Consider the following 144,179-nt stretch of genomic DNA (forward strand, 5'->3'; position numbering starts at 1 on the left):
CCTCTGTCTCGCTGTCTCACAGCAGCTGCAGCCAATCCCAGCGGGTCTGAAGCCTCACTTTGCTCACTGAGTGGGTCTCAGCTCACTCTCTTTGGATGCAAGAGGAAATGGAAGCCCAGAGAGGGGAAGTGACTCACTCAAAGCCGCACAGCAAGTGAGGGACAAAATCATCTGGTCACTCACTGACTTGGCAAATATTTCTGGAGTCTGAAGAGTGGACTATGTCCATCGGAGAAGAACATTCCTAGAGAAAGCCCTGACTTGGACAAAAGTATGGAGGAGAAGTTCTGTGGCGGTTAAGAGTATGGGTACCAGTCTGCTGGGACCCAAGCCCTCTCTGGCACTTGCTGTGTGACTTAGAGCAAGCGAATCAACTACTCTGTGCCTCTGTTTCCTTACCTGTAAGTTGAAGATATTCAGTGTTTATGCCATAGGGGTCTTATGAGGATGAAATGAGTTCATTCATGCAAGATGCTTATCATGAGTCCTGGCACACAGTAGGTGCTCAATAAACAGGAGCTGTTAGGAAGGCATGGGGAATGAAGGACATGTGGAACATGGGAACCACTAGCCAGTGGTTGGTAGGTAATGTCTAGAGCCCAGAGTGGGGTGTTGTGGTCCCATGTGGAAGCTTGGGGAACCAGGGCCTGGCCCTGTAAAGAGAGTGGGTGGGGGCAGGGCAGGGTAGAGGCTGGAAAGTTCCAGCAGGAGGCAGGCATTCTAGGTGAGCAATCCTGGGGCGATGAAACTAAAGCGGAAATGGAGGCAGGGACAAGAAGGAGGTGAAAAGGAGGGGCGTGGAGCCTGTCTGGATGTGGCAGGAAGAGCAGGGGTGTCATCCAGGAGAACAGTCCTGGGTTCCGATGGAGGAGAGGAACCTACAAAGGAAGAGATGGAGCCCCTGACTGGTGAGGCGAGCCACTCTCTGAGAGTCTCCAAGGTGCCCAGCTTGGTCCAGGAGATATCATCATGCTTAGGGTGGCAACACAATTTGCAGGGTGCCGTGTAAAACAAAACTGCAGTCCTCCCTGTTTAAAAAGCAGAAAAAATGTGCAGTAAAAGTACTAAAATAGGAAATGTTTGCTCTTCTTCCGTGCATCTCTTCTGTTCACCTGTGTGCTCCACTGCCCCACTGGGCTTCACTTAAAACACACATAGGTGTGAAAATTAAGAATTTCAAGAATTTCAAGATGGTGGCCAGGCACGGTGGCTCACATCTGTAATCCCAGCACTTTGGGAAGCTGAGGTGGGCAGATCACATGAGGTCAGGAGTTTGAGACCAGCCTGGCCAACATGGTGAAACCTTGTCTCTACTAAAAATACAAAAATTAGCTGGGTGTGGTGGCACATGCCTGTAATCCCAGTTACTCGGGAGGCTGAGGCAGGAGAATCACTTGAAGCTGCAAGGCAGAAGTTGCAGTGAACTGAGACTGCACCACTGCATTCTAGCTTGGGCAACAAGAAAAAAAAAAAAAAGAATTTCAAGACAGCAACAGCGAAACGTAAACCCAGCTTGGAGCTTTTCTGAGAGCTGGGGTCTGTGCAACTGCAGAGATCTCACAGCCGTAAAGCTGGCCCCGATCATGCCTATTCTGCATGGGAGAAAACTGAAGCTCAGAGAAGTGAAATATCCCGGTATTCTCACTCCAATTCCAGAGCGCCCTATATTCCACACCCCCTTCCAATGCCTGCTCATATCTAATTTTTATTCACCAATCTCCAAAAAAGGGTTCAAAGCAATTGATGGTAAAATGCAGGAGCTGCTAACACAGGTGCAGTGGAAGGCACATCATGACCCTGAGGGAGGACGCTGGCCTGGGAGCTGTGTGACCTTGGATGGGCCGCGCAAACCCTCTGTGCCCACAGTCCCTTTGCAGAGACTGGCTCAGAACTCCTGCTTCCCCAGCCCCCAAGCCTTGCCTCCCTTCCTGACCCACATTCCCCTTGGTGTCTGAGGCTTGAAGCGGTTATAAAAAATAAAACCACAGTCCCCTGATGTGCTTGCTGGCTTCTCAGGCCTTATTTTTTTTGGCCGCTAAGGAGACTAATAAATGGCTTGCCACTTGACGTAATCATTAAGGGCTCCACTGAGCTGTGGGCAGTGTTTCCTCTCCTCCTTGGCCGGGCCGGGGGCGCCCAGCCACCGAGGGTGGCAGTGATGGATGGTGTTATCATGGGCTTCCCCGGGGGAAGTGCTGGTGGTGGTCGGCCATGGCTCTCTCTCCTGCGGGCTCCTGGGCTATTCATTATGGGAAGAAGGAGCTGACGGGTGGGGGTGACGGCTGGCTTCCAGAAGGAGCACGGGCTGGACTTCCAGGCGGGAGTGTGGGCCAGGGTGAATATAAAGATTAGTGTTTGGGTGCAAGGAGTCAATTCATGAGTGGCCAATAAACAGAGGGAAGGGACGCAGGGTATAATCCAAGAATACACATTAAAACATTTTCTGAAGTCAGAAAATTGGCAAAAACTTTAAAAATCGAATTAAAAAATAAAAATTAAAAAATTACGTGATAGATTGGTTGCAAAAATGTTCTTAATGTGCCTCCCTTCTCTATATCTGTATCCTTTGCAATGTGGCTTTGCAGTTCCTCCTGTCAAGAGATAGAGTCTGTTTCCCACTCCTTGAATCAAGCCTCAGTCATGTGACATATTTTGGCCAATAGAATGTGGTGGATGTGATGATGTGATTCTGTACCTGTTCTGAACCTCGGCTGTAACGGACTTGCAGTTTCCATTTGCTATCTTGAAATTCTGCTGCTGCCATGGAACAAGCCTGGGCTGGCTTGCTGGAGGATGAGAGACCATGTGGAGTAGAGCCAAGCTCTGGACATTTGAGAGAGCCCTATAATAATCAGCAAAACCAGCCAGAGATGCACAAGTAAGACTGACAGATCAGAAAAACCAGCTAACTGACCTGTAGATGCATGAGCAATAATAAATGCTTACTGTTTTAAGTCATTGAGTTTTGTGGTGGTTTATTACATGGCAATAGCTGACTGATACAAATCATAATGCCCAGTGTTGGTGATGGTGTGGGGAGATAGACTTTCTTACACATAAGTAGCAGAATGGTTTGCTAAAATTTTGCATATCCCTTGAAGTAACAAAAAAAAAAAAAAAAAAAAAAAGAAGGGATTATTATAGAGATTCTTTTTTTTTTTCTTTTTCTTTGTTTTCTTTTTTAAGAGACAGGGTCTCGTTCTGTCACTCAGGCTGGAGTGCAGTGGTGCAATCATAGCTCGCTGCAGCCCCAAACTCTCGGGCTCAAATGATCCTCCCACCTCAGCTTCCTGAGTAGCTGGTATTACAGATGTATGTCACCAAGCCTGGCTAATTTTTCTTTAATCTTTTTTTGTAGAGATGGGGCCTCATCTCACTATGTGACCCAGGTTAATCTCAAACTGCTGCCCTCAAGCAATCCTCCTGCCTTGGCCTCCTAAGTGCTGGGATTCCAAGTGTGAGCCACTGCCTGGAGATTCAATGCCTTGGCCAAATGCCTAGCATAACACTTAACACTAAAAAAATGCCCAATGTGTCTTGGTCTCTTCTCTATGGGCATATCACAAAGGGCAACAACATTTGGGAAAGCTTATTCGTAGTCTCTGTTTTGGGGATGAATTCCTTTAGAAATCCTAAATAATTTGTTTCTTATGGACAAAGATTTTATCAACAAGGATGTCCATGACAGCATTGCTTATAGCAAATAACTAGAAACAAACAACCTAACCAACGCTGTTACAGCACTCTAGTAATAACCATTGTTACTTATTTTGCTGTTTGTTTTTGCTTATTACCACTTACTTTCACTTACATTGCTTGAATCAATTAAGGTCTAGCTACAGGCTGAAATTCAGTTCAGCCGTAAAATCAGGTCTTAGAAGAGGACTTACAGACATAGGGAAATACACTTTCTTACGTATAACTAGCAGAAGGGCAGTTTGCTAAAACTTTGTGTTTCCATTGAAGTAACAAAAAGATGGAAAGGTCTTTATAGGTTCAAGGTAATATTATCATTTTGTAGGTCAAATGTTCAGGCTGTTAAATGAGAATAAAACTGGATTACAAAATAGAATTACAATGTGATCTCCATTTACATGAAAAATGGTTGTTTTGCATCTATCTCTTTCTCTCTTTAAATCTGTGCAGAAAAAAAAATCTCTGGAAGAGAGTAACCTATTATAAGATGTTGTCTGGATTTGTCCCTGATGTCGGGCTACAGGTCTCTTTTTGGTCTTCATCTTAGTGCATTTATTTTTAGCTTCTTTTGTGCCAGATGCATACATTTGGAGTCTCTTTTACTCCTTACAATGAATCTGTGATGTGAGTACTAGGACTGTCCCCATTTCACAGATGACGATATTAAGGGTTTGAGAAGTACCTTGCCTGATGTTCCACAGCTAGTAATGTAGGCAAATACCTACATTGCCAGACTGTCTAAAATATGAATTAACTATTTTGATACAATCAGAAAAAAAACCTCGAGTTAATTTTTAACAAAAGAAAGACAAGATCAGTAACCACCCTCAAGATGTAATGGTGTTATCCAAGATGAGGCATTGGGCAGACAGGAGCTCCCAGATAGATCTGAGAATTTTAATGGGCCTGAGTCTTTATGGGGCGATGACTATCATAGGAGGCTGTGTGAATAGTGGTGCAGAGTGGGAACCGAGGAGAGTGACTGTCATGGTCCATATGGGGCCAGTAGCACATCACACTCAGAGAGACCTTGACCCCTGGGGCCAGTGACCACAGACCCTCAGCTCCACAAGGGCCAGGACCTGTCTGCTGTGTGCTTGGCTGGATTCCCAGAACCTTACAAAGCTCAAGGAACATGAGTTAAGTGGATTAATGAATGAGTGAAATCAGAAGCCAGTGGCCAAGATGAGGCTGGGTGTGGTGACTCACGCCTGTAATCCCAGCACTTTGGGAGGCTGAGGTGGGTGGATCACTTGAGGTCAGGAGCTCGAGACCACCCTGGCCAACATGGTGAAACCCCATCTATACTAAAAACACAAAGATTAGCTGGGTGTGGTGGCGCATGCCTGTAATCCCAGCTACTCAGGAGGCTGAGGCAGGAGAATTGCTTGAACCCAGGAGGCAGAGGTTGCAGTGAGCCAAGATGGTGCCACTGCACTCCAGCCTGGTGACAGAATGAGACTCCATCTTAAAAAAAAAATTTAAATTAAAAATAAATAAATAAATGAACTACAGTATGGGAACAGCTGCTGGTGTCTCCCCACCTGCCCACTGCACTCTCTCAAACTCTCCCACTCGTGTTTCCTTCTTGGTTTGCAAAAAAAAAACAAGAGCCCCTCCTGCCCTCTTCTGCTGAAGCTCCCCGTTGCATTTTCCAGACCTGGAGGAACCCTGAGAAATGATCTCACCTTACATTCTCAGTTGAAACTTAGCATTTTTTTTTTTTTTTTCAAATAATCTTTTCACTCTGATGAACAAAGAATTAGTCACCGGGGAAAACGGGAAGAATGATAAAAATATGATGGAGCAGAACTCTGCCCGTGCCCCACCTTTCACCTTTCCAGCAGCAGAACCACCACGGTTGACATCCGGCAGCTCTCGCTGCTTTAGGTGTTAGGGGCCACCTATAATTTGAATCAAACAGGAGATTTCCTCCGCTTCACAAAGGTCTGGCCTGTCATGTGGAGAGGAGGTGTGATCTGTTCGGGGTCTCCCAGTGAACCAGAGGCAGACCTGGGGCCGGGACCTGGGCTGCCTGCCTTGTGCATTTATCGGACACTCATGGGTGGGTGCTATCTGTAGATGAAGACAGAATTGAGGCAGAGAAGAGCAGAGTGGGAATCCCAGCACTTTGGAAGCCTGAGGTGGGAGGATCGCTTGAGGCTAGGGGTCTGAGACCAGCCTGGGCAACATAGTGAGACCTTACCTCTACAAACAAAATAAATAAATAAAAAATAGCCAGGCGTGGTGGCACAGGCCTGTAGTCTCAGCTACTCAGGAGGTTGAGGAGGGAGGATTGCTTGAGCCCGGGAGGTCGAGGCTGCAGTGAGCTATAATCGCGCCACTGCACTCCAGCTTGTGCAGCAGAGCAAGACCCCATCTCTAAAAGGAAAGAAAAAAGAGCAAAATGGGCTCCAAAGCGGGTGGGCAGAGATGTTTCTCTGAGAGGTGACCTCTGGGCTGGGGCCTGAGGGATGTGGAGCGGTGGGAAGGCCGGAGGAAACGGCCAGGGTGAAGTCCTGGAGGCTTGCTTGGTGTGAGCAAGGGGAAGAGTGAGAGGAGACGGGGTCAGATCGCTGGGCAGGGCCAGGGCACAGGGTCCTGAAGGCCATGGTAAAAGGTGAGCAGAGGGCTTTAAGCAAGGGGGAGACGTGACTGGATTCACGTCCTGAAAGGCCACTGGCTGCTGTGGGGCTGAGGCTGGAGTTCTGCCGAGGCTCTGCAAGTCCAGCCTCTGGCACACGGTTCTGACAGGACCCGGCTCTCCCTCCAGCCCTCTGGCTTCTCTCCCAGGGAGCACGCAGTGGGTGGGTCCATTGGCTGGGCCACAGGCCAAGGCCTCCTTGCATCAGGGAGATAGTGGATGGGGGTCAGGGAGCGCCTGCCCTCACTGCAGGGAGATGGGAACAGCAAATCCCTTCCCTGGCCTGGCTGGGGCCTGCCTGCCCTGCACGGCCCCAGTGACATCCCAGGGCATCTGCCAAAGCCAGGCTGGCCGTGTTCTGCTTTGCTCAGCCTCCCTGTGACCTCAGTGTCATGCCATGTGAGGGGCCCAATGACCACAACTCACTGGGCATCCAGGTCAGGCCAGAGCCTGAACCAAGCATTGCCTTGGTACATCACACTGGCCCCCCCAGGCTCAGACTAACGCTCAGGGACACAAAGTCATCTGCTGAGGGTCACACAGCCCATCATGGGTGCAGAGGGACTGTAGGACACTGCTCTGCAGGTCCCTCCTGCCCCACCCTAGGCTCTACCTCTCAGCCCCTGGGGGATGCCCAACACGAGGTCAGAGGAAGAAAGATGGGGAAGGGTGTTCCAGTCAGTGGGAACAGCATATACCAACTCCTGGGTGGACAGTGTATACTTTTTTTTTTGTAACTGCTTTATTGAGATGTAATTTACATACCATACAATTCACCCATTTGAAATGTACAATTCAATTTTTTTTTTTTTTTTTGAGATGGAGTCTCTGTCACCCAGGCTGGAGTACAGTGGCATGGTCCTCGGCTCACTGCAGCCTCTGCCCCCCAGGTTCAAGTGATTCTCCTGCCTCAGTCTCCTGAGTAGCTGAGATTACAGGTGCGTGCCACCATGCTCAGCTAAGTTTTTGTATTTTTAGTAGAGACGGGGTTTCACCATGTTGGTCAGGCTGGTCTCGAACCCTGACCTCAGGTGATCCACTGGCCTCGGCCTCCCAAAGTGTTGGGATTACAGGCGTGAGCCACCACGCCAGGCCTCAGTGGTTTTTAGTATAGTCAAGAGTTGTGTAACCATCACCACTGTCAAATTCCAAAACATTGTCATCACCCCCAAAAGAAATCCTATAACATTAGCGATTACCCCCTACCCCCTGCAATCATTAATCCATTAATACTTTCTGTCTCTACAGATTTTCTTATTCTGGATATTTCATATAAATGGAATCATACAATAAGAGACCATTTGTGTCTGGCTTCTTTTTTTTTGAGACAAGGTATTACTCTGTCACTCAGGCTGGAGTGAAGTGGGACGGTCATAGCTCACTGCAGCCTCGACGTCCCTGGCTCAGGTCATTCTCCCACCTCAGCCTCCCAGGTTGCTGGGACTACAGGTGTGTGCCACCACACCCAGATCATTTTTTGGGTATTATTTGTAGAGATGAGATTTCGCCATGTTGTCCGGGCTGCTCTTGAACTCCTGGGTTCAAGTGATCCCGCCTTGGCCTCCCAAAGTGCTGGGATTATCGGTGCGAACCTCCATGCCCAGTGGCATCTGGCTTCTTAGCACAATGTTTTCCAGGTTCTTCCACGTCGTGGCATGTGTCAATGCCTCATTTCTTTTTATGGCTGAATAATATTCCATTATGATAGATATATCACGTCTCATTTATCCATTCACTTTCTGAATGATGCTGCTATGAACATTCATGGGCGAGCATTTGTGTGTTTACATGTTTTCATTCTCTTGGGCATGACCCTAGGAGGGGCGTGGCTGGGTCAAATAGGAACTCTATGTTTAACTCTTTGAGGAACTGACAGGCTTTTCTAAAATAGGTTTTTAAAAAATAGTGACTATATAATACGTGTGCGTCTGCATGTGCACTTGTATTTATAGGTACTCGTTAAGTATGTGGACACAATTGTATATGTGTCTGTGTTAAATTGTCCTTCATGGCTGGGCGCAGTGGCTCATGCCTGTAATCCCAGCACTTTGGGAGGCTGAGGCAGGTGGATCACTTGAGCTCAGGAGTTCGAGACCACCCTGGGCAGCATGATGAAACTCCATCTCTACAAAAAATTCAAAAATTAGCTGGGTGTGTTGGCATAGGCTTGTAGCTCCAGCTACTGGAGAGGCTGAGGCAGGAGGATCGCTGGAGCCCAGGAGGGAGAGGTTGCAGTGAGCCGAGATTGTACCAGTGTACCCCAGCCTGGGCAACAGAGCCAGGTCCTGTCTCAAAAAAAAAAACATGAAAAAAATACGTATATATATCCTTCGTAAGTAGTAGTTGCTATGATCATGCTTTTCCCACACACAGGAAGCTGCTGGGAAGGGCATTCCTGGCAGAAGGATCAGTGTGGGCAAATGCTGGGAGCTAGGAGTGAGAAGTGGAAAGGAGTTCTCGCTTTGGAAAGTGCTGGAAAGTGACTGGGTCCACAGTAAGCCCCCACATTTGAGCTCATGCATCTTCTTCCTGCCTACAGCTTCTCATGCAAATCATATGCAAATCTCTCCCCTCCCATCAGCCCCGCAGCACTCAGAGGAGTGGGAAATATTCTCGATTGGGCCCTTCCCTTCATTAATTTCCAGGTCGTAGTACATTACTCACAGATAATTAAGAGTGAGCTATTAATACAACATTTAATATTCAAGTGCAGCGAGGAGGAGAGAACTGTAAGTCACAGAATCCAATACGACAAGAGATTGCAGTTTAGCAATGATATATATATATATACACACTTTTTTTTTTTTTTTGCCTTCCAGATGCTCAGGACTATTTTTTGCTGAAATGTGGACCTGAGAACGTCATGTATTGATAGAACACGAATACACGTTAAATCACCAGCAAACCCATTTGAAGGCCCCAGGAGATATGGCTGGACAATAAGTACACCCAGAAGTGTAACCATCCCATGGGGCATGTCTGGAGTGAGGAGGCGGCCTGCCTGTCCCTTGGCTGGCTGGGTACTGGTGTGGGGGAGGTTGGGCAGAGGCAGAGACAAAGAAGGCAATGTGGAAATGTGATGGTTCCTGTCCACACCTGAGGTGGGAGGTGGGGTGGGGGATGGAACAGCTGGATTCTGGTCATCCCCAAACTCCCGTTCATCCTGGCTGGGGTTAAGGCAGCCTGGACTATCCTGAAACCCTTCCTGTATGACCTTGAAAATAAGGACTCGGCCAGGTGCGGTGGCTCACGCCTGTAATTTCAGCACTTCGGGAGGCCCAGGTGGGCAGATCACCTGAGATCAAGAGTTGGAGACCAGCCTGGCCAACGTGGTGAAACCCCATCTGTAGTAAAACTACCAAAATTAGCTGGGCACGGTGGCACACACCTGAATTCCAGCTACTTGGGAGGCTGAGGCAGGAGAATTGCTTGAACCCAGGAGGTGGAGGTTGCAATGAGCCGAGATCGAGCCATTGCACTCCAGCCTGGGTGACAAGAGGGAAACTCCCTCTAAAAAAAAAGGAGAAAGAAAGAAGAAAGAAAGAGAGAAAGAGAGAGAGAGAGAGAAAGAAAGAAAGAAAGAAAGAAAGAAAGAAAGAAAGAAAGAAAGAAGAAAGAAAGAAGAAGGAAGGAAGGAAGGAAAGAAAGAAAGAAAAAGAAAAGAAAGAAAGAAAAAGAAAGAAAGAAAGAAAGAAAGACAGAAAGAAAGAAAGAAAGAAAGAAAGGACTCTGTGTGTCTCAGCTTCACTGATCTTCAGAAAAAGAGCTCAGTAAATATGGAGTGATGGAGTCGAACCTCTCTGAGCATCTTGGGGGCCTCAGTTTCCAAAGCCATAAAATGGACTGTCCGTGGAATAATCATGAAGGGCCAGCACCCAGCTTCCTCTGCCTAGAGGGAGCAAGTACATGAGATGTGGGAGCGTCACCTAGATGCCAGCAGCCATTTGTCACAGAGGCTGCTTGGTGTGTGTGGCTGGCAGACCTGGGTCACATCTTCGGACTGCAGCTCACTGGCTGTGTGTCCCGTCCTTTCAACCACACTTGGGATCCACCTCCTGATCTGCAAAGCGGGGACAGGGTTGTCTCCAGGCCATTCACACTTAATGCACGGACAGGGCTTCCCACATCCTGAGCACTCGGTCGGTAAGTGGTACCTGCGGCTGGTATATGTGGTTCTGTTGTTTTGACAGTGGCTTTGGCTGTGGGCTGATTGAGTGGCCCATGGGATGGTCTGGGCATGGAGGTGGGCCTGCAGGCAGAGGTGTGGAGCAGGAAGGAAAGCCTACTCTTCACCAGGCGTGAGCTGGGCACGCCCATGCTATGTTAACTGGATGGTCTAACACTCAAAACCAACCTGCAAGGCCTCATCATGTTGCTTCGTTTTACAGGTGAGCCTGGGGAGGCCCAGAGATGTCAAGGCACTTGCCCGAAGGCACCCAGCAGAGCCTGGCTCTCCTGGAATCTCTGTCTCCAAGGCCTGTGCTGTGAAGTCTTGCTTGGGACTCATGGGAATGCCGGCTGGAGAGGTGGGAATACGGTGGCAGCTAGCTAAGGCTGAGAGTTAGATTGGCCCGAGTTTGAGTTTCACCTTAGCCCTGTGTGATCCTGGGGATGTCATTCCTCACCCCATCACCTGGGCCTCTCATCTTGAAGTGGGAATAATGGAATCAGAACCAACCTGCACGGGTCATTCTGCAAGGCAAACAGTTCAGTGTCCCCTAGGCTGTTGCTGGGCCCATAGGAGTTGGTCAAAATACATCTTACCATTGGGGATTACCCAGTGAATCAATCTCCAGTGAATTAGTGTCCATCTGTGCCCATGTCACAGATGAGAAAACAGGTTCGCAGAAGAAAAGCAACCTCCAAGGTCATAAATAAATGAATTGTCTGAATCCAAAGTGAGCCTTACTACATTCCAGCCATAATTGTATTAGTTGGTAATATAATAATAGCAAAAATAATATTCTTATTAATTGCTTCTCCTACTGACCCTTCCCTAGCACCCCCAGAATTTGTGGATGTTGTGCCTCCAGGATCTCTCCAGGGGAGGAAGCCCAGAAAGGGACTATGTCCAAGGTCACATAAGAGCCAGACATAGTGAGAAAGAGGTGATAGCTCTGAAATATACCAGGGACCATACTTATGATTTTCTCTGAATTCTGGGTCTGGCGAGGTAATCGCTTCCCTTAATTCATTAATTCATCAGAAACTCACAGGTCACCTACCCATCTCCTGCATGTTGGATACTGAGGCAGCTGAGATAAGTTTGCCAGAGCCCTTGCACTCTGGGAGTGCACAATCTATTAGGGAACCCAGATTCATACACTAGTGTGGCTGTGGGCTTAACACCCACAGGGCCCAGAGTCTCACACATGGCAAGCGTGTTACATCTTACACAGCCTGTGTGTTTCCTTTGTCTCATTTGAACATCCAACATGCAGTGCCTTGGAGCTGGCCTTACGATGTACATTTTGCAAATGAGGAGATTGAGTTTAACTCAGAGGGGACACAGCCTTGCCTAAGACCATGCAGTGAACCAGTGGCAAAGGCTGCATGCATTACAATAGCAGCTACTTACTCTTAATAAGTTAACAGGGAGTGTTATCTCCTAATTCATCGAATGCTCACAGTGACTGTAGGAGGCAGGGGCTGTCACGATCCTTATTTTACAGATGCGGAGATGACAGATTAAAAGAAGGTGTCATTGCTTGAGGTCACATCGTCATCCACACAGCATGGATCTCCAGGCGGGACTGTTTGACCCTGAAGCCAGACTCTTCTCTGCTAGACCCTCTCCTGGGGGAAAGTCAAGGTATTCTGTGAGCTTTGTGAACACCAGGAACATGCCTGTCTCCTTCCTTGTTATAGCTTGGCTTCAGAAAGGCTTATTGAATGAATGGAAGAATAAAGGAAAGATGTTAGGTTTCCCCATTCACCTGTCAACCTATGGACTGAAGGTGCGTGTCCCCCTAAATTAATATGTTGAAGCCCTAATCCTCTGTGTAGCTATATTTAAAGGTGGGATCTCTAAGGAAGTAGTTAAAGTTAAATTAGGTCATCAGGGTGGGGCCCTGATCTGATAGGATTAGTGTCCTTATATGAAGAGACACCAGAGCTCTTCCTCTCTCTGTGTCTCTGGGCACACAAAGAGGAAAGGTCATGTGAGCACACCATGAGAAGGCAGTTGTCTTCAAGCCAGGAAGAGAGTCCTCACCAGAAACCGATCATCTGGAATCTTGATCTTGGACTTCTACCCTCAAGAACTGTGAGAAAATAACTTTCTGTTGTTTAAACCACTCAGTCTTAGGTATTTCATTATGTCAGCCTGTCTTAGTCAGTTGGGGTGCTATAAAAATGATCATACACTGGGCAGCTTAAACAATAGAAATCTATTTCTCATAGTCTGAAATCAAGGTGCCAGCATGGTTGGGTTCTGGTGGGGGCCCTCTATCTGGTTCGCAGATGGCTGTTTTCTTGCCAAGTTCTTGCATGGCAGAGAGCAGAGAGAGAGAAAGCAAGTACTCTCCTGTCTCCTCTTATAAGGGCACTAATCCCATAATGAGGGTTCCATCCTCATGACTTAATTACTTCCCCAACTCCCCACCTTCTAAAGGCTTCCCACTGGGGAGTGGGGTTTCAACATACGAATTTTGTGGGACACACAAATATGTAGTGCATAATACAGCCTGAGTAACTTAATACACCTTCTACTCCCCTTCTCCCTTCCTTCCTTCCATCCACCCATCCATCCATTCATCCATCCATCCCCCCATCCATCCACATCAATCCATCATTCAACTCTTCCTCCCTCCCTTCTTTCCTTCCTTTCTGCCATCCTTCCTCGCTTTCTTCCTCCTACCCATCCTTTCATCTATCCATCTATCCATCCATCCACATCCACCCATCATCATTCAGTCCTTCTTCCCTCTCTCTCTCCCTTCCTCCATTCCATGCTTTCATCCTTCAATCCTTTCATCCATCTATCCACCCATTAATTAATTCTCCCTCCCTACCCTCATCTACCTGTCCTTCTAGTACACCCTTCCTCCCATTCATCCATCCATTATTCAACTCTTCCTCTCTTTCTCCCTCCCTCTCTTCCCCCCTCCCTTCTCCTTCCTTCCTTCCTCCTACCCATCCTTTCATGCTTTCATTTGTCCATCCATCCATATCCATCCATCATCATTTATCCCTTCTTTCCTCCCTCCCTCTCTCCCTCCCTTCCTCCATTCCATTCTTTCATCCTTCAATCATTTAATCCATCTATCCATTCATTTTTAAATCCTCCCTCCCCTCATCCATCTGTCCCTCTAGTATACCGTTCCTCCTAGCCATCCTTCCTTCCTCCTGTCCATCCATCCATCCATCCATCCATCCATCCTTCAACTCTTTCTCCCTCTCTCCCTCCCTCTTTTCCCCACTCCCTTCCCCTTCCTTCCTCTCTTCCTTGCTTCCTCCTACCCATCCTTTCATCCTTTCATCTATCTGTCCACCCATCCATATCCATCCATCATCATTCAGCTCTTCTTGCCTCCCTCTCTCTCTCTCCATCTCTTCTTCCCTTCCGTCCTTCCATGCTTCAATCCTTTCATCCATCTATCCATCTATTGGCTAATCCTCCCTGCCTCCCCTCATCTACCCGTTCTTCTACTACACCCTTCCTCCTACCCACCATCCTCCATCCCACCCATACACTGTAGCTAGAATCACTGCCACCCTCACCCTCAGACTGCACTCTGTGCCAAAGTATTACCCAAAGCGCACCAAAGTCTGCTCTTGGGACTCAGCCCGGGGCTCAGTGGGATTCCTCTGTGTATTTTCCATCCATGGCACCTTATGAAGGTGGTCTGTCTCACTCAACTGTCACACAGGAAAACCTTGTTAAGTCACACTATCCCAAACTAACCCCCCAAATCTGGTTTAAAAGAATTCCAACCAGCCATCTGTTTGCACAATGAGATAACAAACAGAAAATTAATTTTGTGTACACAGATAGAAATGATGAAATCCCAACAGCTGCCCAGATATTTCATGCTGCAGAGGCCAGAGAAGGAGGCCTTCTCAAGGGAAGGTTGGCCTGGAGAAGCCAGGTACCTGGTGGAAGGTTGGGAAAACTCCCAACAGCCTTCCCCACCTGCTCCACCTCGGCCCCGCCCAGGCTGGCTCTGTGCAAATCATCCAGAAGCCTCATTTGCATTCACGACAGCTCATTTCCATACCCTCCAGCTCTGGGTGGCGCGGCTGCCACTGGGCTTGGGGGACGGCAGTCCCTTTTGTTTTCCCATGCCATCTAGGGAGTTGCTCCTTCATCCTTCAAATATGGAAAAAAAAAAAAAAGAAAAGAAAAGAAAAGAAAGAAAGCAATTGAGAAAAAAGAAAATAAAAGATAGAAAGCAAGTGAGAAAAAAGAAAAGGAAAGGGGAAAAACCCTCCAGACAAAGAGACAGGCACCATCTGGGCAACAGGAAGGGAAGAAAATGCCACTGTCTGGAGTTTGGACCCTGGGGAAGCAGGCGACAGAGGGACGGAGCCTCGGGGCTGGCTGGAGTAGAGGATCTTGGAATTGTCAGAACTGGCTCAAGTCCCAGCCTCGTCGTTTACTTGACTTTGGGATCTCGGGCAGGTGACTGGGAGGCTCATGCCTCTGTTTCCCCATCTGGGACATGGCACTCTCATACCAGTGGCCTGCGGCTGTTTGGAGAACTCACAGGAGTCTGTGTGGACATTCCCTGGCATGCAGTGGCCCCTCAGTGCCTGCTCCCCTCATCATTCCTGCTGCAGACCTCAGATGGCAAAGGGACTGCCACGTCTGAGCTGCTGGCACTCCCTGGCACGCCCCCTTCTGCAGGACCAGCTGTGTCCACCCTGACTCTGCCCTGCCCCTTTCCCTCCCTGGGCCTCAGTTTCCCCAAGGTGGTGGAATTCTAGCTCCAAAGGCTGGTGCCCTTTAGTCCTCCCCTCTTACTCCTGTGTTTAGCAAATTGCCGCAAAGCCAAGGTATAGTGATGATAATGATAATGAGGATGATGATAATAACATGATCATGTTTTTTAATTTTTATTTTTTGTGGGTACACAGTAGGTATGTATACTTATGGAGTACATGAGCTATTTTGACACAGGCATGCAATGCCTAATGATCACGTCAGGGTAAATGGAGTATCCATCCCCTCAAGCATTTATCCTTTATGTTACAAACTATCCAATTATACTTTTATTTATTTATTTATTTGTTTTTTTGAGACGGAGTCTCGCTCTGTCGCCTGGGCTGGAGTGCAGTGGCCGGATCTCAGCTCACTGCAAGCTCCGCCTCCCAAGTTTACGCCATTCTCCTGCCTCAGCCTCCCGAGTAGCTGGGACTACAGGCGCCTGCCACTTCGCCCGGCTAGTTTTTTGTATTTTTTAGTAGAGACGGGGTTTCACCATGTTAGCAAGGATGGTCTCGATCTCCTGATCTCGTGATCTGCCCGTCTCGGCCTCCCAAAGTGCTGGGATTACAGGCATGAGCCACCGCGCCTGGCCTACTTTTAGTTATTTTAAAATGTACAATTAAATTATTACTGACTATAGTCACCCAGTTGTGCTAGCAAATACTAGGTCTATTTATTCTTTGTAACTACTTTTCTGTACTTGTTAACAATTCCCTATTCCCCCACACCCCTCAATTACCCTTCCCAGCCTCTGGTAACCAACCTTCTACTCTCTGTCTCCATGGGTTCAATTGTTTTCATTTTTGGCTGGCTCAAATAAGTGAGACACAGGAAGTTTATCTTTCTAGGCCTTGCTTATTTCACTTAACATAATGACCCTCAGTTCCATCTATGTTGCTGTTAATGCCTGGGTCTCATTCTTTTTTATGGCTGAAAAGTACTTTATCATGTATAAGTACCATATTTCTGTATTCATTCACCTGTTGATGGACACTTAGGTTGCTGCCAGATCTTGGCTATTGAGAATAGAGCTGCAATAAACATGAGAGTGCATGTATCTCTTGGATAGACTGATTTCCAGTCTTTTGAGTGATAGTATGAATATTCACAGAGTATGTAAGGGAGAACCTTGCACTGGGCTAAGCCCTGAATCCCTCCTTTCTCATTTTGTTCTTACAACCACCCTGTGACTCATGTTTTAGTGTGATCTCCACTTTACAATCAGGGACAGAGAGGCTCAAATCCAGGCCTTCGCCTCTGCTTTCTGCAGGCTTTGGAGAGGGAAAGCTATCATGTCCTAGAGAACTTTGCCCGTGGCCCCTGCCTATTTGCCTCCCCACCAGGGAGGACTCAAGCCCTACCCATGCCTATAGAGCAGCCCCCAGAACCCCTAAAGCACTGCATTAGTGGGAGGGGGCAGCTCCCTGGCAGGGCCAAGGACCAAGGGCCAGGGCACTAGTCCCTGCCATATCTCAGCAGGGATGTGTCTTGCCTAGCAGTCTTGGTTCAGGCAGGGTAGGCCTGGGCTTGGTGGGTAAGAAGTCGAGGTGCTTTAGAGGTGGGAGAAGGACATAAATGTTTGGTCCTGCACCTTGTTCCTGACACTTTGACCCTTCAATCCCTGGTCCTGACCTCTCCCCTGAGTCCCTGGGTCTGTATACTCCCCCTTTCTCAGTATGCTCCTAAATTTCTCACTTTCTCCAGGTTCCTGGATGAGTGAATGTGGTGCAAAGGCCCTGTGGTCCACGCAGCCTGGGGTCCTTCTCCCTTCTATTCTCACATGTTGGTTGCTCTGTGTGTGTGTGTGTCTGTCCTGCAAGCAGGAAAAACATGCTTCAGTGCCTGTTTGCTTGTGTTCATGTGTGTGCAAGGGCCCTTGTGTCTTCACGGTGCTGAAGAACATGAATGCTGCTGCCAGCCTGCCGTGGGTTCAAATTCCAGCTCTGCTAGTTACCAGATATGTGACTTCAGGCAAACCACGTAACCTCTCAGCTTCAGCTCAGACGACCTCTCTGAGTGTCATCCGTAACATGAGGATGATAACAGCACTTAGCCTTGTAAGAACTGAATGAATAACACAGACAAACTGTTGAGAAGAGCATTTGGCCCACGGTAAACTTTTATAAGGGATAGCACTGGTGAGAATGGTTTGTGGGTGTGGGAGTGTGTACATGTAAGTGTGTGTTTCTATGAGTGGATGTGGCAAGTTGGGTCTAGAATCTTATGTGAGCAGATTCATCTATTACACTTGTGTTTTATATACCTGTGTGAACTGCATGTGAGCTGTACGTGTGTGATGAGTAGATCAGACCTGGTAGACAAGAGACTCTTGTAAGGAGTGGATCTGTGCTTGCTTAAACAGTTCATATCATTGTTCATTCACTTGATTAACAATTCTACTCTTTGTGTAGAAGAGTTTGTAGGAAAATATAACTTGCTGTTTCTGCGGAAGTAGTAGTATCTGCCTGAATACCCACTAGAAAGAGGGACTTCTCTTTCCCCTTCCAGCTTGGAATCAGGGACACTGCCCCCTAGGCAGGAACTAGGGAATGCTCACATGCCCAGGGTGGGCTGGTAAGGCCTTTTGCTCGGGCTGGTAACTCCCCTGCTATCTGCAAGGCTGGCTTCAGGAGCCTTTCCCTGGGTGCACTGGGGAACCACCTCCCTCTGGTGTACTAAGAAGGCCAGGGGAGGTGTTGGCCCCAGTCCTTCCCCCTGAGTGTTTTTATTCTGTCCTGAGGTTCACATTTCAGTTTTAAATTTAGCCACATGCGAAGCCTTGCGTAACTCTGGCCGATTCGTCTTTCCAACTCTGGCTCCTGTGTGGCAACTGGGGCCCTCTCTAGCCTTGTTTTTGAAAGGGCCCCAGTTGATCAGGAGAGGAAACAGAGGGGCCAAGAGACCCTAAAAGTCCCCCTCAGTCTCCCCCTGAGACACATCCCATTTCTCAATCATTTCTCTCTTTTCGAGAGCCTCTATGGCACCTGGCCACTTTCCTCCTTTTTTTGGTCACGTGAAGCTGGTGCCAGGATACTTAACTGGAAGTCTTAAGATGCAGGTTTGAGACCTGACTCACCTCGGGGTCTCTACATGACCTGGGGCAAGACGCTTCAGCTCCAGGGACCTCAATTTGCCCACTTATCCATGGAGGCTTCAGTTCCTCCCCCACTCCCCCCTGGTTGTCCCTGAGGGCACCGAATGGATTCAATAGATGGGAGAGTGTTTGCGATCTGTGATTCACTTACGTCTTCTCTTGAGTCTCCCAGAAGCCCTGGCTCTAGAAATCTTTGTTGATTAATTTGTTGCTGGGAAGGGGAGTATGAGGTATGTTCAGGGAGCTCTGAAGGGGGCTTAACTTTTGTTCCCTCAGAGCCTGGCAGGCACATAGAAGGTGCCAAGCAGTTGGTGGCTGAATGGATGACACCCTCCTGGGGTGATCATTTTTGGAATGTGGCCCACCCAAGGTCACACAGCCGGTGAGGACCAGCTGGTAGCTATTCTCTCTGCTGTGAGGGCATGGACCCTGGCGGGTGACACCAGTCGCCATTGTGCATGTCCTGTGTGTGCGTGTCCAGGAGGCAGGGGGTGGGGGATTAGCACTAAGGGGGCACATGGCCACTAGAGAAGGCTGCCTGGTCCCCACTGGGAGGCCAGACATTGCAGCCATTGGGCCAGCTTGTCTCGGGAGGGGCGAGAACCTGACACCCCCAAACACTTGGTCCTGTCACTCCTGGGGGATTTGGTGAGCTGGTGGGTAACTTGGTCGGGTACATGCTGTGCTGGGTGGCTGGGAGGTGGGGAAGTTGGTACATTCCTTGTGAGTCCAGCATTGCAGGACGGTAGGACATGGCGCATAGTAGGTGTTTCATAAATATTTTTGTAAGAATAAATAATCAAAAAAGTCTTGATCTCATTGCCTAAAACCTCAACCAGACTTCTGTAACTCAATATATATGTTCCTCCCATGATCTCAAAACCTAAATTCAGAAACCTGGGAGTCATGCTTGCTTTCCCACAATGGTTCATCTCCACAACCCACCCATTTCCAAGACCTGAAAATTCTCCCTCCAAAATGTACCCCGGCATCTCTCACTTGGATGCCTGCGGCTGCCTCTGCATGAATCTCATTTCTTCTTCTCTCACTCCCACCACCTCCTTCTCCACCAGGTGATCTTGGCAAAGTGTGCGTGGTTCTGCCCGTCCTCTGTTTAAAACCTGTGGCTTTTGGCTGGGTGCGGTCGCTCACACCTGTAATCCCAGCACTTTGGGAAGCCGAGGCGGGCGGGTCCTCTGAGGTCAGGAGTTTGAGACCAGCCTGGCCAACATGGTGAAACCTTGTCTCTATTAAAAATGCCAAAAGATTAGCTGGGCATGGTGGCACATGGTAGTAATCCCAGCTACTTGGGAGGCTGAGGCAGGAAAATTGCTTGAACCTGGGAAGTGGAGGTTGCATTGAGCCGAGATCGCACCACTGCACTCCAGCCTGGGCAACAGGATGAGACTCCCTCTCAAAAAACAAAAAACAAAACAAAACCAAAACCTGTGGCTTTTGAGATAAAATTCACACTCTGCCTGGGTGCCTCCCTCTTCTCCTTACTCATGAGGCCTCAGCCACTGCTCTCAGTTGCGCTCCTGAACCATGCCAAGCATGGCCAGGTTCCCACTTCAGACCCATCTTCATGTTCTTAGGACTGCTTTTTCTTGTCTGGTAGGCTCCTCATATTTGAAGCTTTGTTCTTATCTTTCTTTCTTTCTTTCTTTTTTTTTTTTTGCAGTCATTATTCTTGATGTTAAGTTATAGGGACATGTCTGGGACAGGATTGCAATGAAGAAGGTAGAGGATGGTTGGAATGATTTGGGAGGCATGGAGAGGGATACTTCACCAGGATGGGCTGTTTGTCATGTAGTCACCCACTGAACTATACTCCCTCTTTCTTTCCACCATCCATCCATCCATCCATCCATCCATCCATCCATCCATCCACCCACCCATCCATCCATCCATCCTACCCTCTCACTCATCCATCTATTCAACTACTAATCTCTATATCCATTCATCCATTCATCCACCCACCCAGTCATATACCCATTTTTCCATCCACCCACCCACTCACCCATCTATCCATCCATCCATCCATCCATCCATCCATCCATCCATCCATCCACATATCTTATCATCCATTCATCCATCTATCTATCCATCCATCAATCTATCCACTTATCTATCATCCATCCATCGATTCATTCACCTATGCATCCATCCTTTCCCCTACCCACCCATCCATCCATCCTTTCATTCATTTGTAAATCCATTTACCCATCCACCCACTTATTCACCCATCCATCAACTCACTCATCTACACACTCACCCATACACCTATCTATCTATCTATCCATCCATCCATCCATCCATCCATCCATCCATCCATCCATCCCTTCATCCAATCTTTATTGAGCTCTTTTTACTTGATCTGGCCAAAGTATGTAATCTTGCTGTACCTCAGTTATCTTTTCTTTAGAATGAGGCAACCCTACTTACCTTATGGGACTGCTGTGAGGGTCACAGGAGATGATGTGTGCACACTTTCTAAGAGTGTGCCTGGTATGGAGGAAAGGCTCAGCTAACATTTCTCTCAGAAGCAACTGGATATGGGACACAGACACATGCCTGCTCCTCTAGCCTTTGTACTCTTTAAGCTTCCACCTCCTCTTCCCCCAGTGAGTTGCTTCCTAGAGGGCTCAGTCACATCACACCACTCTGTGGAAGAAGGAGAGGAGCTGCTGCCCAGGTGACCTACAACCCAAGGGAGGAGGTGGGCATTGGACAGCCTGTCCCCTTGCCCTGTGAAGGACAGGGGAGAAACTCATGAGGGACCAGGATGTGTATGTAAATGTAGGCACTTCTCTCTTTTTCTCTGGAGATCTACCTGCCTGTCTTTCTTTTCTTCTCTCCCCCTCATCCCCATCTCTCTCCCCTTCCCTTTCATTCCCTTCTCTTCAATTCACTTCTTTCTCTCCCCAACTCTCACTCTTTATCTTGTTTTCCTCTCTCTTTTCTTGTATTTATCTCACTGCCTCCTCTTCCTTCTCTTCCTTTTCTCCCTCTCCTTCCCCTCTCTCTTTCCTTTCTCTTGCTCTTCCCCCTCCTCCTTCTTCTCCTTCTTGTTTGCTCAGCACTAGATGGAGGACGTGATTCTGCAGTCTTGGTTGGTCCTGGCTTCCCAGAAAATAACATCATTACCCCACATTCTTAGAATCTTAGAGTGCCCGTATATGGCATCTGAGCTGCAGAGGGCCTCTGAAACAGAGAAGAATGGAATCAGAGGACCACAGTGTCAGGAATTCTGAGAGCTAAGCTCTCTAGAACTTTAAAATGAAGGCTTATCGAATCTTGGAAAACAATAGAATGTCTGGAGAGTAGGAGTTCAGAATCACAGACTTCCTTGGAGCTGGCTCTGCAAGTTTTCAATATCCCATTCTTAGATTGCCACCACCTTCATTTAACAACTCTTTACTGTTGCAAAGCACCTGCTTTGTGCCAGGGACTGTTTTAGGCTACTTGGGATAAACCCAGGAACTAAGTAGGCAAAAATTCCCTCTTTCTGGACTTTGCCCCAGGGAGGAGGCAGGGCCTGAGACTAACACATAATGAACTGATGAGACAGGTGGGAGGTGAGATGCTATGGATGTTTTGGCATAAATAAGCACTGCCTATGTTCTTTACTTCACATTTTTTTTTTAAGTAGACTCACTTTAAAACACACAAATATATTTTTAAACGGAAGCTATATATTGCTGAAAATAATGAGAAACCAATATCGGTGTCCACCAGCAGAAAGTGTCTTCAAAAATGAATATAATGGGCCAGGTGCGGTGGCTCATGCCTATAATCCCAGCACTTTGGGAGGCCGAAGCAAGTGGATCACTTGAGGTCAGGAGTTCAAGACCAGCCTGGTGACATGGTGAAACCCCGTCTCTACTAAAAATACAAAAATTAGTTGGATGTGGTGGCGGGCTCCTGTAATACCGGCCACTTGGGAGGCTGAGGCAGGGGAATTGTTCGAACCTGGGAGGCAGAGGTTTCAGTGAGTCATGATCATGCCATGTACACCAGCCTGGGTGACAGGGACCTCATCTCAAAAAAAAAAAAAAAAAAATGAGGACAATGGGTGTACGCCTGTAGTCCCAGCTACTCTGGGAGGATTGCTTGGGCCCAGGAATTCGAGGCCAGCCCGAGTAACATAGCAAGACACCATCCCTAATTTAAAAACCAACCAAAAAAGGGCTGGGTGCAGTGGCTCATACCTGTAACCCCAGCATTTTGGGAGGCTGAGGCTAGTGGATCGCTTGAGGCCTGGAGTTAGAGACCAGACTGACCAACATGGCAAAACCCCATCTCTACTAAAAATACAACAATTAGCTGGGCATGGTGGCGCCTGCCTGTAATCCCAGCTTCTTGGGAGGCTGAGGCAGGAGAATCACATGAACCTGGGAGGCAGAGGTTGCAGTGAGCTCAGATCATGCCATTGCACTCCAGCCTGGGCGACAGAACAAGACTTCGTCTCAAAAAAAAAAACCCTAAAATAAATAAATAAATACAAACAAACAAACAACCCCCCCCCCCAAATAAAAGAAAGCAGCAGCACAGTGGAAATAAAATGCTGTAATGAGAAACCTGGCTTGATGCTGTTCCTTGTCTCTTTGGGAGCATGAGGACTGCATGCCCCACTCTTTGTTGTGAAGAATTGGCAAGTGTTGGAGCCACCAAAGACAGGTAGGCTATAAAGAAGATAAAAAAAAAAAAGAAATGATTTAAATATCCTCCATGTACCACTGAAATCCTCGGGCCTGGCCTCAGCCTGCCGCTCCAGGGCCCAAGCAGGGAGGGCCTGTGTGACGTTGGGGCAAATCACCTTACCTCTTTGAGCCTCAGTTTCTCCATCTGGAAATAAGGGGATGATGAAGGGACCTTTCTCCTGGCACTCTTGTAGGGATTAATGAAAGTAAGTGCTTCAGGTGAATTGAAGGATTTGCAGGGTTAGAAATTTCTCCCTCCCACTTCCTTCCAAGCCTACAAGGACAATCATTCCAGGCTGCTGGGGGAGGGTCCCTAGGCCCAGCCTAGCACCTCCCTGGCCACCTACACCCTCACACCTTCTTCACCTCCTTCACCTGGCCCCGGTGGGAGCTGGAAGGGTCGCCTCATCTAGGCTGAGCCCTTTGGAGCAATTTATGGGCCTATAGTCCCATCCTTCCTAGTTTCTCCCAGCTGGGAGACTCTCATCTGCCCGCCAACCCCCAGCACCTCTGTGTTTCATGCCCATCGAGATTTAGGGTTCCACCATTTTCCTGAAGGCAAATTGGGCCGAGGGGAATTTTAATGCAGCTTTATCGGCTATATCACGCTCACTTTACTTGGCAGGGAAATTGCCGGTGGGGGGTTGGACAAATGCTTGGAACAGGCGATAAACTCCCAACATCTTTATTCCCTGCAAGAAGGGGCTGCGGGCCCTGAAGACCCCGGGGAAGCCTTGAGTTCAGATGGCTTGAAACTCCCTATCATCCACATCTAAACCTTCCAAAGGATCCAGAACTTCTCCAGGTAGAAAACTCATTCATTCATTCAGTCATTCATTTATGTAACTCATTCATTCATTCATTCATTCATTCATTTGTATGTTCCTTCAACAGGTATTTAACCAGTGCCTGCCCTAGGCCAAGCCCTGGGGGTCTAGTTATAAAAAGAACATTGCTCCTGCCCTCTTGGAGCTCACATTCCTAAGGGCAACAGGATTCCCTTGTCTCAGGAAGCCCAGGAGGCTGTGAGAGCTGGAAGAAGCGGTTGGCCCCACCAGGGAAGTCCCAGAAGGCTGCCTGGTGTTGGTGGTGGATCATGGTGGTGGGCATGTAAGTGAGCAGCTGAAGGCCAAGAAGGAGCATCTAAGTCCAGGAAGGCTTCCTGGTGGTGGTGATGACGCTGGTGGTGGTGGGGAATATAAGCTGTGTGACTGAAGGACAAGAAGGAACACCTAAGGCTTTGGATGACCGTAAGAACTGTGTTCTAAGGGTGGTGGGGAGTCATTAAGGAAGTGGAAAGGAAGTCAGCTGTGAGGAGGGAGGGGTCAGAGTGGATACAGGGAGGTAAGTGAGGAGGCCGCTGCCCTGTCCAGGAGACAAGAGAGGACTGGGAATGGAGTGAAGTGGTCACACTTGGAAAATTTAAGGGGTGGTATTCACAGGACCTGGACTGGGGCAGAGGGTTTGTGGCTTGGTGGGTGTCAGTAGGGTGGGGGTCCTGGACCTCAGACCATCGGGGATGGTAAAGAACAGTTGTGCTGGGCACACTCTTACTGCATTTGTTTTTCTTTGGCTACCCTGAGTCAGAGGTGAAAAATCTCTTGTATATCAGATAGGCGGCCTTGGTGTGCCCTGGGGTGGACCCCAGCTCCCAGTGAGATGGGTTCCCTTGCAGCAAAAGCCCCACCCTCCCACTCCAGGCAGGGGGCTGGGGGCATGGGAGTCCACGACCTGGGGTGGGGCAGCAGAGCCCTTGGGGGCAGAGGTGAGGGAGGGGTGACCTGTCTCCTGTCTGTCAGCCCAGCCCTCTGGTTTGATCTGGGGGCCCTCTGTGTGTTCTTTTGTATAAGGAAGGCCTTGAGTTTCTCTCTGCAATGCTCACTCCCTCCTTCCCGCCCTCCTTCCATCCATCCACTCAATCCTGATTTTTGGAGAGCCCACTATGTTACAGGCACAGTTTTAGGCACTGATACAGCACAGGATGAATCAGGTGAAAATCCCGGCACTGACCTCATGGAGCTTACACTAGAGCAGAAGGATGACAAAGGATAAACAGAGCAGGCTAAAATATATAATATGCCAGAATAACAATTAAAATAAGGCAGAGGCAGCAAAAGAGAGCATTGGGGTAGTCAGTGCCCCCACTGAACTGAGATCCTGAATTACTTCATGCCATTTCCACACCTGCCCTGTACTTTATGGATACACTACCTACGTGTGTATCCATAAAAGGTATACAGTGTGGCTTGGCATGTTTTAAAACTTTCTATAAATGCAAGCATCCCATATGCATATTCTGTGATTGCTTTTTTGGCTCGACATCCTATTTTGAGACTGATCCTTGTTGATACGTGACGCTCCAGTTGACACACTGTCACCGCGATAGACTATTCCACAGTATGAATATGTCACTACTCATTGAGTCATCTTTCCGGTGATGGACACTTAGGTTGTTTCCAATTTTTTTTTTCTCTTACCACCCAAGCTGTAGGAACTTTCTTGTACCAGTCGACACCCCTGGACTCCAGTGTTTTCTAAAAGAAAAGCACCTGGTGACGGAAAGCCAATAATATCTGTCAAATTGCCCAACATGGTCTACAATGACAATGATGATGATCATGGAAAAAAAAAAAAAAAAGCTCCCGGGGACTGAGGGCTTCCTTTATGTAGGATAATTCCAGTCACATTAGCTCACCACCTCCTTTCCATCCTCACGCGCTAAAAGGTAGACTCCAGGGTTGTTCTCACGTAGCAGACACAGGCCCGGAGAACAGCGAAGTTAAGCAGGTTCCCTGAGGCCACTCGACTAGGAAGGGACAGCCGGAATGCCAACCTGGATCCTCTGAGCGTAGCCACTGCACTGCCTGGTCTCTCTCCACAGCTCTGCTCCATCAGCATGGTCTCATTATACCCCTTAAACACCCTCAGCATGGTCCTGCCTCTCAGCATTCGCACCAGCTGTTCCCTCTGTCCAGAATGCTTTTCCAGTCTCATCTCCAAGGCTGCCTCTCAGACCCTTCCTGGATCCTTTCCCCTTTTCTTTTCTTTTCTTTCTTTCTTTCTTTTATCTTTCTTTCTTTTTTTTTTTTTTTTTTTTTTTGAGATAGGGTCTTGCTCTGTCTCTCAGTGTAGTGGTGATCATAGCTCAATACAGCTTCGACCTCCCTGGGCTCAAGTGATCGTCCCATCTCAGCCTCCTGAATAGCCAGGACTGCAGGCATGCACCACCATGCTTGGCCAATTTTTTGATTTTTTGTAGAGACCGGGTTTCACCATGTTGCCCAGGCTGGTCTTCAACTCCTAGGCTCAAGTGATCCACCCGCCTCAGCCTCCCAAAGTGCTGGGATGACAGGTGTGAGCCACTGTGTCCCACCTCTGGGCAGTTTCTTGATCTCGTTTATGTCTATAACCTAGCCTAGCATGGCACAGACTATTGTGGATACTCAGTAAGTGATGCTTTGACAGAGTATTTGCACCAGGCCAGGCTCTGGGCTGAGTGCTTTGTAGATACAAGCTCATTTCACCTTCACAATGATCCCTTGAAGTGGGGAGATGGCTTTCATTATACCCCAAGGAGGAAGAGGAGGAAGAGGTGCGGCAGAGGCATTAAGTAACTTGCCCATCGTACGCAACAAGGGAAAGCAGAGGCTGGATTTGGAGCCAGGACTTGAGCATCGCAGAACTCACACATCAGAGTTTGGTGATGACGCCTTTATTTCACAAGAGGGGAAACTGAGGCTCAGAGAGGGACCAGGACTTGCCCAGGATCACCCAGCGAGTTGGTAGCAGATAAGGTCAAGCTCTTGTAATCTCCTGGACTCCCCAGGCCACTGTGACCTTGGCCACACTGGCTTGGTATCCATGGTCCCATCAGAATGAGGGTGACATGTGCCGCATCTCTCTGTCCACATTAGGGGCCGGTGGCCAAGGATGTGGCTGAGAAGGTAAAGTGAGAAGCATGGATCAGAGATGTGTCTGTCACTGTGACGGGACGCTCAAGGCAGATCCATTATTCAGGTCATCAGGCTGGAGCCACCAGGCAGGCAAGGGAGGCCTGCTGCAGCCGGACGGTCAGCTGGCAGGGCCGAGGGGGGGCTGCAGGTCCCCGGGAGCTGTCACCGCTGACTGATGGATGGGGACAGCTTCCAGTCGCCGGCCATCCCCGCCACGAGCCCCGTGGCCATCTCTGCGGCCGCCCACGCTGGCCTCCCGCCCGGCGCCTTGCTTTGAACGTCCACAAGGCCTTTTGTTCCCGCAGCAGGAGCTGGGCAGGCAGCGTTGAGGGGCCCCTTACAGAGGAAGGAGCCGCCTGCTGGGGCTTCCCCCTGCCCTCCACCCCTGCTGTGTTCCTCTAATTACCTGTGGGCAGGAGGGGGCCGGCTAAGGGGTCCAGCTGAGCCCTGAGGAATCTGCTGGGGGAGGGGGTGGTGACGGTGGCGAGGCCAGAGAGCCCTCAAATTCCAACCCGAAGAGACGGTGGGGACACACTCCTCCCGATCACAGATTGGAAACTGAGGCCCAGAGAGGGCAACTGCCTTGCTTGAGGTCACACAGCGAGTTAGAAGTAGGGCTTGGTCTGGACCCAGGGGCGTTTTGACTCCCCAAGGTAAGAAGTGGGAAGAGAACCGGTGCTTAATAATTTTGAACACCTACTTGACACCTGCTGTCTTATTGAATCAGGTCCTTCACTTCCCAGCTCTGGGTCCTCAGGCAGGTCAATTTCCTCTCTCAGCCCTGGTTTCTTCATCTATGCAGCACACTTATTTACCAAGGACCTTTTCTATTCAAGACCATGAAGAGACATAAATTAGACATAGTCCCTAGCCTCAAGGAGCCCACCAATAGAGGGAGTCTGCAGATGGCTTGGCACATGTAGTAAGTGCTGAGGTGCACGGGCAGAGATGGCTGTGGAGCCTCAAAGGGGACAGGAGGGGCCCACGGAGGGCACAGTGCCTGAGGATTTTATCCAGGGAGCAATGGGGAGCTGTGCATGACTTTGAGGAGCTGCAGATGATCTCCTGGCTGTGAGGAGCCATTGGAGGAGCTGAGGCAGAGGCAGGGGGTAGCCAGGAGTCTACTGCAAAGGTCCAGGCGAGAGGTGATGAGGGCTAGGTCAAGCAGCAGTCCCTGAACCTTCACACAGGCTGGACTTTGAGCCAGTGGGCCTTGGACTCTTGGTGTAGCTGCTTTTTGGCGGTTCCTTAAAACGCTAAACATAGATTTGCCATATGACCCAGCAATACCACTCCTGGGAATATGCCCAAAGGAATTGTAAACAGAGACTTGAACAGATACTTGTACACCCATGCTTGTAGCTGCATTATTCATAGTAGGCAAGCTGTGGAAACAGCCCAGGTGCCTATCTACGGATAAATGGATAAACAAAATGTGGCATATCCATACAATGGAATCTTGTTCAGCCATATAAAGGAATGAAGTTCTGATACATGCTACAACATGAATGTACCTTGAAAACATTATGCTAAGTGAAATAAGCCAGACACAGAAGGACAAATATTGCATGATTCCACTCATGTGAAATATCTACAATAGGCAAATTCATACAGACAGAAAGTGGTTAATAGGGGGCAGGGGGAGGGGGAAATAGGAGAGTTACTGCTTAACAGGTACAGAGTTTCTTTTTGGGGTGATAAAAAAGTTTTAGAAATAGATAGTTGTGGCTGGGCACGGTGGCTCATGCCTGTAATCCCTGTACTTCGGGAGGCAGAGGCAGATGGATCACATGAGCCCAGGAGTTCGAGATCAGCCTGGGCAACATGGCAAAACCCTGTCTCTAAAAAAAAATACAAAAATTAGCTGGGCATGGTGGTGTGTGCCTGTATCCCAGCTACTTGGTAAGCTGAGGTGGGGAATATTGCTTTAGCCTGGGAGGCGGAGGTTGCACTGAGCTGAGATCACGCCACTGCACTCTAGCCTGGCTGACAGAGTGAGACCCTGTGTCCAAAAAAAGAGATTGTGGTGATGGTTGTATGACATTATGAATATGAATGTTCTTAATGCCACTGAATTGTTCATTGTATAATGCATTGAAATTGATTTAAGGCATTGCATTTAAATAGGTGAGTTGTATGCTATGTGAATTATATCTCAATGAAGCTAAATTTAAAAAACAGGGCCGGGCATTACGACTCAATCCTGTAATCCCAGCACTTTGGGAGGCCAAGGCAGGTGAATCGCTTGAGATCATGAGTTCGAGACTAGCCTGAGCAACATGGCAAACCCCATCTCTACAAAAAATACAAAAATTAGCCAGGTTTGGTGGCACACACCTGTAGTCCCAGCTACTTGGGAGGCTGAGGCAAGAGGATTGCTTGAACTTGAGAGGCGGAGGTTGCAGTGAGCCCAGTGAGCCTGGGCGATAGAGCCAGACCTTGTCTCAAAAGAAGAAAAACAAAAACAAAACAAAACAAAAAACCAAATGAGTGGAGTTCATGGGTCGGAGTCCTGAGGCCCTCAGTAAAATCGGAAGAAGGGAAAGTCACCTTAGGGGAGATGAAGGCCACGGTGCATCTGATTTTGCAAATCATGACTGGCTGCCCATGTCCCTTCCCTGTGAACATTTTCCCTTTTGGGAGATTTGAGCCCCACTCCTAGGCTGACAAGCTGTGTGCCCTTTGGTGAGCTGCACAACCTCTCTGAGCCTCAGTTGTCTCATCTATATATCAATCTATTTGCTTCAGGCTAACCATTTGCTGGGCACAGGTCGCTGGGACATTTGCTCTGAATCTTTCTTTCAGTCCTCGCCCTATTTGAAAGGAGAACACAGGGGTCCAGGGAGGGTAGGAGCCTTGCCAGAAGCTCCTAGAGAGAGTGGCTGAGACAACCTGAGAGCTTGGCCTGAGGCTGGCCCAGGGTTTGCCTCAGCCCTCATCTCCCATTGGCCCTGAGAACTCCTTGCCCAGCCCTGCTCCCCTCCCCTTTGCGTCCATTTGGGGCTGGTCACGGATTTTGTTCCTTCTGCAAATGATCTCCATGTGTCAGGGATTGGGTTTCCCCTCGTCTGGCCCTGTCCCTCTTGGGACCCCAGGCCCCCCACGGGCTGAGGCAGCCGGACGGGGCCTCCCCAGCAGCTCCATGGCTCATTCTGACCCTGCGATGGGGCCCAGGCAGGATGGGGCCTGGGCATCTGGTTTAACCATCAGAGCTGGGGCTTGTTTCGGTTTTAATGACCCATGGAGCCCTCGGGAGAGGGAGAGGGAGCCGACTGGCAAACGGGGTGCAGAGACGCAGCAGGGCCGACGGGAGAGCGGAACTGAACAAACAAATACCGGAGCGTTAATGGGGGACTCTGCGGCCGAGAAATCACACTCACACTCATGCACGTGTGTAAGCATACACACGCACACACGCTGATGGAAAAGCCACCTTTCACACACCTACTTGCAGACATTCCCGCCCCCTTTGCTCCAGCCATCTAAATGTCATGCTGGTCTCCGCACATTCTCAGTGCCGTTCACCCCTCGGCCTTTGTCTAGGCCAGCTCCTCCACCTGGAATGCCATCCCTGCAAATGCCAGTCCTGAGGTTTGCGATGCCCGTGCTTCAGGGAACCCTTCCCTGATCCCACCTCCCGACCACCAGAGGCAGGGCCCCTGGCCCTCAGGCCTGTGGCTGGGGGAGAAGCTGCAGACAAGCTTCTGTTTGGCTGCGCGGGGGCCCTGTGGTCTTGGGCAAGTCCCTTCCCCTCCTCGGAGCCTGAGTTCCCAGTGCTCCACCTGGAAAAAAGCAACTCTACACGTCCTGCCTTCCTGGGTTCTCGCAACCGCCTTACTGTGATTGTCCCCATTTCGAGGCTGAGAAAAGAGAGGTTCAGAGAGGTTTAGTAAGTAGTCCAAGGTCACCCAGCTGGTTAGTAGACTGGGTGAAACCCCAGTACCTATGCCTTCCCCCACTTCTGTTGCTGAGAATGGTCAGGTCAGCCCAGGAGTCAGACAGACCTGTGCCGACTGCCCCTTGGGCAGAGTCAACTGGGCCCTCACCGCAGAGTCAACTGGGCCCTCATTGTTTCTCGGCTCCCTCTTCATTGCTATTCTGACAGGGGCATGTGATTTACAAGAGCTAGTTTGCTCCTGGGCCAGCCAGGGGGCCATGAGCACTTGCCAATCCCTCTCCGGGCCTCAGCCTCCTCATCTGCAGGTGGAGAACAGTGTTCCTGCTCTCTTGACCCTGCCTGCCATGCTGGGTGGAAGCTGGGGTGGGAATAGGTGCTTTCAGTTCTCAGCAGAGGAAACTGAGGCTCAGGAAGGCCAGGGCAGGGCTGGGATTCAAACCCATGCTTTGGACTTCATGCCTGGCTTTGCCCATTGACCCCAGACTGCCTACTGCCTCTAACTGGCAGGTGCAAACCAAGCCTGGGGGGGGTGCCATCCACCTCGTTAACCCCCTTACTGATCCGGGCTTTGCATGGTTTATCAGAAGAAGCATGAGGGCTGGGAGGGTTTGGAGAGGTGGTCTGGGGAGGGAAAGACTCACTGGGGACTTGGGGCTCCATGAATCTTTCTGCGCAGCTCCCAAGTTCATTTCATCTGTCAAATGGGCATACTATTAGTGCCTGCTTTGTAGGTGTTGGTGAGGATAAAGAGGAGTTAGTGGTAAAATACGCCCAGTGCTGAGAATGGTGCCTGGCCTATCCACGCTCCATGTAAGTGCTGACTCGTTGCCAGCATCAACTGTTAGCATTATTTATTAATCATTGGCTTGGAAGGGCGTCTGTTAGGTACCGGGGTTGCCTTTTTAGCAAAGACTTAGTTCATTGTTACGAGGACTTGGGGTTGAGTCAGGGTAGGGCAATGGCCTTGGCCTCCCCACGCCTCAGTTCCTGCATCTGTGAAATGAAGATGATATCCCCAGCCTCCCTCACCCATCTTTTGCAAACATAGTCTCGAGCTGTTCCAAGCTGCCGCATGCCAGGTCTGTTCAGAGGCCCACACAGGTTTCTTAGCTCATCTCTGACAGCGAGTTTCCACCCCAGGGCCCAGGGAGGCCCAGCAGGCCCAGGAGGCCAGCTTTTCCAGGGTGGGTGGTGGGTACTATTAGACTTCAATGCTTGGTTTCTCTACCTGCAGGGCTGGCTATGGCCAGGCTGATCCTCCATCTAGACTGAAAATACCCGTGCAAATCCCTCTTGTAAAATCCTCAGTCCCCTCCCATGGGGCCTCCTGGGGACATGCCAGAGGCTAAAATAAGACCTGAAGTCAGCAGAGGCCTGTCCCTGGCTGCCACCTGATTCTACCAGTCCCTCAGGGACTTGGTTCTCCTGGCACAGACGGATTCTGAAATGACTGTCAACAGGCAAGTGCAAGGCTGAGCCATCTCCAATCCCCGAGGAGTTTTAGGATGCAGATTCCCTGGCCTGACTCCGTGAGGTAGAGCCAGTGGCTTGTGGTGGGGCCCAGGGAATCTGTGTTTTACAAAGTTCCCAGGGGGTTGTGCTGACAGCTAGTGTTGGATGTCCATGTTCCACGCCCTTCATATTGACTTATGTTTGCTTATGCATGCCTCTGTCTCCCTTTCAGTGGTGCTGGGAGCCTCTGAGGGCAGGGCTGGGTTTTCTATCTGTCTGAGCAAATGCTGGGTGAAATGATGAATGAATGAATGAATGGACAAACGAATGAGTGGATAATCGGCTCCCTGGAGAATTTTGGACCTTCCTTGCCACTAATGGGGGTGATAGCTTTGGGGCTGATATTCCCCTGGATACCTGAGCTCAGTTTAGAGGCAGGAAGAGGCATTTTTTCAGCTTTCTTGGAGTCCCCTCCTCCAGGCAGTCTTCCCTGATGCCTTCCCCATTTGCTGTGCCCCACATCCCCTACTTCCTCACCCATCTCATGCCCTTCCCTTGTTTGTTTCCCTCTCCCCAGGACCCACCTTAGGCGTGACTCAGAATGCTATCAGTAACTGCTGAATGACCAAGCAGATGAATGGATGAAGTATCCATAAGACCAAATCTCTCCCTGGCTTTGCCTTCCAATGAAAGGAAGTCTTGGAACAAGATGCCCCTCTCTTGCCACACACACTCTGCCTCCCCCACCTTTGTTTTTAATCCAGTACTGCTGCATTTTTCAAGTTCTCTCCATTTTCTCCAGCCACCAAGCCTTTGCATGTGCTGTTCCTTCTACCTGAAACTCCCTCTGCCCTTGCTAATTCCTCCTTCTCCACGTCTTTGCTTCAATGTCTCCACGTCTTTGCTTCAATGTTTTGGCTGTGAGTTGCCCTGATTGCTCCCCAAAGCCCCATGTTCTTGCCTAAGTCACCACCTTCCTTCCTACTTGAAGTGTGAGCTCCTTGATGCAGAGGCCGTATCAACTTCATTTCTGCTTCTCCAGCACCCAAGCCGGGAACGTTTGTTGAATGAATACATAACCTGTTAAAAAGCCTCAGCTGTGCTTTCTTAAAATATTGGTTCTAAATCCCAGTGTGGCTGGGGGTCCAGGCTGAGGATCCTGGAGACGGGTGAGGCGTGGAGGATGCAAATGTGTCTCTAGGGCAGGGCCTTTGACAGGTCCTGCCAGGCCTGGAAATGCTGGCCCATCGCCCAGGACCAGAGACCACTTTTCCACTGAGCAGTGGCTCTCTGGCCTGAGGCTGCACTGACATTCCCAGCGCCAAGCTGTCCATCTCTCCCAGAGTTCAGAGCGGAACTGAACTGGCTGGAAGTCAGGTAGTGAGGGGTGGAAAAGCAGAGGACGAGCCTGCTCTATGAAGCTCCAAAGGGAGGCTGGAGAGAGAGAGAGTTCTGGGCTGGGCCCCCACCTGCCCTTGAAACCTGGAGGAGCAGCACCCAAGAAAAGCTCTTGGTAACTTCTCAGGCCCATGTGAATGTCAGGGGTTATGATTATCATCAGGTGACCAGTTCTCACGGCCTGACCATCTTTCTGAGTGATGACGATGATGGTGGTATCTCCATTGATTGACAGCTCATGAGTGTCTAGTCTAGGGCTGAATGCTGGGGAGATGGAGAAAAAGAATAACACACTGACCACACTGATTGAGCATCTTGAACGTGCTGGGCACTCTTAATTGCACTTTCTATATGACCTCATTTAAACCTCTTGAGAACCCAGTATACTGATGAGGCAACTGAGGCCAAGAGAGGCTAAGAGAGTCTCTTAAGGTCACAGAGCTGGGAACAGACAGAGGCGGGATTTGTCTCAGGGCCTCTGTGCCTCTGACCACGATAATATATGTTGTCTAGGTTGGTCACAGCCCCTGCATCGAGGGGGCCGGGCACTCCCACACTAAACTCTTAAGATCCTGCAGCTCTTTCATTCCAACAGGTGCATGTACGCCTTCATGTCTTCTCTCACACTTATTCAATCAACAAACATTTGTTTAGTACCTACTATAAGCCAGGACTGTTCTTGGCATTGGGGTATGGACAAAAGCAGCCCAAGCAGAGAAGATGACTTTTGAGGTTAGTTATACTCTGGTACGTGCCTGACGGCAAAGACCAGGTAAATGCACTCACCGTGTGTGTGTGTGTGTGTGTGTGTGTGTGTACTTGTGCAAAATCAGGGAAGGCTTCCTGGAGGAAGGGAAGTTGAAATAGGGACCTGAAGGAGGAATGGGAGAGAGAGGGAGCTGGTGAGGGTGCAGCGGCAGGGGGACAGGAGAAGCTTCTATGGGCCGGATGATTGGGTTCGTCCCACCCCCAGGTCTTCGCTTGGTGTGTTCCTCTGTCTGTGACACTTTTCCCTCTTCTTGGTATCACTCCCGCTTCCTTTCCAAGTCTCAGCTGAGACATTGCCTCCTCCAGGAAGCCTTCCTGATGGTCCCTCAACTGGGTCAGAGACATCCTCTAGGTCCCTACAACTCCCTGTGCCACCTGAATTGCTTACTAGGCTGTGAGTTCCCAGAGGGCATGGTCGGGTCTGGCTCCTGTCAGTGCAAAGGGGGTGCCCAGTGAGTAACTGAATAAATGAGGAAGTGGGTGAAGCTGCCCCCCACCCTGCTGTGCTGAGGGTGAAGTCTACAGACCCTGGTGCCTGCCCAAGGGATCCACAGATGCAACTCCCTTCTGCCCCCAAATGACCCCACCCAGGGAATTCCCTCAGACCCAGCTGATGATCCCATGTGGACCCACATAGGACCAGGCAGGGGAATCGATCCCATCTTTCAGGGCCAGGCTGCATCCAGTGTGCCAACTGCTTTTGATCTGATCTTCTCTTTGGCTGTTTAAAACTTCTGCCAGGATACACACATATGTTCCCACAAAGACACACCCAGACACAGACACGTGCACAGGTAAACACACCCACAGACATGGACACACACAGAGGCACACGCACCCACAGACGTGGACACACACACAGGCACATGCACCCACAGACGCGGACACGCGCACAGGCACACAACCCCATACAGACATGGACACACATGAACACATATTCAGACAAATACACATGATACACACCCAGAGACACACATGTGGCCATGCACACCGACACATATGGATGTACATATGGAAACACACAGACACGCACAGATACACATGGGCACACACACAGTACACACACACAAATACACACATTTATGAGCTCTCAAGCAGGAGGGCCACCAATATGTCTTCCCCAAGGTTATTGTGAGGATTAAATGAGCCAAAGTGGTGAAAGTCCAGCTTCACGCAGGCTCTGAGTAGGTGCTCAAGGCCGGTGTCATGGGCATGGGACCCCTGCAGTCATGCAGGACCTTGAGCCCAGAAGGGCCCACGCTTGGTTTAATGCTCTCCTGTCACCATGTTGAAATCCTTAATATTTGAACAAGAGGCTCCGCATTGTTATTGTGCGAGTCCTGTGAGTTAGGAGCTGGCGTTGTGTGTGTTCCTAGTTTAACTGGCAGCCTGGAAACACCGAGGGAGAGTCCATATGAACCCTGACTTTTGTAGGGTTGTTTGAAAGGCAATGAGGCCAGCCAGGAAGGGTGCAGAACGCCAGGCTTGGAGGCTGGGGCTGGGAAGCCCTGGCAGCCTAGACATTGCAGATGGGTTTCTAGCAAGCACCTTGTAGATTCAGAGCAACAAAAAGGTGAGTTCATGAGCAAAGAGGGTGGGATCCCACCCTGGATCCCAGTTCTGGCTTTGCCAGCGCCCCTGATGAGTGGCTGCACCTTGCTGTGCCTCAGTTGTCCCCATCTCTGCAGCAGGCACTACCAGTGGATGGACCGGTCTGGACACTAGGGTCCCATCCCTGCTCCGGCTGTCCACCTCCTCAATCCAGAGACTGAGACCTGATGACATCTACTTCATTAATCCACTCTCAGCATCTTCTCCCCAATTCAGCTGAGCAGAGATCAGCTGGTTGGCTGGAAGGTTGGTTATCTGGTGCGGAGCAGGTGGAGGGGCCGCACTCAGGGCCGACCGGCCGCCTGGTTTGTATTTTTAACACCCGGCTCTCGGGCGGTGACAAGGTGTCTGCTAAGTGAGGTAATAGGCAATTGAGAGGGTTCCGCTTTGCCGAGGGCCCTCATAAATCATGTCTGTCAGGGGCCTGTGTCATAGTCCAGGGCAGCGCTGCGTGTCGGCAATTAGTCAGCCTGTGCCCGGTGGCTGGACTGCAGCCCTCTAGTCCAGCAGCACGGCCCCGGCAGGGCCTGAGGGGGGCTTTGGCCTCCACCCCTCCTCGCTGTCCTCCTTCTCCAGCTCAGCCTCAGACAGATAAGGAGGGACCGACAAGGAGCAGGAGTAGTCCTGGGGCTGCTCAGGAGGCTTTGGGTGGCCTTGGCAAGTGGCTTTCTGTCTCTGGGCCTCAGTTTCCTCATCTGCAAAGTGGGTACAATAATGACTGCTTGAGGACTAATGAGTGAAAGTGACAAGGAGAGCACACATCTTAAGGTAAGGAAGCATTGGCGAGTGATAGTGATGATTTGATGATGTTACTAAACGCTCTGACGGCGCCTGTGTGGTGCCAGCACTGATTATTCTAAGTGCTTTGCATGTATTCACTCGCAGAGTCTCCATGCCTATTCCTCTTCAAACCATCCTTCCCTACTTCCAATGCTTCCTTTACGGAGGGGACCCATGGTAAGGGCTCAGATTCAAGCATATTTCTAGGTGGTGTCACCATAGGTGATTTTTATCTTATTATTTTTACATCATTTTGTTCTTCTAAATTTGTCTTTCACCAGGTGTAATACCAAGGCTGGAGTAGAGAAACTCCCTAAGCAGGGAGGCTTAGGCTTGAGGTCTACACGGAACGGCGCTGCTGGGCCTGGGTACTCCAAGGAAGATGGGACGCAAAGACCCCAAGTCCTTTGTTAAATACATATGCTGGCCCAGAGGAGGAAAAATGCCACATGGAGTCACACGCACACACACACACACACACACACAGGCATGCATACTCACATATACACACACTCACATACACACACTAAAATACACACTAATATACACACATATACACACATTCATATATACACACACTCACATACACACATGCATACTCACATCTACATACACACTCATATCTACACACATACACACTACAATACACACTGAAATATATGCAAACATACATATACATACAAACATGCATATATACGCATATTTACATATACACGCATGCAGTCACATATACACACACGTATACACACTCACATACACACACTAAAATACACATTCAAATATACACACACTAACATATACACACATTCATATACACACAGTAACGTATACACACATGCACACTCGCACATATACATACACACACACTCACATGTACACATATATTCACATATACACACACCCCACAGGCACACTCCCTTCCAGGCAACTTACAAGAGCTTAGAAACAGAGACCCCCACACACCTCCCATTTTGCAAATGATTCTGAACACCTACTGCGTGACTGGCATGGGAATACAGAATCATCCAGATACAGAGAAATCCCCGCCTCAGGCGCATGGACCCTCTGAAACCCGCATCATTGCAAACAGAGTCTTACGCCCACAGCCCCCCAAAAAAACACATGCAGGAGTTCCCTTTCCCCTCCACGCCACCCTCTCTGGTTCCGAAGCTTTCATGCCTGCTGCCTGGGGTGGTGGGAAGTGGGTGGGGGTTCAGATAGCACTGATGGCGGCAGTGTCCTCCAGGGCCCCCAGGCCTCCTCGTGATCCCCAGATGGGAATCCTTTGGTTGCCAGCAGCCCTGTCCTCTGTCTTCCCTCCACCCACTCCCCACCCTGCTCGCCTGACCAACCTTTGTGATGGGGGATGGGAGCAGGGGGGAGGCCCCAGGAGAAGATTCTTCAAAGGAAGTCCCTGGCCCCCCTCCGCCCTGCTGCGTTCAGAGCCTCTAGAGTGGCTCCCCCTGGGGGGCCTGGCCTGGTTGGAATAGGGGCCTGAGCAGGCCTCCAGGTGGCTTAGAGGGATGAAGGATGCTCCAGTTGCGGGGGACACGTGGACCCCAGCAGGACAGCATTTCCTAAATATTTTCTGTCCCTTTGAGGACCAAGCAACAAAGTCCAGCCTCCAGGCTCATGCAGGGCCCACCAGGTGCACAGTCCTCTGTCCGGGCTGAGTACACCCACGGGCAGCTCTGGGGCGGGGGGTGGGGGTAGAGGGCCGGGGAGACCGCCATCTGCACGGCTTTCTTGGCTGCCTCCCCTCCCTGGGGGTTGAGAGGGGCCGGGATCGATGCCGGGCCCAGCTGCCCAGCGGCGCCCCCATCCCGAGCTGGCCTGGCCTGGGTCTAATTGATTACACTGGGGCATCTGCGAGGGCCCAGGTGGCAAGGCCCAGGCAGCCTCTGGCTCCCCTAAGGCACGGCCTAGCTGGGGACAGGGGTGTGGGAAAGAAAGAAGGCACAGGGCAGGGTGTCTGTGAGTCCCAATTAAGCCACGAGTGGCACAGCCTGGGCTGCCCCTAATTTGGTTTGGGATAATGAGCCAGGGAAATTGGCTCCTGTCTGACTGGAGGTTAAGCCCCATCTGGGCTGGGTCCTGGGAATAGTCTCTTCAGTCCCTGCCCTATGGATGAGGAGAGGGGGTGGAGCTGGCTTCTCTGGTGGGCACAGCTCTCTACAGTGTGCAGACACTTTCTCCTGTGTGCTACTGATGGCATATTTTTTGGGGGGGTTGGGCAGTTACTATTACTGCTCCATTTTACAGATGGGCAAATTGAGGCCCAGAGAGGGGAAATGAAGCCTCCCAGTTCATTCCTGGCTGGATCCAAGACTTGAACCCAGATTTTCTCCTTTTTCTCCCTGAATTTTTTTTTTTTTTTTCTGGATTGCCTGGTTTATCAAATAAAGACAAAGGAGGCCAGACTCACGCCTGTAATCCCAGCACTTTGGGAGGCTGAGGCGGGTGGATCATGAGGTCAGGAGATGGAGATCATCCTGGCTAACATGGTGAAACCCCATCTCTATTAAAAAAATACAAAAAATTAGCCAAGCTTGGTGGCGGGTGCCTGTAGTCCCAGCTACTCGGGAGGCTGAGGCAGGAGAATTGCTTCAACCCGGGAGGCAGAGGTTGCAGTGAGCTGAGATCACGCCACTGCACTCCAGCCTGGGTGACAGAGTGAGACTCTGTCTCCAAAAAAAAAAAAAAAAGACACAGGATTTCCAGTTAAATTTGAATTTCGGATAAACAATACACAAAATTAGTATGTTTGTCTCATGAAATATTTGAGATATCCTCATACTAAGAAAAACGGATTTGTTCTGTATGTTACCTGGCAACACTAGCCATTATTCTTTAGGGCCTTGGTGGAATCTGGGGGTAGAGGAAACAAACTTTGCAGTCAGTCAGATGGGTTCAAACTGGTTTTGCCAATTTCCTCCCATGTGGTTGCAGTAGACAGAGTAATGCCCCATCTCCCACCTGCAAGATGTCCACGTCCTAATCCCTGGAACCTGTAATATGTTATGTTATGTGGCCAAAGAGACTTTCAAGTTAAGGATCTTGAAATAGAGAAATTATCCTGGATTATCTGAGTAGGTTAATGTCATCACAAGGGTCCTTATAAGAGGAAGGCAGGAAGGTCGGAGTCAGAAAAGGAGATGTGATGGTGGAAGTGGGAGGGAGTGATATGCTTTGAAGATGGAAGAGGGAGCCATGAACCAAGGAATGCTGGTGGAAGCTGCTTTCCTAGAAACTGGAAAAGACAAGGAAATGGATCCTGTCCTAGAGCCTCCAGAAGGAACGCAGCCCTGCCAGCATCTTGATTTTAGTCTCTGTGTTAGTCTGTTCTTACACTGCTATAAAGAAGTGCCTGAAGGCCAGGTGCGGTAGCTCACGCCTGTAATCCCAGCACTTTGCGAGGCAGAGGCAGGCGGATCCCCTGAGGTCTGGAGTTCGCGACCAACCTGGCCAACATGGTGGAACCCTGTCTCTACTAAAAATACAAAAATTAGCTGGGTGTGGTGATGCATGCCTGTAATCCCAGTTACTCGGGAGGTTGAGGCAGGAGAATCGCTTGAACCCAGGAGGTATAGGTTGCAGTGAGTCAAGATTGCACCACTGCACTCCAGCCTAGGTGACAGAGTGAGACTCTATCCCCAAAAACAAAACAAAAGAAAACAAAACAAAAGCCCGAAATGCCTGAGATTGGGTAATTTATAAAGAAAAGAGGTTTAATTGGCTCGTGGTTCCAGAGGCTGTATAGGAAGCATGGCAGCTTCTGCTTCTTGGGAGGTCTCAGGAAACTTACAATCACGGCAGAAAGTGAAGGGGAAACAGGCATGTCTTACAAGGCTGGAGCAGGAGGAAGAGAGAGAGTGGAGAGGTACCATACACTTTTAAACAACCAGATCTTGTGAGAACTCGCTATCACCAGAACAGCGCTAGGGGGATGGTGCTAAACCATTAGAAACTGCCTACATGAGCCAATCACTCCTCACCAGGCCCCACCTCCAGCACTGGGGATTATAATTCACTGTGAGATTTGGTGGGGACACAAAACGAAACCATAGCAGCCCTGCAGGGCTCATTTTGGAATTCTGATCTCCTGAACTATAAGGTACTTTGTGGTGTCTCATGCCACTACATTTGTGATTTGTTACAGCAGCAATAAGAAACTAATACAGTGGACTTGGGTGAGTTGCTTAAGCTCCAGGTCTCCAGTTTTTCATCTGTAAAATGGGGATGGTCCTTTCTGCACGGGGTGGATGTGAGGTTTCTCCCGGGCAAAGCAGTCAGTTGTTCCCCTTGCCTGTTGTGGGTGTAAAACCTCACCGGTATCCTGAAAGCCCAGCTGCAGCCTCCTTCCTTGCTTAGCTTCAGATATCTGGAGGGAGCCAAGGAGCAGACCTCCCTTTCCAGGGGATGAGATGAACCCTGATTCCACAAACCAGGGCACAGAGCATCTCCAAAAGCTGCTCTTCAGAGACCAGAGATCATGGGACCAGAGTCTTGACGGACTGCTCAACCCTGCCATTTCTCAGCTGTGAGGTCTTGGATAAAGAAGTCACATTTCTGCCTTAGTTTCCTCAATGGGGCTCAGGGTGCCTCCACCTCTCAGGGCCCTTTTGAGGAAGAAATCAAATGCAATCCCAGGCCCATACGTGGGAGGCGCCAGCGAGCAATCGATGAGCACTACAATGCGGTCCCATTTAACAGATGAGGAAACCAGCGTTGGATGGGACTGACTATCACATAGTGTGTGACTGTGGATGGCAGGCCCTGGATTGGACCCTGAACTTCCTGATGCAGCCCTGTCTGTTCTTGCAGGACCTGCCTCTCCCCTTTGTTGTTGGTTAGGGGGGCTCTGAGGGGTCTTTTAAACTTCAGGGGACAAGTTTGTCAAAAGCAAAAAGAAAGAGTACCCCCTAAATTAGACTGAAGGGCACAGCTCTGAGATGTGCCTCTGATTGGGGGTGTACCAGATGGTGAGTCTGTGGGCACCCAAGTGACTGTGCACCCTGTCATGAGGTTCAGGAGGTGGCCTTTCATTCTCGCGAGGAACAGCCGTGCTGCTAACGTGCCCCGTGTCCTCTTGGGGAGTGAATTTAGAGCCAGAAATCCGCACAGCCTGCTACACTCCTGCCTAGACTAGACTTTCTTCTGGGGCTCAGCCTCTGCCTCCCTTCCCTGCTGGATTCCAGAGCCCTCCCTCCTTCTCTGGAATACAGATCTCAGAGGCCTTCCCCTCACCTTCATATCCTGGTTCACAAATGGGAAAACAGGCTAGGAGTGGTGAAGAGACTTTCCCAGGGCCACTCGGCTAAAAGGTGTTGGGAAAAGAATGATACCCAGGACTTCTGGGCGCGCCCCACATTGACTCTCCCGTACCAGGAAGAAGGTAGAGTCAGGTGATAGCAAACAAGGCCTCTGATGCCACGCTGTCTGGTTCAAACCTCATCCCTGTTTTGCACTAGCTGTGTGACCTCAGGCAAGTCACCTAACCTCTCTGAGTCTCTGTTACCTCATCTGCAAAATGGAGTTGGTGATAACAATTGGACCTACTTTGAGGACTGTCAGAGGAATTAAATGAACTATCTAATAGATGTGAAGTGCTTGGAATGAGGCCTGATAGGTAAGAAACTCCCCTTTGAGCACTGATGTTCTTATATTGATTTCAGGGCAAGAGACATATACTATTGGTGAGACGAGGGTGACTGTTCATTGGCACATTAGACATGGCAGTAAGTAACGTCAAACCCCAGTGAGAAATATATTCCTGTTTTACATTCCCATTGAGTCCTTTGAGTCGTTGTCTAGGAGAAGGTGAAATTCTCAGCTGGGTGCTATCTCCGCTCTCACACTAGGTCATTTTCCTTTTTAACCAAGAGGGGCCGAGCTGCAGGCTGGAGATGTGGCAGGCAAAGATGGCTGGCTAGAACCTCCTAACACATCTTCGGCGAGCTCGTTTCTTTCGGGGTTCCTTATATTTTGTTACAACTGACACTGATTTCCCACATCATATGCTGCTGATTCTAAATGTTCTTTCAAAACAAATTGACTTGAGGACCAAGGCCATGTCGTGGAGGAAGGACATGTGCCCATGGCCTGAATGTCCCTGTGCAGCCAAAGGTGGCCTTCTCAGTCTTGTATTACCATGTGATATGAGTCAGAAGACTGGAGAGGGACTCTGGGCATGGTGACTCACGCCTGTAATCCCAGCCCTTTGGGAGGCTGAGGCAGGAGGTTCACTTGAGGCCAGGAGTTCAGGACCAGCCTGGGCAACATAGCAAGACTCCATTCCTACAAAAATAACAATGAAAAAATTAGTTGGGTGAGGTAGTGCACACCTGTAGTCCTAGCTACTGGGAGGCTGAGGCTGAAGGATCACTCGAGCCCAGGAGTTGGAGGCTGCAGTGAGCTATGATCGTGATGCTACTGAACTGCAGCCTGGGCAACAAAGCAAGACCTTGTATTGAAAAAAAAAAAAAAGAGAGAACATTTGAAAGGGAATTGCCAAAGATACTTACAAAATTGGAATAAAAAATCTTTTTTGGGCTGGGAGCAGTGGCACACGCCTGTAATCCCGGCACTTTGGGAAGCAGAGGCAGGTGGATCATGAGGGTCAAGAGATTGAGATCATCCTGGCCAATGTGGTGAAACCCCTGTCTCTACTAAAAACACAAAAAAATAGCCAGGCGTGGTGGCGGGCGCCTGGAGTCCCAGCTACTCAGGAGGTTGAGGCAGGAGAATCACGAACCCAGGAGGCGGAGGTTGCAGTGAGCAGAGATCTCGCCACTGTACTCCAGCCTGGGCGCTAGGGCAAGACTCTGTCTCAAAAAAAAAAAAAAAAAAAAGTTTTTTTTGTATACTTTCTGTCTTTCTGGGATTCTGTGTGCCTATATATGTGACATGGGTGATTGTTTTATGAGCTAACCCATTTTCAAGAGCTCATCGTTGGGTTCTGGAAACACCAGAGGAGTGACTTTGTTTCTCCAAAGGAGCCTCCAAAAAGGAAAATTATTCCTAATTTTGCAGCAGTGAGGCCTCCTTGTCCCTCATCTCCAGCTCCATAGAAAATGGCCTTTAACCATCCCTCCAATGTCTTGGGAACTGTATCATACTTTCATTTCTTAAGACTAAGAAACTTCTTAACTTTCTCCTCTCTAGTCTCAGTAAACACAGTCCCACTGCTTACCCACCTTTCCTGCTAGTGAAAGTCCATTTTGGCCCAATTATTTCTGGAGGGCAGTTTATAAATAGACACCCAAAGCGTTATTTATAAGCATCTATTTATCTCTCTGCACAGCCATTCAGCTTCTAGGGTTCCATCTTTAAGGAATAAATGATCACGCATCACATAAAGATTCAGTGGTAAAAGTACATTCATCACAGCAAACATCTAGAAGTAACCCAGCTGCCCAATCATAAGAGATTGGTTAAATGAAGAACGCTACATCCCCACAATGCAAGGTGATATGGTCAGCCCATTAGCAGAATGTAGTAAAAGCATGTCAGTGTCAGCTCATCGGGGCAAGGGTTTTCTTCATCCATTTGCTTTTTTACTGCTATATCCTCAGAATCTAGAACAGTGCCTGGCACAGAGTAGGTGCTCAATACAAAATTGTTGGTCGATGAATGAATAAATGAATCCTTAACAGCAGGGAAAGATCATTTTGCTATAGTCAAATTATCTGTGTTATCCTATTTTGTGTAAATATGCACAATGTATGTATAGAGACAAAGTTTAAAGGTAATAAAATGATAAGCTTGGTGATTTCCAGGCTTGCTGGTTTCACACAATTTTCCTTCATGATGTTTCAGTTACTGGTCTTTCCCAAAATTTATTCAATAAATGAATTCAATAAGTTGAAATAAGAAAACAATGCAAGTGATTTCTTTTCGAAATTGTGAAATTGCCTGTGAGATGGTGACGATGCAGCCCTCGGAGCCTTTTGATGAAAACGTCTCCAGTGCATAGATTCAAAATTCTCAAAACTCTCAGATCACAGTTCCTGAGAACATGTGGTTCAAAGTTCCAGGGGCCACACACAGGTCTCTGCTGTCTGGCTCTGGTCTATGCCCTGACAGTCAGTTCAAAGCTCCATGACCAAGATGTCAAATCTGGAATTTTAATCCATGACAAAGCAGGACATTTTCTCATGTTTCACTGTGGAAATCCTGGACTCTGCGCACCAAGGGGCCTGCCCTCCCCGCGTCATCCATTCTGGATGGGACATGGAGGATCCAGGTGGATTGGCTTGGCCTGGTCTGCTACCCACCTTTGATCCTCCAAAAACTGGGGTTGAGGCTAAGACCCCCGATGTCTTGGAGGGTCCTCTAGGATCCACAGAAGAAGATGCCCAGGGGGTGGGTTGGGGGTGGGGTTAAGCCTGATAATGCCTGAAAATGATTTGTAAACAAACAAACAAATAAACAAGCAGAAACGTTATCCAATGTTGGTTAAAGGAATTCCAGACATCAGGGCATAAAGGAGAAGGGAGGTAGGGAGGTTTGGGCTTGCGGGGCTGAGGGAGAGAGAGATGTATCCCCTGATCTGGCCCCATGTGAAGAAGGCTTTCTTCATTTGTGGGTAAATCAGCCACGCCAAACACTCTAGAAATTGCAAAGAAATGGGAAAAATGCTTGTTGTTGTCTTTTCATTAAATTCTTTTTCTATCATTTGTCTCCCATCTTGGGATGTGAATACACGAAGGTAGAAAACGGTGATGTCTCATTACACCCGTGACCCATGTTTGACTCAACTGCATTCGGGTCTCATTGTGGGGCCTTCCTAGGAAATTTGCAAGGGTCATTTGGATCACACACACTGACTTTAGAAACCAGCCTCCCCCTTAAAGGACAGGGGCCCCAGGAAACTTCCCTGGCCTCTCCACGCCCACATCATGGCCTCGTGACAAGTCTCTGGGCCGACCCTCAATTAGCTTGTGGGTCCTTGACCATAGAGGGCCACATAATTTATGATAGCGCAGCAGGTTGAATTTAGGTCCAAGTGCCCTGTTAGAATGTTAAGAGTATGACTCAGGGTTCGAGTGGTAGATTCGAGGGTGTCGGATGGCCATCTCTGTGTATGTGGCTGAGTCCAAGAATGCCCAGCTGCACTCAGTAAGAACCATGGATGTACCTGGTTAGCCCTGGAGATGTGAGGCTGTTGGCTACTCAGGGGGTTGGGAGCCCATGGGGGGACAGCAGGTTACTAGCCCCTGAAATCCTGAAACTGCTCCCTCGTTCAACAGATGTGCTTGGGATGACACCCACCTTTCCCCACCAGAGTTCAAGTGGGAGCCTTTGACCCTCCCTCCCACACTGGCCTGGGCCCCCTTCCTCCCCACTGGGGTTGGGGGCAGGAGGTGACACTGAAACTTGCTTGTTATACACAGTTGGGGAGCCTGTGTCATCACTTGGGTGATATCCACTGTATGATGAAGAAAAATGACTCCTGGTTTCTCTTTAGGAACCAGGAAATCCATCCTTAACACATTAAACATCTCGCCCTCAGGGAAGATGCAACCCCACTCTGTTTCCTAGAAGCTGTATTCATTTTGTATCCTGTTATTCTCTTTCCTTCCATCCTGCTGGTTTAGTCATGGGGATTCCAATGGTATTCTTATTTTATCTTGTTATCTGTGGCAATGTTGGTCGAGGAAAATCCTGGAGAATTCCAGTGATAAGACAGATGAGAAAGGTTGACCTGGCTGGGGTGGGATGGGGGGTGGGAACCCTCCTGCTCGGCTCCCTCCTAGTCATACTCCATGGAGATGCTTAAGGAGGCTTCATGGAACCCCCAGGGTTCCACGGCAGACAGTTTGAAAACCACTGGTGGGAGCTCTGACTCCCCTTCTGGGATTCAGCCTGGTCCGAGGGCTCGCTCTGACCCCGGCTTGCCATGTGGACCCATTTCTTTCCTCTCTGGGCCTCAGTTTCTTCACTTACTACAGACTTGCAGAGTTCAGAGGGGCCAAGATGAAAAAACTCAAGTTTTTCCTCCAACAGCGAGGAAAACAGGAGGCCCAGAAAGGAGTCTCTGCTTAGCCCAGGGCACACAACCTCTTCCCTGGGCAGCAAACGTCCCCGCTGGGGAGGTCAGGGCTGCTCCCCACATCAAGGGGAGATCCCCGTCTGTCCCAGGTGGGTGCCTTCCACACTGACCTCACCGGCAGGACTGGAGCAGGCCGGACGTCGGCACGCACACCAGCCCCACTCCCCTGAAGCCACAGGGACGCTTTTCTTTCCCTGCTGGAAGGAGCAGCCCTCTTGGGGTATTTATTTTATTTCTATAAAAGTGCGAAGCAGCTCTCCAGGGCCCTGCTGATGACTTGTCTGGCCGGAATGCCTTCCCTGCTATTTCAGGATTAAGACAGTAAATTCCTTCTCCAGGGTGTAATGGTGTAAACACCGGGCTCTCAGGGGAAGGTGGAACGGCCACTGGGTCCTACCCTGTGTCTGTGGCTCAGGCAGGGCCTGGGGAAGGGGCCGGGGGCCTTGAGATGACCCCTACCCCCTCCCTGCCAGGGTCTGAGTGACCTGGGTACCTTCCTCCCCACCGGGGCTGGTGCCAGGAGTAGCTTTGTTTTACTGGTGCCAATGAAGGATTGGGAGCCCTCTTCGGGGAGTGGCGAGTGTTCTTCCCTCTCTGAACCTGGGTATCCCCCCTTCTCTAAAACATGAGTAATCACATGTGCTTGGCACTGCGCCAGGCCCGTGGTAGGTGCTCTGTCCATCACAGCTCCAGTGATTTCTCTTATTATTATCATCATAAAGTGTGGTTGAACAGAACACACTCCCTGCCTCCCAAGAAGCTGAGAAGGAATTGGGGAGAGAGAGGAGGGCAGGACCAGCAGTGAGAGACACGAGTGCTAAACCCACTGGTGGTAACAGGGAGGGAGGGTGGGCTGGGTGGAAAAGCAGGAGGGAAAGAAGGGTGCTCCAGGCAGAGGGAATGGCACAGGCAAAGGAAGAGAATGGAAGGGAAGCAGATCACCACGTGATCAAGCGTAGAAGGAAGTTTAGCAAGGCTGGGTGGCCGTGCCTGGGGGCAATGGCGAGAGGAAAGCCCAGGGCGTCCTTGGCGACCCAGTGAAACACACCCCTGTGGGTCATGGCAAGGAGTGCTCAGTTTCCCCAAAGATTTACACTGGGAGCACTGCAGGATACCTTAAACCTAGATGACAATTGCCAATGTATGGCAAACTTGCTGGTATTGATGATTGACAGAGGGCTGTTGTTTGGGAACATCGAGGCTGGAGCAAGGGCCTGTGACACCAGGCGTGACCGAGTGGGGCATTCCATCAGCCCCCATGGCTGGAGGTAGAGGAGGCCAAGGGGAGGCTGAAGAAACAGCAGGTCAAGTGATGCAGTGATGTTAAATGGAGAGCTGAGAGCAGCTCCTAATTTCTGACTCCATGGTTAATGTGCCAGTTAAGTAGCTGTAATCAGTAGCAGCTGTGAAGGGGACCTGCAGGCTCCACTGCACGTCACCAGGAACCATGGATCCGGCTCAGGGAGTTGACTGGCAATGGGATTTCCCATTGCTGGGGTGGGTGAGCCAGCAGAAACAAGGTGCAGCCCTGGGCATGGCCTGCGGAGGTCTAGGATTGGAGGGTGGGGCAGCCCCAAAGCAGCAGAAACTGGCCCAGGGAAGCTGCCCAGGAGCCTTAGTGGTGAGGGTCCCCTTGTGTGGACGGGGATTTTCACTTTATACAGTGCCAAGTATACACTTTATACAGTCCTCTAGCGTAACGTGGTGCTGGTGGTGGTTCTGGGTTCTGAAGCCCTGCTGGATCCAAATCTCCCCACTTCTTGAAAGCTAGTGGATCTTGGAAAAGTCCTCATTTCATCTGAGGGTATTCTGTGAAATAGGTTTGCCATGTTCCTACCACCAAGTATTATATTGGGAAAGGCACATGATAGGATTGTAGGCAAAGTGCCCTCAGGGCTGTGTACACAGTAGCTGCCCAAGAAGTGTCAGCTGCACAGTAACAAGAGGACGATGGTCCTAAGGCACTGGCACAGCCTTTGCTCAATGTTTTGTCTGGGCAGGTGGCGGCTCTGAGGTTAAGACACAGAAGTTGGGGTGCGGGACCCGTTGATGGATTCATCCCATCGACATTCATGGGGACAGATGAGGATCAGATCCCGCATCTGGTGGGGACACAGGCAAGACAAGATTCCATCATGGGGAACGATGAATATCAGATCCTGCATCTGGTGGGGACACAGGTCAGACAAGGGTCCATCATGGGGACAGATGAAGATCAGATGCTGCATCTGGTGGGGACACAGGCAAGACAAGGCTCTGGACTCACTCCTAACCTGGGTCCCTTCTTCTCTGCTGTCTCTGAGGCTCCCCACTACATTCCTCCATCCCCTATCAGGGACCTCCTCTTTGTCCTGTTTCCCTGTTGCTCTTTTTCAGGTAACCCTGTGAGCTCCTCTTTTTTTTGTCTTGTAGGCTGGGGGTCCCATGGCTCAGTTCAGACTGTTTATTGTTTCCCTCTCCTGGGACATTTCATCCACTCTCAGGGTTTGGTATCTGGCATCTACTAACACTTCTCCAATCTCCATTTCCAGCCCAGACTCATTCATTCATTCACTCACTCTTCCACCCACAGATAATTGTTGCTGAGAGAGTGTCACTGTAATATAAGCTGCATTAAGCAGGAACATTTTCTGTTCTGCTCACCACTCTCTGCCCTGTCCCTGGAACAGGGCTGGCAGATGCAGGCCCTCAACCACCCTTGCTCAATGAATGAATGACTTGGGGGACTCATAGGGGAGGACTCAGTCTCTTAAACCTTGACAGATACAACCCGCATGCCTCAGAGAGAGGAGGCCTAAGAGGAGCCTAATCTGACCCCAAAACCATCTCCAGGAGGGTTGGATCACTCAGCTCATGCCTCTCACCCCCATCTAGCAGATGATGAAACTGAAGCCCTGAGCAACAAGGTCACCTGCCCAAAGTCACAAGGTGATACAGTGGCCACGCTGGCACCTAGCTTACAGAACAAGGCTCTTGCCTTGTGTCCTGCAGGCCAGCAGGTTCTGGGAGGCCCCAGAGGTGTCCGGCAGCAGCCAGCTGTGGCGTATTTCTGTCACATTACATAATGACAGGCAGGTAATAACCACTCAGTCTCTGCCGTCTCTGTGCATAATAGGTAGAAAAATGAATTCACATGTCATTTGCTGCAATAAAGGAAAGTATTCTTAGTGTTCGCAGCGTTCGGTGGGGCTGAGGCAAGGGTGCAGCATATTCTCAATGAATCACCGGCAAAGGCTGAGTGAGGGAATCTCAATTCTTCCCTGACAACGTCAGCCCCAATTAAGCGCAATCACCGAGGTTTTATTATTATTATTATTATTATTGAGACAGGGTCTTGCTGTGTTGCCCTGATGAGAGTGCAGTGGTGTAATCACAGATCTCTGTACCCTTGACCTGGTGGGCTCAAGTTATCCTCCCACCTCAAGCCCTCAAGTAGTTGGGAATACAGGCACGCACCACCACACCCGGCAAATTTTTGTAGAGACAGAGTCTCGCTGTGTTGCCCAGGCTGGTCTCAAACTCCTGGGCTCAAGAGATCTGCTCACCTTGGCCTCCCAAAGCATTGGGATTATAGGTGTGAGTCACCGTGCCTGGCCACTGACGTTATATTTATAAGCGAAGCTGGTGAGTATGTATGTGTGCAAGGGCGAGTAGGGCTGAGTATGAGCACATGGGTGCCTGGGGCGCTTACATGTGTACGTGTGTGTGTGTGTGTGTGTGTGTGGACCTGGGAGGGGTGAGAGTGGGCTTGTGCAAGTGTGCATGTTTGTGTGCGTGTGCATGCATGCGCCACTCATCCATTAGGACCTAATGGTATAATGTGTGCACCCCCTGGGCAGTCAGCCCCGTGAGGACAGGGCTCCTTCTCTGTGGAATTTGCCCCTGTTTCTCCGGTGCCCAGTCTAGGGTCTGGCATACAGTGGGTGCTTAAAAATTATCTGTTAAATGCATCAACAAATCCCCCAGCCCTTCCTCCAACGTAACCTCAGATCCTCCTCAGATCTGACCACTTCTCTGCACCCAGCTCTCACTACTCCAGATAGAGTCACTGTCCTCCCTCTTTCCCCTTTTTCCTTCCCTTCCTCCACTATGACCTCTTTAGTCCTGGGTTCAAGCAGTGGCCAGAGGGGTCTTCTTAAAACAAAAAAAAAAAAAAAAAGGAAGTCGCTCTCTTGATTAAGAAACAAAACAATACAAAGCAAAATTAAAATAATCCAATGACTCCCTATGGCTCTCAGAACAAAACCCAAACTCTTCCCCAGGATGTCCAAGGTGCTGCTTCATCTCCCACTCCCATTTCCCCCTTCAGTTCTTCCAAGGGGTGGCCCTTTCCTGCCCCAGGGCTGGCCTTTGCATCTGCTGTCCCATCTGCTCTCAACACAGCTGGCACTTCCTCTACCCTCAGGCTCAGTTTACATATGACACCTCCTCCAGGAAGCCTTCCCTGTCTACACTGTCTAATCTCCCCAACCCTCATCTTACTCCCTTCCTTCAATCTTCTCTAACACAACTTTGGGACCTCAGGACTTGTATCATAACCTGTGAAGATCTCATGTGTCTATTTCTCTGTTAGTCCTTAAGTTCCAGAGGACAGGGCTGCTTCTGTTTGATTGCACAGAGTATTATAAGCAGCCAGCCCAGCACTGGGCACAGGGCAGGCACCTACTAAATGTTAGCAGATGACTGGTGAATGAGTGTGTATGGAGCACCCTCCAAGGGGCAGGTAAGACCTGCAAACCACCAATCTACTGAGATTAAAAAAAACAAAAACAAAAACAAAACACACACACATTTCTCAAACTGCCTGTATTCCTTCCCAGTGCTTTCCTTATGCACGCACCTCCTCTGTACTGTTTTTCACTTAATGTGCATTTAGAGGGACTTGCTTTTATTTCAACAGGCAACTTTCCATCACTATTTTGAATTGGAAACTGCCCATAAATGAAATGTAACTATTGAATAAGAAATGCAAGTGTCAGCCAGGCACCTTGGCTCATGCCTGTAGCACTTTGGGAGGCCGAGGTGGGAAGACTGCTTAAGGCCAGGAGTTAGAGACCAACCTGGGCAACATAATAAGACCCCGTCTCTACAAAAAACAAAGTTAGCCGGGTGTGATGGCATGCACCTGTATTCCCAGCTACTCGGGAGGCCAGGGCGGGATGATCGCTGGAGCTCAGGAGTTGGAGGCTGCAGTGAGCTACGATCACACCGCTGTACTCTAGCCTGGGAGACAAAGTAAGACCCTGTTTCTAAAAAAACAGGAAAAGACATGCAAGTGTAGTGTGCTAGAGTGGCCTGCTCTGAGCCTCCTGGCCTGGGTTTTGTGGCCTCTCTGTTAGATGTCTAAGACCCAGCAGCACCCAGTTGAGGCTTTCTCCTTGCTTTAATCATGACAGCTGAAAGAATGACCAGGCTGTTTTGCTCTGATGTTCAATGTATTTGTCTCCCTGTCTGTGATCAGCCCCCAGCCCACTCTGTAGCATCTGCTTTCCTGCCTTGAACTTTCCAGTGCCGGGGAATGAGCTAAGCACCTTTCCAGTCTCTCCTGGTTGCCCTTTGACATCCCCTGGCATCCCTGCCCCACATTCCAGGAGGCAACTCTGGGTCCAGGGGGTCCAGTGAGGGGCCATTGGCTTCTATTTTGGGGACCTCAGTTTTCTCATCTGGCAAATGGGAATGCCAGTCTGGGCACCAGTGCCTGTCTCTCAGGCAGCTGTGAGGATGAACCGGGAGCCCAGAGGGTGAAGTCCTCATGCCTTGGGAAGGCATCTTGGCTGCAGTCATTCCTGAGCTTCCAGACACCTCCTGGGACAGTTTGGAATTTTTATTTTTTTGGTTTTTGTCTGCAAGGGGGAAGTGTGGGCCTCTGCATTATTTTCATTCCATGGGGCCGGAAAGGGGGGTCTGCACAGGTGTTTTCTGGAGGGAGGAGGGGGAGCTGGGAACCCTGGGGCAGCTGTTATTGGCGGGAGGCCAGATGTGCCTGCTTTTCAGAAGGACAGAGGGAAAGCAAAATGCCGTATGACGGAGCACCTACTGTCTACCTGTTTGTGTACCAGCTGCCGTGCACGCCCTAACTCATGAACTCCTTCCGGCAACCCTTGAATCAAGTATCGCTGCCACCCATTTTAAAGATGGGGGAACTGAGACTCGGAGAGAAAAGACATTTGCTCAAGGTCACTCAGCTGGGAGGTGGCAAAACCAGGTCTATGTGGCTCCAAAGTTATGATTTTAACCTCCAGTGCCTGGCCCATCCAGGGAGCTGGGTTCCAGTTCCGGCTGTGCAGGAATCTGACCTCTGGGAGCCTCAATTTCCTCATCTAGAAAACTGAAACAACAGAATCTGGCTTGGAGACTTGAGGTGAGTCTTTAAGCCTTCGTTCAAACAACGGTACCAACAGGAATAACAATACCCTTTCCATATGGAAAATTCTCCCTGGCTTACAGAGGGCTTCGGGGACACAGGGGAAGCCCAGACCGACAAGGTGACTTGTCCAGGGTCACACAGCATTTCTAGACCCCACAATGCTGCAGAAGCTGTTTTTGTCATTGTCCCCTTGCTCCTTAGACCTGTCCCAGAGAATCTCACTCTGACCCACAGAGGCCTGCACCCCTGACCTCAGCAGGACTGGCTGAGCAGGGAGGGTAACTAATTTCTCAGCACCCAGGAACTCAGGGAACACACATTTCTGAGCCCCCTGCCTGCTGCACGGTGAGGAGATCCCAGATGGCTGTGAGAGGCTGAAGATGTCATGTCCCAGTGAAGGGGACGAAAGGTTCTTTTTCTTGCACATTGCAAGGTTCTTCTGGAGCACCTGCCACCTCTTTGCTACTTCTAGCTGCTCCTTCTGCCTGGAACACTCGCCCACCACTCCTTGCCTGGTGCCTCAGCTGCCTCCAGAAAGCCTTCCTGGACCACAACCTAAATCGACGTCCGACCCCTGCGCTGGCCTCCCTGACTCTCTCATGTTTGCTTTTCTTCCGGATCCTCTATCTGGGTTTTGAGGCACTCAGCAAATAGCTTGACAGACTAAATGCCTCCTCCAGTGCCCATGAGGCTAGGGTTCAACCCAGAAGGAGGACAGAGGTAATGAGCTCCCCACATATCTCTGGATGATACCAGGCAGGAGGCCCAGAAGGTCACCGTTCAGGGGGTCCCTCATCCCTGCGGTGTCCCAACCAGGGAGCAGACTGAATTCTCTCCTCAAGTCTCCACGCCAGATTTCGTTATTCCAGTTTTCTAGACGAGGAAACCGGAGCTCCCAGAGGTCAAATTCCTATGCAGCCAGGAAGTGGCAGGATCCAGACTGGAATCCAGCTCCATGGACGGGCCAGACCCTGGAGGTTTCTGCCACCCGCTGCCTGCCAAAGTTTGCAGGGAGTGAGCAGCGCTTTGCAGGGAGCAGGGATGATCTGTGCCTGAGGCCCAGAGAGATTAAGCCACTTGCCCAAGGCCACACGTGGGGAGGCTGGGATCCCCTCCTAGAGCCCTCTGGGCTCCCACCCCGGGGTGGAGTGGTGGTGTGGGGAGCGGTGCTGGGACTGAGCTGGCGGCTGAGATCCCGCCCCTCTCCTTGGGACCATCCCGGGGGCACGGCGCCCATGACATTGACTGGGACGTCCAGGCCCGTATTTCAGCCGCCACCGCCACGGCGCCCGCCGTGGGTGCGCGCAGTTAATTAGCGGGCCTTGGAAAGTTCATCAATAATAGATCTGGCGGCGGCGGCTGATTGCTGGCGCGCGGCGGGCGGCGAGTGCCAGTAAATCAGCCTGACGGGTGCTGACCACGCCGCCGGCCACTGCGCGATGAGAGCGCCGCCCTCGGAAGTCAGGGGGTCTCCAGGACCGTGGAGCAGGCCGGGGCAAGGCGGCGGGGACGGGGACCCTCCGGTCTCCAAGGGTCTCTCTCAGCTCCTCCGGCTTTCTCCTGCTTCCTTATCTCCATCTCCCGGTTCTCCATCTCTTCTCTCCTTTTTCCTCTCTCCTGGTCTCAGCAATGCGAGCTCCACCCCCACCCCAGCCCAAGTGTGGCCACACACAGCCCTCAACACATGCACACCGCCTTCCCCACACCCCTCCATGACAGTCCTCTGGTTTTCCTGTAGGTGAGATCATGCCAGGCCTCTTCCCATGGCCATGTGTGTGCCAGGTACAACTGTCGTGAACACACAGATTTATTTATGCAACATGCACCCACGTGTCTACAAGTGTGAGATCTCCACCTGCCTCCCGGTTAGCTATGCGAATCAACTGGGGGAGAAGGTGCATCTGACAGAGGAAGCAGGATGTGCAAAGGCCCTGTGGTGGGAGGGAGCTAGTGTGCTCAGGGACTGAAAGAGACAATGTGGCTGCTTTGGCCACATTCCCTGGCTTTCTCCAGGAAGACCCCAGGTAATGGACACTTTTGAAACCTAATGCAGGTTGTGATTTGGTCTCTGTCACAACCTTGCCAAGCAGATGCTCCTCAGGTCCAAGTCTTTCAGCCAGCCTCCGCTCTGACTTTAACCACGGAGTCGGTATCTATATCCCTCCTGATTTGATTCTTTTTCCCCTGCCCAGCAGACGGGCTCAGGTCTCTCTGGCCAAGCCCAGGGACCTCACTCAGCTTTGGCGTGAGTCGGGCAGAGAAGCCCGGACTAGGGTGGGGAGGCCGGCCATAAATCTTCAGCAAGGTGTGGCTGGCAGTTCTCTGCCTGCTCTCAGAGGCTGTAAAATTTTACTAGAGCAAGAGCTGCTGCCCACTGGGGAGGCCATACAAGATTAGAACCCGCTAGGCTGGCAGCTGTTAGCGCCTCCATCACCTGCCAGGCTGCACCCCCTCTGCCCCAGGGCTCATCCGCCCTGCCTGCCTCCCCAAGAGACTCGGGACTGGCTACCACCTGCCCAGGGCAGAGCTCTTTACAGCCTGGGAAGTAATTCCCACCAGGCTGGGAGGAATCTTCCAGATCTCCCAGGGAGCTGGCAGAACTGTTACCGTGCTCACTTGACAAACGAGGAAACGGTCAGAGAGGGTGAACCTCTGTGGTGCACAGCGGATTAAGTTAAGGTGGTGAACTTGAATCTAGGACCCCCGAGTCTTATGGCAAAAAAGTACTTTTTCACTCTTGGTTTCTCTGCTTTCAAATTCTGTCCACTCATCAACCCATTGTTCTTTCCAACTATCCATCCATCCACTCCCCTGTCCCTCCATCCATTTATCCATCCACCCCCTCACCTATGCATTCAATAACCATTTTGAAGCATAGACTATATACAAGGCACAGAGGTAGAGAATGCACAGCCCTGTCCTCAAGGAAAGAAAAAATTGCCAGGGACAAGGTCAGGAAACACCCCGAAAGCACCCATGGGGTGTCTCAATGTGCTGGGTGCTGATAGTGAGAGCCTAAACATGACGGTGGCAGCAGCCATCATCTTTCATGGCTGCAAATCTCCCCTCCGTGTGGCAGAAGTGGTGAGAAGTATCCTCCGGTCCTCCCACAAAAGTCCATCGAGAGCCTACCATGTGGCAGCCTTACACAGTTGATCTAATTTACTGATTGGCTCAGTCTTTCGAGGTCGGAGTATTTTGACTCTGGTTGTGAAATAGGGAACTGAGGCTGGGGGGATGGGGTGGTTATGGGGTGCAGTGGGAGCCAGGTGGGGTGTGCTGAGCTTTGTCCCAAGGCGGCTAAGGAGTGGGGGCTTATGGGGAGGGCTTGCGGTGGGCACTGGGCAGGTTCAGCCTGGCTGCGGCCTGCACAGGAAACATCTTTGCCTGGCAAACAGGATGGTCGTTTGCTGCCTAGGCCTTGGGGTGCACGGTTGGGGGAGGGAAAGGGACCTAGAATAGCTACTGTCCTCCCCATGCCCCCTGCTCCTAGCCTGGCCCCTGCCAGCCTTTCTGCAGTCCCCAACTCCCTCCAGTGCCCACAGCAGGGAACCTTCACCATTCTCTACCGCTGTGCCTTTGAGCCTCCCACAGTCGTGAGCTCACAGAAAGGAAATGGAGGCTCAGAGAGGAACGGCCGCTGACCCTGCCTGTCTCAGCTGGCGCCTGGTGACCCCTGACTTAAACCCACTTCCAGCTCCACACTCAGCGTTCTCTCGGGATCTGGGGTGGGGAGAAAGAGAAGCTGCATTTGGGGGTCCACCCTCTGGCGAAGCGAGCATCTGAGCAGATCAAAGTCCCCTTTTCTTGGGGCTCCCAACCCTTGTCACTGCACCCCATTTCTCCAGGACTCTCAGACAACTTCTGCCACTGGGGAGCAGCCGGTGACAGACTCTTCCCAGGGGTACTTCAAAAGCTCTTCCTGAAGGCAGGCAGCTCTGATGTGGGATTTCTGGCATGGTGACACAACGCGGGGTGCATTCATGATCCTCCTTGCACCCTAAGGTCAGCTGAGCTCTCTCAGGCTCTCACAAACTTGGAGTTTAACCCATCCCAACGGTTTCTCCCTCTTGCGCCATGCAGATTGCCAGTTCAAAGAAGAGCGGGACACCAGCAGCTCTGCCAGGGCCTGGGATTGGGGGACACACTGGACTCTACCCAGTCTGCCCCGGGGAAACCCAGCCCTACCTGCTGGGTGATCTCGGGTCATCCACACCCTCTCTGGGCCTCACGACTCACTTAATGGAGAAGACACCATGGGGATTCTTGCTCTTGAATTTTCTGCTTTGATGATTTTTAAGATCCCATTACCTTCAGGTTCTGCAAAGTTTATTTCACAAATATTTTGATTTTAAGATGCTGTGAATCTCCAACTCCAGAATTAAAAAGTCTTTCTGGAATTTTCTCAACCATATGCACACCTGAGTGTTCTCAGGTGAGATGCAGTGCCGGAGGGGTTAATCTCGGGTGAGACGCAGGGTGGGTTAAGGCTCTGAGAAGTCCGGTGATTCCCTCCAAGGTCATGCTTCAGAGGTGTCACCCTTGCTTAGGACTTGCTCCTGTATCCCCAAAGTTGTTTACACTGTGGCTTGCCAGGCAGCAGAGCTCCCATGAGAAAAGTATGCCTCTGCTGACATGCTTGAGGTAGAACCAAATTCTTTTCTTTCTTCCTTCCTTCCCTCCCTTCCCCCTTCCTCCCTCCCTGCCCCCCGTCCCTCCCTCCCTTCCTTCCTTCTTTCCTTCCTTCCTTCCTTCTTTCCTTCCTCCCTCCCTCCCTTCCTTCCTCCCTCCCTTCTTTCCTTCCTTCCTTTCTTTCCTTCCTTCTTCCCTCCCCTCCTTCTTTCCTCCCCTCCTTTCCTGCTTCACATTTATTTTCTCAGTCCTTCCCTCTTTTATCCAATCATTTATTCATTCAACAAACACAATGCAGAAATCATCTCTCTTATGTGATTTGTGGGCTTCCCTTGTTCCTTTTTGAACAAGGAAGGGAGGCCTCCTCTATGGCTTTCAGGCTGTATGAGCTTGGGCAAGTCACTGCACCATTCCAGGCCTTAGTTTCCCCATATAACAAATGGGATAATGGTGCCCACCTTCCTTCCTTTTCTGCCTGCTGGAGAAAGGTTCCCTTCAGGAGAAGACGTGGGCTGGAATGAGACTCCAGGACTACTATTTTGGTGGGGAGACGAGGCATCAAGTGGGGACGGGGAGTGTCCTGGGAGACCCAGGAGGGGTCTGAGGGCCCAGGAGGCACCCTGGGCCTTGGGTCCCAGCCTCAAAGTCCCCTGTGGGAGTGAATGCAGGAGCCGCTGGGCCGCAGACACGGAGAAGCCGGGCATGAAATCTAGGCGCATGCAGAACTGCAAAGCATGGGCTGGGTGGACGCGGACCGTCCTTTGATGTGCTTTTGGGGTGTGTAATTAACTGTAACTGAAATATTATTTGATCTTTTATGTGGAAAATCAAATTGTGTTGTGTCAGACATGAATAAATACACACCAGCCAGTTTCTGCAGCCGCAGTAGCCCCTCCCCTGCCCCACCCCCACTCCCTGCCCCTCCCCCTTCGCCGGTGGAAATATAATTCTCGCCTTTTAAACTTCTCCCTTTGTCTGGCTGTGAAAGGCCCCATTGTCCTGGGGGAAGGGGCGGGAGGGGGCTGGGGCCCGGGTTGAGGGGCCGAGGAGGGGGTGTCGCGCCCACAGACAGGGCTGGGGCTTAGGAACTTAGCCTTCGGGAACTCCACGCCCCTTTTCCTGGCCACTGGCCTGGGGCAAAGCGCTTCAGCTGTCTAAGCCTCAGTTTCCACACCTGGGTTCCGTGTGACAGGCGCACTGCCCACCCCAGGCACCCAGGCCTCCATTCCCACTGGGGGAGGCGCACGTGCAGGTGACAGGCCATCATAGCTCGGATGGTGGAATTTGAGGTACTGGCAGTTACTTTTCCATGGGGGTGACAGCCTCTATGGAGACCCTAAAACCACTCCCAGAGCTCCCTGCTGGGTTCTGAGATCTTCCTGCAGGGAAACCAGGAAGGATGGGGAATGCAGGGTGCAGGGGCTGGGGGCTGGGGAGGAAGAGCATCGCCTAATAATTATGAACACACTTTGGAACCAGGCAGGCTTGGGTGTAAGTTATGCCGCCGCTGCTCGTCAGCTCTGAGACCTCCCTGAGCCTCAGTTTCCTCACCTGTAAAATGGGGATGAGCTCCTTCATTGGGTTGGAAAGCACCTCAGTCTTCGCGTTCTCTATCCCATCCACCTAAGAGGCCCTTCTCTTGCCTCTCTCCTCCTAGCCGTGTCTCATTTGTGTGGGTTCAGCTTAGACATCACTTTATTTTTAGGATAAACTTTTGCTGACCCATCTGAACTTGCCTCCTTGGGGTGTTTTCTTGCTCCCCTCCCACTCCCCTCCTTACGACCCCATGCGCTCACTCTGTATCTGCCTTACCCTCCACACTGTGAGCTGGAGAAGGTCCCAGACCCACCTCTCACGTGTCCCAGATGGAACAGCATCTGGCACAGAGTAGGCGCTCAGGAAGCGTTAGTTGCAATTACACCCTGCAAACTCTGGCTCCCTCAGGTGCCTCCCCTACCCTAGGCTGTGTCCAGACCCCCCTGAAGATACTTTACCAGTTCCCATAGGGAAACCTGGTGTTGGGAGCAGGGGGATCAGAGACAGTGCAGGGAAAACATTAGGAGCTGGGGCTGGGCCTAATCAAACATCCGGGAATTATAAAAATAAACAAAACAACAAAAAAAGAGCACGAGAGAAGCCACAGTTATTGTCTGAACCTGTAATGCTTAGGCGAGATGATTTTTCAGAGTGGGCCAGCCCATTGCCAGCTCACCTGCCCCAGGGTGGGTGCAAGCTTTCATTGTTTTCCCAGGTGGAAAAGCAGAGATCCGAGCCAGAAGGAGACCCCCAACTCCAAGGCTGTCACTGTACCACTGGTGAAACCACGGGCAGCAAGGAGACAGCTTCCAGAAGTTACACAGAGCGGGACAGAGCCCAGGACACTTTCTGTTTCCTGACTCCTAAACCAGTGCTCCTTCCTCTGAGGTCAACACCAACAAAATGCTAAGAGCATTTGTTGAACTCATGCTGGGTGCAGGCGGAGCTTTCCACGCACATGCACACATACACACACACACACACACACACACACCCCTCATGCTGGGTGCAGGCTGAGCTTTCCATAGACAGACACACACACATACACACACACCCTTGATGCTGGGTGTAGGCTGAGATTTCCACACACACACACACACACACACACACACACACACACACACATTTTGAGACGTAGTCTTGGTCTGTTGCTCTGTCGCCCAGGCTGGAGTGCAGTGGCACCATTTCGGCTCACTGCAACCTCTGCCTTCTGGGTTCAAGTGATTCTCCAGTCTCAGCCTCTCGAGTAGCTGGGACCATAGGCACCCACCACCATGCCCAGAAAATTTTTGTATTTTTAGTAGAGACGGGGTTTCACCATGTTGGCCAGGCTGGTCTCAAACTCCTGACCTCAAGCCATCTGCTCACCTTGGCCTCCCAAAGTGCTGGAATTATAGCTGTGAGCCACTGTGCCGGGTCTCCATGCAAATATTTTTATCTTCCCCACGTTATAGGGGCCACATGATGGCTTTCCTGGGCCCCTTTCTGCATTAAAATATTAAAAATTATATTTCATGACTATGTGGGTACAAAGATGAAAACATTAATTTTTGTATATGAAAACATTTTCATCAAAAACATCTTTATTCTTCTGATTCTTAAATAAATTAAAACATTTTTAAAGCTCCTAAAAGTATGGTTGGGCCTTAGGGACAGTGCTTACTGTGCATGATGGAGAAATAGGCTCTCTATACAGGGGAAACTGAGGCACAATGATGCACCTGAGATTCAATGTGGTAAGGCCACTCACTCACGGACACACAACCCATTAGCTAAGAAGTTGAAAAAAATCCAGGCCTGTAGTGTGTGTATATTGCTTCCAAGGTCCCCCCAGGAAAATGGGGGGACCCCTGCTGTGCTCCAGGGCTTGCACCTGTCCCCAAGCCTCCTCTCCCCCAGTGTTCTTCTGGGGCCCGGCTGCAGCCGTGCTGGTTGATGTCTCCTGTCTGTGAGACCACGGTGGCCCACAAGGCGAGACATTCCCAGCCTGTCCTCCCAGAAGCCAGCTTGAGGGCCTCTTACTCTTGGTATCTGTGTTTTTGTGGCCTCTTGCTGATTATCCAGCGGGGGGCTTGGGTCAACAGTCATTGTTGGGTGTCTGAGCACAGGGACCCCTTAGATCACCCCCTCCCTGCCTAGGCCACTGCAGGTCAGGACCTTAGGTCTTTCCAAGGACTGGATCACCTGCTGTTGACACAGAGGACATTAAACAGCACAAATCAGGCAGCGAGAAAGTGGTTCTCTTCTAGCTCTCTATCAACCTTCTTCTTCTTCTTTTTTTTTTAGATGGAGTCTTGCTCTGTCATCCAGGCTGGAGTGCAGTGGCGCGATCTCGGCTCACTGCAAGCTCCACCTCCCGGATTCACGCCATTCTCCTGCCTTAGCCTCCCCAGCAGCTGGGAGTACAGGCGCACGCTGCCATGCCAGGTTAATTTTTTTTTGTATTTTTAGTAGAGACAGGGGTTTCACCATGTTAGCCAGGATGGTCTCGATCTCCCAACTTCGTGATCCACCCGCCTCGGCCTACATCAACCTTCTTATAACGTGGGAGAAAGTCTCAGTTGTGTGCTAATGTATCTTCAACACTTCTCCAAAGCTTGCTAATCTGCCTTTGTAAAACCTGGTGGTGGGTGGGGAGGGCAGCAGAGGCTGTCTCTAAGCTGGCCATATTGTTTTGTCTTCATTTTTATGGTTCTTTTATATCTATGGCATGCAGAGCTAGTTTCCCATTGAAGGTGATGTTAAAAAGTTTTTAAAATAAATGTCCTTATTTATTTACTCAATAAATAAGTTTTTTAAGTAAAAGAAGGAGGTCACTTTAGGGAACAATACTAAGTAGACGATCACAGAGAGGAAGTGTGACCAGGACAGAAATCATGCTGAGGGCATCTGAACCAGGGAAGTTTGGACAAGCTGTTAGAAGCGACCAACACATCTGTGTTGCTTTGACTTTGGGGCTCAGACAGGGGCAGCGACTTGCCTGGGATCACACAGCAAGACTGAAATTCAGGTCTTTGTGACTTCAGAACCTGTGATTTATTCCAGGGGTCGTTAATGTTTTGGAGTGGGTTGAGGTGAAAGTTAGGGCCTTCTTGGTAGACTATTTCCTCAGCAAAGCTTATGCTTATGCGAATACAATTTTGCCTACAATTTCAGAGGTTTGGTGGTTTAGGCTCACCAATTCTTTTTTTTTTTGAGACGGAGTCTTGCTCTGTCACCCAGGCTGGAGTGCAGTGGCCGGATCTCAGCTCACTGCAAGCTCCTCCTCTTGGGTTCACGCCATTCTCCTGCCTCAGCCTCCCGAGTAGCTGGGACTACAGGCACCCGCCACTTCGCCCGGCTAGTTTTTTTGTATTTTTTTAGTAGAGACGGGGTTTCACCGTATTAGCCAGGATGGTCTCGATCTCCTGACCTCATGATCCGCCCGTCTCGGCCTCCCAAAGTGCTGGGATTACAGGCTTGAGCCACCGCGCCCGGCCTTAGGCTCACCAATTCTAAGTGTCCTATTCTGCGGACACTCTGCCACCATGTCCTCATGAATCCCCATCCTTAGATGATGACAGATGTTTTCCCTGGCTGTGACTCCATCCTTCTCCTGAATACATTCACAGTGTCCCAGCAGTCCAACTGGCCCCTTCCGTAAGGACCACCATGGACGCAGGAGAGGCTGGAGGTGGTTAGGAGACACATGTCCCGGTCACATGGCCCCAGAGGGCGTGCAGGGAGACAGGCTCCCTCATGGAAAGGAAGACTGTTCTCACAGCCAGAGCTGTTCAGTAGGGCTGCCTGGGCAGGGAGTGACCTCTCCATCACTGGAAGTGTGCAAACAGGGGCTGTGGGGCATTATGGTTGGAATTCCCACCCTGGGAGAGAGACTGTCTCTAAGACCTCTCTTTCCCAGCATGTCCAGGGGGTTGGTGATTAATTCAATAATCTCCAGCCTAAGGCAGGAGTAGGTGGCTTCCTCCCTGCTTTACTGCCTTTACTTCCTCACCTGGCTTGACTTTTCTTTTTTCTTTTTTCTTTTTCTTTTCTTTCTTTCTTTTCTTTTTTTTTCTTTCTTTCTTTTTTTTTTTTTGTTTTGTTTTGAGATGGAGTCTCACACTGTTGCCCAGGCTGGAATGTAATGGCGTTATCTCGGCTCACTGCAACCTTTGCTTCCCAGGTTCCGGCAATTCTCCTGCCTCAGCCTCCTGAGTAGCTGGGATTACAGGCACCTGCCACCACAACCAGCTACTTTTTTGTGTTTTTAGTAGAGACAGGGTTTTGCTATGTTGGCCTGGCTGGTCTTGAACTCCTGATCTTGTGATCTGCCTGCCTTGGCTTCCCAAAGTGCTGGGATTACAGGCATGAGCCACCGTGCCCAGCCTTGATTTTTCTAGCATTCTAGCACTTTTTAGCACTCATTACTATGCCTATTTCATATGCTGTTCCAGTTATCTGTTGCTGTGTAACAAACCACCCCATAACTTACTGGCTTAAAACAGCAACAATCATTTATTTGGCTCGCTAATCTATAATTTGAATAGGGCTCAGCACGGACAGCTCCTCTGTTCCAAGCAGTGTGGGCGGGGGCTTGACTAGAGACTGGAAGATCCCCTTTCAAGATGGCTCACTTCCATGATTGACACGTTGAATGCTGGCTGGCATTCAACTGTTCTCCTCCATGTGGGCCTCTCCATGAGCTGCTTGGGCTTCCTCAGAGCATGGAGGCTGGTTTCCAAGAGTGAGTCTCCTGAGAGCATATGGTGGAAGTTCATGACATTGTTATGATCCAGCCTTGGAAGTAAAATACCCATAGTTTGTCAGGCAGTCATAAACGCTTGCCCAGTTTCAAAAGAATGGGGATAAGGGGTCCACCTCTTGAACACAAGGCAGAAGATATTGTTGTAACCAGCTTTATAAAATACAATCTGCATGCATCTATTCGCTTCTCTGTTTACTGTCTGCCTCATTAGTTCTGGGACCTTGTCTTACTCACTGCTATATCCCTGGATTCTGGAACAGAGCCTGTCAAATAGGTGCTCAAGAAATGTTTGCTGATAACCTAGATGGAGAGATGAGTGAAAAAACAGACAGAAATATAAAAAAGACAGAGAAGTGCAGAAAGACGGGGAAAGAGACAGAGACATGAAAAGGGGAAACAGAGAGAGATAGACTTGGTGAGATATGGTCAGGGCCTGGCTGAGGATACCTAGTCTAATGGCAAGAAGGCCTAGGGGGAGGCGGGGTGCCTGCCGGGCCTACTGTGGGGAGGCAGGAGTGGGGCAGCTTCTGGGGACTGTAGCCTGTGAGCTGAGGTGGTGCCAGCCCAGGGAGGCGGGTCACAGTCAAGGCAAGTGAAGGCCACGTCCAGCAGGAGCCTGGGACCACAGCCAGCTGGGGTCTGGTCTGGCGGCGGTGGCTGGTATAGGCAGCTTCCCCTCTGAGCAATTTCCCTACGGCCAGAGCAGCCGCAACCAAGAGTAATGAAACAGAGGAATGTCGGTGACATTTTTCTAAAGAGGAAAAATGTGAAGTTTCCAGTCAAGCTGAAAGACTTATTGGGTTCGCAGTGAGGCTAGAGCTCACTTTTGAGAACAAACTGCTAGACAAGGGGCACAATCGAGTCCCCGGCAATGTTCACTCCCGGCCCGGCGCGACGCCTGACGACACTGTTTTGACTACATTGTTCACATTGATTTTCCTCCAATTCCTCAGCAAATGCAGACTCAAGACATCTTCAGGGATCGAATCAGGGAGGCCAAGTAAGCTCTTCATAGAGAAGTGCCAAGCAAGTTGGGTGCCTGGGGGCTGTTGGTCTAGGGCACTGGCTGGGCAGGGGCACTGTCTGGGCACTGTGGGGATAAGCTATACAATTGATACCCATCCCTGACACAATTTGCCCAGCACTTTTCATTTTTCCATTGATAAAGTTTGTCTGTCTGTCTGTCTTGCTCTCTCTCACCTACACAGTCTTATTTCTGACCCTTCTAGCAAACCCATCAGGCTCAGAGGGCTAAGGGACTTGCCCGAGCTGACACGATCTGCCAGTGGCTGGCCCAACGCCGCCCAGGTCTTCTGGTTCTTGGGCCACTGTGTCTTCTGAATGGCAGCAGTCTCTGTGGAAATGAGGGCATCCCGGCTAGTTTTCTGGGCTTCAACAGCCGCTTAGGGGACCTGCCTTTCACACCTCCTGACCTCTTTTCTGCTGCAAATGTCAATTCTCTGGTCCTTCATTTACTGGGTCATCTGACCAATGTGATTTTCAACTTTTTCGTTTTTCTATTGGAACACTGGCTATGTGTTTAGCTGCACTTGATATCTAGAACTCACCACGTCCCAAACCGAGTTCACCGTCACCCACTTGGCTCTCTTCTGGGGTTGTCTCACAAATAGTAGGGCCACCTCAGTCTTTCCTGGAGGCCCCCTCGACTCGTCTCTCCCTTACCCACAGTCAAGATCACCTCAAAGCCTTAAGATTCTTCCACCTAAATCTCTTTGGAATCCGTCCTGCCCCTCCCCACCCTACTGTCAATACTCCATGAAGGCCACCATCTTCTCTCCCCTCAGTGACTGCAATGGCTTCCCTAAGACCGTTCTTGCTCGTGCAACCTATCTACCACCCAGTAGCCAGAGGTACCTCTTCAAAATGCAGATTTCACCCTGCTTAAAGTCCTTCCACGGGTTCTTCGGCCCCAGCTTCTCACTAAAGCTCATGAAGAGCTACACCCTCCTAGACCCCGCCCACAAATAGCCCCATCCTGCCCTCCAGGCCCCGCCTACCCCCAGCCCCGCCCACCTCCGGATATCTCACCTCTCTCAAGACCATTTGGTCTCCTCGGATGTTCCCTTCTCATACCTCAAACCTGCAACCCCCTGCCATTTCTGCCTGGAAAGCCACAATACATTGAAAAGATCTGCCTCCCTGTTGCTCTCCTGCCCCAGGCTGTGACTCCTCGGAGACAGAGTCTGGGCTTCACTCACTTTTGCATTTCCAGCATCCATCAGAGATCTTAACACATCCTGGAGGCTGGTTGCATGCTCATTGAATGAGTGAATGACTTCATCTTCCTGGTCAATCAAGTCCTAAGAAGAGGTGGTCTGAAGCACTGGGGCTTGACAAGGCACTTGGTGAGTTCCAGGGGCCTGGACATTCAGCACAGGGGTATCATGCAGTCCAGCTGTGGGGAGGTGGTCTTCAGGGCTGGGGGTAAAACGGGCTTGCCATCTGGGAGCTGTGAGGACATGGTTGTTCAGGGAAGATTGTCAGGCTAAGGTGATTTGAGTCTTGTTTAGGGGAAAGGGAAGGGAGTCTTACCTGGGAAAGGCCTGTTTTGAAAGGTGCAGTGGTTTGTGCAAAGGCACTGAGGATGCAGGGAGGGAGACATCAAACACCAAGGCTTGTCTGAAGTCACAACTGGTGCAATGTCAGTAAGACTGTCAAAGCTGAAAGAACCTGCAGAAACATTCTATCTAGCAGGCCGAGTGCAGTGGCTCACACCTGTAATCCCAACACTTTGGGAAGCTGAGGCAGGCGGATCACTTGAGGTCAGGAGTTCGAGACCAGCCTGGCCAACATGGTGAGACTTCATTTCTACTCAAAATATAAAAATTAGCTGGGCGTGGTGGTGTGCACGTGTAACTCCAGCTACTCAGGAGGCTGAGGCACAAGAACGACTTGAACCTGGGAGGTGGAGGTTACGGTGAGCCAAGTTTGTGCCACTGCACCCAAGCCTGGGTGATGGAGTGAGACTCTGGTTCAAAAAAAGAAAAAGAAACTTGGTCTCTAATCCTCCATTGACGGGTGGAAAACTGAGGCCCATGGTAGGGGAACTTGCTTAGTCACACAGCAGAGCTGGGCTTGAAAGCCAGGAGTTCCAACTCCGAGTCCAGCTCTGTTTATTCAGGAATAGGCTTGTGATTCATTCTCAGGGGAAACTGGGAGATTCCTGGACTAGAAGAAAGCACGTGGAGGCCAAGGAATGGAGTTGCCAATTCTCAGACCCGTTCAGATCATCTCCATTTTGCTTAAAGGGCAGTGGGTGTTGTAGACACACAGATTGCAGTTTCCCCAAAGGAAACAAGCTGTCGTCTACAGAGAAAAAGACCTGGGGCTGAATGCTTGGGGACCTGAAGCAGAGAGGGGGGAACAAAGAGAAGTGAACCTTACAAAACTCTATGTCATTTTTCTTGCCAGCAGCTGCCCGTGTCCTGTGGGCCAGCCCTGCTGTCGATGGCCAGGGCAACTGGAGATCTCCGGCTTGGAAAATTGCTTTCTTTCTGATCCTGTTCCAGCCCTGTCCTGAAGGGCTGGATGGGGCTTCTGTCTAGACCCTTCATCAGCTGAGGCTCAGACGTGATCATCATAACAATACATAATAATCTCTACCATCAATTGAACATTGCTTCTAAGCCAGGCATTGTGCATTGTGCGTTGTGAGACTTCTTTTAATCTTCAGGAGTTAGGGATCTGTGATTCTCTCCATTTCACAGATGAGGAAGTGGAGGTTCAGTTGTCTGGATTCAAATCCAGGTGCTCTGGCTTTGAAGATCTCAGGGATTAAATTCTGAGTGTCATGGATCTTCTGGAGACCGAGGCTCAATGTTCTCACTGCCGGTGCATGCTAGACACTAGCTGGCCCCCAGCTTCCACTGCAGTGTGTATGGGCATCTCAGTTCTGTGGTCTAAGGATACTGACAAGGCATAGTATCTTCCCCCAGATGCTTGGTCTATTGGGAAGGCCAGGCTTCCCATAATATACCTTACAGAATATCCCAAAGGATGCCTTCCTGGGCTTTTATTAGATTTGAAACTCATGAATGCTGGGACTGCATCTCTAGCACAGTGCCTGGCACTCATAAGTCCTCCATCAACTCTTGGTTAATATCATAACACACACACAGACACATACACACACACACATACACACACACACATACACACAAGTAAGCCAGGATATGTAATTAAGTAAACCAGGATATGTAATAAGTAGATTATAATCAGGAAACTGCTTTGAAAGGGCTACTATTTTGTGTTTACACAAGTGAGCCATGTTCATTATGGAAATACTAGAAAATTAGGGCAAGAATTACACACTCACCCTCCCTACTCCACCATAGCCACTATCACTATTTTGGTAAATAACCTTTCAATTCTTCTAAGCTATATGCAGAGTTGTCACATTCCCCCGACTCCAGAAGCCACCACACCTATCAAATTTTGAGTGGCTATAGTAATCCATTTCACAGTCTGGGCAACTGTGTATGGCAACCCTGGATGTGCATATGTCTGTCAATATTTATTCTTTACAAAAATGACACCACACTACACATACCATTTGAAAAATTGTATTTCTTACTAAAAAATACTGTCATCATCTTTTGTGTTAATACAAATCTTATTTTATAATGTTTAAAATAAATTACTAGGCTGTTTTTAATTTTATTCTTTCCAATATCATGATGAACACTCTTTTTGGGCATTTGTCCTTTATATTTTTGAGATAAATTATATATATATACTTCAAGCAAGAGAGCTGATGTTTAAGGCATTTGATACAAGCTGCCAAATGCTTCTCTAGGAAAGTTCCAGCAGTGTGTTGTTCCACCATTCATGCAGGAAAGAAAAGGTAAATTTGATTAAAAAAAACAAAAACAAAAACCGCTGGGAGGAGGAAAAGGAGAGGGTGTCATGAGGATATTTGACCTGCTAGGGCTCTGTGGAGTGGGCTTCCTCTTTAAGAGGTTGAGAGAAAAACCGTCTGTTGGTGACTGTGCGGCCTCCTGGTCTGTTGTAATAAAGCCACAGCATCCCAACTTCTACCTTCTACTCTGGCTTGAATCTCTATTTGACTTTGAGCAAGTCATTTTCCTCTCTGCCACGAAGTTTCTCTTCCTGCAAACTTGCAAGATTGGGCTAAAGCTGGCAAATAAGATCACCTCATGATTGATTGGTAGTGCCTGTCTTAGAGGTCTGTGTTGAGATTGTCGAGCTGTCTGAACTCAGCAGGAAAGAGTGCTGTGATAAATTAATTATGTCTGCCACAGGTGTGGGAAGTAGGATGGTGGTACTTTTGCCATGTATTTGTTATTCCAGGACTAGACACTCTTAGAGGATCCTCAAGCTCTGGAAAGGCAGAGAGTTTTTCCAGATGCTTTGTTCCTCACAAATGTCTAGATTTGGGGGGAAGCTTCATTGAGTTAGCCAAGTGCTCCCATCTTGGTCTATCTCATTCTGAGTGTATTACAATGGAGCTAAGAGGCAAATGACATCCAATTTCTGTTTCTAGACCTTAATCTGCATCTCATGACATCGTCTTCAGCCTGCAGCGAGAGGACTGGGGATTTCCTGCAATTTCAGTATTCCATTCAGTTTTTATCATTTTAAGGTTCATGCGTTTCTAATTGTTATGAATACCATGGCAAAATTAATAGTTCTATGGTTGGTTTATTACATTTAGTAAAATTATGTGCATGCAGTGTTTGCCAAGAGAAGACGCGGCAGGCTCCTTAATCATGTAAAGATGATAATTTAGTTGTTACACTTGTTGAAATGATGGGATTAATTTTTAAAAAGTTTGCAAACTGGAAGAGAAATGTAAAACATTAATTTAGTTAGACAAGCAAGCTGACAACTGACAAATCCTTTCAGCCAAACCTGGTAATGGAGATGCTACGGACCCAGTGGGAAGGAGACTCATCAAGGAGGCATAGGCACTTTCAGGGAATTGGGAGCTTGATGATAGAATGTGCTGTGTGACTTTTGGGGAGACACTTTCCCTCTCTGGGCCTTCACTTTTCTTCTACCAAACAGGACCAGATGAATAGTTTTCAAGCCATGATCTGCAGAGCCCTAGGGGTTCAGAAAATGTCATGAGGGCTAAAAGAGAGGCAGGTGGGGTAAGGTTTCGGTGGAGTGGGCATCAGTTTTGGGAACCTACCAAGATTCCCTTTTTGGGTGCTATCACCCTGATTTTACCTTAGGGAATCTCTCTTTCCTTGTCATTAGTCCGTGTGGTTCTGGAGGGATTATTTCACTTCTGACTCCAGAGGGTGCCAGAGGACTCAGGAGTGGCCAATGAGATCAGTGCATTGCCCTGGTAACTGTGATTGGTTTGGAGCAATCACATGACTCAAGCCTGGGCAGTCAGAGCTGATGAACCTTTTCCCTAGCACCATTGCTGGAACTGTCTAGAATGAGACTCTTTCCTTTGGGGGTGGCTGAGCAAGGAGGATGGGAGGCTACAGCTTTGGAGGCCATCTGGGTCACGATTTGGGAAGAGAATGTCTGAGAATGAAGCCAGTGCAAAGGTGAGGAGAGCCAAGATACAAGGCAGATTCCCAATGCATTGTTTCAACTCCTCAATCCAGCTCTACCTGATGTCTTGAGCTTTCTTGTTATATGAGCCCATAAATTCCTTTTTTTTTTTTTTTTTGCTTCAGCAACTTCCAGTTGAATTTCTGTAACTTTTGATGCAAAGAATCTCATCTCTTGCCGTTTTCTCATCAGACTTCAAATGGGTCCAATCTATATTTATCCATTTTATATTTTGGAATTCCATTTCAAAATTTGGTTTGAACACAGGATTCTGTCATTAAAAAGTAAGACTAGGACTAGATGATTTCAAACGGGCTTGCTTTGCTGTGATATTTAGGTAATGACATAGGAGCGTGTGTGTGTGTGTGTGTGTGTGTGCATGTGTCCACAGTTATATGAATTAGGTGCTGACACACACAGAGCAAGGAGGGCTGACTCCAGGTCAGTTTTACTAAGAAGGACCATTTGAAGTGCATCCTGAAGGATTAATAGGAGTTTTCCATGGAGAAAGAGAAAGTGAATGGAATTCCAGGCAGAGGGAACAGCATGTGCAGATGGCCTCAAGGTAGAAAGACTAGAAGACTAGATTACGTGGTGTGGCTAAAGTAGGCAGCCTGTGGGTGGTGAGAGGGTGGAGGCTTGAGGAAAGGACATGGAAAAGCAGAAGAGGCCCACTGTGGAGAGCCTTGAATGTCAGAGTGAGGAGTTGGATCATAGCTGGCAGCCGCTGGGCAGCCGTGATAAATTCTTGAGCAAGAGAGGAGCAGGGCCCATGGAGGGCTGTTTGCTGGGAATAGGAGAGACTATGGGAGGGAAATCAGTCTCTCTGGGTGGCGGTGCTTGAGACTTCTGGTTCTTCTGCATGAGGCAGGAGGTGAGGAGGATCAGACGTTCAGCTCTGGAAGGATCCCAGCTCTCCATAGCCTACATTCCAGAGCTGGCTAGGCCTCGCCATTCTCAGCACTGGAATCTGAGCACTCCATTGAGGAGGGGGCCTGGGAGGCCGCTTCGTGGCAATTAGGAGAATGGGGAAGGAATTCCTGACTCTGCTGGCTCCATTTAACTGGATGTGATTTATGGGGATGTTGCAGTAGTTCCCAGGGGGAACCAATCCTTTCCCACCACAGTGGGGACTTTGAGTCTAAAGATATTATGAAAATTCCTATGAGTTCTGAGGGCCCTGTTTTCCTCTCCCTTGATGGCCCCTTTCCCCAAACCCACCATATGGGCTATGATGCATTATACTTCAGGGGCTTTTACTCATGCCATTCCATCTTCTGGATCACCCTTCCCAGAGTTTTCATGCCCCAGGGTAATAGTAACAATAATAGCCGGAGAACCAGCAGCAGCAGCTATGGCCGTGAACGTGTATTGCATGCCCACTATGCGCAGGTACAGTGCTAAATGTTTACATGCATTTTCTCATTAAATTCTCCCAGCAATCCCACAAGGTGGAGACTTTTATTATCTTCAATGTACAGGGGAGGAGGTACAGAGAAATGAAGTCATCTGTGTAAGGAGTATAGCTGTGAAGAAGAGGAGGTGGGATTTGAACCTAGGGCTGTGTGGGAAGGAACAGGCCTTGGATTTGAGAAGGCCTGGCTGGAATCCGTGGCCAGAAATGTGGCAAAGAGGAAGAGTAAGAAGGGATAGATGAGACAGAGAGGTAAGAGGAGAGGATTAGGAGGAGGAAGAGAGAGAAATAGAGTTACATCTTGGCATCCTTGATTGAAAGAGTCTTAGAGGAAGAAACAGAACTATTTGTAAAATATCCACGAGGCTCTAGGTAAGAAGCAAAATAAAAAGGTGCAGGCTGACAAGTAAAGACAGGGAGTATCTGTGTTAAGAGGAAGATGAGTGGGAAAGAGATGGGGGTATAGCAAGCCGGGGCTCCTGGGCCCATAGTCTGAGGGGAGGTGGTGGTGGGAGAAAAGGTGCCTGATACTCAGGGCTTTCCAGGGAGAAGCGGAGTGGCCAGCCCTAGCTCTTTGGCTTTCTGTGCCTTCTGGTGTATATTCTCAACCAAGGAGAGGGGTTCCAGGATGACAAGTACACAGGTGTCTTTTCCATGCTCACCTTGACCAAAATGCAGCTTTTAATGCAGTAAGGTTGCAAGGCAGGGAAATTGGATTGTTAGGGGAAAATGACTATATTTAAAAAAATATTAATTTGCAGGGCACCATGAGGGGTGTGGTCTGGATACCAGACAGAGCCAATCATGGCCTCCTTTCAACTCTGTTCACATGTCACTTGTTCCTTTGAGACAGAGTCTCGCTCTGTTGCCCAGGGTGGAGTGCAGTGGCACCATCTCAGCTTACTACAACCTCAGCCTCCAGGTTCAAGTGATTCTCCTGCCTCAGCCTCCTGAGTAGCTTAGACTACAGGTGCACACCACCATACCTGGCTGATTTTAGTATTTTTTTTTTATAGAAACAGGGTTTTGCCATGTTGGCCGGTCTGGCTTCAAAATCCTGACCTCAAGTGATCCACCCCCCTCAGCTTCCCAAAGTGCTGGGATTACAGGGATGAGCCACCGTGCCCAGCACGGAGCCCTCCCCACTGCCCTGGACCTTTGTGGTCCCCTGTCTCTGGGTGCAGCTTGGGATCTGAGAGTTTGACTGTCACTGATGCCTCCAGGTAACCTCTGCAGCATTTGGCTTCAGACCCAGCTTGACCAGTGGGCTGTGGAGGCTGCAAGCTACAGATAAGATGGGAGAGGAGGATAAGGAAGAATGGCATGCAATTCAAAGACTCTATGACTGAGCATATGCGCCCCAGGCGAAGCACTGTCCAAAGTCAACATCTGAGGCCCTTCAGGCTTGGGAAGTGGGGGGACTGTGTGTCAAATGGTGCATTTGCTCACCCTTACCCCAGGTGAGCACAAACAGCAGGGTGGCTTGCAGTGAGCTCTGTGACTCAAGTAGTGGCACTAACCCCATTTTATAGATAAGGAAACTGAGACTCAGGGAGGACAGATTGGAATCTGATCCTGGGTCGACCTCTAGAGCAAGCTTGCACAACCCATGGCCCACAGGCTGTCCGTAGCCCAGGACGACTTTGAATGTGGCCAAGACACATTTGTAAACTTTCTTAAAACACTATGAGGTTTTCTCGAGACTTTTTTTTTTTCCCCAGCTCATCAGCAATCCTGTCAGTGTGTTTTTTGTGTGGCCTGAGACAATTCTTCTTCCAATGTGGCTCAGGGAAGCCAAAATGTTGGACACCCCCGTGAGCTTGCCCTCTTGCTTCCCCTGAGGGCCCGAGAGCCCTGGGTCCATTTCCCGTGGGGCGCATGGTTGTTTTGTTGGCTCAGAAAGAGCCCTCCCCACTGCCCCTGACCTTTTTGGGTCCCTGTCTCTGGGTGCAGCTTGGGATCTGAGAGTTTGACTGTCACCGATGCCTCCAGGTAACCTCTGCAGCGTTTGGCTCCAGACCCAGCTTGACCAGTGGGGCTGTGGAAGCTGCAAACTACAGATAAGATGAGAGAGGAGGATAAGGAAGGATGGCATGCAATTCAAAGGAACAGCAAACGGAATTACGTTTACCAAGGACACAGGCAAAAATAATAATGATAACGAGCAGGCATTGTCTGAACGCTGTGCCTGTGGCAGGCCTTATGTTGAGTGTGTTTCATGGATTATCTCACTGAATCCAGACGGCAGTCTTAGGAGGCAGGTACATTTATAATCCCCATTTTACAGATGGGGAAACTGAGGTTTGGGGAGATGAAGAGAAGGGCCTGGGATTCTGGCCTCACTTACACATCACCCTATGCTGTGCAAGATCCACCTCTGTGATGGGTTCAGGAGCACGCAGAGGCAGGGGCATGGCCAATGTGACTCCTTGAGCCACCTGTCCTGTCCACAGACTCTAGGCAGCATAGAACCAGAGCTGATTGGACCATCCAGTAATATGTGACCCTTCCCTTGCCTGAGAGATACATAGGCTTTAGGGAATCGGCATTGGTTCAGACAAAATAAACCAGCCAGGCGGGTCCTCTCCCCAAGGTGGAGCTTTCCTTCCAGATGGTGGCTAGTTTCCTTGGCAGCAACAACAACAGAGGACAGAGGTTATGTTCCTACTCTGGGCCTTTGCAGAGCCAGGCCCTTGCCTTATTATCTCATTGAATCCCACAACATCCCAGGGAGGTATGATCAATATTCCCATGTTGTGGAACAAAGAGACTAAGGCACAGAGAGCTTGAATGAACTGCCCAAAGACACGCGGCAGCAGGCAACAGGGCTGAAAGAGAAACGCAGGGCCCTTCCTCCCTCCAGTCCCTGTCTTCATCTGTTCTGAGGCCAGCATGGCAGGAGAACCGGAAGTGGTCGACCCACCTTCGTTCAGCCTCTTAGGGACATGCTGAGCAGGGCCGTTGTTTCAGGCCTGACATGGACCATGACAGGAGCCACCACTTGAGGCGGCACTTACGTAACATGGCTTCACCCAGCCCGGCCCGAGTGGAAGGTGTTCAATTTATGCTGAAGCATGTTAGCCACCGTGTGTGTTTAATCCTGAGGCTGTGGTGACCGCAGCACTGGCCTGATTCATGTAGCTGTTCTATTTTTTAATATGAAAATCACTACCTGTTAATATTCTGGTCCTCCTAGTATTGACAGTGTTGGGCCATTTGATTGAGAAGCTTTGAGAGAAAAGGAGAATCTTGTTTTGTGGCCTCTGTCTGGCGGTTGTGGCCGAGGCTGCCTGGGGATGGCAGGAGATGCACACACAGGGAGTCCCACAGCCTTCTGGAAGTGCATGCACCTGTATGTGCTTACTTGGTAGTACATGTTCATGCCTACACATGCATGTGCACTTGCTTTTGGCATGCCCACATGTATTCACACATGCATACATGTGAAGGAGGGAAAGTACACAGTTACACATATGTTCATGCTTACACCCAGCCAGAGGCCATGTGCATACTTGTACACACATGTGTACATGCTGCAGTCATGCCCACATGTATCCACATGTGCACACACAAAGCCATACATATGTGCTCAGGGATGCACCCAGTCACATTCATGAGTGTAGGCATATACCCAATCTTAGTGCATGGGCACATTTGCACAAACACATGCAAGCACACCCAGTAGACATGCACGCCTATGCATACACATGCATGCCAAACTGCCAAACACACTGTACCCTCCTACATCCACACTATAGGCATGCCCTGCCAAACACACTGTACCCTCCTACATCCACACTGTAGGCATGCCCACACACTTGTGGATGTTTATGCATATATATGCACATACGCATATGCCTCTCAGATGTGTGTGCACACTCATGCACATCTCCCCCACACTAGCCCTTTTGCTTCTCCACAACTGGCCTGCAGGTGTGAGGAGGGCCTGAGTGAGGAGATACATGGACCTGGGTTCAAATCCCAGCTCTGCCTCTCCCTAGTTATTTGGCTTTTGGTAGGTATTTTAATTCTCTGGGCTTTGGTTTTCCCACCCGTCCAAAGGGTGTCATGAGAACCATCATCTCTCAGAGTGGCTGTGTGTTTAGGGAAGGCAGTGTCGATAAAGAACTAAGCACAAAGTGAGACTTAGGAAATGGTGGCTCTTGGAACCAGTGACCAGATCACCAGGAGCCACGATGCTGAAAGGTGTCACTACTTCTCAGCTTTGCTGTTCAGGCCTTTTCTGATCAGGCACCTGCCGCTTCCTTTATGTCCCTGGGAACAGCCCATGTTCCAGTAATCTGGAACTATTTATGATCCCAAGTCCAGTATGCCTTTCAAGCCTCCAAGATTTTAACCGTGCTGTTCTCACCACCTGGAATGAGCTTCCCCGCCATTTCTCGAGAAAACTCCTACTATTCCTACAAAATCCAGTCTAGGATTTTGAAAGGATTCACCTTCTCAAGGAGGTCCTTCATGATCATCCTTCAACCACAAGGCCCACCTACAGGCCCTGCCACATCTATTTGTTTGCCAGTCTCTCTCCATTAATCTTCAGTGGCTTATGTGTAGTAATTACTCACTCCATTACACCCTTTAATAAGAGATTAGCCAACGAACCGACCGGCAGAGCCCAGCAAATTGAAATCTCAAGCTTTCTGTTCTTAGGATGGTGCTCTTTTCCTGTCACCGAATTATAGGATGAGTGATAACTGCAAAGGCTGACATCAGCTGCTTCCTGCTGAACCCTGTGCTAAACAGTGCCATCACCCTCTCATTAAATGCCCCCACTGTTACCATGAGGTAGAAACTCTTATTATCCTGTTTTGCAGATAAGCAAGGCAAGGCATGGGGAAGTGAAGTGGAGGGCCCAGGGTCTCCCAAGGCGAGGATCTGTGCCTGATACCTGCTTGACTCCAGTGTTTGAGTCTCATTTGTATCCCATGGCCAATGAATAGACGGACTTGATGATAAATGGCTGGTGGAACGACTGACTGAATAAGTGATGGATGGAATGAATGAATGAATTAAGCAAAGAACAGAAGATGCAGAAACCCACACGCAGGATGCTCCACAGCAAGCTCCTTCAATGCCACCAACCCCAAGACAGATGCTGTAGTCCCGTCTCCAGCCATGTGGCTCTAGGGTCCCGGTGCGGCCTTGGCTTCCTGGTGAGCCCCATTCATCCCCTGACTCACAGCTCCCTTTGCTTGTCTAGATGCTGCTGAACTCTGGGTCAGAGCTACCTGCTGGATGTGGATGCTGGGTCCTCAGCCCTGGCAGGCACTCTTGCCTGGGGTTGCCAGGACACCAGCAAGCAGGGAATGAGCAGGTGTCACCCCAGGGCTCAGTCTTCCGGCAGCTGATGGGCAGAAATTTGTCCACAGTGAGTTAAGACCCTCTTGGCCACTGCTTGTGTATTCTTCCCACTCTGAGGCTCAGGACAGCTGGGGCAATGAGACAAAAGTAGGGTAATGACAGCTTCTGCCTGTGGACGGACACCGGGCATAATTCACATGGGAAAGGTGTCAGGAGCGTATTTTGACTACAGTGTCATAAGCTCTGGGATTCGGGTCTGCAAGTACCATCCTGACAGATAAATTGGTCAGAAAATTGTCTGTGACAAAAGGGCCGATCTCCCCAACTGCTTTCCTCCTGGGACCCTGTGGCCCACAGGAGGGAGAGCTGGAAGTCCTCTGGCTTGCAACTGTCCAGCTTCCGAGAGGTCTAGCCCCTGGGCAGACCCAGCAAGGGGACTGGCTGCCTGTCCTGGTGCCTTCCCCAGCTCTGGACGCCCTTGCCAGCACCTAGCTCAAGGCCGGTGCAGGCTTTCCTGGTGTGTGCACAAAAGACGGGAGAGCAGGTGGACAAATGGGGTTGTACTGAGAGGCTGTGGCACTTGGGGACCTGGATGCTGTCTTGCTGTGTGTCCTTGGAACGTCTTTTTCCTCTCTGGGCCTCAGTCTTCCTTGTTTTAAAATGTGGAAGTTCATTATTTCTCTTTTTCCTTCCCTTTTTCCTTTTCTCTCTCCCATCCTTCCCTCCCTGTTCCTTTCCTTTTTCTGCCTGTCTTCGTCCCTCCCTCCTCTTCCCTCTACCTATAGACGTTCATGAAAGCTTGTAAGTGTTATGCACTATGCTGGGTGCTAAGAGTTAGGTAAGTCTTATAAGGGAAGGGTCCTAGCCCTCAAGGCAAATTTTCATTCATTCACACATTTATTCCTTCAACAAATGTTTACTCAGCCCTGACCTTGGGCCTGACTCTGGTAAACAGTAGGGCACTGGGAAGGCAGGGCCGTTGCCCCCCCGGAGCTCACAGTTCAGTGGGAGACATTAATCAAATCAATCTACCAATGAAGTCATGATTATTAATTGTGTGTCAAAGAGCTATAAAGTGAAAAACTAAAAAGTCTGAGATACAAGAGAAAAGCAGGTAGCCCTATCTGGAGACGGAGGTCTTGCAGAGGAGGGTATATATATATTTTTTGAGACAGAGTTTCACTCTTATTGCCCAGGCTGGAGAGCAATGGCACGATCTCAGCTCACCACAACCTCTGCCTCCTGGGTTCAAGCGATTCTCCTGCCTCAGCCTCCCGAGTAACTGGGATTACAGGCATGCACCACCACACCCAGCTAATTTTGTAGTTTTAGTAGAGACGGGGTTTCTCCATTTTTGTCAGGCTGGTCTCGAACTCCCGACTTCGGGTGATCCACCTGCCTCGGCCTCCCAAAGTGCTAGGATTACAAGTGTGAGCCACTGCGCCTGGCCGAGGGTACATTTAAGTTGAATGGAAGTGGGCAAATTGGGGTGAGGAGCAGCCCAGTAGAAGATGGGTCATGCCAAGGTCCATGGTGGGATAGTCAAGACTCCAAAGGGGTGCCATGGTGATTCCAGAAATTCCGGGGGTGAGAGACGCTCATTGTTGACCTCCTGGGCCACCTCAGTCTGGTCTGGATCTTGGCCCACCTGAGATTTTACACTTTGGCCATCAGGGCTTCAGTTTTTGCCTCTGTACAATGGGTGACTTCTATTTGGGTGGTCCCTTTCACCTCTATTATTCTTTAGTTGCTGAGTAGAGCTAAAGTTTCCTCTCACGTTTGGCCTAAAGAGTCAGCAGAAGGAGGAGTTTTGACTCGGGTCTCGGCATCACACAAGCCCTAGTCTGAATTCTGGCTCTGCTGCTCTAGCGCTGGTTGACCAAGCTACTTTACCCCTCCAAGCCTCAGTTCACCTGGTCCGTGAAAGGGTACAGCTTACTAAATGTGAAAGGTCATCCTGAAGATTAAACCAGAGGACACAGCATTTGCCAAGGGGTGATCTGAATTTCATCAGCAGAAGGAGCAAGACATGAGCAAACTTTCTACTTTCATGTATTTGTTCTAGTGTCTATTGGACACAGATAGAATGAGCACATTCTACCAGTACTTTCATGGATGTTATTGCCTCAGATGACACTGAGATTTAAAAAGTGTCCCCGAAAGTTAAAAAATGATGGACAAATAGTGGGGGAAGGATTTATTTAAAGGGGCAGAAATGATGAGAGTGGATGAATGGCCAAAGTGTGTCCGGTTCCAGGGGAGATCATGTGAAGTACTTAGTATCATGCTAAGGGCTCAGCATAGCCTCCAGGATGGGTGGCTACAAAACAATGATGATGTTGATGATGGTGATGATGATGATGATGATGGTGATCATGATGGTGATGATGATAGTGATGATGATGATGTGTAATGATGATGATGATGATGACAATGGTGATGGTGATGATGGTGATGGTGATGGTGATGATAATAGTGATGGTGATGATGATGGTAATGGTGCTGGTAAGGAGGAGAGGAGAATGAGTGTGATGGTGGTAATGATGAGGAGGATGATGAAAATGGTGAGGATGATGGTGATGGTGATGATAATGAAGATGGTGCTGGTGACTTTTTGTTGCTGAGGGGACACCTCCTGTGTTATTGAGGAATGTCAGTTCTTTTGATTAAATTACTATGCAGCCTCAGGCAAAGTCCTCCCCCTTTCTGGGCTTGGACCATTCACCCACTTGGAGATGTTAGTGGACTACAATGTCCTTTAATCTCCTATGGCTCCTAGGCCTGCCTGTTTTGCTGAGGTTCTGAATGGTAAGGCTGTGTTGAGGCAACCTCTGTCCTCAAACCCTGGGGGAAACTTCTGGTGTAAATACCCAGGCAGAGCCCCAAAATGCGAACATCTGGTTAAAACCTGGCAGGGCCCAGCCACTGCCTCCCAGAGGTGAGATGGACATAATAGTTCTTTTGCTAGACCCGGTGATTTATGTACCTGCCCTGGAGGCTGTGATGTTTGCACTTGTTTGACGTAGGAGGCAGGGGGGCCAGGAAGGTATCAGGAAGAAGGCGTTTAATGAGTTGGGTAAATATTAGGTGAGCAATGGCGATGACCATAGGCTGGGAGCTGGGCTGAGGGTGTCTCTCCAGCTGGGAATCCTGAGAGGTCTTGACTGTATCCGGGCCCTGTGACAGCTGCTGCAATCGATATCCCTCACTCCAGAGTGTGCATCTGAGCAGTAAACTCACCTGAAAGGGAGATACTAATCCTCAAACTGCAGTACCTGAATCCAATTCACATCTTGTTTTTCCTCCCCAAGAGCAGCCTGGAATGGGGAGGAGAAGGCCGGGCCTCAGATCAGTCTTGGATTCAAATCCTGCCTCATTAACTCTGTGATTTTGGATGCCATATTTTGCCACTCAACCTCAGTATCTTCCTCTGTAAACTGGAATGAATCAATGCAGCTAAGATTCCTGAAGAAGAGCCAAAATTGGATGGAGGTGGTTGTGCTTGGTACAAATATTGGGTAGCAGAGCAGAAAAGAGAAACCCAAGGGCACTGTGAGAATGAAGCCTACCTCATGCCCGGCATGCGGTAGGCACCCATCAGTGTCAGCTCATGCCTAGTCTTCAGGCTTGAGAAACATCCCTCAGGGAACCTGAAAAAGAGGCCATGATGTATATAGAAGCAAGAAGGGGCATCCCTGGCAGAGGGAACAGCATATGTGAAGGCCTGGAAGTGGGATGGAATCTGGGTTCGGTTAGGGAACCATGACATGTTCTGGGTGACAAGAAGGAGGGTCAGTATTGCAGGGAGTGAGGCCAGGGAGACTGTAGGGAGGGGGTGGGGTAGCACATGGGGAGGTACAATCAGATGAGGGTTTTCTTTTTCTCAAATATTTATTTTGTTGAATTCCTTTATATACTAGTAATGTGCTATGGAGTTGAATGTGTCCCCCAAAGTTTGTGTGTTAAAAACTTACTCGTCAATGTAACGGTGTTGAGAGGTAGGACCTTTAAGAGGCGATTAGGTCATGAGGGCTCTCTTCTCATGAGTGGGTTAATATAGTTGTCATGGGGAATGGCTTCACTATGATGAGAGTGGATTTGTTATAAAAGTAAGTCTGGGCCGGGCTCGGTGGCTCACGCCTGTAATCCCAGCACTTTGGGGGGCCGAGGTGGGCAGATCACGAGGTCAGGAGATCGAGACCATCTTGGCTAACATGGTGAAACCCCGTCTCTACTAAAAATACAAAAAAATTAGCCGGGTGTGGTGGTGGGTGCCTGTAGTCCTAGCTACTTGGGAGGCTGAGGCAGGAGAATGGCACGAACCCGGGAGGCAGAGCTTGCAGTGAGTCGAGATCACGCCACTGCACTCCAGCCTGGGTGACAGAGCGAGACTCTGTCTCAAAAAATAAATAAATAAATAAATAAAAGTAAGTCTGACTCTTGCTGTCTGTCTCTTGTACATACTTTTTTGTCCTTCTGCCTTTTGCCAGGGGGCATGCAACAAGAAGGCCCTCCAGATGTAGCTCCTTGATCTTGGACTTTCCAGCCCCCAGAACCATGAACCAAATGCATTTCTTTTCTTCATAAATTACCTAGTCTCTGGTATTCTGTTATAGCAATACAAATGAACTAAGACACCAAATATGTAATTCCATGTACCTGCATAAATGTCAAGTCACGTATGTGTTTCTTTAGTGCTGACAGTTTCGCTTCCTTTTTTTCTCTCTCCTTGGCTTCCTCCACTTCTTCCTCCCATTGCAGACCACCTCCCAAGTCCGGTCACCCAAGTTAACTACCTAGTCTGAATTCTCCCATAATTATCATAATTCTCCCCATACTCATGTCATCACGTATGTGAAGCATTGTGATTGATGTTCCTTTCACAACAATGGGATCTCATTGCACACACTTTCTCCATAGTGCTTTTTCCATGCCAGACATCTCCTGGTAATCTCTTGAGCTGATTGGTACAACTCTATTCCCTCCTGTCCTTGGCTGCATAATACTCCATGGCTTGGGTGTACCCTGATGCTTTCACCATTGCCTGACTGAGGGCATCTGTTTGGCTTTGCCTTTCCTTTCTTTTTGCTGCTACGAATGATGCTGCAGGAAACATTCGTGAGCACATGGCTTTAAGTGCTGTGTGTTTGTTTCTGTGGGAGAGATCCCCAGGAGGGGGATTGCTAGGGCATAAGGTAGATTTTACATTTTCAGAAATGTAGCAAGATTGCTTTTCTAAAAGGCTGTAACACTTTACATCTCCAGCAGCGAAGATCGAGAGGATGTTTTATTCCCAGTCTAGTGGGGGTCATTGTTTCCAGGCTAATGGAACCAGAGATTTGGGTTTTCCGAGGCTCTCTCTGCCTCCAGAGTGGGGAATGAGTTAGAAGGTGAGATGCATTTATGCAGTTGATTATTCCATTGATATCTGCGTTGTGAATTCCACAAGAGCAGAGTCTGGTCTATCTAGTCCACTCTTGTATCCTCCAGTACCTGACACATGGTCTGGCACAGAGAAGGTGCTCAATGAATATTGGTGGAATGGAAGAAGAAATGGATAGATGGGTGTGTGGGTGGGTGAATGGGTGAGGGATAGGTTGGAGGGAGGAAGGATGTGTAGATGGGAGAAAGGGTGGCTAGATGGGTGGAAGAATGGAGGGATGGGTAAATTCTGAGAGTGAGCCATGATTTCTGAGGACTTCCATCTTTCTCCAGTCCTGGGTGTGAACAAGTACCAAAATTAGTAAACTATTTGCTCTTCCTTTCACACTAAGGAAATATAGCAGGACAGGTATTGGCAGAACGCCGGGAAAAATATGTCCCTGAGAGGAGAATTAATGAGCAGTTGTGAAGATTACAGACTGAGTTGGTTTACCTTGCCCTGCTGGAGCTGACTTAAGACTCTTGGGGTGTAGCAATAGGCAGCCACATCCACGACACCTCCCTGCCCAAATGTGCCCCATGGTAGAGAAAGGGCTGTTGAAGGTTGAAGACAAGGCTTCCCTTGGAGGGCCCATTTTGTGATGAGAAGCTGGAGAGATGCCACTTCTCAATATCTGATAAGAGTAACCAGCATTGGCCGAGCACAGTGGCTCACGCCTGTAATCCCAGAACTTTGGGAGGCTGAGGCGGGTGGATTGCCTGAGGTCAGGAGTTCGAGACCAGCCTGGCTAACATGGTGAAACCCTGTCTCTACTAAAAATACAAAAATTAGCCGGGTGTGGCGGTGTGTGCCCGTAATCCCAGCTACTCGGGAAGCCGAGGCAGGACTATCGCTTGAACTCGAGAGGCAGAGGTTGCCCTGAGCAAGATTGCGCCATTGCACTCCAGCCTGGTGACAGAGTGAGACTCTGCCTGAAAAACAAAACAAAAACAAAAAAAAAAGAAAAAATAACCAATATTTGTTGGGCACTTACTGTGTGCAAGGGGCTGTGACTTACATACGTCTCATCGTGTCCATGCCAACCCCTTGGGCAGCCACTCTTATTATTGGCATTTTGTAGATGAGAAAAAGGGGGCTCAGAGAGGCTTGTTTAGTTATCAGATTACACAGCAAGGAAGTGAGCAGTTGATTAAGCTTCAGCCATAACTTTAATCCACTGCTCTTGGTTGCTTCTCTAAGGCTGCCCAGTGGTGTCCTACCTATGCAGGAGGGAGCTCAGACTTGCCGCTTCACATTCTGGCCTCAGCCTACCTGCCTGGCATCCCCAAATGATCTTCGCCAAAGGGCCAGGGTGCTTTCAGCCTCTTTCTGCCTCCTCTGCCCTCTAGAGGCATATGGTGGGGAGGAGGGGAGGGAAGTGTGTCATGAAGAGAGGAGACCCATCTTCTAGTTCTGCCTCTGCTACTTCCTGGGCCTCAACATCCTCATCTGCAAACTGGGTTTATATCTGCCCTTGAAGGATGCTGCGAGGAACTACAGGGTTGCTGTATTCTTGGGAGAGAGATTATTATCCCTGCCCCTGCAGGATCTTTCCTGCTTACCTTGCAGGGTCGTGCATCTGGCTTCATGAAGTTGTTGGGATCATCTCTAGGATGGCCCCCACAGGACATAACAAGAGACCCTGATTTCCCACTTTATTCCCAGCCTTGGTCCTGGACCACACACTCAGCCCTCCTTGCCTCCGCCTGCTTCCATTGTTCTTTCCTCTCACCTGGTCCTTGTCTTACCTTGGAATTGACATCTAGGCATCCCTTCTCCTAAGTGTCTTTGTCTGCCCTGGATACATTACTCTTTCCTGAACCAGTCCAGCCTGGGCATTTTAGCTCAAACACCTAAGGAGGAATGCTCTCTGTATGTTCACCCCAATCTCATTCATTCGTTCAATCTTTCAGTAAATACGCATTGAGAATCTATTATACCCTGAGCCAGGCACTGTTCTAGGAAGTAAGAAACTAACAGTAAAAACACTCATCCAATTCTCATGGTATTTGTATTTTTTAATGAAGGCATAGGCAGATAGAAAAAAATCATAAATGGGACTTGGGAATTTTTCAGGCTTTGTTCAGTGTGGTCCAAGGGGTGGAGGAATGAATGGAAAGATGATTAAGCTCAATGGAAAGACGGCACATTAGTCTGTACCGAAAATGGGGAATGAGCTGCCTGTCTTTGGAAGTGTGCAAGCAGATCCTAGACAACTTCTTAATGGGGTTGGCCTGGGAGACTTTTAAAGCCCCTCCCAGCTCCAGATGTCCATGACTATGGGCTGGACGCTGTCCAGGCTCCCCTGCTATGGAATTGTCCGAAGTCTGATGGCTGTGAGCCCGTTTGCACTCAGCCTTCTTCGCTCCCAGCTCACATCACACTGACTTCTGGCTCCTCAAACCTGTCTGGTTCTGCTGGGCACCCTTGGATCCTGGGGCCAGCTGGGAGGGGCCCTTCCCCCACTGCCTCCTCCTGGGCCCCTCCTGTGTATGAGGCTGTTGTCCAGGGTTGCCGGAGCGATGCTGGATCCACGCCCCACTCGGAGCCCACTGACTTTTGGGCTTTTCCATGGTTTTTGAACACAGCAGCTGCTCCTGTCTCCTGTCTGAGCATCTGAGCAGGTCTCTTGGATGCAAACCCATTGATGAGGGTGTTTCCAAGCACCCTGGGCTCACAAGAGCTCCTGGTTTTCCTTCTGGCTCCAGCCGTGAGACCTTCTTCCTAGCCATGTAGGGTGGAGTTCAAACCCAGGCTCTGTGGCTGGGCTGAATGAATTCAAATCCTGCCCGATCCTTAATCCTCCCTATGGACATGCTTAGCTAGAGTGTCTAGACCCTCCCTGTGTCTATCTCAATGATGACAAGGCTTAGTCTCTCCTGGAGAACCTGGACAGGCTTGGGTGGTGAGGAAACCCTCTTGGGATGAGAGAACAGATCCTAGAACAGCCACCCCGACATTCCCACCCTAGTGGATTTCTCTTTGACTCCAGGCTGAAGGCTGGGTGTCCACGATGACCGATGGGCTTGCTTGTTTCCCAAAATTCCCTCGACATTCCCGTCATTTCTCTCCCATCTCTCACCTGACCTTAGGCCTGGAGTGGGGCTTGTGTCCGTGGTGCCCTGTCCTTCTGATGTCCCTGTCCCTCCTGGACCTTGTGGAACCCAGAGTCCCTTCCACCCTGCCAATGGAGGGCCAGACGCCATTGACTCAGCAGATAGGGGACCTGAATGCTACTCAAGTTTATTAAACTCTACTGTTTGGCTTTCAGCAGGTCACAGCTCCTTTCTGGGCCTTGGTTTCCTGTCTAATGTTTGAGTTAGGTCAGGTCAGTGATTTTAGACTTTATCCTCCCCGCCCCGATACTCTGCTTTTTTTTTTTTTTTTTTTGCAGCAACATCTTTCCTTTGAATAAAATCTTAGGTGAAACAGCGTGAACAAGAGGGGGACAGACCAAGACACAGGTGGGGATCTAGAAAATTCTCCCTTGGAGGCAAAGGCAGCACTAGGGAGGGACTGGAAGGAAAGAGGCTAAACAGTTAAAATCTAGGATCACCTACTGGGCCTCTTGCCCTGTCCAAACATGTCCATCCTACGTCCCATTCTCTCATGTTCCTGTCCTCTGCTTAGAACTGATCGTGTATAGACGGTCCCTGGTTGAACCTATACATTTTTGGCTTTAATGTGGCTCGAGGCTGGGTGTGATGGCTCATGCCTGTAATCCCAGAACTTATGGGAGGATGACGTGGGAGGATTGCTTGAGCCCAGGAATTTACAATCAGCCTGGACAACATAGTAAGTCCCCGTCTCTACCACAAAATTAAAACAAAAATTAGCCAGTCGCGTTGGTCCACACCTGGAGTCCTAGCTCCTCGGGAGGCGGAGGTAGGGGGATCGCTTGAGCCCAGGAGTTTGAAGGTTCGGTGAGTTGTGATGGCACCACTGCACTCCGGCCTGGGCAACAGAGCAAGATCCTGTCTCAATAAATAAATACATACATAGAATAAAGATGGTTTGAAAATGATACGTATTCAGTAGAAACTGTACCTTGGATACCCATACGATCATTCTGGTTTTCACTTTCAGTACAGTGTTCAATAAGTTACATGAGACATTCAACACTTTACTATGAAGCAGACTTTGTGTTAGATGATTTGGCCCTACTGTAGGCTAATGTAAGTGTTCTGAGCACGCTGGAGGTATGCGAGGCTAAGCTGTGCTGTTTGGTAGGTTAGGCGTATTAAATGCATTTTCAACTTACAATATTTTCAATTTACCATGGGTTTATTTGGACACAGCTCCAGTGTAAGTCAAGGAGCATTTGTAATTGGTTCTACCACGATGAATAGGTTCGTATTTTAACAGGGGCTTCCCAGAGACTTTTAGCTGGAGACGACCCTAAGAGGGAATGACAGGAGGGCTGGGGACCCGGTGAGCTCTCGGGAGCAGGTGGACCGTTGGCGGAGACGTGAGCAGTTCTTTCCCAGCACCGAGCAGCACATTTTGTTTATACTGGGAGGGTTTCTGACTTCACAGCGAGAGTATTTTGGGAGAAACTGTCTCTCCCACATCTGGATTGGGGCAGAGACCAGCTGTTACTCCCATCTCTGTGTTCACACTGTTGTCATGTGTGGGGAAGCGCTGCCAAGTGCTGGGCGGGGATTGGAGCCTTCTGAATTCTCTTCCTCCCGCGCTCCCTCTGCCTCTTCTGGTCTTCTTGGAAGACTCTGGCCGAGGCAGTGGGACCCAGAGGGCTCAGGCCCAAGGGTCCGGGTTTGGGGTTTGGATTCTGACTCCCACTTGCTGACTGTGGGGACTGTGTGCATGACGTCCCCATCCCCAGGTTCTCGTCTGTAAGATGGGAATGACTGGTAAGACCCACCTCTTCTACAGTAGGGAAGATGAAATGAGACCATGCACCCCGACATTCAAGGCACGGCAGTCATGGCCACCTTTTCTTCTCCACACTGGAGGCTCTGCAGAGATGGAACCACGAAACCTACCCAAGGGGCAGGGCCCTTCCTGGACTCTGGCCAGTGCCTTTAGTTCTGGGGCATCTTCCCCGAATACACACGCCCACTCTCTCAGACACACGTGGCATGGACACACAACCATTCAGAGATGGACACAGACAAGTACATGCAGACACGCTAGCACACGGGTGCACATGCCAGCCTTACACACTTGGGCACACGCACACGCACCCCTTGGCACACATACACACATGTGTACACTCAATACGATTCAGCCAATGAGTGTATTTCAAGCAGGTCACGTTAGACAACTCTTGCTAACTTTGAGAAAGGCCGATGAAGTCCACATCCTCATGGAATGTGTTGTCTAATGGGGGAGGCAGACTCTCAGAGAGTCCAAACCAAACCACATAGAACGAAATCATTTGGACTGAGGAGGAGCTGTGCTGGAAGTAACCTGAGGTATGACGGTGAGGGTCTTGGCGGGTACAATGGGGGCATCAAAGCGACATCTTCCCATCTCCCCCACCCCATATTGAAGGCCATACTGAAATCGCGGAGGACCAGAAGGAGTCAGTTATGGGAAGATCTGGGGGCAGAATGTTCCAGAAGAGGGACAAGGCCTTGAGGAGTAACAGGAAGGCAGGACGGAGCGGGTGGAAATGAGGTCAGTGACAGTGGTAGTGGTAAGGCAGCACGTTCAGGGTCCTGCCGTCCTGGTGCGGAATTCAGATTCTTCCATGTGCGACTGTGAGCTTAGAGATTGTTCTAAGACCTCCATGTTCGCCATATGACGCCTGCACACACGTATGCGGGACACCCTCAGGCACGCACGCGTGATCCAGTCTCGTTTGTGCACACCCATGTGTGGTTCCTGTTGTAACATGCATGTGGGTGAGCTCTTAGGCACACACGCAGTGCACACAGAGGGACACCCATGTGTGGTGTCCACTTGGCATACACATGGCCTCACCCCTTTCCTGCTGGTGTTTTTTGGCAAACTGCCGACCTGCCTTGGTGCCCCCATCTGGAGCCACCAGGGCTGAGGCCAGGGCATGACTTAGGGTTCCTGGTTGAAGTCAAGGGGCAGCACTGGCTCGGGTTTAAGGCTGATTTCAGTGAGCGGCTGCTTGCTTTATATTGTTCTTCGGAGTGGTGGGGAGGCAAAGCCCAGAGAAGCAGGGAGGTAGAGAGAGCCACACTGGCTCCGTTTTCCATTGTTGGGCCTCAGTTTCCTCATCTGCAAGATGAGCAGGGCAATCATGTGCCACTAAATGCTACCATGACCTGAGGATGAGGCAGTGGAATGACCTGTGATTTTGATGTAAGCCCTGCAGTAGATTCAAGGCAGGAGAAATCAGCCTGACAAGAGGCAGTCAAGGAAGGCTTCCTGGAGGAGGAGCACTTGTGCCAGAGTGCATAGCCCATTCCTGCTGAAGCAGAACCCAGAGCTGAGCTGCCCTTCATGGTGTCTGCCTGGGAAAGCAGCAGCAGGACCCTGGGCCACTTTTGAGCTGCTGCTTGTGTACACCCTGTGTGCAGTTCCACACACAGGACCCTGTAAGGTTGATAGGATTATCGCCATTTTACATACGGCAAAGCTGAGGCTCAGGTTTTATGGACCATTTCAAAGAGCTGGGAAGTTAAAGCCTAGGAAGGAATGTCAGGTCTGCTGTCCGATTTGCAGGAACCCACACGGTGTCCACATCTCCTGCAGTTGCCTTCTCCTCCTTCCTCACACCCAGCCCCATCTCACTCCATCCTTAGTGCTCTGTAAGGGATAAACTGACTCCTTTTGAATGACAGTACCTGGAGCCCATTATGGGCAAAAATTACGGTCCAGGTCCCTTAGGAATGAGTTGGAGCCTCCAGTGTGTCTGTCAAGTTCAGCATTGGTGGTTCATTAACATGCCCTTGGGGTCTCTCTGTCCCATGGTGATCCCCCTTCCATGGGCAAAAAGGGGTGACAGTAACCCCATCTCTCTGTTTGCTGATGATGGCAGTTGGGGCTGTCTCAGCCTCTTGGACACTCGTCCTCCAGTGGGGCCAAGGGAGGGAGCATCGAAGATGAGGGTAACTGTCGGCTCCCGCTCTTGTGTTTTACATGGATGGGTCTCCAGTCTCCTTCACAGCTGCCTGGGTGTACCAGGGGATGAGGAGTCCCTGTGGGGAGAGCCTGAATACTCGAATCAGACAGGCTCAGGCTCACATTTGCCCTCTGCCTTGTCCTAGAGCTTCATCTCATCTCCAAGACCTCTCAGCTGTAAAATAGCCCTTGTATCACTGAAGCCTCCTCAGGCGGGGATTCTCCTGGCTTGTTTACTCTGGAATCCTCTGTGTCTTGAATCGAGTAAATGCTCAATAGCCTTCTGTTGGAAGTGTGAACTACAGAGATGTTTGTGTGAACTGCAGAGCTGTTAAATGAGATAAAATGTGGTAAGGGCCTGTTCCACAGTTGGTGCTTCATAAACGATCACTGCTGTATTCATGTAAGGTGCCTGGAACACTGTCTGGAAAATAATAATACAATTAATAGTAATTCGGGATATGATGATTAATTTTTTAGGCTTATGATACAAGTTCCGCAATAACAGTCACTCTTCTGGGCGTCTGTTATTTGCCAGGCATCTCCTCAGGTGCTTTGCAAGCCATCTTCTCATTAGACCTTCCTCGTGGCCTTGGGGGGCACTTTTATTACCCCCATTTCACTGACTAGGAAACTAAGGCTCATAGATGCCATGACTTACCCATAATTTTAATGTTTAGTTTTTCTAGAGACAGAGTCTAGCTCTGTAGTCTAGGCTGGAGTGCAGGGGTGCAGTCCTAGCTCACTGCAATCTCCAGTTTCTGGGCTCTAGTGATCCTCCTGCCTCAGCCTCCTGAGTAGCTGGAACTGCAGGCACATATCATCACACCTGGCTATTTTTAAAATTTTTTGTAAAGACGCGGTCTCACTATGTTGCCCAGGCTGGTCTCAAATTCCTGGCCTCAAGTGATCCTTCTGCCTCCCACAAAGTGCTGGGATTCCAGGCATGAGCCACTGTGCCAGGTCCTTACTCAAAATATCAAAACCAAGAAGGAGAGAAGCTAGGGGTTGCGACTACCTTCTCTGTGGACTATCCCCCAATCTCGGTCTTTCATGGCCACCTAGGTAGCTTTTGCCCCATTATTAACCCAACATCATCCTTTAAATCCACTTTGCACTAACTCACTTAAAAAAGATTTTAGCCTCAGCCTTAGCAACAATATCCATGACATCGCAAATTTCAAGTGATGATGATATTTTTAATACACATAAAAATATTTGAGAATTAAAAATAAAAAGTTTTATGCCTGTGTACCACCATTTCCCAGTCACTGGGGTGTTTAAACCTCTTTTTGGGACTTACTGATCCAGTTCAACCATCTTATTTCGTGGGTGGGGAAGTGGGAGTGTCACACAGAGAAGTTCAGTGATTTGCCTAAAGCCACACAGCCAACACAGCTGAGACCTCCTGACTCCCAAGCCTGGGGCATTCCCGGCCCCTCAAACAAGTGTGTATGTCAGGAGAGGCGGAGCTCACCCAGGGGTAGGCCCTGCCTGAGTTTGGAAGGAGACAAGGCTCCATTTCACAGACACCATCTCTGTTAACCCTCAGCGCACCTCTTCAGGAATGCCTTCTTGTTCCCATTTTAAAGTTGAAAGGACTGAGGCTCAGAGAGGTAGAGCAAGTCTCCAGAGGACACACAGTGAGTAAGGGGTGGAGCTGGGATTTGAACCCCAGATCCGGGTGCTGTGCATTGGAGAATGTGGCAGTAAGGGGTGGAGCTGGGATTTGAACCCCAGATCCGGTGCTGTGCATTGGAGAATGTGGCTAAGGACGCGCGGACTTGGTGGAAGGAACGCCGCTGCCGGTGGTGACGGTGCGGAGGACACAAGCCGGCTGGGAGCCTTCAGTGTTGGGACCGAACGACCTTCTTTTCCTCTTAGCCTGAAACGTCAGTGCTGCTGTACCTTTCTGCTCTCTGGAATAGATTTAGGTTGCAGAGGCCTTTGCTGCAGCTGACGTGCTGCGTATTTTTAACTTGGAGAAGAATGTCCTGGGCTTTCTGAGCCTCCCGCCAGCAGTACCTCCTTGGGACCAGGAATGCAGCCTGCTTCCTGCCTTCAGTAGCCTCTGATTTTCTCCCCAGCCCAGCAGCCCTGTCTTCTCAAGGCGAGACGGCTAAAGGTCTTGGGAATTTTCGTAAAACTCTTAAACCTGGCTGCGAGCCAAAGGGAAACAGCTCAGAGAAGGCTGACGCTGTCTGGGAGATGATAGAAATATGGCATTCCTGCGGCAGGCGATTCCTGAATTTACGGGGGGCCGCATGCAGGCCCATCAACAAGCAGCTGGCCCTGATGGCTGGATCTTTGCAGCACCCAGAGACGCAGCCGGCAGGAAAAGAAGAGGAATAATCGCAGCCAGTTACACAGCTTTTGCTGTGGGCCAGTGTTCATTGGTCTTCATCGGTTAGCTCCCCAAAGCCTCATGAGCTGAATGGGGTGGGTGCTATTGTTAGTGACCCAGAGAGGTACACTAACTGGTTCAGGGTCACACAGCCAGAAAGTGGTGGGGCTGGAATTCGAGTTTAGTCTTTTGCTGCTGTACATCCCTGTTACATACACCTAAACACACCCACCTACCCATGTATGCACACACAAGCGAGCATGGACACAATACATGTGTGTGCACAAACACATGGACACAACACACACACAAAGACATGGATGCAGCACAAGAACACATATGCATATACAACATGCATGCACATACAACACATGATGGACACAGTGCTCACAGGAACACACGTACACACACGTACACCATGTGCGTGCATGCACTGACTCATAGACACATTTCAAAACCTGAAGCCAGAGTGCTTACCTGGCTCTCTGGAGCAGGGCCAGGACTGTCCCTCAGACCCTGGGAGCACCAGCTTCCTTCCTCCCTTCCCTCCCTTCCCACAGATGTTTGCTGTGGTTCCAGCCAACTAGCCAGATGTGCACCATGGCCCAGGATGTCTCAGAGACCCACAGGCTGAGGGGGTTGCCAGACTGCCCCCAGATGTCTCCGTGACACCATCCGGCCCCAGGCTGAGAGGAGCCAGACCCTTGAAAGGGACCCATTGCTCTGCAAGGTTGCTGGGCTGTCACGGTGCAGGGGGCAGTTAGCCACGAGAGCTGAATTTTGTGGTCCAAGCACGAACTCTAAGGCTGAGTCCAGCTTGAAGCCACCATGAGACTGAGCGCGAGCCGTCTGCCCTTCCTGAGCCTTAGTTTCCACTTTGTGCAATGGGGACAGCCAGGCCAGGTTGGCCTCTCGAGGGTATCATGGGGACTGAACACATTTCAAATGGAAAGGAATCTTAAAGATCTCTTGAGTTCTCAATTTGCTGATGGGGAAACTGAGGCTCGTATCACGCTGAGAGTCAGTGGCAAAATTGAGCTTGGAAACTGGTTCCTACAAATCTTGGCTGGAAGTGTCTCATATTTAACGTAACCAGCTTCTTCATTGGCACCAGGTAGCAGAACACAGGAATGAAAGGATTGTTCTGTCTTCTTGCTAGCAGGCCTGTTCTGACATTTCCTTTTTGCCCCAAGACATTTTTCTCTGGGGTTACTGATGAACAAAATGGAATTTTCTCTGAGACGCATCCAATTGGTCCAAATACCAGTGCCGTCAAATATAACATTTACTTCTCCCAAACCCTGGGCTTTGGTCTGTTTCACCCCAGACTCCCTGATCCAGATTTCAAAGGCCTGGGGTCAATGGCAAGGACATTGCATCATAGTGCTCCATACTGACGCAACTATAGGCTGGGTTTGGTCTGTCTCTCTCCTCTCAGGGAGGTGGCAAGGAGGGAGAATGTCAGTGTCAGGAGTATGGGCTTCCGAGTGAGGCAGATGTGAGCTCAAATCCCAGCCAGGCCTCTCGCTAGCTGAGTGACCTTGGACATGTTTCTTAACCTCTCTGAGCCTCAGTTTTCTCATCTGTAAAATGGGGATGAACGTATGTCATGAGGCTTAAATAAGATAACAGATGTGCAGTGCTCAGCAGGGCTGGTACAGGAAGTGCTTGGCAGTTAAGCTCATTTTCCAGAGAGACAAAGGGACGAGTCCCAGGTAGGCCACCTTTGAAGCTTGGCTCTGGCTGTAGGTCGGCCCCCTGGGTGACATGTGACTTCGTTTTTCCATGCTTTCCCTCTGGAAAAGACCTCAGCTTCTCTGCAGCCACCATGTTTGCCTATCCCAATTTCTCTTTGCAGACAAATATCCCTGTAACTAGTTCCTGCACTACCTACTCAGTCTCAGACCTATAAAAAGCTGACCGGGGCTGTTATTTTAAATGCTGTCACTGCATTTCCCTTCAAGGCTCTCTGCTGGAACTGGCCTGCTGTTCCCATGACTGGTGGCAGATCTCTGAGCTGGCTTTCAAGGACAAGGAATGGACAGAGAGTGGCGGCCACTGCCTGAGGATGGGGGCTAAATTCATGCTCTGAGGAAAAGCAGCCTCACCACCCGTAGCCCTTCCTCTACTGTCTCTCTTATTTTTTGGCAGCCTGAGTACCTACTCTATGCTCCAAGGACCTCCCAGGTAATCTTTTTACAGATGAGGAAGCTATGACTCAGAGAGGGACAGCACTTTCTCCAAGCACACACAGCAGAAAAGTGCATGGTTCTCCTGGACTCCTGGCTCTGAACGCTTTTCCTGCCTGCCTCTTTTCTTCATCCGCTGCCTCTTCTCCCCTCCCTGAACTCTTCCTCCTCTTCCCCTTCCTGTATTCCTTTCCTTCCTTCTCTTCCCTGTCGCCTTCCTCTTCCTCTTCTTCCTCTCTCAGCTCCAGTTTCCCTTCCCTCCTCTCTTCCAAGCCTTTCTCTAGAAGTCTTCTTCCCCACTCCTTTTTCTGTCACCATCATCATTATAACATTGGAAACACATCAGGAGAGAGAGATGACATGTCTGGGTTCCTGCCCGCCCAAGCCCTGCACCCAGGCCATCCGGTGCATAATGTCCTTCAACAACCCTAGGAGATGGGTACCATATCTCACCATTTACAGGCAAGGACAGGACGGGGGGACCCGGAGGAGGAAGCCACCTGCCAAGGTCCCACATGAAGCTGGGGCTTGGGCTGGGGTCTCAGTGTAGATCTGGCTGACATCAGAGACTTCATGTTGTAATAGACACACACACACTCAAGCTTTAAAAAGGAGAGTTAACTTACAAACTGTCAAGTATACAGAGTGTAAGAGAGCAGCTCAATGCATTTTTACATGTATACACCACCCAATACAAAATAGCACATTTTCCGCACCCAGAAAATTTCCCTTGTGCCAGCCTCCCAGTTGACACCCAGAGTCCCTGGTCTTAACTCAAAACTTCAGCTCTAGCCACATCTGGGCTGAAATCCCTATTGTGTGACATTGATCAAGTTGATTTGCCTCTCTGTGCCTCAGTTTCCTGATCTGTAAAATAGAGCTACAATCCTCTCCCTCGTAGGACAGCTGCGGAAAAACCCTGTCTTAGGTTACACAGCAGGCACAGACGAGCAAGGTGGGCTTTGTGGTTAATGTTATGAGTGTGCCAGAGCCTGGGCCTCCCCTGCTTCCAGCAGTCATGGAGGCTGCTGTCACCCATCAGGCTCCCAGCCCCTCTCTGAGTCCCAAGGCCCCAGCCTGAGAAGGCCCCAGGAGCAAGGCCTGCTTCTCTGGGGAAGTGAGGCACGGTGGCCCCTGACCCCAGCCATTTGCCTGACCCCAGACCACAGCCTGCAAGAGGCTAACCTGCCCCCCGAATGCTGCCTGTGACCCCCCTCTGGGTTGGCGAGGCTGTGCCCGCCCGCACCCATTCATGTATTTTGTATTATAAAATGACTGCTGTCTCCATGGCAACATAAAAGGAGCCGATCTCATTACTGGGGCCCGGACACATTATTTTCTCCAAGGAATTTCTTCTTTTCATTATTTCCCTCCAAAGGTCAGTTATCCTCTCAGGCGGGGCGGGGGGCGGCAGCGGAGGGGGGGCCTTCGAAAGGTGAGCCGGATTCATGGCAGAATTCCCCTGGCGGAATTTACAATCATTTTGCCTTTTCCCCCTGCTCTAACACCGTTGGAGAGATTTTCTTGCAGCTAGGCGGTTCTCTTTAACCCCCGCAGCCCCGGCAGGGAGCAGACAGGCTACTCCTGTTGTGCTGTCCTGGGAATCCCCACTCATCTCTGTGCCTCCTTCCTCCTCCTCACAGTCACCTGCAGCTGCCCGACTTCAGGTTCTGAGAGCAGGAGAGGTCTGGAGTTTGTCTGATTAACCATGGAGGATTGAAGGACTCAAAGGCAATTTGCTTTCTCTCTAAGTCCTCCCATTGGGAAAAGCACCCCTTTAAAAGTTAATACTAGTGATAATAATAATTTATATGGATATCTGGAATGCAGTGTAGTGTAGTAATTCAGAATTTTGGTTCTAGGGTTAGAGGGACCTGGGTTCAAACCCTGCCTCTGTCAATTTCAGGCTGTGTGACCTTGGGCAGTTTGCTGCATCTCTGAGCCTTGGTTTCCTTATCTGTAAAACAAGTCTGATACTGGCATCTGCCTTGCAGTGTGGGGTAAGGATGGAAGGAGATATGTATGTAAATTACTGAGCACAGTACCTCGCACACAATAAACAATCAATATTGGTGATTTATCTTTGGGTATATATCTCTCAGGTACTGTGTAGTTATCTATTGATGTGAAGCCAATCACTGCTAAGACTTAGTAGCTTAAAACAACAATAAGCACTTATTATCATTCATAGTTTCTGTGTATTGGGCATTGGTAGCAGCTTCATTGGATGGATTTGGTTCAGAATTTCTCTTGCTGTTGCAGTCGTGTGTCTGGGGCTACAGTTATCTGAAGTCCTGACCAGGGCTGAAAGCTCTAATTCCAAGGTGGCTCACTCATGGCTGGCTTTTGATCAGGGTCCTCAGTTCTTCTGGGTCTTCACATGGGCTGTTCTCAGGGCTGCTTGAGCATCCTCACAACATGGTGGCTGGCTTTCCCCAGAATGCATGATCCAAGAGAGCAAGATGGAAACTGTGATGACTTTTATGATCTTCTTTAATCTTCCCAAGGGAGATTCAAGGCTGATTTCCATTTTACAGAGGAGGCTGGGGCCCAGAAAAGGAAAGCAGTTTGCCCAAGCATTGAATTCCAGATCTGAGTTCTTTCTCCTGCCCCTGCTTCTCATGGACCCAGTAACTATGGGGGTTGGATTCTGCTGCTCCAAAGGGAGGGAGACTTGCTGGGAAGAGAAACTCTGGGCAGCCCGAGTCTGTATTGCAGCTGGTTGGGGCAGAGCAGTGCACAGACACTCAACAAGTGAAGCCAGTCAAAACACTCCCCCCGACGAAGCCAGTAGAAGAAGCGTGTTTGTAAAACTGACGGCGTTTTTGTTGACAGGCAAATGTCTATATTACATGGCAACAAATGGCTGGAAGATGCAAAAACGCAGTCAATCATCAGGGATTTTTTTTTTTTTCTCTTTAGAAAAGAAAATCTCTCCTACCACCAAACAGGATGAGTGATGTTTGCTTTGTGTTTGCAGATCATTCTCTGATTTAGCAGGTTCCTGGGGTGCAGCTGTAGAGACCCAGGGCAGCCCAAATCCTTTTGAACCAAGCAGGGAAGGGTTTTCAGATTTTCTTTCCAGTGACCCAAGGGAGGACGGGCTGTGCTGAGATGTACCACTGTCAGGAAGAGAGAGAGAGAAAGCTCTGGGCGTGAGGGGTACTAGACCTCCGGATCGGGTGTCATCCGCTTGTTCCTTGGCATAGTGTGGGCTCCGATTTTCTGGCTGACTTTCAGAATCGCAGTATTCCTCAAACTCTGTTGTGCTCAGAGCCTTGCGGGAGAGCTGGTGAGAATGCAGATGCCCAGGCTCCAACCCTGGAGATTCTAATTCACGAGGCCAGGGAGGGTGGCCTAGGTACCCGCATTTTTAAAATACTGCCTTCTCCTTCCTAGAGATACTAATGCAGGTGGTCCTGGGGAAACACTCTTGGAAAAACACGTGATGTGGAAGAAAGATCCTGTGGCCTCCGTTCCCTTGGTCCAGCACATTCCTGGTCATGTCAGGGCCCAGCTGGGCTGTGTCTCCAGGAAGTCATCCCTGATCCCCCGTTTCACAGAATAGCTCACACTCGTCATGACCCTGTTGCGCCTACCCCTCTCATTTCCTCTGGCTCAGTTTCTCAGAACTACACAAGGGGAGCCTGAGGTCTGAGTCCTCTGCCTGATGTCAGTTCTTCAGATGTGGAAGCCATTAGTTCATTCATTCATTCAGTCAGTCATTTGCCAAGTCTGTATGGATCACCTGCTACATGCCAGGCACTGAGGACAGAGCAATGACTGAGACAGATTTGGTAACTGTTGCCCCCGCCCAGAGTCCAAGGTCTAATGGGGGAGACAGCTCAAACAAGCCAAGACACAACTCTGTAAAATATCTGTAAATTGTATGTTTCCCAAGGGCATAAACATAAATAGGGACCTGGGGGGCAGCTACTTTCCACTACGAGGCTGGACAGAGAAGGGCTCTGCGAGGATAGGACTTTTGGGTTGAGATCCAAAGACAAGAGGAGGCTGATTACTTGAGAACTGGGGAAATGGCATTCCAGGCAGGAGGAACAGCATGTGTAGAGGTCCAGAGGCAGACAAGACCCAGAAGTGTTCAAGGCAGAGGAAGAAGGCCAGTGTGGCTGGAGTGGAGTGAGTAAAGGGGAGAGCACCATGAGATGGGCATGGAGCACACCACATGCAGACTGCAGCAGAGTCTGGGTTTTATTCTGAATCAGACAAGAGGCTGTCAGAGAGTGTTGCATGGTTAGAAGTGAAAAGGCTGGTCGGGCGCGGTGGCTCACGCCTGTAATCCCAGCACTTTGGGAGGCCGAGGTGGGCGGATCATGAGGTCAGGAGATCGAGACCATCTTGGCCAACATGGTGAAACCCCATCTCTACTAAAAATACAAACAAATTAGCCAGGTGTGGTGCCTTCCTTCCTTCCTTCCTTCCTTCCTTCCTTCCTTCCTTCCTTCCTTCCTTCCTTCCTTCCTTCTCTCTCTCTTCCTCTCCTTTCTTTCTCTTTCTCTCTTTCCTTGACAAAGTCTTGCTCTGTCGCCCAGGCTGGAGTGCAGTGGCAAGATCTCAGCTCACTGCAACCTCTGCCTCCTGGGTTCAAGGTTTCAAGCGATTCTCCTGCCTCAGCCTCCTGAGTAACTGGGACTAGAGGTGCACGCCACCATGCCTGACTAATTTTTGTATTTTTAGTAGAGACGGGGTTTTGCCATGTTGGCCAGGCTGGTCTTCAACTCCTGACCTCAAGTAATCCACCCGCTTCTGCCTCCCAAAGAGCTGGGATTACAGGCACGAGCCACCACACCCGGGCAGACACACCCGGCCAGAAATTTCACTGTAACAATTAAGGGAGTGAATCTGGGAGGCTTTAGAGCACACCAGCTATATAGCCAGGAAGAAAATCGCTCTCCCCAGTAGAACTCCTGATGACTTGCTAAGAGCGGATGAAGAGCTGTGAATGGTGACTAACCCCTCTTAGTTTAACTGCTCACATCAAGCCATCAAATAAACTTTGGAAGAATACCTATTACGTATTTACTACTGAGAAGGGATCAAGACACACGAACAGACAATTCTGTGAAGTGCACATCTGCGCCTTCTCTCCTGAGCCCAAGACGTTTCCCTCCCCAAGGGCTCCACAACATGCTTCAGCATGGAGAACAAACCTGGGGTTCCTATGAACTTTCACTGGAAGGATCTTGTTAACACCCCCTGCTCATTAGTATTTCTTTCAGGCGTGACCCTTGAAGAAGCTTCATTCATTAGACAGATGTATCAATAATCCAGATATATCTTTCAGACAATTTTTTTTTTTAATGGATAAGCATTTATTCACTTTAAGGCCCTGGAAAACACGGGCTTTGGTGCTGGAGCACTCAGCTTACGCAAAACGCGGTGAGTGCTAAAATTTGCTTCTTTTTGATTTAGTCTCTTGCTAGCTTGAAGGACTGGTTTTATAACAGGTCAATTTCAGACCATTTGATATTGATATATGAAGATCCTTAGGGATTATTGAATGCATTTTTCATCCAGCTGCGATAGTATCATAGAAGGAAAATGGGATTGACTGTTAAGTACAAATTGAAAAAGACATGGTCATTTAAGATAACTCTTTATCTGTATACAAGGAAATGGTATCAGGGAAATAGACCACCAGTTGACAGAAATAAATTTCACCTTGGGTTCCTCCTCCACACACCTCCTCGACTGCTGTTCACACTCGTCTGGGATTATTCAATTATTCTGGGAGCCCTTTCCTGGGGCCCCTGTTAGAGGATGTGTCTGGAGGGAGAAGAAAGTTCTCTGCTGTTTTATTCTAGAAGGAAGGATTGGGTAGGAAGAGCTGGGACCATTCGTGGGATAACCCTTCGGGGCTTTGCAATGGGGCAGCTTTATCCCATAATACGGCAGGTCTTCCCAGCAGAACCTCTGATGCTTGCTGTAATAGAACAGGCGGAGAGCTGAGAACAATGATTTCACACCTTTTTTCATCCACCAGGCTCACTTGCATGACCTCTGTTGCTCACACTGGGGACACTCAGCCTGTGTCCTGGGTGATGGGTTGAGAATTTCTATTCTTACACAGTAGAACACTTTTCATAGCTCACATCTCTTTGACACATGACAGCTCACACAATCTTTTGGAGTGGCGTATACACTCCATGAGCCAACGCGAGTTCTGCCTGACTCCTAAGCCAGTACGCTTTCCTGCATCGTGCACGAGAACTGTGGATTTGAAGCCCAGTTGGAAAATTCTCCAAGCCCCCTAATATTCCCTTTGCTGATGGTTGGATGGCAGGAAACTTTTCTGGTCCCCTAGCGTGGTAGAGTGCACTGGCCTGTTTCTGTTCTTGCCGTGCCCCCTTCTCCAATTCTGGGGGTGGTAGAGGAAAAGGGCTGCTACTTTTACAGGTCCTACTTGTGGAGGGGTCAGCTGGGAAGTGCATGCTCTGGGTCCCCTAGAAGACAAGGCTTGGGGTGGTGTTGGACGTGACCTTGAGGGAAGCAGGGTACATGCTCCAGCTTGGCTCCTCTCACCCTACGGGGGAAATCAACATCAGAAATTCTCTCCAACTTCACAGAGGAAAGGGCTTTTAGAGACCTAAGGGGAACCAGGTGATCTGAGGCCTAAAAGTCATCCCCCGTAAGCTGACTAAAGGCTAACTCATTATTCCTGAGGACTTACTGTGTGCCAGATTTGCCACTTCCGGGAGACTCTGAGAAGGGTGTGATGAAAATTGGACCAGTCTCTTTATATGCACAATGTTGTTAGAACTCCCAGCACCATCACTCTCATTTTGTGGATGAGCATCACCAGCTGAGCAATATGACCCCCATTTTACAAACGAGAAGGCTGAGGCTCAAAGGTGGGAAGTAACTTGAACAAGTCACACAGATGTTAGTGGGAAAATAAGTTGAATCTGGGGTTGTTTAACTTTAAAATGATTCACTCATTCACTCATCCACTCATTTTTTCATTCATGCATTCCCTTACCCACCTACACATTCATCTTTCCATCCTTCCTTCCTTTCTCCCTTCCTTCCTTCTGTTCATCCATATACCTACCCACTCACCCATCCATCCGTCCATCCATCCATCCATCCATCCATCCATCCATCCATCCATCCATTTGTTTTTCCTTCCACCCATTCCTTCATCCATCCATCTACCCCTCCATCTATTCATCCATTTATTTTTCCTTACTTCCATTTATCCATCCATCCATCCATCCACCCGCCCATCCATTCATTCATCCACCCCCATCTATCCATCCATTTATTTTTCCTTCCTTTTATCCATCCATCATCCATCCATCTATTCATCCATTGACCTATCCATCCATCCACCCACCCATCCATCCATCCACCCATCCACACACTCAACCACCCATCCATTCATCCATCCAATGTCAATCAAGCACGTGCTGGGCAATAACCCTCCTTCATCACTATGAGTGATTTCTTGGGGGATTAGAGGGGACCCCAAGGCTATCCCCAGGGCTACCACATCCTGGGGCTGACCAGAAGCCATCATGACAGACACTTGAACCATGCTGGAGACCTTAGTCTCAACTTTTCTAGGAAGAGGCAGGAAGCAACAAGCTGCAGGGCATCTTCCACCTGGCATGGGGATTGGAGTGTGGCATCAGAAGACGCGCTTGGAAGATGGTGTGTGTAGGGGGTGGAGAGAGTGGCTGGCATAAGTAGTTCACTTCCCTCCCAGAAACCCACAGGCAATCTCTCTCCACCAGCCTATAATTCCAGCTCACCTGTCAATAGGTGCAGGGCACGGAGCCAATTCTTTCTGAGTCTCATGAATTACAGCACTAAATTCTTTGGTACTAATAAAATGCTTTCTCTCTCAAAAACTTGACTGAAAGAACCACAAGTCCATCGAGATCCTCAAGTCTTCTCTCTCTTTCTCTCCCTCTCTCTGAGTCTGCACTCAGGCAGGGCCTTAAATTGCTGGCTGAAAAGGTGATGTGCCCTTGGGGGCTGCAGGTCTGCTTGGCAGGAGCTGTGGGTGGGGTCCAGGGCTCTGGGTTCAAGACCTGCCACCCTCTGGTCCTGACGTAAGTAGATTGTTCCTAGGGTTTCTGAAGTTTTTTCCAGCCTGACCCAGCAAGGGCTGACTTTCTCTAATGCAGAGTGTTTAGGCAACCCCACTTATCTGTAGATCCCTAAACATAGTCCTTGTGTTCTAGACATTCACAGTCTAGAGGGAAAGACAGATGTGCCAGCAGCTATAATTCACAGTCATAGTGATGCAGGAATGTTAGGTGAACCAAAACTGTTATTAGTTTCCTGTTGCTGCTATAAAAAATGACCACAAAGTTCGTGGCTTAAAAATAACAAAAATTAATTTTCTTACAGTGCTAGAGGCCAGAAGTCCAAAATCAAGATGCTGGAAGAGCTGTGCTTTGTCCAAAGGGCCCGGGGTGGATCCTTTCTGGCCTCTGCCAGCTTATGATGGCTCCAGGCATTCCTTGGCTTGTAGCCACATCACTCTAGTTCCCCTCCATCTTTGTGTGGCTTTCTCATGGGGAGCTTCACCGATCCTGAGCCCAGGATGAGGCACTTTGTGTTCATCATCCCCAGGAATCATCGAAGACAGCTGCGAGCCCGGTGGTGCGGTGTCCGTTGCACAGAGGAGGAGAGCGAGGCCCATGTTCCGTCCTCGTGGGGTGCTCAGCTGCAGCAGCCCGGAGCCCTGAGGTGGCCACAAACTCTGGCCAGGGGGCAGCAGGAGCACTGTATACGTTGTAGGGCCTGTTTGGGAAGACATTGAAGAGTAGGCGCCGGTGAGTCAGGTTATCTCCAAAGAGGAGTCAAAGATGAGCTCTGGGTGGAGAGTGTGACCCTGCGTGGCCCTCCCCATTTTACAGATGGGGAAACTGAGCCTCAGAGAGAAGAATGATGTGGCCAGGGTCCCACAGCGAGGATGCGGCGGAACCAGGATTGGAACCCAGACCTGTCGACTCTGGAGCTTTTGGGGACTAGGATTCTTTCTGCGTGTCTTTCTCTCTTGCCAAGGTATGGACCTTCCATAATAATGAACGAGCACCGACATTTGCCAAGTGGCTGCTCTGTGCCTGACGTGGAGCTGAAAGGTCTGGAAAAGACTCCAGCTGTGGCCTTGATGACTGATGCCACGGGGAGGGCAGGGAAGGGGCAAGCCCTAGGAGACGGTGCAACAGTGGGAGTGAGTGTCAGCGGAGGCCCCTTTAAAACCACTCCCAGGGCAGAGGGATGGAGGCAGGAGAGGCTGTGTGGAGAGGCCCCTGAATACCCTGGCTGGAGCCACCATTGTCACTCATCTGGATTATTGTGGCAGCCTCCTTGAAGGTGTTCCTACCTCCATCCTTGTCTCCCAGTAGCCTATCTTCAGCTCCAGCAGCCAGGGGGACCCTAACGCATGAGACTGCATATAACATCATCTGCTGCACTCCTTCCTAGAGCCCCTTCGCACCCACAGCCAGCGCCAATGTGCTCCGGACACCCACACTTCCCTGCCTTCACCCATCTCTCGGGTCCCACCCCAACACCTCAGCCTCCTCCTGGCTCCCTGACACCCTCTTCCTCAGGCCTTGCATTTGCTGTTCCCCCTGCCATGACTGTTCCAGGTCCAGACATCTGCAGGGCCGTCTTCCTCATCTCCTTCCTGATGTGACTTCTGCCATCTTCTCCACACAGTCTCCGTGGCCACTCTCTTAAGTCACTGTCCTGGCCCCAGGACTTCCCATCGCCCTTCCCTGCTTTATTCCCTGCTTGACGGCACTTGTCACCTTCTGCCATATCACCTACTTATTTATTTTCTTCCTCCCCTCAACTAGAATATAAATTTTGTGGAGACAGAAAGTTCTGTCTGCTGCGTTCACTGCTCAACATCCAGGAGTCTCGGCACCTATGAGGCATCTAGTGGACCTCAATCCATCTTCTATGGATGAGCAAATGGGTGTCAATCATAATTTTGGGGATTTTGGTTAATGATCAAGGAGCCATGTAGGAGAGTAGTTAAGGAGACAGACTCAGGGTCAGGTAGAAATTAGATCAAATTCCAGTGGTGCCACAGATCAGCTGTGTGACCTGAAGCAAGTGACTCAGGTTCTCTGTGCCGTGGTGTTCTCACCTGTTCAATGAGAATGCTAGCCTCACCTGCCTTGGGAGGAGCTTGTGAAGACTGAGTGAGCCTGTGCCTGCAGGGCAGGTAGTATGAGGGGAATACAGTAGGTGCTCACTCAATGACAGACCTTATTACTACAGATGCATGGAGAATTCTTGGAATTTCAGCAAAGGGGCTTGGAAGATCATCTGACCTTTCTTCCCCTTGCAGGTGGGGGAAGCCAAGGCATATTCCAGAGCCCAGGGAGGGTCAGAGCTTTGCCTGCCTGCCTTCCTTCCTTCCTTCCTTCCTTCCTTCCTTCCTTCCTTCCTTCCTTCCTTCCTTCCTTCCTTCCTTCCTTTCTCTTTTCTTTTCTTTTCTTTTCTTTTCTTTCTTGTCTTGTCTTGTCTTTTTTGATGGAGTCTCGCACTGTTGCCCAGGCTGGAGTGCAGTGGTGCGATCGCGGCTCATGGCAACCTCTGCCTCCCGGGTTCAAGCAATTCTCCTACCTCAGCCTCCCGAGTAGCTGGGATTACAGGCACCCACCACCACGCTCAACTAGTTTTTGTGTTTTTAGTAGAGATGGGGTTTGACTGTGTTGGCCAGGCTGGTATCAAACTCCTGAACTCGTGATTTGCCCACCTCGGTCTCCCAAAGTGCTGGGATTACAAGCATGAGCCACTACACCCGGCCAACTTTTCTTTCTAAGTTAAAAGCCTGAACCCAGGATTCTCCAGGGTGAAGTCGGAGCTTGCAGCCAAGCCCTACTTCAGAGGCAGAATTCTCTGCTCTGGGCTGTGTGGAGTAAACACAACTGGGCCAGAAAGGCAGCTGTATTCATCGGGGTTCTCCAGAAAACCAAAATCAATAGAAAAGCATAAACACGTATATGAATATATATAGAGATTTTTATATAAAATATATATTTAAAAGGTTTATATATAGAATGAGATTTATATATAAACATACATGAAGGGATTTATTATAAGGTTTTGGCTCATGGGATTGTGGAGGCTGAGGAGTCCCCGGGGGGATCTGCCATCTGCGAGCTGGAGATGGAGGAGGGCCAATGGCGTAGGCTGAAGACCTGAAAGCCGACGGTATAGATTCTTGCTGGAGTCCAAAGACCTGAGAACTTGGAGCATGAGGGCGGGAAAAAGACCAGTGTCCCAGCTCAAGCAGTCAGGCCAAGGGAATTCAACTCTCCTCCACCCTTTTGTTCTATCCAGGCCCTCTCCATCCGCTTGGGGCAGGGCCATCTTTACTCAGCCCGCCAATTTCAATGGCAGTCTCTTGCAGAAACGCCTCGCAGACACATTCAGAAATAATGTGTAAGTCCTGAAAGATGAGCCCGAATTCCACCCAGCAACGGGCACATCTGGACCGTGACCACTGGGGCTGACCCTTGGGGCTGCTGTCATGCTTATGTCCTTGGGACACCTCGGAGGTTCAAACCACTGGTACCAGCTGGGTTGGACCAACAAGCTGGTAAGTTGGGCTGGTTAGAGGCTGGCTGGAGGTCATATGTGTTAACGATACTTTGCAGTTTGTGGGATCCATAAAACCTCACCTCCAAGGTCCCAGGTAACCAGGTAAGGTTTCCCTGCTCTGTTCATGTCTTCCTGCTTACCACTGCAGACAGTGATCCTTTTAAAGCACACGTGAGATCAGCCCGGCAATGCCTTCTACCTCTGCAGAGAAGGAAAACTAGACTCTTCCCCATGCTTGGCCCCCCGGTCCCCTCAGGATCAGGCCCCTTCCTCCTGTGGGACCTGAGGTCCTGCAACTCTGTCCTCTCTCACTCCCTTCCAGTGACACCAGCCTTGTCTCTGTGCCACAAGCATGCTGAGCTTGCCTGTACCCCAGGGTCTTTGCACATACTCTCCTTTTCTGTGGACCCTCCTTCCCCCAGACCTTGACGTTGCCCACTTGCCTCCTGCTGCTACCACCTCCTTTACTCCTGGCAACTACTAATCCGTTCTCCGTTTCTATAACTTTGTCGTTTTCATAATGGCATGTAAATGGAATCATGCCATGTGTAACTTCTTTGGGTTTTACTTTTTGGATTGGACGTAATTTTCTATTGATCCATCCAGGTTGTCGTGTGTATCAATAGGGAGTGAACAAGATCTGCTTCCTCTTCAAACCTCCCCTCTCCAGAGAGGCCCCTGACACCACTCCTGTTTCATCACCTAGTTTTGTTGTGAAATTTTCTTGTTTATGTGATAACTGGTTTAATATCCAACTCCCCTAGTGGAGAGTGAGCTGAGCCTGTCGTATCCACGCGTCCCCTCTGGCCTTGGTAAAAATGCCCCACACCGAAGCAGTGCTTAGTAAATATTAATTTCTTTGCTGAGTGCATGCTCAGTTGCAGACGTGGACACAGAAGTTCAAAGAGGAGAAGGGATGTGTCTTGTGCTCCGCTGAGCAGTGAGTGAGTGGGTGGGAGAGTCTGGAGCAGGAGGCAGGTGCCTGATTCTCCACATGCTGGGCGCTTCTCCTGTGCCCTGTTTTGGCCTTTCCCGTAACTCTCTGCCAGTCTCATCGCAGCCCGCTGGGAGGTGGGGCAGCTGGCTTGGAGAGGTGAGGATGTGGCTCTGTGGGTGGAGGTTTGGGAGGAGGGCGGTGCTGGAGAGATAGCCCCAGAGGGGGGTGGTGTGGGTGTGGGCATGGTGTGGCCCACCCACCTGGAAAGGCTAGACAGACCTCAGCACCCCAGGGACCATGCTGTCCCCTCTGCCTTGGCCTGGCATGCCTTGTTCACTCCCTTGCAGCCCGCATCCCCCACAGGGCCTGGATGGTGAGTGGCCACACCAGCTGAAAGTACTAAAAGTTTCTGGCCGTCTGGAGCCCAAACATGTAAGCTATGGGAACCCAAGGCTGGCACGCCCGCCAGTGACACTTCCCGGAACCTGCATATTCTGGAGCTGGGGAATACCCTGGGGACCCTAGATCCAGTGGGTCTCCAAACCGCCGGTGCCCCTAAAAGACGGAGTAGGGGCCGTGGGCCAGGTATTCAGTTCAACAAGAGTGTATTCCTATGCACCTGGCACACATATGGGCCGCGTAACATTCTACTTGTAAAATGGGCTCTGTGGGTTTTATTTTGATTTTTAAATAAACCTTTTTTATTTTGAGATAATTGTAGAGTTGCATGCTGTTGTAAGAAATAATACAGAGTACACCATGCTTCCTTTACCTAGTTTTCCCTGGTGATAACATCTTGCAAAAACTATAGTCTAATGTTCCAACCTTGATATTGACTTTGATACAGATACAAAACATTTCCATCCTTCAGGTGGCCCTTTTCTAGTAGCCACGCCCACTTATCTCCTGCCTCCACCACCTCCTTCACTCCTGGCAACCGTTAATCCGTTCTCCATGTCCGTAATTTTGTCATTTTCACAATGGAACGTAAATGGAATGTAAACGTACATGCAGCATGTAACTTCTCTGGGTTTTGTTTTTTGGATTGGACGTAATTTCCCATCGATCCATCCGGGTTGTCATGTGTATCAATAGTCGCTCCTTGTTACCGCTGAGTCATATTCCACAATGTAGCTGTGTCACAGTGTGTCAGCCCAGTCACCTGTTGAAGGACACCTGGGTGGTTTCCAGTTTTGGGTTATTACGGATAGAACTGCTATAAACATTCACATACAGGTTTTTATGTGAACATAAGTCTTCATTTCTCTGGGATCAGTGCCCAGGAGTGCAATTGCTGGGTAGCATAGTAGAGTATTTACTTTTTAAAGAAACTGCCAACCTATCTTTCCCACTGTACAGTGTGAGAGAGAGCACGTTTTCCTTCCTTCATCTCACTGGCATTTGGTGTTGCCACTATTTTTTTTATTTTAGCCATTCTGACAGGGGTGTGGTGGTAGCTCATTGTGGTTTAAATTTGCATTTCTCTAACCGGTCTGCAGTTTTTTATTTTTTAATGTTTTGAACCATGATTGGGTCCCAGTGGCCCATTGCACAGATGAGAGAAACCGAGACCTAGAGACTGCAATCAACGTGGCCAGCTGCAGCTGGATCTCCTGATTTTGACCCTGATCATAGGCCATTCAGAGAGGAGAGAGATTTTGAAAAGCTCTTTAAAAGCATGTGTACGTTTACTTGGAGGTGTGGAAAGCATCATTTTGATATTTTAACGGAGGCGGGTGTGCTTTCTGTGATGTCTTGTCCCTCAGGATTCTTGTCCACTTGGAGGGCTGGCTTCAAGCTATCTCGGAGGGATGTGTTGTCACCACACAATGGTTGCTGGATGCAGGGACATCTCTTCTTTATAGATTGAGAGCTCTCTTGAGCTGCCCTGAGGGCAATGGTGGAGTCTGGCCAGGGAGTGGGGGCTGCCTGACACTGGCCCACCCAGCCGACAGAGGCTGCATCTTGATGCTAAGGGGGTGTCACTAATCTCCACCCTGAGAGGGACATGGCCACCAGCGAGGCTTGAGGCTATAGTTGACCTGGGAGCCACAGGTCAGGGTTTAAGCCCCCCAGCCGTGCCCTTCTCCCTCTCCGGGCCCCCTTGCCCTCTGTCCCCCACCCTGCCACTATCCATTCCTCACAAAACATCTTCTCCCCTCCTTGTCCTCCCAGAGCTGTTGTGTGTCTTATTTTATCTCATTTTATTTTTGGAGAAAGACGCATTTGTGAGACCCAGGAGGAGGGGAACACAGCATCTGTGAAGGAAGGGCGTCTGGAAGAAGACAACACACACACACACACACACACACACACACAGACGCACAATTTTTAAAAGCATGGTAATAAATGCTATTCACAAAAAAAAAAGAAAAAAAGTAGAGAAAAACCCACCCCACAATCTCTGAAAAACACAGCCCATTGAAATGACAAGCCGAAAATCATTTGCTAAGCGCCGAAACCATTCCCTTTGTCACCCAAATCCTTCTGTTGACAGTTACCTTTCAATCCCACAATTGTGTGGCAAGGGCTGATTTTTATTCAATGTTCTATTCACCCTGCGTATTAATGAAAAGGGGGGAGGGAAGAAAACTTGTAAGAATGGTGTTTAATAGGCTGATAGACAAGCCGTCTGGATTCCCCAGCCAACCCCCTCTTATCAGTGGTTCACAGTGGGGCTGACGCTGTCTCTCTGTCCTGGCTCAACTTGGCGTACTTGCTCAGTCTCGGCCCCTGCAATAGAAACTCTGGGATGGATGGACTGATTTTCTTTATGTGTATATATATATATGGTTTGATCTTCTCTTCTTACTAGGGAGGAAGGAACACACACAGGTCGTGACTTCATCCCATGATTCAGATACACACCCAACAAGGTTTATTGAGTGTCTACTGTGTGCCAAGGGTCTCTGCTGGGTGCTGGGGTCAGGCATAGAACTTTGGACCGGCAGACAGATCAGTAAGCCGGGTTGGTCTAGGTGTCGGGAGAGGTCATCGTGGGCCCCACTGATGTGGGAGACTGTGGGCCTCAAATCATTCCTCTAGGTTCCCCCAAGGCAGAGGGGCCTGGAAACTGTCTGGCCCCATCTTTGCACAGAGAAGGAGGAGGCTGCCCTGGGTTTTGTATTCACCTTTCTTTGTGCCTGGTGGGAGGCAGGGGGCTGGACAGCATGAACACCCCAGTTAGTTCTGTTTAGAGACTGTATGGGATCTTGAGGCTGGAATCTCACCTCTGCCATTTACTTCCTGAGGCTCCTTGGGCGAGTCGCTTCACCTCTCTGAACCACAGCCCCCTGGCTGTTCTGTGATAGTGGCGGTATCTTTGTAGTGGAGTAGCATGGAGAAAAAGGGGAGATTCTGCGAGCCGAAGTCCCTGGCCCGTTCTCTTTCTCTCCCTCTTTTACCTCCTCTCTTTGTGTTCTCTCATGGATTCTAGAACTCCATGGCAAGTGCTATGCTGGGGCCGGGTGGAGGAAGAGCTCAGGAAAGCAGCGAGGAGTGCAGCTTAAATGATGTATTTGTGACAGCGAAACCGGCTCTCTGGTTGGGTGATGAGCTCCCCGCCATCCAAGGGGTGTAAGCGGAAGCCAAAACCAATGCCAACCTGGTGAGGATGTTCCAACAGTTGCCATGTGGATTGAGGAACCAGTACCAGCCTTGCAACCGGCCCACTTCCAGTCCTGCTTTGTTCCCTACACAACCCACTCCATCCCCAGACCCTATAGCAGTTGGCCTGATTTTGCTTCTATCACACAGGCCCCATACCTGCGAGGCATCCTTGAATCTTCTCCTACCCACTACCCCATGCTCGACCTGGGCAAACTTCGTCTTTAAAACATCTCAGCCCGTGCAGTGACTCACGCCCGTAATCCCCGCACTTTGGGAGGCCGGGGCAGGCAAATCACTTGAAGTCAAGAGTTTGAGATCAGGCTGGCCAACATGGTGAAACCCCATCTCTACTAAAAATCAAAATTAGCGGGTCATGGTGTTGGGTGCCTGCAATCCCAGCTACTCGGGAGGCTGAGGCAGGAGAATCGCTTGAACCCAGGAGGCGGATGTTGCAGTGAGCCGAGATCGCATCATTGCATTCCAGCCTGGGCGACAAGAGTGAGACTCTGGCTCAAAACAAACAAACAAACAAAAAAACAAAACCACATCTCAAGGCCACCAGCTCTCACTCCCTCCCTACACCTTTCACCTGGCACCTGCGGGGTCCCCTCTCTGGCTCCCTACTTCTCTCCTGGACCCTTCAGTCCTTCCTCTTCACAAAGCAGAGGGAAGCCTTGAATCCACGTGTCAGATCTCCCCCATCTGCTCAGAACTTTCTGTTGACCCCCATCTCGAGGCCCTCATAACCCGGCCCCTGTTACCACAACTACTGCCCGTCTCCCTCCTATTTGCTTCATTCACACCTCCCCGGAACTTTTGCTGTCCCTTGAATATGCCAACTGTGTTCCCTTTGTGCTGGCTGTTCCCTCTGCCTGGAATGTCCTTCCCCCAGGTCCTCACAGGGCTGCACCCTTCTCCATTCAGGTTTCTGCTTTAAACACTGCCTCTAAGAAGTCTTCCCAGCTGCCCCATCTATCACTACCTACCCCCCTTTTCAGCTTTATCTTCCTTCTCTGCACAAATCACTGCTTTATACTACATCACGTATTTGTTCAATGGATCATTTTCTGCCTCCCACGCCAGCCTGTGAGCTCCTGAGATCAGGCATTGTGTCCCCAGGTTCATAATGGGTTCACACGTATTCACACATAACCTTCAGGCTTGTGGTGGGGCCATCCCTGGATCTCATCCTGGGGCTTGTGTCCACCGACCTCCTGATTCAGAGCCGAGGGGTGGTCCCATTATTGCCCCTTCTTTTAAAAAGCAACATGAACTGGGCAGCATTGATGAGTAACGGTCACCTCTTATCCTGACTGCTCATTCAGTCACTCAGCAAACATTTATTGTCCTATGCCAGGCAAGGTGCAAGTGTTTGGGACCCGGCTTTCGGATAAGATGGGCACAGAGCTGACATTTTTAAGTGGGGAGATTGAGGTTAAAAGTAAAAATTATACATGATGGTGTCAGTGTTTATGAAGAAATACAGAACAGGGTAAGGGATTGGGAATGATGCTATTGTCAAGGGGGCAGTCAGGGAGGACTTCCTGAAGGAGGCAACCATAGCAGAGTTTTGAATGCAGTGCTGCTGATGGGGGCAGGTTGGTGCGGGGACTGGTGAGGCAAGGCAAGCAGATGTCAGTTAGAAAAGGACCTCACAGGCCCAGGGAGGATTGTAGGCTTGGTCTTTGGTGCTGCAGGGAGATGTGTTAAGGAAAGGATTCAGCACAGTCAGAAGTTTGAGTGGGTGCCCAGGAAATGCTGAGTGAATGAAAGAATGATTGAGTGAATGAGTTGGTGAGTGAGCACCCTACATCCACTGTGCCCTCCTGGAGTTCAATGTCCCACCCTCTTTTATCCCTTTCCCCCCAACATCAGCCCCACCTGGCAGGTGTCCTCTTTTGAAAGCACCACCTGCACCATCTTGGCCCCTCTTCCTTCTCTTGGTGCCTCAACTCCACAGCCAGGATGAGTTCAGCCTTAAACGTGAGCATTTTTAGTGAGCAAAGCAAGAGCCACCCCCTCCCCACCCAGGCACACAATGAGCTTCCTGTCCCCCGGCCTCCTTGGGATGGAGTGATCATCCAGTCATTTGTGTTCTGCGTTCTGCATGGCCCCCTCCTCTCCCCACCCTCCGCTGTGATTGCTGACAACGCAGATTTTAATATATTCACACTGGCAGAGCTATTTGCATTCAGATACAATTATGAGGCAAAAAACGGCTTCCTCAGAGCGGGCCCCAGAAAGGGGAGCAGGATTCGCGGCTCTTAGGCTGGGCAGTGTGGTCCTGGCTGAGCTGAACCCTGTACCCCTGCTTTCCAGAGGAAATATCCCAACTGGTCCAGCACCCTCCGCACCCTCAACCCTGAGCTTGCTAGGATCTGGCTTATTCTGGCTTGTTCTTGGGATAGGAGGAAGTGTTTGTGCTGGTGGAGATGGGGACAGGACAGTGTTTTCGAAACTCCTCTGTGCCAGACACTGTGCTTGTCTCTCTGTCTGGGCCCTCAGGAGCCACACACAGGAACGAGTTAACTACTAAATAAACAAGATAATGATGCATTGGGGCCGGGTGCGGTGGCTCCTGCCTGTAATCCCAGCACTCTGGGAGGCCGAGGCGGGCAGATCACTTGAGGTCAGGAGTTCAAGACCAGCCTAGCCAACATGGTGAAGCCCCATTTCTACTAAAAATTACAAAAATTAGCCAGGTGTGGTGGCACGCTCCTGTATGCTCAGCTAGTTGGGAGGCCGAGGCAGGAGAATCGCTTGACATGGGGAGGCAGATGCTCAGTGAGACGAGATCATGCTGCTGCACCCTAGCCTGGGCAACAGAGTGAGACTCTGTCTCTAAAAAAAAAAAAATAATACATTGGAACATGTGCAAGGAGGGAAATAAAATAGGCAAAGTGACACTCTCTGAGGGTATTTCTTAGATAAAGTGGTCAGGGAAGGTTGATGGCAAAAGTGCCCTGAACCTTTCACTCCTCCTGGTAGCCACTGCCCTTTGCCACATGACTCTGCCACCTAGAAGGGGAATCTATTTTCCATCCCTTGCACCTGGGCTTGGCCATGTCCCCTGCTTTGGCTGATAGGATGTGGTACAGGTGATACAGGTCCAGCTCTGACCCGAGGCCACAGAGGCCTTGCACATTTCTTTCTTTCTTTTTTTTTTTTAGAGACGGAGTCTTGCCCTGTCACCCAGGCTGGGGGGCAGTGGTGTAATCATAGCTCACTGCAGCCCCAAACTCCTGGGCTCAAGCCATCCTACCACCTCAGCCTCTCAGGTAACTGGAACTACAGGCACATGCCGCCATGCCTGGGTAACTTGTTAATTTATATTTTTTGTAGAGATGGGAATCTCATTACTTTGCCCAGACTGATCTTGAATTCCTGGCCTCAAGTGATCCTCCTGCCTTGGCCTCCTAAAGTGCTAAGATTACAGGTGTGAGCCACTGTGCTGGCCTGGCCTTGCACATTTCTGCTCACTCACTTGGAACCCTGTGACCACCTTGAGTATAAGCCTGGGTTCTCCTGCTGGAGGGTGAGAAGCACATAGAGCAGAGATGAGCTGTCCTGGTTGAAGCCAACCTAGATCAACCAGAACTGGGCTGATCTGCTAGCTAACCTCAAAGGCAGAGCAATCATTTGATGAGCCCAGATCAATAGAACTACCCATCCAACCTTCAGCCACAGAAGCTCTGTAGCCATACAAATGCCTGCTCTTTGTAAGCCACAGAGTTTTGAGATGTTTTGTTATGCAGCAGTAGCTAACTGATACAAAAGGTCAGTCTGAGCAGGTGACATTTTGTCTGAGGCCCAAAGGATTAGAAAGTAATAGTAGTGAGAAAAGCTGCCGGAAGAGAATTCTAGGGAGCGGGGACAGCAAGCACAGAGGCTCTGAGGTGGAAAATGCAAAAGTTTGTTTTGGGGACAGAAAGGAGGCTGATGTGGCTTGGGTGTGGTGAATAAGGAGAATGGCATGGGATGTGGGTGAAAGATGGATGGGGGCTAAATCATGCAACCCTGCAGATGATCCTGGTGTTTGAGGAAGAGCTGTCATGGCTCTGGGTTCTCATCCTACCATGTAGCAGTAGGAGTGTGAACGAAGGCGGCTGCTGCTGTTGCTTATTTTAACGGCATACATGGCAGGATGCAGAAGAGGTGACATTTACTAAAAATACGGTCTTGGCCTAAATGGGCTTAGGGAACCAGTGACTGGTGTGTGTGTGTGTGTGTGTGTGTGTGTTGTGTGTGTGTGTGTGTGTGGGTGGGTGGGTGGGTGCAGACGGGGATTGTATTAGTCTGTTCTCCCACTGCTATAAAGAAATACCCAAGACAGGGTAATTTATAAAGAAAAGAGGTTTAATTGGCTCATGGTTCTGCAGTCTGTACAGGAAGCATGGTAGCATCTGCTTCTGGGGAGGCCACAGGGAGCTTTTCCTCATGACAGAAGGCAGAGCAGGAGCAGGTGTCTTCCATGGCAGGAGAGGGACTGAGAGAGATGGGGAGGGAGATGCCACACACATTTTTTTTTTTTTTTTTTGAGATGGAGCCTTGCTCTGTCACCAAGCTGGAGTGCAATAGTGATGTCTCGGCTCACCGCACCCTCTGATTCCCGGGTTTAAGCGATTCTCCTGCCTCAGCCTCCCAAGTAGCTGGGATTACAGGCACATGCCACCTAATTTTTGTATTTTTAGTAGAGATGGGGTTTCACCATGTTGGCCAGGATGGTCTCGATCTCCTGACCTCGTGATCCACCCGCCTCGGCTTCCCAAAGTGCTGGGATTACAGGCGTGAGCCACTGCGGCCGGCCACCACACACTTTTAAAACAACCAGATCTTGCAAGAGAACTCACTATTGTGAGAATAGCACCACAGGGATGGTGCTAAACATTCATGAAGGCTCTGCCCCCACGGTCCAGTCACCTCCTCTGGCCCCACCTCCAGCGTTGAGGATTGCATTTCAACATGAAATTTGGGCAGAGACACAGATCCAAAGCACATCAGGGATGCATGAGAAGGTACGTGGAGAGCCCACCCACAGAGGCCATGGTGAATGATGAGAACACACCCTCATTGACTTGCCCCACCCATTCCGGTGGGAGGGTGTGTCAGTGTCACAGGGCTGCCATGACAAAACACTCCAGTCTGGGTGCTTAAACAACAGAAATGTGGTGTTTGGCAGACCCGGAGGCTGGAAGTCCAAGATGAAAGTGTTGGCAGGTTTGGAGGGGACCACGTTCTCGCTGCGCCCCCAAGGGGTCTTTGCTCTGTGTGAACACAGGCCTGGCATCTCTCTCTGTCTGTGGCCTAGTCTTCTCTTATGAGGACTGTCATATTGGATTAAGGCCCACCCTGTTGACCCCATTTCCCCTGAAGTATCTCCGAATACAGTCCCATTCTGAGGTCCTGGAGGTTAGGACCTCATCATGTGAATTTCAGGGGGACACAGGTTAGCCCGTCATGGAGGAGTTTTAACTCATTGCCCCTCCACTCTGGTCACACACTTTTCTGGCATCTGGTTTTTGAAGTTTTCCTTCATTAGTGTGATTTCTCCCCCAGTGGTTGTTCCCTGCCCTCCACCTGAGATGGGGAAACTTGGGGAACAGAGTTTGGAGGTGGCATGGGGCATGAAAGGAAGGCTGGAAGGGGAGGTGGGCCCGCCCAGTGAAGTAGGTGCTTCCTGTGTCCTGCGTCACAGGCCCTTGGCCCCCACTCTGATTTTGGGGCAGCTGTGTGCACAGACTGGGGCATGGTGCTGGCACCCCACCTGAGCCCTGGCACAGCCTTGTTGTCTGTCTTGGGTCTTGAAGGAGCCCCTCAGCCTGTGCAGGTGCAGCCTGGCTCTGTAGGATGCCACCTATGCATGGGGAGCTGGGATCCTGGATAAAAGGCCTAGCCTCCTGTCCTTTGGAGGGGACCATCCTAAGGCATACTGTATTTGGTTTCTGGGAAGGTCTCCAGAGGAACACAGTCCCGGGTGCCCACAGAGTCATCCCCCAAATCACCCCTTTCCTGGCTCTCCCTCCTTCCCTGTCTCACTTTCTCTACTCCCTTGTTGCTTTTTTCTGGAATCCCCTCCCCAAGTCCCCAAGTCCTTGTCTCAGTAACTGCTTTCTTGTGCAAAGATAGGGGCTTCACCCTCTGCCGGATCAGGTGGAGGTTTGGCTGGGACGCCCAGAGGGCAGTCATCCTCAAGCTGCAGGGTGTCCCACTGGGGGATGTGGAGAAGCCACCGATCAGGCAGATGCGACACTCCCCAGCATGGCTCCTGCGGGAAGGAGAGCAAACACAAAGGGAACACAGCACTTTACAGCTTATAAAACCCTTTCCCTCCCATTGGTCCTGGGCTGTCACAACAACCAAGTGACCTCAGCCAAGAGGCAGAGTGCACCTCATCCTTAGATGAGTCCAGCGAGGCTCAGACAGAGGCAGCAGCCTGCTCAGAGACACACGAATTGCCTGGGACCAAGGCCGCCATTTCCCAGCAAAGTGTTTCCTCTTGGGAGATCCGGGGTACATGCAAAGCCAAGTATCAGACAGATCAGTTTCTAATCCCAGCTCTGTGACCTTGAGCAAGTGACTTCCCCTCTCTGTGCCTCAATGTCCTCCTCTCTAAAATGAAAGTGTTACCGTGAGGGATTAAATGCAATGAGTGTGTCCCTGCAGCAGCCTCCCACTGGCCTGCCTGCCTCCTCCTGTCCTCCGCAAATGCCTTCCCCAGAGTAATTTTTCCAAACAGCAAGTCTGGCTGCCTCTCCTGTGTATAAAACATTGCAGTGGCCCCTGGAGTCTTTAGGACAAGAGCAGACTTGAGCACAGCTAGCCAGTACTGAGCCCAGTGAGCCAGGCCACCCTCTCCTACCTCACCTCTACCCTCCCAGTCATTCTCTTTGCACATTCTCTCTCACCCCAGAAAGTGAGCCCAACCTTTGCACATGCTGTTCCTTCTGCCTGGGACTCCTGCTGTCTTCCCCATAGCCTGGTCAGCCCTTTGGATTTTGTGTTTTTTGTTTTGTTTTGTTTTGTTTTGAGATGAAGTCTTGCTGTGTCACTGGGCTGGAGTGCAGTGGCGCGATCTCAGCTCACTGCAACTTCCACCTCCTGGGTTCAAGTGATCCTCCTGCCTCAGCCTCCCGAGTAGCTGGGACTACAGGCGTGCACCATCACACCCAGCTAATTTTTTGTATTTTTAGTAGAGACGGGGTTTCACCATGTTGGCCAGGATGGTCTTGATCTCTTGACCTAGTGATCCACCCGCCTCGGCTTTCCAAAGCGCTGGGATTACAGGCATGAGCCACCGTGTCCCGCCTGTGTTTGTTTTTTTTTCTTTTTATTTTTTAAATCTCAGTTTTTAAATCAGCATCACATTCAGATGCATCGGAATTCACAAGGTACAGAAATGCATACACCAAAAACTGAAACTGCAAAACTCTCTCCCGTTTTTATTCTTCAGTCCCCCAAGGCCCCTCCTCACAGGCAAACCATGTGTTCAATTTGTATGAATCCTTTCAGAGACATTTTATGCAAATATAAGGAAATCTTAAAAAGATTATCCACCTGCTGCCTTTTACACAAAATGTATAATACTCACGGCATCTTTTCCCACTCACTTTACTTTGGAACTCTTCCAGATCAGTACATAAAGTGCTTCCTCATTCATTTTACAGAGCTGCATGGTATTCTGCTGCATGGACGCAGCCTCATTTATCGATCTAGTCTCCTGTCGATGAGTATCTAGATTGTTTCTCGTGTTTCGCCACGACTTAGAATGCTTCATTGAATAATATTGTACACCTGCCTGCATCTGGGGGAGAAACTATAGCATTTCTTCCTAGGCCTGAAACTACCAATTTATTATATTGATTGATTGTATCTAATTATCCCCCCTAGAAGATACCAATGGACAATTACCCCAGCTATGGCCTGATCTGTCAGTGTTGTTGAAGACTGTGAACAGTGGTCACCTCCCTCAGGAAGCCTTCCTAGATCTTCAAGCTAGCACACGAGCCTTGCCTGGGATCCCATCCCAGCGCCAGGCATGTGGCATCCTGTATTGTAATGGATGATTTCTTTTTCTGTCCTTGTCATCGGACTGGCAGCTCCCCAAGACTTGAGACCTGAGACCTTGCTTATGGGAAAGTCTTCTCAGTGCAGAGCTGAGGGCTGAGTAAATATGAGCTCCCTTTCAGCAAGCTCCCAGGGCCGGGGGCCCCAGGATGGGCAGCTTCTACTTACACCTCGTTCCCTCTGCCCCAGAGAGAGGCCCTTGGCCTCTGCCCTGACACCTGCAGGCCAGTCCATGTGTGTGGTGTTCCAGCACCGAGCCCCCTCTCCCAGCCTCTGGGGCCTCCACCTTCTCCCTTGAACAAATAATAATTGTTAGAAAAAGGCCTGTAGATAAATTATTATCGTGACCCTCATTCCAGTGCAAAAAACTTTTCCTAGCTGCCAAGTGAAAAGTCAAAATTTGCATTTAAATAGAAAACGTTAGGCGGGCTGAACAGGGAGGCCAGGGCCCCCAGAGGCCTCTCTTGGGTGGGGAACAGCAGCCCCCGAACCTCCTCAGGATCCTAGCAGCGGGGGAAGCCTTCAGAGCCTGAGTTGAACCTGGTCCTTTCTGGGGTTCATGGTCTCCTTGGGGCCGATAAGTTCCCGTTTCTGCCACGGTTCCCCAAAGGTCTTGCAGTCTAGCAAGACAGACCTCTTAGATGCTCTCCCTCCATCACCCCTCAAACTTGTTTGCCTTTCCCAGTCCACAGTGAGAAGGTGATCACAAACATGAAGAGCAGATAGAATTGTCACAGATCATATTCAGAGCCTAGTTTTAGAGTTAGATTGATGGCTTAGGGCTGGCTCTCTGCTATGTCACTTAGCCTCTTCAAGCCTCAGTTTCCCCATTTGTAAATGACAAATAACACTTTTTTTTTTTTTTTTGAGGCAGAGTTTCACTCTTGTTGCTCAGGCTGGAGTGCAGTAGCGCGATCTTGGCTCACTGCACCCTCCGTCTCCTAGGTTCAAACAATTCTCCGGCCTCAGCCTCCCGAGTAGCTGGGATTACAGGCATGCGCCACCACACCTGGCTAATTTTTTGTATTTTTAGTAGAGACAGCGGTTTCACCATGTTGGCCAGGCTAGTCTTGAACTACTGACCTCAGGCGATCCACCCACCTCAGCCTCCCATAGTGCTGGGATTACAGGCGTGAGCCACCATGACTGGCCAACACCTTCTTATAATTTATGTATATGTGTGTATATATATATATATGAGATGTATAATCATATAATTTATTACATATTTATTATATAATAATACTCATTATTAGTTATAATTTACTATAGTTAATAAATGTAGTTATTTCAGTTTGTTAGTCCAATTCTGTTTTTTTGAGATGGAGTCTCAAAAAAATAGCCTGTTGCCAGGCTGGAGTGCAGTGGCGTATCTCCGCTCACTGCAACCCGCGCCTCCTGGGTTCAAGCAATTCTCGTGCCTCAGCCTCCTGAGTAGCTGGGACTACAGGCATGCACCACCACATCTAGCTAATTTTTGTATTTTTAGTACAGACAGGGTTTCACCATGTTGGCCAGGATGGTCTCCCCCTCCTGACCTCATGATCCGCCCACCTTGTCCTCCCAAAGTGCTGGGATTACAGGCCTGAGCCACCGTGCCTGCCTGACCAATTCTTAATGCTGGATTCCACTACAGCACCTTTGCCAAGGGCTTGGGTACCCACCGTGATGGGGTGCTCACTTCCACATGGGTCAGCCTGTTCCATCTGTTGGCACCTGTGCCTTCTGTGACTTCATAAAGCCCTCCCTTGCTTTCCATATGGCTGCAGTTGAGGCCACCTCCTCTGTGAGGCCTCCCGGATTGCCCTGTACACACTGGCTTCTCCTTTTCCCAGATGGCCCCATCACTGCGGGCAGACCTAGGTGCTGTCTTGTTAGGGTCTCTGACCCCCTTTTAATAAAGAGAACCTCAACCTTCTCTTTATTTGAGAGTCCACCCAACTGTCCATGAAGTTCTCTGCCCCGGGCAGCCAGAAAGCTGGTAACAAGTCCCCAGTATAAAAATAAAAGTCTAAAGAAAGAAAAGAGTTACAAATGATGTTGTAACTAGGTGCCTACACTTACAGGAGCACTGTGTTTTTTTGTTTTTTGGTTTTTTTCTTTTTTTGAGATAGAGTCTTGCTCTGTTGCCCAGGCTGGAGTGCAGTGGTACGATCTCAGCTCACTGCAACTTGTGTCTCCTGGATTCAAGTGATTCTCCTGCCTCAGCCTCCCGAGTATCTGAGATTACAGGTGCCCACCACCACATCTGGCTAATTTTTGTATTTTTAGTAGAGATAGGGTTTTTTCACTATATTGGCCAGGCTGGTCTTGAACTCTTGACCTCAAGTGATCTGCCCGCCTTGGCCTCCTAAAGTGCTAGGATTACTGGCGTGAGCCACTGCAGCTGGCCTGTATTTCATTTCTACCTGGGTCACCTTGGACACACCAACTTCTCTGAGCCTCAGCTTCCTCCCTGCAAAGTGGGGAGGCTGGTGATGGTCTCAGCATGTCCGGAGTCCAGCTCGGTGGTATGCATCAGCGCTCAGTGAACGCTCACGACCAGCTTACAGCCATTTGATTCTCGTATGCACAAGGCGAAGATAAATACTTCTTATTCAATTCAGCAATTGTATCTTGAGTTCTAACTCTGTGCCCATGGCTGGTATACAGCTTCCTTCCTTCCTTCTTTCCTTCCTTCCTTCCTTTCTTTCTTTTTTTTGAGACTGAGTTTTGCTCTTGCTGCCCAGGCTGGAGTGCAATGGCACAATCTCAGCTAACTGCAACCTCTGCCTCCTGAGTTCAAGCGATTCTCCTGCCTCAGCCTCCCAAGCAGCTGGGATTGTAAGCATGCACCACCGTGCCCAGCTAATTTTGTATTTTTAATAGACATGGGGTTTTTCTCCATGTTGGTCAGGCTGGTCTCGAACTCCCGACCTCCAGTGATCCACCCGCCTCGGCATCCCAAAGTGCTGGGATTACAGGCGTGAGTCACCTCACCCGGCCTACAGCCTCCTTTCTTAGATGTGATCAGAAGCATCCCTAGGAGGGCAGGGGCGCGGTCTGCATTGCAACTGTTGCATCCTGATATGGTTTGGCTGTGTCCCCGTCCAAATCTCATCTTGAATTATAGTTCCCATAATCCCCACATGTTGTGGGAGAGACCAGGTGGAGATAATTGAATTGTGGGGCAGTTTCCCCCATCCTGTTCTCGTGATAGTGAGTGAGTTCTCACGAGATCTGATGGTTTTATAAGGGGCACTTCCCCTTTTGCTCAGCACTTCTCCTTGTAGCCACCATGTGAAGAAGGATGTGTTTGTTTCACTTTCCCCCAGGATTGTAAGTTACCTGAGGCCTCCCCAGCCAGGCAGAACTGTGAGTCAGTTAAACCTCTTTCCTTTATAAATTACCCACTCTCTAGTACGTCCTTATTAGCAGTGTGAGAATGGACTAATATACACCCACACTGCCCAGCATGTCGTAGGTGCTTAATAAATGTTTGTGTCTAAAAGTTGTGAATAAAAATTTCTTCTTCTTCAGCCTCCAGGACAATGCATGGCAAACAGTAGGTGCTCAATAAAACTTGGCTGGAGGAGGGAACGTAGGTACAGAGGAGATATATGGCCAGAGTTCTGAGTGGCTTGATCAGAATAGGCATTTAGTGCCACATGGATCTCACATGAGACCCTTCTCCTCTGTTGACACATGTTGGCCATTGTCCTACTATGTGGTCTCTCTGTTGGTCTCCCAACAAAAAGCTGGGCTGAACTTCTCTAAGTGAGAGGGAAGAGCAGAGATCTCTGTACTCAGGGCTTGTAGTGCTGGGGAAAAACGGGATCTGGGTGGGAGAACTTGTGCCTGAAAAGAGTGGCCAGTGTCCTCACTGGACATGTAGGTACTACAGAAGGGGAAGAGTGGCTGAGTGCTGGGAAGATCACAAGCATCTTCCCGGAGGAGGGGACCTCTGAGATGGGCTGGCTTGGGATCAGGACAAGGTCAAAGGCAACCATTTGTCCAGTGAATTGGGGGTCTGGGGCGGATGCCAAAACTAGGTTGCAATATGAACAGGGGAGACAGGAGGTTGGAGGATGGGGCTGCCAGGGGCTGGGGCCCCTGAACGCTGCACACACCATCAGTCCCTTATGAAGGAGCTGATGTGGGCTGCACAGAAATGGAACTCACAGCAGAATGTTCATCAGACTGCTCCTTCTGCTCTGCTCCTATCTGCCAGCCTTTCCACTACTCTCTCTCCTCTCTCAGATTTCACAGCATTGGGGAGGTGGATCTGTTATTATCTCGCCTTCTAAGTGCTGTGTACTGAGCTACTCATTTTCCACAAGGGGTGACGAGCAAGCAGGTCCTCAAGCTACAGCGGTGGTTTATTGCACATCCCTTGAGCTTCCGAGGTTTACACAATCATCCCATTTTAAACCCCAGCGATTGAACCAAACAGGTGTTCTTATTCCCATGTGACAGCCGAGGAAATGGATTCTCAGAGGGGTCAAGAAATCAGCTCAGGAGCATGCAGCCAGGAAGCAGCGGAGTGGGACCTCAAGCACTGTGTCTGTTGGATTTTTAAACCTGTACTTGTAGGGAAAGCATGTCTATGTAATTTTTTTAGCATAATTAAAATGGAAGGAGTCAAATACGCAGGATACATATTATTGAGAAACGCAGAGTTGAGAAGTGGGTGAAAGTATGGAAAGTAGCTGCCTCTGGGAAGCAGCATGAGGAGGGAAGGAGTTGGGGCGGAGTGGGGGCCCCTCATTTAGGTTACACACCTTACAGTGCCATTGGATTTTGTTTTTAACTACGAGCCTGCATTCCCTTTTTTTTTTTTTTTTTTTTTTTGAGATGAAGTTTCACCCTTATCTCCCAGGCTGGAGTGCAGTGACGTGATATCGGCTCACTGCAAACTCCACCAGGTTCAAGCGATTCTCCTGCCTCAGCCTCCCAAACAGCTGGGACTACAGGCGCGTGCCACCATGCCCGGCTACTTTTTGTATTTTTAGTAGAGATGGGGTTTCACCATGTTGGCCAGGCTGGTCTTGATCTTCTGACCTCAGGTGATCCGCCTGCCTCGGCCTCCCAAGGTGCTGGGATAACAGGCGTGAGCCACCGAGCCTGGCCGCCTGCATTCCTTTTATGGAAAATAAAAGATTAATTACAAAAAGTGGCAATTTCCCATAAAAGACTATCAAAAACCATTTTCAAGGTCCTTGGGGGAAAGGAAGCTCTCAGCAGCTTGGGTCCCAGCCCGGCCCATGGAGGTCAGACTTCTAGTTTTAAGGTTGCATGGCATCCCTCCAGCCTGGCCACATCTTGGCCCACAGAGTGACTTCCCCAATAACAGAGATGGTGGTGCTTTTCACATTTGCGAGAAGCAGCCAGGCTGAGAGCTAGGACGGATTCTCAGCCTCCCTCATACCGACTCCGGGCTCATCTGACCTTACACTTGGTGGGAGCCTCTGAGGGCAGAGGCTGGGCCCCACCAGCTTTCTATTCCTGGTACCCAGCTCCTGCCCTGCCACAGTGACCTTCCTCCACAGCAGGACTGACCAGGCAGACTAGAGCCTGTCCTCTGTCTCCCTGGTTGAATTTGAGAAGACAGAGAATTGCCCAGATAAACTTCCCTAGTTACAGTCAGTAATGGGTCCTCTGAAGGAGATCGCCTGTGCTGAGAGTTGGTGACAGGGAGGGCTTCCTGGAGGAAGTGACATTTGTGTTGACCTGTGAGGGCATGGAGGGGCATGAAGCCAGCAGAGGTGCTGGGAACAGATGTCTAAGTCAAGGGAACAGCATGGGTGGGGGCTATTAAGAAGGGAAAGTCCAAGGAACAGCCTGGACACCAGTGTAGCTGGACACATGGGAGGAGGGGAGTAGGGAGAAGGGAGGATAAAGGAAGGAGGAGGGAAGGGAGGAGGGAAGAAGAGGCAGGGAAGGGAGGAGGCAGGGAAGAAGAGAGGAAGGGAGGAAGGAGGACAGGTGGAGAGGAGAGAGGAGGGAGGAGGGAAATAAGGAAGAGGGAGACAGGGAGGATGGAGCAGAGAAACAGGGAGGAAGGAGGAAGGGAGGGCCAGGCCAGGATTCCTTAAGGGACTTTGTCTCAGAAGGATGAGATGGGGCTCAGCCCTGAGTGCTCAGGGCTACCAGAAGGCCTTGGTCCTGGGACACCTTGCCTGGGAGAAGAGCTGGAAGCTCTGAGGGCTGGAGTCCCCTCAGTGGGCAAGAGGAGGTGCTCCCTAGGCTGGACAGGCCTAAGAGAGACACAGCAATGAACTAAGCCCCACGGAAAGGTTAACCAGGTCCCCGCTTCCCTCACTAGAGTCCCTTCACACATTTACAATGTACCAGTCAAACCAATTAGCCGTAAAAGTGTTGTAGGCACTGCATTTGATTGGATTCTGTTCAACTCGGAATTGGTTAAATAATGTCTGCTAAGAAAAATAAAAGCACCACACAAGACCCTCCAGGTGGGGGTCGCTGGAGGCCTGCGGTGCAGCTGGGGAAATGGGTTAGACCTGGACTGCGAAAGGCTGCGCTGAACTTCTGTAAGGACATCTCTGCCCAGAAAAAGTGGGGGTGGTGGTCCTCATAGATCTTTGAGCCCCCAGTGGGTCTCAACCCTATCAGGTCATTCGAATCCCTGGGGAACTTTTGAAACTGACAGCATGAATGCCTGGGCTGCCCCCCAGAGTGGTTGCATCTGGAACTATGGGGTAGAGCACGATTCACCTCTCGAAGTCCTCCCAAGGGAGCTTGCTGTGCAGCTGGGGCTGGCAGCCATGGCTCTACCCCAGCGTCTCTACTGGGGGTGATGTTGTCTCTGCTCCTAGAGGAGGTTTGGCAATGTCTAGGGATGTTGTTGGTTGTTACAACGGGTGAGGGCGGCTGCTGGGATGCAGTGGGTAGAGGCCAGGGATGCTGCTTAACATCCTGCGATGGGCAGGATGGCTCCCCAGCAGGAACCCTCCAGGCTCAAGCATTAGTAGTGCTGTGGTTGACAGACCTTGAGCTGGTCTAATCTACCTGTTTGACAGATGAGGAAACTGAGGCTCAGACTGGCCAGTGGGGTGTGTCTGGGGTCACACAGGGCCTGGCAAGCAGGGCTCATGAACGTCCATCCCTGGGTGGTGTACCTGATACTGCTAAATGCTCAGGGTTAGAGATTGTTGTGCCAGATTCTGCAGGCCAGTGTGATCAAGTGACTTTGGGGGACATAGCCTGACCCAGGCTGGGGGGGGTCTGAGGGTCTGATGACTGTACCACTTCTATACGTTGCTCATCTTCCCCTGCGAAAACTCCAGATGGAGCCCACTCCTTCAGCAGGCTTGACCCCCCAAAATGGTTCTGTAGAGGGCAAGAGAGGCCTGTTTTGAGGTTGCAGAGGGCACAGGCCTGAAGAGGTTTCGGCCCCACGCCATTGGTCATGGACTGCCAAGGGACCGTCCATTGGGCCATTTGTGCATCCTGTGGGGGTAATCCGAGCCGTGTGCAGGGCTGGAGGACCAGGCTAATTGCAGGCTTGGAGAAAGCCACATTGAGCAGTGACGACGGGCAGGCGGGCAGGCGGGCAGGCGTCTGGGGCCGGGATGGTACCTGATTAGCTAAATTGCCAGCACCTGCTTGCTTTTATTGCAAACATAAACAGGGCTGTGCAGACAATCGCCAGCGAACCTAATGTTTTCCGCGTTTGCCACATCTGCAAGGTCCAGAGTCGGGCCGGGGGAGGCTCAGGCCTCAGCAGAACGGGAAGACAGAGAGAACTGGGTGAAAAGGCGCTGGATTAGGCACTGGAGGAGGGAATTCACACTTGGTGAGAGGACTCCTCTGTGGCAGGCACAGCGCAAGGCCTTTCTATCCCCGTGCAAAGCCATCTGACCCTCAAAGCCTTCCTGCGAAAATAGTATCACTTTTCTTTTTGGGACTCAGAAAAGTTAAGCGATGTCCTCTGAGTGATGTAGCCAGGAAGCAGCTGATACAGAATTTGTATTCGGGTCTTTCCGTCTCCAAAGTCCCAATTCCCTGTTCTTTTCACTAACTGGAGAGAGGGAGCCCTGGGGGTTCCTATTGTGATTTATTTAACTTTGCATCTGCAGCGCCACGCAATTAGCCAGTGATTGCGTGTGTGTTCAGGAAAAGAAACACTATTTCTAGTCTTCCCAATAATTTGCTAGGCAACCGCAAATTTGCCATTTCCTCTTTCTGTGCCTCAGTTTCTATATCTGTAAAGTGGTCATCTAGTTGCCTATCTTCTGTTCTCTGAACTGCAGGACAAGGAGGGTGGCGTCTGGGAAATTAGCCTGCAAATGTGTCTGAGGTCAAGTCCAGCACTGGCTGCCATCATCCACTGAGGCTCCTCCGTGCTTCAAGGAACAGTGTCGGCTGTCACATCAGTGGCATGATCCCAGGATAAGTCCGAGGCCTGCAGGACCCCACTGCGGCTCAGGCAATATTGACTTCAGCCCTCTCCCAGCAATTGGCCGACAAGACAAACGGCCAAGGAAACCATTTCAAATTAACTCCGTCTCCATTACAGGCGCTTTTATTAAGATAAACTATTTGGAGGATGTTTACAGGAGAGAGCCCTTTGGAGCTGGCCGGAAGGTCAGAGGGAAAGTCGGCCCCGACTGCACAATTGTCATTCGCAGGCGAGCGGCACTTCTCTCAGATTCAAATGTGCGTCTCTCCCAGTCAGTGACAGATGCTTCAAGCCTGTGACACACTTTGTCAGAATTTCATTTGTCCGAGCAAGCTTCAGCCTCATTCTTGGCAGATGCCAACGATACGGGAGTGTGTACGTTTAAATTCCCTTCTGCAGTCCTTGGAAATGAAGTGGGGGTATTTCTCCATCAATGCAGAGAAAATCGTCAGATGTGTCCTGGAGCCCAGGAGAAGGGCAAATTTTCATTCATTCGTTCATTCATTCACTCACTCACTCACTCACTCATTCATCTCTCCCCTTGCTGATTATAATAACTGGGTTATTAAATAGTTCTTGTTGTCATTTAGCCATTCCTCTCATCACTTTGAATCTTGACTTCTTGTGTGTCCTTATGTATGTCAGACCCTCAGTTTCTGCACCTGGGAAATGGGAATGATGATAGTTTAGGATTACACTAGGGCTAAACAGTTTGTTTACTCCCTGGTGCTCTGTTTGCGCCCTGGCACTCGGCAAACACCCACAGGAAAGCGCCGGTACTGTGGCTGGGGAGGGAGTCGTGGAAACATACTCCATCCTGCAGAGGTTAGGTGGCTGCTCACGGCCACAGGGTGGTGTGTGGATGAAGTGGGTTGATCCCAGGGGTCTGGTTCCGGAACCTTTGTTCCTTCCTTTGGATCTGCTCTTCTGCACGTGTTGCCTGGGTCTGGTGACAGCTCTGCACTACCGGATCCACAATTAAGTGGTATTTGCAGAGCACAGACCTAAACTCAGATTCTTATGTCACCTCTTGGATGTCTCCAGGGTGGGGTCCTCTTCTGTAGGATTCCCCAGCAGCCAGTGCAGGCCCCAAGTGGTGTTCATTGCCATCTTTTCCAGAAAGCAACATTAGGCAAAGACCAACCTGGGCCCAAATAACTGACTTTCTCTTGAACCTTGGGCTGGCCCTTCTCTTTTCTCCAGGCTTCAGCTTTCTCCTGTATGCAATGGGCCCTTGAGTCATCTCAGCCTCTTTTGGACTCTGAAATGATGTGACCTTTTAAGTGGAGAGGATGGGTGTCACCACAACCCAAGCAATTGCTGTTTGGGGTGCTTGGACCACACGGTTGATAGTCACCCGTGCTTGAAAACTCCTTCCCCTAGAATTCCTGTCCCCAGAGACTTTTCTTCTCTGGAGCCCCGAGTCCCTGCAAACACCCATTCCACCCCCGAGGGACTCTCAGCACCCAGAGATTCCCTGTAGCTTCTCTTCTGCTTCCTCAAACAGGCTCCCAGGAAACACCAAAGATTCGCTTTTTGGAGTTCTCCGAAGATGACAAGCACTTCTGTTTCTCCTGTACCAAATTCCTTTGCTCAGCTCAGGGAGCCTTATCAAGCTGGACCGTGTCCCATGTACTGTGAGTGACATGTCACAACCTGGTCTGGGCACAAGGGGCAGGTGAGTATATCATATAGCCTGATGGGCTGCAGCACGTGTGAAATGGATATGTGTTAGGAGAGCGGGATGTGGCTGGCAGGCTGAGGGGAAGAGGTTTTACCTGGCTGAGTTGAGGGTAGGTTTCCGCTGGCTTTGCCAGAGCTCTTTTATTTTATTTTGCCTTGCTTTTTGAGATGGGGTCTCACTATGCTGCCCAGCCTGGTCTCGAACTCCTGGGCTCAAGAAATCCTCCCACCTCAGCCTCCCAAGTAGCTGGGACCAGAGGTGTGTCACACCACGCCCAGCTGATCTTTGTATTTTTTTTGTAGAGACCCAGTTCTACTTTGTTGCCCAGGCTGGTCTCGAACTCCTGGGCTTAAGTAATCTTCCTGTTTTGGCCTCTCGAAGTGCTGGGATTACAGGTATGAGCCACGGCACCCAGCTAACTTTGCCAGAGCTTTGCTCTCCACTTGGAGAGAGCCCAGAAAGGTGGAGAATTTGTAGGGTCATCTGGGCAATGGCTACAGCAAAGGAAAGGAAAGTAACATTCCATGATATATATTTAGGAGGCTGGGAGACGGGAAAAGGAAATCAGGTTAGATTCTCAGAGTTCGCAGCCTAAGCAGGTCTCCAAGGTCCCCAAGAGTGGTTGTGGGATCCAGATGTGGACAGGGAAGGAGGAAGGGGGAGGGGAGGCAGGCCGGGGGGAGGGGGAGGGGAGGTCTGTTCACAATTAGCCTTGATTTTGTGTGATGACATTCAAATTGTGGGCAAACATGAAAGCAGAGTGGTGAGGACACGTCTGTCCGAGCAGCCGGAGGATTAATCCGACGTGAAGGACGCGGGCCAAGGGCTGGTACCACATGGAAGCGTTTTGTGTGGGTTTTGATGTCCCGCCAGCTGAGGGGCCTTCGTGGCCTGGGCTGAACGGGCCCTCCACCCCCACCCCTGCTCCCTCACGACCGGCTGACTCTGGGTGAGCGAGGTTAAGTCCCGAGCACCAGGAGGTTGTACCTTCTGGCCTGCCCAGAACTGAAACCAGCATGGTGGCCCTGGATGTCCCCAGAAAGTCAGGCATTGAGGGGTACCCTGCTGGCTCCAAAGGTGACAGTGGTGGGGGAGTGTCTGTGAGCTATTTTCAATATTTCTGGTATTACAAAGGCTGGGAGAGCCCACATGCCGGGGGGTTGGCAGGCAACTGCCTTCTCATAAGGCTCTGTCGGGATAGGCCTTGGTTGGGAATCTTGGAATTTTATAGTTGAGGCGATTTGGGAGCCCCAGGGTCACCTAGCAAGGGTCCTGGCTCAGGATGAGCCTTCTCATTGAACTAACTCCAGGAAGAAGCATCATTCTGATGTCTCCTTACTGAGCTGAATGTTGGGACTGGAGAGAAAGATGTGGCCTAAGTTACAACTCCAGGCTCCACCCCTTACCACATAAGTGCCCCAGACAGGAGCCAACCTCCCTGGAGCCTCAGTTTCCTTGTCTGTAAAATGGGGAGAATCATCAGTCCTCCCCTGGAGGATAGATGTGAGAACTGGATGTTCTAGTGTTTATAAAATGGTAGCATCTAAGAAGCAACCCTATCAGTGGCTGTCACCATTTCCAGCCCTCTTGGAGATGGTGAGCTCTCAAATAGGGCAATTATCATTATCAGTGTTATTATTGACATGGCTGTTTATTGTTGTTATGAAAGGATTTTGTTAAAGATGCAGAGTGTTACAACATGTGTCTGTTGTGAAAATTAAGGCGAGGATTCCTTTCCATCAGTTCAGGCAGCAGGCAGCGGCTGTCCCCTCCAGACGCTCAGCTGTAGCCCTCCAGCCCCGTTGTTCATGACCTGGGGCCCCATCACGTGCCGGTGGGCCGACTGCCAGGCATCTAAAGCCGTCTGGAAGCCCAGAGCCCCTTGGATCGGAGCAGAGGAGCGCATTTCACGCAGTCCCTGTGACCCCTGGCGGTCCCTGGGGAGACAGGAAGGAAGGGGCTCTGTTTTGGTGGAGGAGGGGTTGGGAGAGGCTCTTTGGAGGAGAAAAGGAGTTGATGAAATTTCAGGATGTAGGGAGGTCAGCTTCCAGCCGGCTTGTCTAGCTTAGAGAAAAGTGATCACCACCCCAAACATGCTTCTTAATGAAGCACAGCCTGTGCTTACAAGCCATTCCCTTCCTGCCTTTTCCCTCTAGGAGGAGATTCTAAATCTTGAACACAAACGGCCACAGAATTATATTTACATCTATTTATATTTTATATTCACACGTATCGAGGGAGCTGGGAGCAGGGGAAAGAAAGACGAAGGTGTATTCTGGATGGCAGTGATGTTTCATAAGAGCCAATGAAGAGAGGTGAATACTGGTTGAGCTTGCCTTGGTGTTTGAGCTTTGAACACAGAACCAGGTGTGTCCCTCCGAGGAGTAGAATTAAGTTGTTCAAAGCAATAAACGGGACAAGGTCTGCAAGTGTAATATGGATGGGAAGAGTGGGATAGGAAGGTGAACTCTGCATGGTTGTTCATGAGGGTCGGCCCAGCTGGGTCTAGGCATGAGGTCTGAGGGGCTGACTATCCAGCTAAGTCAGATGCAGAAGCTTGCCTTGCTCTGGCTTGTTGCAGAAGAGAAAAGCAACAAGATCTGTACCCAGGTGGGTACATCAGAGAAGAGATAGGAAGCAGGGAAGCTTGGCCATTGCATGCGGGAGAAGGCCCTGCCGCCAGCAAACCTGGCCCAGTCACTGCCCCAAATCTAAGCCACTTGGGGTGACTCCTTCTCAGTGGGAGAGATAAGCTGGGGAAGGTGTTGAGAGAGGGCAAGCACACGCCTGGAGCAATGTTAAACATGCACCTGTAATCCCAGCACTTTGGGAGGCCGAGGTGAGAGGATCTCTTGAGCTCAGGAGTTCAAGACCAGCTTGGGCTACATGGCAAAACCCTGTCTCTACCGAAAAAAAAAAAAAAAAAAAATAGCTGGGCATGGTGATGTGTGCCTGTAGTCCCAGCTACTGGGGAGGCTGAGGGAAGACGATGGCTGGGAATTTAAGGTAGCAGTGAGCCATGATTGTGCCACTGCACTCCAGCCTGGGCAACAGAGTAAGACCCCGTCAAAAAAATAATAAAAATAAAAGAGAGAGAGAAAGTTCACATTCCCTTTCCCAGCTGAAAACGTCAGGGACATGGGTGGGCAGTGCCCCTACAGGGCTGCACAGTTGGGCAAAGCTGTCCTTTCAGGCCTTACTCCAAGTCCCTGTAGAAAAAGGGAGGCCCAGATGCCTGAAGGTGCTGGGAGGCCATTTTTCCAGGAAGGCCCTGTAATAAGATAGCCGTCTTCCTGCCCAGTAGGCTCCACACAGGACCCTGAGGCCCAGAGGTGACTTGGCCAAGGTCACTTGGCTGCTAGGCAGCAAAGCCAGCACTTGACCCAGGACTTTCTGACTCCAAAGACCAAACCCTTTTTAAAACTTATTTTTATGGAGATATTTTATACAAATAAAATGAAATACATAAGGTAGGCATAAGGGACAAAGCAAAATGAAACAAACAACAGCCTCTCCACCACTGAGCTTGAGAAATGCAACGCTACCCATGTGGCTAAGCCCTGTGGACTCCACCCCACCTGCTACCTACTCGTCTCTACTGCCAAGGCGAACCCCTCTTCCGGGTTCAGGGTTGGCTGTTTGTTAGTGACTTATTACATGTATAAGATTCCTAGATACTATAGTGTAGGGGTTGCCTGGTTTTGAACTCAGTATAAATGGAATCCCACTGTATTTTCTTCTTTATCTTTCCTTATTCTGTTTTTGACATTCCTTTATGTTGTTGCATGCACTGTAATGAATTATTTAATCAGTTTTAATTCTTTTTTTTTAAATCATTTAAGACTCACATGAAGTTGAAAAAATAATACAGAGAGACCCTGTCAACCTTCACCCAGCTTCCCCCAATGATAATACCTTTCAAGGTCATAGTAAAAATGATCAAAACAGGAAATTGACACAACAGTACAATCTCACTGAGGTTACTACTATGGAGATTCAGCCTGGGATGATTTAGCTTGGATGAGCCAGAACACACCCCTGGATCTGTGGCACCCAGAGCCCATGCACCTAACCACTGGACGATACTGTTAACTCAGGGGTGGGTCATATTCAGATGTCATCAGTTTTTTTTTTTTTTTTTTTTTTTTTACATGCATCTTTTATTTCTTCCCCTGACCCCAGGTGTGCAGTTCTTGAAAATGTGTGTAGGTTTGAATAGTCATCCCAACAGTCAAGATACAGAGCTATTCCATCCGGAAAAGATTCCCTGGTATGGTTCCCTAGTGGTGTGGTTAATTTATTTTTAGGGCTGTGTGGGAGTCCATTGCTTGGCTGTCCCACAATTGATTCATGTGATCTCCTGGCCATGGCACTAAGGTGTTTTCTTGTCCAGAACTCCCTTGAACACACTGCTATGAGCATCCATGTGTGTATGTGAACACATCAGCCAGAGTTCTTTTTGGGCGTCTTCTTGCAGAGGGTATGTGCATCTTCCACATGATGCCACATTGCCAAATTCTTTTCCAAGTAGTTGTCATAATTCACACTCTCACCAACAGCGTGCTACACTGTTTCCCAAGAGGCCCCGACCAGCGCTGCTTACAAAACCCATCAACACTCCTTACCCCGGTTAACCCTCACAGCCCCCTGAGACATACACCTGAGTTATCACCTCATGTCTGTTCAGACAAAGAAGCCAGAGCTGAAGTGACCCACCCAAGTTCACACAGTGTGCAAAGTCCAGGTTGCAGACTCCAGAGCTTGTTATCTTTCCAGCAAAAATCCAAGGCTAGCCACGTCGGCTCACACCTGTAATCCCAGAGCTTTGGGGGACGAGGTAGGGCTATCGCTTGAGCCCAAGAGTTCTGTAATTCTGGGATCCTGAAGATTTTTGATGATCTGAATTCTGCCTTGAGACCAGCCTGGACAACATAGTGAGATGCCCCTCTACACAAAATTTAGATGTTGTCTCTACATAAAAATGTAAAAAAATTAGCTGGGTGTGGTGGCGCACGTCTGTAGTCCCAGCTACTGTGGAAGCTGGAGAAGGAGGATCGCTTGAGCCCAGGAGTTTGAGGCTGCGGTGAGCTCTGTTTGCACCACTGCACTCTAGCCTAGGCAACGGATTTTAAATAAATAAAACCAGTGCTTGTGTAATTCTTACCAAGGGCCAGGCACTGTTCTAAAGGATTCCCTTCCCATGCATTAACTCAGTTTAATCCTCATAGTGACTCTACGATGTAGGTATTTATTATTATACCCATTTTACTTACGGAGAAGTAGAGGTACGGATGGAGAGGTTCAGTAATTTGCTCAAGGTCACTCAACCAGGATCTGCTGGTGCTGGACTTTAAGGTGGCCCCCTTGGTATCTTCTCTGTGGAACCCTCTACTCGAGGGGACACCCCCACCCTCCTGGGTGCATGACTTAGGTCTCACACTGCCATCCCTCTCAGGTACCTGGGAGCAAGGTACAAAGCTAAGAGCATGGCTTGTCTGGGTAGGGAGAGGTACCAGTCTTCTCTGGGTCTGGGCTGGGTGCCGGGTGGGCACCTGGAGCTTGGAGCCCAGCCCGCTGCCCCAGGGAACCCGCAGGGATGTGGGGAGCATGCGGAAGTCTCAATCCGATTATGCTATTAGTTTGGGTGTTCTGGGGTTGTGCTCTGTGTCTACTTGACAAAACACAGCCCCGGAGCGGAGCCCTGATCGCTTTAACCAGGCGGAATTGAGCTCACACTTCAAGCAGCTTCTCCGTTATTACTGGCTTAGTGCTGCTGAAGAACCGACAGCAATAAATACGCCGCCAATTTGCTCTCTGAATGTTCTTATTTGCAGCACGCCATGCAGAAAAAATATTAACAAAAAACAAACTCCTCACTCATAACAGGCTGACGAGAGCCTCTTTAGAGTGGCAATGTTTGCCTCGATCTCTTATCCCATGTTTTCTTTCTTCCTAAAGAAGCTATAATTTGAGTTAAGCAGCTGCTTGTAATGCTCTTCTGGGACATTGAGCTAAGAGAGGCGATGGCGTGGGAGAAGGCTGGCCCACGAGGAGAACAATGGAGGAAGAATCCCACTCCAAGGGCTGGAAACTGAAGGAATGGGGGCGGCCTGTCAGCTGAATGGGAAGATCCAGAGAGTTGCTCTCAGGGGTGATGAGGGACCCTGGGGTCTTGGAGTCCTGAATACTAGGAAAGTCGCTCCTGCTTTCTGGGTCTTGACTTCCACATCTGTAAAATGGGCTGATTTGATGGCCTCTTCCGGTTCCAGCATTCTGTATTTGCCAATGTGTTTTTTATTCTTTCTCGTGTTCTGGGTTCTGACTTAGCAAGAATTTGTGGGAGTGGCCACTGTTCTGTAATTCCGGGATCGTCAAGATCCTTGAGACACCAGAATTCTGTTCTATTCTTCTTTGATTTGAAGACTCCAGGGAACTGTGAATATGCAATTGTAGTAAGAATAATGGCAGCTAACATTATACAGTGTAGCCAGGGCCAGCTTCGCAGAGGGCCCTGTGCTTGGTTTAATGCTCTGCTGTCATCAACTTGAAATTCACCACTATTAGTATTTTTTCAAATCCCCTATTCCAAGAAGCAATCATCATTTTTTAACAAGGGTCCCCACATGCCATTTGTTCACTGGGTCCCACAAATTATACAGCCAGCCCTGAGTGTACCAGTTAGAAGATTTTGGAGGCAAAAGGACTTGGTTCAAATCCTGGTTCAGGCCTTCCCAACTGTGGGACTCTGGGCAAGTCACAGCCCCTCCCTGAGCCTCAGTGGCCTCATCTGTAAAATGGAGCTAAGATCTCACTGAGGTTACTACTGTGGAGACTTAGCCTGGGATGATTTAACTTGGATGAGCCAGGATACACTCCCAGATCTGTGGGACTCAGAGTCCATGCATGTAACCACTGGACTGCACTGCCTTTCCGCTGATTTAATTTTTCACTATGGAAAACCTCAAACGTGTGAAAGCAAAAAGAATAGTAGTGTGAAGAACCCCCAGATACCTATCACCTGCCTCAACATTCATCAACACACTCCCAGTTGTGTTCATCCATGTCTCGACCACCCAAACTAGATTATCTAGATACAAATTGGTTATTAGCGGAAACGTGCTGGTAATCACAGTCTACGTTCCAGTGTCTGCAGAGGTCTGGCATTTCATGACTCCTAGACTTAAGGAGCTGATGCCTGGAACATTCTGACATTCAGATAATCCATATGGAAAAGTAACAGCCAGAGAGGTCTTTTTCTCAGTCCAAATCAGGCACCCAGGCTAAGCACTGTGTCAGGCTGAGCAGAGCAAGGCTGCATTGGTGAGTTGAGATGACCTCAAGCAAGAATGCTCTCCTCTTGTGAATTTGTTTAAGATAATTACATTAGGTCCTATTTCCAAGCCACTTGTAAGAAGAGTGTGTTTTCATGTTCGACCACATCTGGGCTCCCAGGGACAGTTTTAAGAACTCCCTTTTTCCCTCCACTCCCAGCTCCAAATGGTTTTCTTTCTCCTTCTCCTTCTCCTTCTCCTTCTCCTTCTCCTTCTTCTTCTTCTTCTTCCTTTTTAAAGGACCGGGTCTTGTTCTGTCACCCAGGCTGGAGTGTAGTGGTGCCATCATAACCCCCCACAGTCTTGAACTCCTGAGCTCAAGTAATCTTCGTGCCTCAGCCTCCTAAGCAGCTGGGACTACAGATGCTGTCACCATGCCTGGCTAATTTTTATTTTTTGTTTTTTTAATAGAAATGGGGTCCTGCTGTGTTGCTCAGGCTGGTCTTGAACTTCTGGCTTCAAATGATCTTTCTTGTCTGGCCTCCCAAAGTGCTGGGATTACAGGTGTAAGCCACCATGCTCGGCCATTTTCTTGTCTTGGTAAAATCTTCCTTGACTGAAACTATGGAAGAGGAACTGGTTTGTGAATGAGTCAAGTTGGGAACTATGGCTGTTGCTGTCTATGGCTGTGTTGGTTATCTACTGCTGTGTAACATAGTGCTACTAATTTCGTGGCTTAAAACAATTTACATTTACGATCTCACAGTTTCTGTGGATCAGGAGTCTGAGCAGGCTGTGGGTGGGTCTTCTGCGTAGGGTCTCACAAGACTGCAACCCAGGTATCAGCTGCGGCTATGTTCTCATCGGAGGCTCAACTGCTTCCCACGATCATGCAGATGATTGACAGGAGTTAGGTCCTTGTGGGTGTAGGACTGAAGACTTAGCTTTTTCCTGACTGTTGATCAGAGGCCACCTTCAGCTCCTAGAAACTCCTCACATTTCCTTGCCACATGGGCCTCCCAACATAGGTAGCCTACACCTTTGCAGCTTGCTGCTTTCAAAGTTGTCAGGAAGCAGGAGATTCCAGGAAGATGGGTGCTATAATCTTAAGTATATATTCACACACATCTTGTCAATTTGCCGTATTTTATGGATTAGAAGCAGGTCACAGGCTCTTCCCACATGCCAGGAAAAGGGACTGGTTACACAGGGGCATAAACATTAGGAGAAGAGTCTGTCTGCCACAATGGCTCATTCATTCATTCAGCTAGTATTATTTTTTATTTTTACTTTTATTTTTTGTAGAGATACGGTCTTGCTCTGTGGCCCAGGCTGGAGTCCAGTGGTGCAATCATAGCTTGTGGAGCCTCGACCTCCTGGGTTCGAGTGATTCTCCTGCTTCAGCCTCCGGCGTAGCTGAGATTACAGGTATGAACCACTGCCCCCATCTCAACTGGTACTATTGATAGTAAGTAAGATAGATGTGGCCCTGCCCTCAGGAAACTTCTATGGAGCAATCCATGGATCCTGTTTGTGGGGTTGGGACAGTCCCAACTCTGATCTTGCTGTGAGAATTTTGGCTTGACATTAGCTCTCTGGACCTCCTTTGACCTATCTGACCAGTGGAGTGAATACCACAGAGCTCTCCCTGGCTCAATGGTGGTGTAAGCATCCAATCATCATGGACCCTCTGTCATTTATCGAGTGGGTATGGCATACCAACCACTAAGCCAGTGCTTTACCAGTGCTGTCTCAACCCTCACCACAGCCCACGTGCAGGGGTTTTGACCCTGCTGTTGGCTGTGACCCTCATTCTGCCACCCACAAGAAAATACGTGCAAATGGCCTCTGGAAGGAGTCAGAGGATGCCCTACTATGTGTAAAGAGGAAGTGGGGCAGAGAAGGAGTTAAGAAGACAGGTGCTTGTGATGGAGACCTGCTGTGAGGCCTCTTTGAGGCCTTGGCCCTGAAAAGAAACATCTGCAAGCGTCAGTCTGACAGGCATCTCCAGAACAAAGAGGATGCTGGTTCCTACCTCATGGATTAATATGATGGTAAACTATGTTTATGAATAGCAAGTCTCAGAACCATGAGAACATGGTAACTACTCAAAGAATGGTAGCTTTTGTCATGAAACACCTACTGTGCACTGGCCCCATGCTGGGATGTTTTATACTGAACCTGCCGGCCTTCAAGGTGTGAGGCTCTGAGATGAGACAATGTGGCCTTGGGATGGAGAGCAGTGATAAAACCTGGCTGTGAGCTCTCCTGGGATGACTTTTTGGTAAAGACAGAGCCTTCTGGTGGCAACCAGGGAATGTTCTAGGTACCTGACCCTGAACAAACCTCTTGCCTGTGAGGCCCCTCCTCCTGGCGCTCAGGCTAAACCTAATTTATGAATGAACCCATCTCCAGTACCTAGTAAATTGTGGCCACAACAGGCCCCACAGGAACTGCTGCTTGGGGCAGAGGACAGAGGACTCTGGTCTTCCTATGAGTTTGTCAGGCTCCTTCCAGGCTGGGCCACCGATAGCTCCCCAGTGCCCTTGAGAAAAGTGCAGAATCCTGCCGGTGGCTTGCAAGGCCCCGTGTGAACCAGCCCCTCTGGTCTCTGAGGCCTCATCCTCTAGCTCGGTCCTTCTGGTTTTCTCTGCTCCAGCTGTTCTAGACATCCCTCCCAGAGCCGTGATCACCCCGACTCAGGGTCCTTGTGTGCGCTCCTCTCCTTCCTTCCCCTGGCTGACTCTTGTTGACCCAAAGTGCCACTTCCATGCGGAAGCCTCCCCTGGCCTCTGCATTAAGTCTCATGCTTTTGACCCCAGAACGCTCTGCCTTCTTCCCTGCAGCGTGTTGCAAACTTGGACTCACATAAGTGATCATTTGGGATCAACTGTTTGCTGTTTCCCTCTGAAGCTGTGAGTGGCATGTGGGCTTGTTATTCATGGTGTCCCCAGGTTTGGCATGTCATAGGTGTTCAGTGAGCATCTGTGATGGAGTGATCGGGTTCCGCTGATGGCCACAAACCACCCCAGTTTTCCCTGCTTGGCAGCTTACGGTGTCAAACACACTCTGAATGTCAGGGTAGCAGGACCTCAAAGGGTGGCAGATCCCATTGCCTTATTAACAGATGGGAAAACTGAGGCATGGAGCAATGAGGTGATATACAAGTTTGGGATTCAGGCACACATAGGCTCCTATCCTTGCCGCATCATTTAGTCACAGTTCATGCCTTAAAATATGTTCATTTCATAGTCCTTGAATATGCAACTGTGATAGGATCCTTATAGGAAACTGCAAAAAAATACAAAAGCTATATCTAAAAAATATCTAAATCTGAACATTATTGCCTCCTAAAACGTAAATCCCCTAGTTCAGAAGTTCCCGTGCCAGATGTAGCAGCCCCAGGGCAAGCTACTCCTTTTTTACCCGCAAAGAAAACCCTCTCCAGTTCCACCATCCGGGGCTGAGTACCCCTCATGTGGAAGTACTTCCTTCCAGTCTTTTTTTCTAGGTCTAATTTTTTGCATAGATGAGACCCGCTGTTGATGTGTAATGTTTTCATTTCCTTCTAATGACACCAAGTCTCCCTTGAGGGTGGAGCCCACCTTCTGTATATGCCCAGCTCTCCGGGCCTAGGACAGAGACTCACATGTATAGGTATCAGCAAACGTCTTACGATAATTGAAGGAATGCCAGAAAAAAAGGGATCCAATCACAGATGACTTTTGGAAAGAGGCAGTCTTCCATCTGAGCCTTGGGGAAGCTTCCCTGGACACAGGAGAGGTGGGGGCACCTCCTGGCAACTTCTGGGCAGGGCTTGCTCTGAACTTCACCAGTCACTGGGTTTCCCCTAAACATGTGCATATCTGTTTTCTCTTTAAGGTAACAGAGGATGCTTTTTGGAAAATGCTGTTTTCCAGCACCATCACTGCTGGATGGGCAGGGTGAAGTTCTAGGCCACAGTGGAGTTTAGGAGTGGAACAAGCACTGGCTTTTGAGTTGGGGGCACCTGGATATGCATTCTGGCTTGGCTCAGTCTGGCTGCACAGAGCTGTCCTCATGGCACCACATCGGGCCCCATGCTTGACTTAATGCTCGGCTGTTGCCACCTTGCAATTCTTGATAAGTTTTGAACAAAAGTCTCCATGTTTTTATTTTGCACTGGGCCCCACGAAACGTGTAGCTGCTCCTGTGGCCGTGGGAACTTGGAAAAGTCATTTAACCTCCCTGGGACCTTAACTCTTGATTTGAAAAGGAAGACAGTCATCTCAATCTCACAGTGTTGCTGTAACAATTACAATTAAAATCTCGTATGCAGAAGTAATTACTATGAATTGCATTGACCGCACACGTGCTAAGTGCTTGACACTGATGACTCTCCCAGTCACCCTGTGAAGAAGGGGGTGATTACTATGCCCATTTTATAGATGAGGAAGCTGAGGCTAGGAGTGGCAAAGTTGCTTGCAGGATTTCAGTGGTGGAGTCGTGAATTCAACACTATTGTGAACCCACTGGATGCCCAGCTAGAGCCTGCTGCTTGCCTACAGGGCTGGTGAAGCGGGTGCATGGCCAATGGTGGTTGCACAAAGTAGGTGATTGGTAGGTGCGCATCCTCCTTCCCAGGACACAGGCATTGGCAAGCAGTGTGTCCCCAGACCTGTCTCCCTGCTTTCCTTTCTGAGCCTGGAGCACGAAAAACCTCAAATTTCTAACAGCTGTTGAAAGAACAAACTGCCTCTAAGGAGGAAGGCTTTGTTGCTCCCCATCCCCTTCCCCAGTATCCAGCCCCCTGGCCCCCACCAAGTCCTCCCACCCACAGCCTCGCCAGCAGGCGCTCGCCAAGCCCTGAACAATTTCAGTTGCTTTGGCAAGAGCCTCCGTGAGATCATGGGCTTGTCCTGTGCATGCGTGCTTGGCGGAGGTGGGGGTGCTGGAGGTCTGCAGAGCTGCCCCAGGGGTGTTTTCCCTGGACACTCCTGAAGGCACACCTGAGGCAGGTGGCTGTGGCAGTGGCGGTGGGGGTAGCATTTTCCCTTTGCTGTGCCCTGAGATTTGGGGGCTGTTGCAGGTTGGCCCTGCCTGCCTCACCAGCTGGAATGGAGCAGGAAGACCCCTACGCCCAAGTGCCACATGGACTGGTAAGCTGCTGTGTGATGGTAGACAGAGCAACCCTCGTTGGGCCTCAGTTTCCTCTTTATAAGAGGGGAGCATTTCTGTCTGTCCTCTCCTGCTGTTGGAGAGAAGAGAATGGAGGAAAACCCAGACATGACAGGATCAATAAATCAGTAGCTTCCACTCATTGCCTTCTGCCTGCTGGCCGTGAGTCTGAGTCGTTTCTCTGGAAAGCAAAAGGCCAGAGCCCCACCTGCTGCATGTCTTGGCTCCAATATTACCTTCCCCTGGAGACCTCCCTGCACCACCCTATTTAAACCCTTAGCCATCACTACCAACCCCCACCCCAGTCCAGCCCCAGCTGCTGCTAATCTAGTCTCTGTCTCTATAGATTTACCTGTTTTAGACACTCCCTATAAATGCATCATACAATATGTGGCCTTCTGTGACGGGTTTCTTTCTCTTAGCACGCTGTTTTCAAAGTTCTTCCTTGAAACATCCATGTTGTAGCATGGATTAGAACTTCATTCCCTTACATGGCTGAATACTATTCCATTGCACACATAGACCACAGTTTGTTTATTCACTCCTCTGTTGATGGACATTTGGGGTGTTTTCACTTTTTGGCTAGAATGAAGACTGCCGCTGTGGGCACTCGTGGGCAAGTTTTTGCGTGGACAAGTTGTTTTCACTTCTCTTGGATAAATACCTGAAGTGAAATTGCTGGGTTATGTGGTCACTCTGTATTGCACCTTTTGAGGAATGGCCAGACTGGTCCTAGGCATACTGGGTTAATAGGTCTCGGGTAGAGAGGAGGAACCTAAATTTCTAACCATTCTCCCCTTGCATTACAGAATAAAGAATAACCTCCTTGGTGGACTTGGACCTCCTTCAATGATACAACCCTGAGCTACTATTCTGGCTTCTATCCATTGTGCCAAATAGTAAGGCCATTTGCTATTTCCTGAACAGAATGTTCGTGGTCTCACCTCTGCATCTTCCTTCGCTCATAACCATTTATCCCACTTGGAATGCTGTATCCCTCTATCACCTCCCTTCTAAAATCTTTTATTTTATTATTCTTTCTTTTTTTTTTAATTTTTTTTATTTTTATTTATTTATTTTTTTTTTGAGATGGAGTCTCGCTCTGTCGCCCAGGCTGGAGTGCAGTGGCCGGATCTCAGCTCACTGCAAGCTCCGCCTCCCGGGTTCACGCCATTCTCCTGCCTCAGCCTCCCGAGTAGCTGGGACTACAGGCGCCCGCCACATCGCCCGGCTAGTTTTTTGTATTTTTTTTAGTAGAGACGGGGTTTCACCGTGTTAGCCAAGATGGTCTCGATCTCCTGACCTCGTGATCCGCCCGTCTCGGCCTCCCAAAGTGCTGGGATTACAGGCTTGAGCCACCGCGCCCGGCCTATTATTTCTTTTTTTGAGATAGAATCTCACTCTGTAGCCCAGGCTGGAGTGCAGTGGTGCAATCTTGGCTCACTGCAACGTCTATCTCCTGGGTTCAAGTGATTCTCCTGCCTCAGCCTCCCAAGTAGCAGGGATTACAGGCATGTGCTACAACACCTGGCTGAATTTTTGTACTTTTAGTAGAGACTGGGTTTCACCGTGTTGACCAGGCTGGTCTTGAACAACTGACCTCAAGTGATCCACCCACCTCGGCCTCCCAAAGTGCTGGGATTACAGGCATGAGCCACAGTGCCCGGCCCTAAAATCTTCATGGTCTCAACATCCACACCAAAGGTCACATTTTCCGTGAAGCCCTTGCTAACCTTCCTGAGTTGTGTGGCACCATCTGTCTATTGTACCTTCCATCACGAATTTCCTTCAATTTGTGATTGTGTAGGTACACTATCCAAACTACTGGATTTTCTAGGACCCTAAACTGTGCCTGCTTCCTCTTTGCATTCCCCATAAATTCTATTAAATTTCTAATAAATTCTATTAATTCCCTGTAAATTCTATTAAATGCCAAGGTGGCTGGGAATGAGTTTACAAGAGTGGCCAGCAGGTCTGGGAACTCCACCACCTTAGACTGTGACCTCCCCAAGGGCAGAGACATGGCCTGGGATTGCTTTCTGTGGTTTTCGTAATTTCTAACATAAAGCCTGAGGTATAGTAGGTACTCAATACATATTTGCTAAATGAATGAGTGGTTTAAAGACCTCCTTTAGAGAATGAGTACTTTAGCCAAGAGATGGGGTGTTGAGCAAGAATCTTGCCTGGGAGTCCAGAAACCTGGGTTTGAATTCTTGTTCTGCGTCCGCCTCTCACTCTTTGACCTTGGGTAAACCTGTTTCCTCTTCTGGGCCTCAGTGTCCCCATCTGTAGGATGGAGGTATTGGAGTAGATGAAATTGAGGCAATTTCTAGCTCTGCCAGCCTGGGATGGCCTCGGCCAGTGTGAGAAGCCAGCCTTGGAATGAGACACGGGGCAGCTCACTCCTGTCTGCCCCAGGAGAGGTAATTAAGGCATTCTCAGTGTTCATTTCTGAAATTGCAAGGGACGTCCTAACATGCAGGGAATACACATTGTCCTTGGAGCCTGACCTCAGGCCTCTGATCGATACAGACGTATTTTTAACGCACACTTCACGGAGGAATAGCTCAGAACCCACAGCCCTGGTTCCCCAGCTGCTCCATCCAAGGTTGTCTAAGCACATGCTCCGGCTCCTTCCATCCAAGCCAGGCCTGGCGTGGACCATGCAGTTTGTTCCAGTTGATCAATAATATCTCCGAAGCACCAGGGCCTGGGGGCTCTAGGACAGCAGGCCCTAGAAGTCAGGGCTTAGGTGTAAAGAAAATTCTCCTTGGCTTGCAGCCTCCTGAGCAATGGGCCTCTGCCCTGTCTGCCTGCACTGCTGGGTTTACCGCGGAGTCACAAGCCTGCTCCCCTAGGGAGGCTGTGCTCTCCCTCTTCTTACACTTGCTAGACAA

This window comes from Theropithecus gelada, chromosome 10 (genome assembly GCF_003255815.1).
Source record: "Theropithecus gelada isolate Dixy chromosome 10, Tgel_1.0, whole genome shotgun sequence".
Taxonomy (NCBI): Eukaryota; Metazoa; Chordata; class Mammalia; order Primates; family Cercopithecidae; genus Theropithecus; species Theropithecus gelada.